The 113,457-nt window shown below is 46.6% G+C and overlaps 4 protein-coding genes and 3 pseudogenes across 12 annotated transcripts in view; 3 read left to right on the top strand and 4 right to left on the bottom strand.

The window, feature by feature from the left end:
- The first annotated feature begins 2,343 nt into the window (after positions 1-2,343).
- Positions 2,344-58,205, top strand: SAMHD1 (SAM and HD domain containing deoxynucleoside triphosphate triphosphohydrolase 1). 4 transcript variants are annotated; one of them, XM_045574917.1, is made up of 16 exons: positions 2,344-2,632; positions 11,815-11,881; positions 14,784-14,853; positions 17,838-17,998; positions 21,747-21,862; positions 24,208-24,278; positions 25,331-25,486; positions 27,210-27,310; positions 28,171-28,279; positions 30,571-30,662; positions 32,217-32,332; positions 40,142-40,278; positions 41,155-41,250; positions 49,467-49,571; positions 50,975-51,108; positions 56,165-58,205. In XM_045574917.1, exons 1-16 carry the CDS (start codon positions 2,425-2,427, stop codon positions 56,283-56,285), a joined length of 1,860 nt encoding a protein of 619 aa, XP_045430873.1. In that variant the 5' UTR covers positions 2,344-2,424; the 3' UTR covers positions 56,286-58,205. The 4 variants fall into 4 exon arrangements, with proteins under 4 accessions (XP_045430873.1, XP_036275100.1, XP_036275099.1 ...); XM_036419206.2 differs by having other exon boundaries at positions 2,345-2,632; positions 50,975-51,112; positions 56,169-58,205; XM_036419207.2 differs by lacking the exon at positions 50,975-51,108 and having other exon boundaries at positions 56,169-58,205.
- Positions 7,263-8,403, bottom strand: LOC118708145 (RNA-binding protein 7-like). Of its 2 annotated transcripts, XM_036419214.1 has the most exons (2): positions 8,269-8,340; positions 7,263-8,017 (listed from the first exon to the last, which is right to left on the bottom strand). In XM_036419214.1, the coding sequence occupies exon 2, from the start codon at positions 8,002-8,004 to the stop codon at positions 7,603-7,605; it is 402 nt and encodes a 133-aa protein (XP_036275107.1). In that variant the 5' UTR covers positions 8,005-8,017; positions 8,269-8,340; the 3' UTR covers positions 7,263-7,602. The 2 variants fall into 2 exon arrangements, with proteins under 2 accessions (XP_036275107.1, XP_045430874.1); XM_045574918.1 differs by having other exon boundaries at positions 7,263-8,403.
- LOC118708144 lies at positions 10,153-11,076 on the bottom strand (annotated as a pseudogene).
- LOC118707806 lies at positions 34,678-35,451 on the bottom strand (annotated as a pseudogene).
- On the top strand, positions 41,523-44,030 carry LOC118708147 (annotated as a pseudogene).
- A 685-nt stretch (positions 58,206-58,890) lies between the features above and the next one.
- On the bottom strand, positions 58,891-68,836 carry TLDC2 (TBC/LysM-associated domain containing 2). Of its 2 annotated transcripts, XM_036419211.2 has the most exons (6): positions 68,777-68,836; positions 66,349-66,516; positions 65,560-65,712; positions 65,269-65,364; positions 60,778-60,851; positions 58,891-59,593 (listed from the first exon to the last, which is right to left on the bottom strand). In XM_036419211.2, the coding sequence occupies exons 1-6, from the start codon at positions 68,807-68,809 to the stop codon at positions 59,458-59,460; spliced, it is 660 nt and encodes a 219-aa protein (XP_036275104.1). In that variant the 5' UTR covers positions 68,810-68,836; the 3' UTR covers positions 58,891-59,457. The 2 variants fall into 2 exon arrangements, with proteins under 2 accessions (XP_036275104.1, XP_036275106.1); XM_036419213.2 differs by lacking the exon at positions 65,269-65,364.
- Positions 68,837-76,816: 7,980 nt separating this feature from the next.
- SOGA1 (suppressor of glucose, autophagy associated 1) overlaps positions 76,817-113,457 on the top strand; it is a 77,884-nt gene continuing 41,243 nt past the window's right edge. For 2 of the 4 annotated variants that reach the window (XM_036419199.2, XM_045574587.1), the window contains exons 1-3: positions 76,821-77,872; positions 97,105-97,329; positions 102,920-103,078. In XM_036419199.2, the coding sequence (XP_036275092.1) occupies positions 77,207-77,872; positions 97,105-97,329; positions 102,920-103,078 (1,050 nt within the window). In that variant the 5' untranslated portion in view covers positions 76,821-77,206. Of the gene's footprint in view, positions 77,873-97,104; positions 97,330-102,919; positions 103,079-113,457 lie in introns of all 4 variants that reach the window. The other 2 variants (XM_045574588.1, XM_045574589.1) reach the window with 2 other exon arrangements.

Genomic DNA, 113,457 nt, shown 5'->3' on the forward strand with positions numbered 1-113,457 from the left:
GAATGTCTTGAGGAAGTTAGGTTTAGTAAAAGTTGAAGAGGAAGTGATAAGGGACCAGGAGTGGCATTGAGAACAAGCAGCACTGATTTAGGATCGAGTTGGGGAGAGATGTAAAACCACAGGTTAATGCTGCCAGAAACAAAATTGCTTAGCTCATCTGAGTAGGTGGAAAGTAGCTGGGGAAGGGTAAGGAAGAACTGCTTGGAGTAGTCAAGGTCATCAAGCAATGGAGCTTAAATTAATTGAATTTATAGTCTTTTCTAATCTTAACATAGTGAGATCAGAGGAGAGCTTAAGCACTTATTTTTCTCAATATGACCCAAGCACAGAGACTGTTTTTAGTATTTGTTCCCAGATTGTGGAGAATGGATGAAATAAAAACATCAGGACTGTAAATTGAGTTAAATAAATTGGCAATCTAGAAAGTTCTCAAGTTTTGGAGTCAGCTTTAAAATTCAGTTCTGTCACTTGTCCATGGGGCCTTGAGCAAGTACCCATGGGTCCCTAGAAAGTAGGGGATTAGAAAGGGAAATAATAAATATGACATTAAATTACACTCTTTAACAAACAAAAACAAATGGAAAATTAAAGTTCTAAAAAGCAATTGGTTTAGACCAAACCCAGGGATTAAATGTTTATATCACCTGCTTATATCACCTTCTGCCTAGGAAATCTTGCTGTCAGGGCAGATTTCCTCACAAATCTTGTAAGTTTTCAAACCAGCCGTTTCCAAGTGCAAATGTAAGTCTTTCAGATGTATGTTATCTGTTATTTTACGCTCTTGTTTTGGTTTTACAAGTCTTGACAACTGTCTGATATTGTTTCATATTATTCTAGGGCTTAAGGGTGTGGCCCTTCTGTTTAGATTGAGGACAGTAAATCTCTCTATATTTTCCCACAGGTCTATAGGACAAGGAAGCCACTCAAAATTTTGATTTAATTATTGTAAAATAAGCTTATATCAAAACTCTCATTAACAAACAATTGTTGGCAAGTGAGTAAGAGCAAAGATTGTGGAACCAGGCTAGATTGCCTGGGTTTGAATCTTCCATTTTTCGTCATTTTTTAGCTGTGTGATCTTTGGCAAATTACTTACTTTTTCCTCTTTACCTTATATCCTAAGGTCATCGTGCTATTTAAATGAATAAATACTTGTAAAGCCCTTAGAACAATGCCTGGCACACATTCAAGTTCTGTTTGCTAAGCGTATTTTGTTTACCTGTAGGCTGCTATTTCATACTGTTTGATTACTTGCCTCATTCATCCTTTATTCCCTAGCTGGGTCTATGGCCGGGTTGATATAAAGTTGTACTGGCTTTAGTAGTGGTAGTAGTTGTCCTTTTAACAGTTAATCACATGGGCCAGGATTTATAAGGAACTTTGGGTCCTGTCCAAGAGTGGCTAAAGTGAGGGGGAGACGCCTGCCATTTTCCTCCAGCTGTTTACCACCAGATGGTAAAAGTACTTGAGGATAATTTTAAGTAATCAGATTGTCCCCTTCCTTTCTTCTGGCAGGGGGTCAGGACGGAGAGAGGGGGTGAGGATTCTCTTTGAGAGAAGCTTGAAGTCAGCTTTCATGGGGAAATCTGAAGGTAGGCTAAGAGTTCATGGGGAGGCAGCCCCTGTCCATGGGTAGGGCCCTCTCGCCGGGCCAGCAATACTGTAGAACTTGTGAAATGCAAGAAGACATTTGCACATCAAATTTGAAAGCATTCCAGGGCCTTTCAGGTCAACTTCTTGCCCTTTTTCCCCCCCCCCTCTTAACTGGAAAGATGCTGGAAGTCTTGATGGCCTTTTAGGCTTCTTTTCAGACAGGTGCATCTGAAACACCGTTAAGTCTGGGATACTCATTTGGAGGAAGGTACCCTCAACTCACCTCTATTGCTCCCACTACAGACGGTGGCCCAACGTACAAGGGTAGCGGGCACAATCTCTCCTCTCTCCTGCCTTTATTAGCACCACCCTTAGGTGTTTTTTGTTGTTGTTGTTTTGTTTTTTTTAATAAATCTTTATTGTTCATATTATTACAAATGTTCCTCATTTTTTTCCCCCTCCATTGCTCCCCTCCACCAGGTTCCCACCCCACCCTCTGCCCTTTCCACCCCCCATCGTCCTCATTCATAGGTGCACAGTTTAGGTTCACACCCTTAGCTTTTTGCTTCTCGCCGCGCGCTCAGTCTCCCCGTCAACGCCCGGGGCTCCGCAGAGGACCGCTGGCCGGTCATTGCGCGTGCGCGAAGGACCGGCGGCCGAAGTGGCCGGGCGGTGTGGCCCCCGGGTCTGAGCTGCCGCGGCGCCTGCGCAGAAGGCCAGTAGCTGGCAGCGCTAAAAGGACCCGCTGCCAGGGCCGGGCTGTCAGTGCGCCTGCGCGGGAGCCGGGCGCCGCGGTGCTTGAGTGAGCCGCGCCGGACGCTGAGCGGAGCCATGCAGCCGGCCGACTCGGGGCGGACCCCCAAGCGGCCCCGGTGCGATAGCAGCCCGTGTACGCCGCCGAACGCCTATTCCCTTGCGGCGGAGAGGTCCCCGGACCCCAAACTGCCCGCCGACCGCAGGAGCTGGGACCCGGAGCAGGTGTGCCTCTTCCTGGAGCGCAGTGGCTTCAAGGACCCCGCAGTGCTGGACCGCTTCCGAGGTAGCGAGGCTGAGGGGCTGCGGGGCTGCGGGGCGGCGACCCGGGGCGGGGGCCGCAGGCCGCGGGGAGGGCGCCCTCGGCAGCGAGCGGGGGGCCCGCAAAGCGGACCCGGAGCGGAGAAGGGGGACGCGATGCGGGAGGCGGCAGAGGGGACGGAGCCGCGGCGGGGGCGCCCGGGAAGGGTGATCCGAGGCGGGGAGCCCTCTGCGGAGGGGGCCCGGGGCGGGGGGACCCGGCGGGAGAGGCGTCCCGGAGGGGACGGACCGGGGCGGACCTGGGGCGGGGGGGCGCCTGAGTTGGGGATACCCTGAGAGGGTGGAGGGAGAAGTGGGGCGTCAGAAATGGGGGTCCCGTAGGATGGAAGCTAACTTTGGGGGTTATGAACCTGGGTGGGACCATCGGGGGTAAGTCTGTTGGGTTTCTTCAGGGACTTGCCACCCCGGCGCCGTACAGGTGAGACTCCGGAGATTACTTCTGTCTGTCCGTAGTCTGTCTGTCTGTCTGTCTGTCTGTCTGTCTATCTATCATCTGTCTATCTAGATATATAGATATGCATACATATAATTTATTTCAGAGAGGAAGGGAGAGGGAGCGATAGAAACACCAATGGTGAGAAAGGATCATTGATTGGCTGCCTCCTGCACGCCCCCACCGGGCTTTGAGCTCGCAACCCTGCGTGAGCCCTGACCGGAGTCGGGTCCCTTTTTTTAGTTGGAATCTTTCCCCCAGACCTTGTTCCGAGGATTGCTGTCACTCAGGCCCACCAGGCTTGCAGATCCCGCTGCCACCGCAGCTGCTTGCCACCTTTGGAGTTTATTTTGATGCTGCTTAGTTTCTGTTTCCTTTACACACACCCATTTCCCCAAACTTGGGGATTTCCCCAAAGGGAGGGAATTTGTTGAGTTAATCTGTGAATTCTTGGAAATAGCATTCCAATTAGGGGTCAATATATGTGGGTTGACTATTTGCAGAGCTTGGTGATGATCCTGTTTTCTTCTCCAAAACCAGTTTCTCTTGCTAAATCTGGACACTGGGGTTGTTCAAGTTGATCCCTGCTTGCCACCACTTTTCCCATTGGAGTTTATTTTGATGCTGCTTAGTTTCTGTTTCCTTTACACACACCCATTTCCCCAAATTTGAGGATTTCCCAAAAGGGAGGGAACTTGTTGTGTTAATCTCTGAATTCTTGGAAATAGCATTCCAATTAGGGATCAGTATATGTGGGTTTTTTGACTATTTGCAGAACTTGGTGATGATCATGTTTTCTTCTCCAAAACCAGTTTCTCTTGTTGAATCTGGACACTGGGGTTGTTCAAGTTGATCCCTGGACTCCCAGCAGCCCACCACTTGGCCATAACACAGGGGGAGGTGTGCCAGTTGTGAGTTTTAAGCAACTTTACTGGCTCAAGTTCAAGCATCCATCCACTTGACATCTACTCAACTTCCCCTAATGCGTGTGTGAAGCTTCCTTTATCTGGCTTTGTCCTCAGGAGAGAGGTGGTGTGATTTGCATAGTCTGTGAACTTTTGCAAATGCTGGATGCAGCCCTGTTTGCCTAGGCTGGGGGACTTGGGTACAAGGAAGTTCAGTAGTCCAACTTAAAGATAACTTGATGGGTATAGGAATTGTACTTCTCTTTCCCCCTGTTCCCTTTTTAATTTCCTCCACCACGGGGATTGGAATTTTTCTTTGAGTAGTAACAAGTGGGGATGAAGTAGTTTTTTCTGTCTCCAAAATGTGATTGGCTATGTTGCTGTTTCAGTAGTGTTCTGTAGAATAATTCATCAACTTTCAAAATGACTTGTTCTCTTGAGTCCACAGTCTAATGCCAATAAGAGACATTGCATGCTTTTAATTGGTAAAAACAGATCAAATGTTTGCTGTTGCTCATTTCTTTTTTTTTTTTTTAATATATTTTATTGATTTGTTTACAGAGAGAAAGAGAGAGGGATAGAGAGTTAGAGACATTGATGAGAGAGAATCATCGATCAGCTGCCTCCTGCACACCCCCTACTGGGGATGTGCCCGCAACCAACGTACATGCCCTTGACGGGAATCGAACCCGGGACCCTTCAGTCCGCAGGCCGACGCTCTGTCCACTGAGCCGCACCAGTTTCGGCTTTTTTTTTTTTTTTTTAATATATTTTATTGATTTTTCAGAGAGAAAGAGAGAGGGTCAGAGTTAGAAACATCGATGAGAGAGAGTCATCGACCAGCTGCCTCTTGCACACCCCCCACTGGGGATGTGCCCGCAACCAAGGTACATGCCCTTGACTGGAATCGAACCCGGGACCTTTCAGTCCGCAGGCCAACGCTCTATCCACTGAGCCAAACCGGTGCCGGCTGCTGTTGCTCATTTCTTACTGTCTGCTTTGTCTTGACCAAACTTGAGTCAGACTTCTCTCTCCTTCAGGCCCCTGAACTCTTGCTTGCCTCCAAAACTGAGCAAACACTAAAAAAGTGAAATAATGCCCCCTGGTCAGCTTTTTCCTGGGGACACTGCCCTATCAGACCCCACTGGGGTCCTATACCCTTCAAAGATTCTGCTTATCTCCACTTGCTCTTCCCTTAGTCTATTAATAAAACAACAACAACACCATTTTTTGTTTGATTTTTTTTAAATGTATTTTTATTGATTTTAGAGAGGAAGGGAGACAGAGAGAGATAGAAACATCAATGATGAGAGAGAAACATTGATTGGCTGCTACCTGCACACCTCCTACTGGGGTTGACCCCACAACCTGGGCATGTACCTTTGAAACCCTGACCCTTTAGTCCGTAGGCGGGCACTATCCACTAAGCCAAACCGGCCAGGGCTTCTGTTTGATTTTGAGCTGATTATTTACTTTTGAGATTGGAATGTTCTCCCTAGTGCAGCAGTCCTTCTCAGTCCAGATTTGTTTTTGTATGAAAAACTAAGCAAGGTGCTGGGTCCTTTTTCTTATGATGAAATACAGTCTCACAGGAACCCTGAAATTCAGAGGCTAAAATATATAATTTTTTAAAGGTGATTTGAAGTCCAAATATGTTAACTAGCTTTCCACAGATTACACAGCTAGAAAAAGGCAGAGCTTGCTTTTAAAGAGGTCTTTAGATTCCAGAATTCATGCCAACTGTACCTTAACAAGTGTTCTCTTCAAAAACCATTGTATTCCCCCCAACAGTAAAGGAACAAACAAACCAGTTGATCAATGATTCTCTCTTATAGACGTTCCTCTCCCTCTACCTTTCTCTCTCTCTAAAAGTAATAAAAACATTTTAAAAGATTGATAATAGAAGAAATTAGTAATCCAATATTAATGAAATTGTCAGTTGAATGGGGAAAGTAGATTATAAACAATGTAACTTTATTTGTGTAAAATTATATAATTACATAGATAAATGTCTTGAATGATATCCAAAATGTCTTGAATGATATCCAAATTTTCAGTGGTTATTGGGATAATGGAAATAAGTTTTGATATTTTATAGTTTATATTTTTGTATTGTTTGGATTTCTTAGATTGCCTAATTTTTTTAATTTTAATTTTAATTTAAATTTTTTTTACCTTTTCTTTTCTTTTTTTTTTTAGAGTTTTTTGTTTGTTTGTTTGTTTGTTTGTTTTTTAAATATATTTTATTGATTTTGTACAGAGAGGAAGGGAGAGAGATAGAGAGTTAGAAACATCAATGAGAGAGAGTCATCGATCAGCTGCCTCTTGCACACCCCCTACTGGGGATATGCCTGCAACCAAGGTACATGCCCTTGACCGGAATCGAACCCGGGACCCTTTAGTCCCCAAGCCGACGCTCTATCCATTGAGCCAAACCGGTTTCGGCTATTTTTTTTACCTTTTTAATATATTAAAAAGTAACAGTACAAAATTGCTAGTTATTAAAAAGGATCCAAATATAGCAAGGAGTGAATTTGTATAAACAAGTTCTACAATTAAAGGTAAACATCTTGATACATAAAACTTTTAACAGGATTTAAAATTTTAAAAATCAGAATGTGTAAGACTTAACTCTTTCAAATGTTCAAACTTAAAAGACAACATGTACAATCCATATAATAAAATGTGTCCTTGCACACATACCCTGGGCACTTTAAAAAGTTGTAAATTTTTAAAGTTTGAGTAATAGAGGCAGCACTTAAAGGCTTTATGAACCTTTTCCCAAACAAGCATACTTTCAGTAAATCCTTTTATCTGACTCTGCATGTGCATTTTTGTTCTTCCTGAAAAGGAGAATTTACACTAATACTGAATTTTTAATTTAGAAAAATACATTTAGAGATATTTAACTTTCTGAGTGACTTCAGTTATTTAGTCAAACATGATTTAATGAGAAAATTCTAATATTTTAGAATGAAATAGGAAGAGTAGATTTACACTTGATATCCAATTAGGGAAAACTCAAATCGTATGTCACAGAACTTACACTTACATTCTCCATGAAGTTAACCGATATGATGATTCACAAACTTTACCAATAATCTTTCTCAAATGTTAGAAAAACAAATCATTGAAATTACATTTTCTCATTTGTTAACAAAATACTACCATATTTTAGACTACCAACTTGAATGTTTTCTACCATATACCCAAAATGTGATTCACTAATAAGCAGGTTCTTGCAATACAATAGGTAATAGATCATTAAAATATTTGCTTTATGATACAACCAATACATACAACATGTGCTTTCCTCAATTTCTAAAACAATTAGGAATTGTGGAACTTTCTTTTGCATAAAACCCTTTCCTCTTCATGAAGCCCTGAGGTGAAAGGTTATCAATAAAAACTGTAATCATAAGTCTTCTCATTTCTGTGTCAGACTATAGCAATGTTTTAAAAAATTTATCAAGAAACGTGGCAACTTATAAAACTGCTTTGTACAGTTTTAACAAAACATTCCAAACCAACTTAGTCCAAAGGGCCTAGGATGACCCTATAAAAGCAATGTCCTTTGGACACTTGTTAGTTTTGAGATTAATGCCACTTTCCAGCTTTACTGCTGTCTCTTCTGTTATCGTGGTCATGGCTCCAGCCATCGCGATTCCTGTCTTCATAGAAGTAACCGTCTCTGTGTCCTCTGTAATGCTGTTCACGACTATGGTGTCTGTCTACTAGGTAGGGATGAGAACTCTGCCTGGTTTTACTCAGTGATGCTGGTGTATCTTGACGCCACTGGGAGCTTGAAGACTGGTTATAACTATGATTATGTGACTGAACTGATGGGGGAAATCCTGACTGATCAAAATGCGGAGAACCAAATTTCCCGCCATTTGGCATCTGTCTCAAAACGTTGTTCATCACTGCTTGTTTCTGAAAATTTTCTGGAGAAGAGAAAGATCTCTGAATTATCTGTTGTGATGGAGTAATGTTATCCATAGTCCTTTCATGTCTGTTAGGAGATGTGGAGGTAGGGCTTGGGTTTCCAACATGATGCTGGGAATATGACAAACTAACATCCTGTGAGGCATGGCTACTTCCTGATCTAAACTGAATTTTGATGGGCCTTCCAAAAAGTTTTATTCCATTAAGTAGATTCATTGCATAAGGAACAGATACTTCATGTTTGAAATTCACAAATGCAAACTGCTTTGGTTTACCATCCTTGTCTTTTGGAATTTTCACTTTTATTACTGGCCCAGCCTGGTGGAAAAGCTCGAAAAGGAGCTCCTCGGTCACTTTAGTTTCCAGGTTGCCCACAAAGAGAGAGTCGATCAATCGATCGATCGGCTTCCGTCGCCGCTGCCCCCATCTCGGCGTCGCCCCCTCCCGAGAGAGGCCGAGGGGTCGCTGCCGCCACGCCCACTGCGCACTCTCCAAAGCCCATGTCCCCGCCTGCCTAATTTTTAAAAATATGCATATTTATTGATTTCAGAGAGGCAGGGAGAGAGAAAGAGAGAGAGAGAGAGAGAGAGAGAGAGAGAGAGAGAGAGAGAGAGAGAGAGATCAATGACGAAAGAGAATCATTGATAGGCTGCCTCCTGCACGCCCCTGCTGGGGATCAAGCTTCCAACCTGGGCATATGCCCTGAATGGGAATTGAACCATGACCTGGTTCATAGTAGGTCAATGATTAACCATTGAACCATGTTGACTGCACACATTTTCTTTTTTTTTTTTTTTTACGTGACTGTGAAAAATAGACATATTTATTTTTATTTATTTTTATTCTATTTATTTATTTTTTAAGGGATACCAGCTTTTATTTTTCCCATTTTCACAAAATCAAGTAGAAGAAGTAATACAGAATTAAAATCACAAGTAGTTGGTAGAACATGTATACACACAAAACAATCCAGGTAAGAGGACAGGCTTATTTACAATGAGGAAACACATGTAAATTAAGGTAGCTTGTAGTTTTCATCTGAAACAAAAAACTCAAACATATGCCACTGTTGACAATATTGAAGGGGAGAAAACAACACTTATTTAGAGACAGATATACCACAAGATCCAGATTTTACAGCATCAGTGCAATAAATTCACAGAACTATATTACAGCTAGTTAATCAGAGTTAAAGAATTGTTTCCAAGTATGTCACATTTTCGGCCCTTAAAAGGTTCATTCCACAGATTTCAACCGCTTTAAACATCTAGCTACTGAGAGGGAAAATAATTCTAAAACGCTTTCCAAGAGTTAGAACATTGTTATAGACCTAAGGACATATATCATCTACACAAGTTTGCTCTCACCAACAGCCCTTATAATTTTTTGAGAAATATCTAGGAAAAAAAAGTCAGATGCCAATAGAGTGGCACCTTCTAGACCAAATCTACGGAGACCAAGCTGCCAATTCTCAATAAAATGAGAATTGAAAAATGAGTGGGAGAAAATTAGTCAAAATTTCTATTGACTCTTGATGAAACACAGAAAGAAGACTTTTGTCCTTTATTAGCTGGTCTTAAGAGTAAAAGTCATAGGCATGAGTCTTCATCTCTTATGTACTTTAGTTTTAGACAGCTGACAATCTGAAACTAAAAGTATGCTAAAAATCCCAAGTTCAAGCTTTTGGAAGTTTGCTATTGAAAAGCCTTTTGGACCTACTAAAGACAAGAGCTCTTAAACCGTCAGGTTCCCCATTTCAGAGGATCAGTTGCTAAGTTTTGCACAAGGGAGAAACCAACACAAACTAGAGCATGTATTAGTTTCACTTTATTTCATGAGGATGCTTCTCCCTGGTATAGAAACAGAATTGGTCTCTTCATTGAAGTGGTAAACTTGGTCTCTATGTTCTTGAAGCTGGACATTTTTTTTAAGCAGACTGGGAAGGAGATGGTACAACCAGTTTCCTATAGGCACAGACCCAGCTAAAGCAAAGATCAACTCGAACAATTATCCAGAGCCATTTGTTAGCTGTACTAACGATTGAAGTTCATTGCTCTATTATTTGAAAGGAAGCTGCCTATAAGTGAGAAATCAATTAACCCTGCGTGAGAAAAATCAAAACAAGTATTCATGAGTTGTCCATATAAGGCCAACTGCTGCGAATGCACCCAGATACACTTGACATGAAGACACTGTACAAAACCTTGTGTGGCAAGTCTGAATTTCTAGTAACTAAGGGCAAAGGCATGAGAGCAAAGAGCTACTTCTGTAACACTTCTGTATCCAGGCAATAGAAACTGTTCCCACGCAATGTATACTCCATTAACCACACTGAATAAAGAAGATGTGTTACTCATTTTCTTTTCTTTTTGCTTAAGAAGCTTGTTCATCTCCCTTTTGGCCATTCCAATGTACTTAGAAATGATTCCATGTTGGTTTAGTCCAGGAAGCAATAGTAAGAAAGTCACGATCAGCTGGGACGGCTTTGGCTCAATGGATAGAGCGTCGGCTTGGGGACTGAAGGGTCCCGGGTTCAATTCCGGTCAAGCGCATGTGCCTGGTTGCGGGCATATCCCCAGTAGGGGGTGTGCAAGAGGCAGCTGATTGATGACTCTCATCGATGTTTCTAACTCTCTATCTCTCTCTCCCTTCCTCTCTGTACAAAATCAATAAAATATATTTAAAAAAAAAAAAAGAAATAAAGAAAGTCACGATCAGGTAGGTGAGAAGAAGGTTGTGAACCTGCTGGCCCAGCCAAGCAACCGCACAGCAAGAGATATGATCACGGTCATGAAGTACATTTTCGGCTTTTCCTCCTTCAGTGTGAAGAGGCGTTTCCACCAGCCCACAGTTCTGCGAACGAGTTTTTACTAGATTGCTGCAAATTTCATGGAATCTTTGCTGCTGCTCAGTGGTCTATTTATTGGAGCCAAAAATTCTAGGTGCCAGGATAGGAACGAGGTAGTCAGCCAAGCACAGAAACATAACAAAACAGGATAGAACAGATGGATCTAGATAACAGATATTCAGAAACACCAGGGAAACCAAACCTATGATGGCAGGAGGAAACCAAGCTCTTTCCCATCAGAGGACTTTGTCCGCCATCAGCATCACCTCTCCCCCTCCTTGCGGCTGCTCTTCCAGACTTGCAGTCTCTGCAGCCAGCAAGTTGGTGCTGCGATTCTCTCCCTCGGCCTTCGTCTCCCAAGCGCCGCCTCCGCACCAGCCTCCGTCCCGGATCCGCACAGCGACCCCGGCCCAAATAGACATTTTTATAAAAAGTATTTTCCAGCCACCTCCATTTCCCCATTACCTTTAGAAACATTTTTGTTTGTTAGAAAATAAATAGTCCAGAGTTCTAGATTCTGACATCAGAAAGGACTAGAATTAATTATATAGAAAGAGGAAGAAAAATAAACCATGTATGTAAGTCTTTCAAAACAGAGTAGAGTGTGCTTTACTTGAAGGTTTTAGAACTAAACCAACATTTTGCTACCCCTCAGGCTATGGTTTTGACCTGACTATTCTAAGAACCATAGGATTTCCCTATCCCCATCCCAAATCATAACTGCTTTAAGAGGAAACTGCCAGTTTTGCAGCTGGACTTCCTTGCAAATAACTTACTCAAGTAATTTTAAAAATTTTACCTGATTTATCATAAAGGCGTCTTGATATAGTTTTCTAATTAAAAGTAAGACCTTCTCAGTGGCAAATAAAAAAGTGCTACAGTCCATTGCCTATAGTGGGTGCACTCAGTAAATGTTGATCTGAGTAAATTCTGGTGGGTCCAAATGGAAAGAAATTGAAAATCATATGTTGTAAATACTGAAATCATTAATCTCTTTTTTACCTTTTCCTCTATAGAAAAGAAAATCACAGGTTCATTACTGTCTAATCTTGATGAATCTCATCTTGATAATCTTGGAATAAGGTAAGAATGAAAAAATCCACATTGTAGCCAACTGTGCTTGCTACCTTTATTTATTTTTAAATATATTTTTTATTGATTTCAAAGAGAAAGGGAGAGAGAGATAGAAACACCAATGATGAGAGAAAATCATTGATCACCAGCCTCCTGCTACCATTGATCAGCAGCCACTCCAGGGGATCAAGCCCACAACCCCAGCACACACCCTGACTGGGAATCCAACCATGACCTCCTTGTTCATAGGAAAACGCTCAACCACTGAGTCATGTCAGCTGGGTTCTTGTGGCCTTTTTATTCAACTGTGAGGGACAAAGCCCAAGATTGCTAATATTAACTGTTCACATTTTAAATCTTGGAAGTGTTTTATTTTCTATTTTTCAAAAATATATTTTTATTGATTTCAGAGAGGAAAGGAGAGGGGAGAGAAAGAAAGAAAGAGATAGAGCTATAACCGGTTTGACTCAGTGGATAGAGCGTTGGCCTGTGGACTGAAGGATCCCAGGTACGATTCCGGTTAAGGGCATGTACCTTGGTTGCGGGCACATCCCCAGTAGGGGGTGTGCAGGAGGCAGCTGATCGATGTTTCTCTCTCATCAATGTTTCTAATACTCTGTCCCTCCTCTCCCTTCCTCTCTGTAAAAAATCAATAAAATATATTTTAAAAGAAAGAAAGAAAAAATAAAAATAAAAGAAGAGATAGAAACACCAATGATGAGAGAGAATCATTGATAGGGTGCCTCCTATATGCCCCCTACTGGGGATCGAGCCCGCAACCCAGGCCTATGCCCCGGACTGGAATCGAACCCGGGACCCTTGAACCTGCAGGCCCACGCTCTATCCATTGAGCCAAATTAGCTAGGGCGAGATAGAATTATTGATCGGCTGCCTCCTGCATGCCCCCCGTTGGGGATTGAGGCGACTCAGGCATATGCCCTTGACTGGAATCAAACCTGGGACCCTTTAGTCTACAGGCTGATGCTCTATCCACTGAGCTAAACCAGCTAGGGGAAATCTAAGAAGTGTTTTAAAACACTTCACCGTTTTAAACAAAAATACAGTTGTTTTTGTTTGTATTTGCTGTGTAAATTCTGTTTAATATTATTAATTATTCCTATTTTTTAAAATTTTGCTGATGAGCCTTCATGAAGTTGATAGTATCAAAATTTTTACTCTCAATTTCAGGATAATTGAATATACACACTAGAATATAGTTAAGAAATGATAGGGGCAAAAATGTTGACAAGAAAAATCAAGTCTAGAATCCTATCTTTATCATATTTCTAGAACTTTTAAAGTTATCTTAAGACTGGAATATATCTGTTATTAGATTTAGAATACAAAGAAATTTGGCACTATTTAGTTAACTAATTTGGGACAAGTTATTTAACCTTCAGGTTCTGCACCTGTGAAATGGATAATAATAATAAAACAATGTATGTCAAATTATTAGCACATGATAAGCCCTTAATAAATGACATATATATAATATATATATATCCTTATGTATGGCTGGAGGTTCTAAGTGTAGATTAATATGAGTCTACTTAGAAGACTTCAGTTGAGTCCTAGCTGGTTTGGCTCAATGGATAAAGCATAGGCCTGCAGACTAAAGGGTCCCAGGTTCTAATCCGGTCAAGGGCACACACCCAGGTTATGGGCTCGATCCCCAGTGGAGGGCATGCAGGAGGCAACTGATCAATATTCTCTCTCATCACTGATATTTCTACTCTCTCTCCCTCTCACTTTTACTCTGAAATATATATATATAAAAACCTGGAACCTTTCAGTCCGCAGACCGACGTTTCACCGCTGAGCCAAACTGGTTTCGGCTAAAAATATATTTTTCAAAAATAAAAATAAAAACCTCAGTTGAGGCCCTGACCTGGTAGCTCAGTTGGTTAGAGTGTCATCCCCATATGCCAAGGTTGTGGGTTCATTCCTGGTCAGGGCACATACAAGAGTCAAAAAACTGATGAGGAGGATGGAGAACTAGTAAAACACAAGGTATGGTGCTTTGATGATTAACACTTTAAGTCTCAGGGTACAATATAGAGGCCAATTGTAGTGCTTCTGACTCCAAGTCTATGTAGGGCTTTTAACAAAAGATTCATTTTTTTCCCCAATCTAATTAGCTAGTAGATCAGGAAAGGTGAACCCCTTGCCTGCCAATAGTCAGCTGTGCTAATATGTCTGGACCAGTTAGTAAGTATGAATTAAACCGAACCCAGGTTTGGTTGCCTGTCACAACTAAACCCAAACCTGTGAGATAGGTACTGGTGTGAAGGTAAGAGGTTTTCAATGTTCCGGCCACTTGAGAAAATGGGGTATTCTCGTTCCAAAGCCATCTCAACATCTCAGTGGAGGCAGGGTTTTTTATCAGGTTGGAGAGGGAAAACAGAACAAAGAAATCTGGGAGAGGGCTGCGGATGTACAGGCGATGCTTTTGTTGGTCCCAATATGGAACTTGTCAGCCAGGTCTGGTGTTGAAGCTGCCCTAGGCCCAGGCAGGACTCAGGACACCTGGATTCTACAATATGCTCACGCGAAGGCTGTTAGCAATTTATGACAGGCATGACTATCCCTGTCTCTGTGATGGTTTTTTTAAAATATATTTTTATTGACTTCAGAGAGAAAAAAAACAAAAACATCAACCATAAGAGAGAATCGTTGACTGGCTGCCACTTGCATGCCCCTACTGGGGATCAAGCTTGCAACCAGGGCATGTGCCTTGATTGGGAATTAAACTGTGACTGCCTGGTTCTAAGGTTAATGCTCAACCTCTGTGCAATGCTGGCCAGGCTCTCATTCCTTTTTTTTTTCCCCCCCTCATTCCTTTTAATCTTACTTCATAACCATTATTATTAAGCAAACCATGATAAATTTGCTTATCCTGTTAAAATTTTAGGTCTCTGTCAGAGAGAAAGAAGCTGCTTAATGCTATCCGACTAAGTCAAACTCATGGTGATCTAATGAAGGTAAGAAGAATCTAAGCTTATTATGTTTTTTTTAATATAAAGTGAGAATAGAAGGAAATCTGGTTCTCAGTAATAGGATTGTGAATAATGGACTTGACTTTTTTAAGCTTTCTGCATTTTCTAATTTAAGTACAGAATATTTACATCAAAGAAAAATTAAAATATTTTAAGCACACAGAGAAGCATAAATAGATCACTGCCCAATCTGTTAAATATTAACATTTTGCCCGACTTGCTGCAAAATTATTATTATTTTTTAAATATATTTTATTGATTTTTTTACAGAGAGGAAGAGAGAGGGAAAGGGTTAGAAACATCAATGAGAGAGAATCATCAATCAGCTGCCTCCTGCACACTCCCTACTGGGGATGTGCCCGCAACCAAGGTACATGCCCTTGACCAAAATCGAACCTGGGACTTTTCAGTCCACAGGCCGACTCTCCTTCCACTGAGCCAAACCAGTTTCGGCCTTCTTTGATAATTTTTAACAATACATAGGTTCTTATTTGCTTGTGATGGTTTCATTGATCTCGTGTAAAGGGGAAGAAATAGACTGGTACAATAAATCCTCATTTAATGTGGTGAATACTTTTTTTGAAATGACAACTTTGAGCAAAATGACATATAATGAAACCAGTTTCACTAAAAACTAAATAGTGATCCCAAATACTTGTAACATTAAACATTGAAATTAATGTGACCTATACATACATTTAAGAACAATTAATAAGAACAAGTTAAGAGAATGATTTTCCAATATGTTTATTCCAGTTCAGGATTGCAAGTGGCTGGACTCTATCCTGGCAGCTTAGGATGAAAGGTCAGAACCAACCCTAGACAGTATGCCCTTCCATCACCGGGTGCTCCCACATGCACATCCACACTCACTCAGACATGTAGACATGCCAGTGCACTTCATGTACACACTTTTGAGGTGTGAAAGGAAACCGGAACACCTGGAGAAAACCCAAGCAGATGTGGGGAGACTGTACAAATCTACACAGACAGTGGCCCTGGCCAGGAATCTTTTTTTTCTTCTTTCTTTCTTATCAACGTTATAAGGAAATAATTTTTATTGAAATGATGTTATTTGATTACCTGCTTTGTGATTTTCATGTATTTAAAGATTATGGAACTTGTTCTTTTCTGCAGGATATTTACAGGGTTGAGTTATGACATTTATAGATCCTTCTCCGCCGAGATCTTTTGACATCCTTCTTGATGTATTATTAGAGGTGCCTAAAATTGCTAGCCTTTACATTATATAGCGGTTTTATGGAGCAGGATGAAAAAATTCATACTCATTAAATACCAACCATAAATCAAATTTTTATTAATGTACATACATATTGTTTAACAAAGTTGTAAATTCTAGGCATTACTTGACTCAGGCTTTTGGTACCCAGTGTGAATTGAGCTATTTTAAAACTCATTGCAACATGTTTAAATGTTGGAGCAGACAGATGTCCGCTTTAAGATTCTTTACAGCATTGAGCTTCTATAATTCATGTTGTACATATTTCTGTGTATGGACATGGTACCCTTTAATTGAAAAGCGTGTTAACGTATATTACCAGGCAATAGTACTTCAACTGTAGTTGGTAAAAACCTATTTACCAGACACACAGTTTGATGGGTTCTGAGAACATGGCAGTAAACAAGACAGATAAGGGTTTTCACCTTCCAAAATTTCATATATTTTTAAGGAACTTCAATTTGAAGCAGTTTAAAAATTTATCAGGCTCCTTTTTTTTTTTTTATTCTGTAGCTTTCTCTTTAAAAGTCAGTTATAAATCGTTAAGAAAGATATTATTTTTTAAAAATATATTTTATTGATTTTTTTTACAGAGCGGAAGAGAGAGGGATAGAGAATTAGAAACATTGATGAGAGAGAAACATCCATCAGCTGCCTCCTGCACACCTCCCACTGGGAATGTGCCCACAACCAAGGTACATGCCCTTGACTGAAATCAAACCTTTCAGTCTGCAGGCTAAGGCTCTATCCACTGAGCCAAACCAGTTTCAACGAAAGATGTATTTTTAAAGAAACATAGAGGGACATTAAATCTTCACCCATATTTAAAGCTATTAAGAGTAATGAGTAATTGTGAATTTATCTTTACTAAGTATATATATTTCCGAGTGACATTATAAGTATTATATAATTATATGTTCCTGCCTATGATTTCTTACCTATTTTCTTACTTAGGATTTTAGTGATAGGTACTATATACCGTATTTTTCGGACCATAAGACGCACTTTTTTCCCCCCAGAAGTGGGGGGGAAAAGTCCCTGCGTCTTATGGTCCAAATATAGCCTACACATATACTTTAAAAAAAAAGTTTTTTTACTTGCCCGGCTCTGTGTGGTCTCTGTGTGCTTGCCCGGCTCTAAAATGGTTCTAAATGCTGCTGTTTACTTAACAGGGTTGATTATATGTGTTTATGACTGTGATGTTGGGTTTTAATGCACATAAAATATTTTAGGACACTATTTGTTTCAGAATCTTTTTTTCTTCATTTCCCTTCTCTAAAAACTGGTGCGTCTTATGGTCCGGTGCGTCTTATGGTCCGAAAAATACAGTAGATACATTCAGAAAAAGATGTAGACACAATGCCAATAGTAATATGGCTTATGTGATCTGAATGAATGTGTTAAATTAGTATGTTTAACTTGAATACAAGATTAACTTATTAAAGGCTAGTTAAATAATATATAATAAAATTATTGAAATCCTTATATTTCTGTTTTTGGGATTCATTAGAAGAAGTAAAATACACCCAGATCTAATATACTTGATCTGTCTGGTAGTGATATCTAAATAAGATAATGTTATTAATACCTTGTCATTTCCTTTAGTATTTATTAGTCTTGAGATCAATTAAATGGCTTTGACTTTGCACTATAGATAGGCATGGCTACATAAAAATTTTAGATAGAGTTATGAATTGTTACTTATATTAGTTTAAATCTAATTTTCTAGGTTATTAATGATCCTATCCATGGACATATTGAATTTCACCCTCTCCTTATTCAAATCATCGACACACCTCAATTTCAGCGGCTTCGATATATTAAACAGTTGGGAGGCGCTTACTATGTTTTTCCAGGAGCTTCACACAATCGATTTGAACATAGTCTAGGGTAAGAAGGGGATTAGGGTGGGGAACTTACAGTTTTGTATTAAGTACCTTCTCTATCTCATTAAATGATTGGTCTTTTAGAGAAGAGTTTTTACAAAAATGGTAATAATATCCTTATTTTGTTGATGGAAAAATCAAGGTTTTGATTTGCTTGGCTGTATTTTATTTATTTTATGTACTCTTTTAAGGGGAACTGGACTTTTAAAAAAAATTCCAGGCTGGAATTCAACAATTTTTTTTTTTTTTTAAGGGGAACTGGACTTTTAAAAAAAATTCCAGGCTGGAATTCAACTATGTACTCTTTTAAAAAATATATATTTTATTGATTTTTTTACAGAGAGGAAGGGAGAGGGATAGAGAGTTAGAAACATGGATGAGCTGCCTCCTGCACACCCTCTATTGGGGATGTGCCGGAAATCAAGGTATATGCCCTTGACCGGAATCGAACCCGGGACCCTTCAGTCCGCAGACCGACACTCTACTGCTGAGCCAAACTGGTTTTGGCTGTTAGAGCTATTTTATGTACTCTTATAAGCCACTACAGATCCTTTCTGGGAAAATAATGAAAGTGTCTATTGAGTGGTCATTTGGTTGAAATATTTGTGTTTAGAAAAAGTTACTGGTATAATTAACTTTGTAAATTTGATTATTTAATTATCTTATAATCCCTATATAGTTGTATACAGATTGTCCTTTAAAAACAGGAAATGTATAAATCAGATAAGCATTCACAAACTCAGAGAAGATGGCGCTTCCTAGGCAAACAGTGGTCTGTTTTTCCATTATCAAATGTAGGGGGGGGGATAGGGGATGGGGGGATGGGAGTGGGAAGAGATTAACCAAAGAATTTATATGCGTATGAACACAGACAATAGAGTAGTGAAGGCCTGGGGCAGGGTGCTGGGAGTGGGTGGGGGTGAGAAGGGGCGGGGAGGGGATATCTAATACTTTCAACAATAAAGATAGTTGTAATTCCAATTTGGTCCTGGGAGTGTGTCCTTGCAGCATCTACCTACTTCGCCACCATTTTTAATCTCTATAAGCTATAAAGATAATTATTTTTTTTTTTAAAGTAGAGCCAAGAGGACATAAGCAGGGAAGAACTAGACAGTTTTCCATATTTTCTTTAAGTACTCATATTATTACTCTTTTTTTAAAGATATATATTTTTTATTAATTGCAGAGAGGTAGGGAGAGGGGGGAGATAGAGAAACATCACTGATGAGAGAAAATCATTGATTGGAAGCATTTTTAATTATCCAGAACACGTGTATCTACTCAGATGTTCATTCATCAACAAATACTGAAAACTTGCTAGGCCCTCCCAAATCAACAAGATAGCAAGTCTCTCTAACCTAATGGGGCTCAGCATTTAGAGAAGAAAGGTACAGTATTCATTCAGAAATTACTTTCAGAGGGAAGTGCTAACAGTGCATTTAATATTTGTTAGGCATTTTCTCTCTTCAATCTGTGTTGTACACATTACAAAGTAGAAGCACTCCCTCCCCCCAGCCCCTGACAACCACCTTTCTACTTTCTGTGACTATGAATTGGACTATTCTAGGTACTTCACATAAGTGATGTCATACTGTTAGAGAAAACTGGAGAAGAACCAAGCAGCACTGAGAGAGATGGAGTTACACTTATTATTATTATTATTATTATTATTACTACTACTACGCGTGGACCCAGGGGAAAATGTCTCTCAAATTCTGGGTGAAATTGAAAGACCCCCAGAGAGAGACCCTCACTCTGTCCCACGGACAGACGGCGACCCCAATCAACCGCAGGAGGCGTCACTTGATGCAAACAGCAAGAGGCTTTTTATTCCAGCGCGCTGGGGCTCAACTCGTAACAGGAGCAGAGGAGTCGAGCCCCGAGCAAAAAATCTTACAAGTATATATAGGCAAAAACCATATATCGGGAGGGGTTACACACGGAGGGGAAGAGGGGAACAAAGGAATTCTAAAAGGGGTGCTGGGCTCGTTAATAACATATTCTATGACAGGGCTTGCACTAAGTCAACAGTCCTGTCTGGTAATCTCATACCCTATTTCACTTAACTGTCAAAGCAAAGTTTACTCTGTTATCCTGTTTCTCTTATCTTGTTGGAGCAAACTTTTCTCCCTTTACTCCCTGCTCGGGGCTGTTTCCTGAGACAACTTTAAGGGTCCTGTTCCCATCACTGGCGGGGGGCCTTGGGTAGTTGAGATAACACAGACAGCTTTTAAACATTTTTATTCTTTCAAAATCACACAGGAAGTTTCCTGTATTTATATCTTTTTACCCTCTTTGTCTCCTAAATATGGGGTTCTGTTCCGGTCCCCTTTGCAAGTTCTTAAAGAGCCCCTGTGTGCTAGACTTTGAGACCTCACCAAAGGCTTGACTTGGTGCCAGCACTGATAACTTCGTCTGAAGAAGGTTTAAAGACCTCTCTGAAATGGGAGTAGTCTTATTTTCCTTATTATTTAAGCAAGCAAGCATTTATAGAAGCCAAATAGGATTAAAATTTCAAACAGCAGTTTTTATATAAGATGAATGCTTCAATACAATATTTGTGTGTGTTTTTGTGACTGTCTGGTTTACTTTGTATAATTTCCTCAAGGTTTCTCCATGTTGGAGCATATGTCAAAATTTTCTTACTTTTTAATATTCCATTGTATGTATCTATTACATTTTGTTTATTCCTTCATTCATTGGTAGACACTGAGTTGTTTCTGCCTCTTTGGCAATTGAGAATAGTGCTGCTAGGAATATGAGTGTACATATATATCTTAAAGATCCTGCTTTCAGTTGTTTTGGATATATATACACAGAATTGGAGTTGTTGAATTATATGGCAATCTAGTTGTAAATTTTTAAAAAGTATGTTTTTGTTTATTTCAGAGAGTAAGGGAGAGGGAGAGAGAGATAGAAACATCAATGATGAGAGAGAATCACTGATCCGCTACCTCCTGCATGTCCCACCCTGGGGATTGAGCCCACAACCTAAGCATGTGCCCTGATAGGGAATTGAACCATGACCTCCTGGTTCATAGGTTGACACTCAACCACTGAGGCATGCCAATTGGGCTAGTTTTAATTTCTTTTTTAAATTAATTAATTAATTAATTATTACATTTTTTTAAATTAAATTATTATCTGTGTACATATTTTAACATTGTAGTTTTAATTTTTTGAGGAACCATCATATTATTTTACCTAGTGAAATGCATTATTATACATTTCCATTAACAGTACAAGGATTCCAATTTCCAGACTAACATTTGTTAGTAATTATTTTGTGGGTTTTTTTTTTTAATATATTTTATTGACTTTTTACAGAGAGGAAGAGAGAGTGATAGAGAGTTAGAAACATCGATGAGAGAGGATCATCAATCAGCTGCCTCTTGCATAGAACCTGGGACCTTTCAGTCTGCAGTCCGATGCTCTATCCACTGAGCCAATCCGGTTTTGGCTTGTTTTGTTTTTGAATAATAGCCATCCTAATGGGTGTGAGGCATTGTTTCATTGTGGTTTTGATTATTCATTTCCCTAATGATTCATGATGCTGAGCCAAGAGGTCCTGCTTTGGGGATTCTGTTTTTGCATTCCTATCCAGTTCCAAAACACACTCTTCTGTTAAGTTGCCTTAGAGATATATGACAACATTTGAGAAACATTAAAGTTCTTCAGGACAAAAATATAACTTGTAACTTCCAAACGAAAGAGTGACTTTTTTTGTTTTGTTTCATTTATTTGCTCTGCAGTGTAGGATATCTAGCAGGATGTCTAGTTCGAGAACTGAGTGAAAAACAACCAGAGCTGCAGATAAGTGAACGAGATATGCTTTGTGTTCAGATTGCTGGGCTTTGCCATGATCTTGGTAAGCTATACAAAAAGCCAAGGTTGTTATGAAAAACTATAATATGTTACCTCTCTTTGAAATTGAAAAATCCAACTAAACAAGAGAAATATGAAAGTTGTGTTTTAATTCTTTGGTTAACATTAATATAAATGCGCTACTGCATCTTCCTAGAATGATCCATAAGGCCAAGGGGTTGCTATTTTATTTTTTTATAGCTTTTCAGTGAATTTCCCATGTTAAACATAATTGCTATCTGGTTATAAGAAAGGAGTTTCTGATAGTGAGGTTTTTCTAGCTACTCTGCTTAAGATGATATGAATTTGATTATCTTTTGTCCTTGTTTTTTAAAAAAATACATATATTTTATTGATTTTTTTACAGAGAGGAAGAGAGAGTTAGAAACATTGATGAGAGAGAAACATCAATCAGCTGCCTCCTGCACCCCCTGCACTGGGGATGTACCTGCAACCAAAGTACATGCCCTTGACCGAAATCAAACCTGGGACCCTCTAGTCTGCAGGCTGATGCTCTATCCACTGAGCCAAACCAGTTAGGACTTATCCTTCTTGTTGAATAAGATTACCATTTTACCTTCAGTTAAAAAAATATATATTTTAAATATATTTTTATTGATTTCAGAGAGAAAGGGAGAGGGAGAGAGAGATAGAAACATCAATGATGAGAGAGAATAATTGATTGGCTGCCTCCTGCATACTACCCACTGGGGATGGAGCCTGCAACCCAGGCATGTGCCCTTGACTAGATTTGAACCTGGGGCCCTTCGGTCTGCAGGCTGACACTCTATCCATTGAGCCAAACTGACTAGAGCAAGACTATTCTTCTATCACAGGAGTTTTGCCTCATCCTTATAGTTTAGTCCTACCTATTGGAGGACTCTGAGAATTTGTGTGTGCCCTTAGAACAGAAAAGGGGAGATATATGTGTTTCAATAGTCAGATACTTACCTTTTAAATGTTTTTTATTGATTTCAGAGAGGCAGAGAGAGGTAGAAACATCAGTGATGAGAGAGAATCATTGATTGGCTGCCTTCTGCATGCCCCCCCCTTGATTCATAAATCAACCACTGAGCCACACCAGCCAGACCATCGCCAGATAACTTAAAGAGATAGGACACACTCTTCAGCATGTCCCTTTGGAGATTTTAGTAGGATTAAATTTGATAGATTCCTGGTATTTTAAGAGGGCATCATTGAGAAACCTTTGCCAGTCCCCAGGAGTCTGAGTACTACAGTAACAGGCCTTCATTGATGACATGCAAAAGGGCCCAGGGTTGGTCCAGATGGGCTCCCAGTCCAACAAAGTAATTCACTTCTACAGAAATTCTGATAATTCCAGAATTTGGTTTCACTTCAACCAAATTTCATATTACTAAATGTTGTAAAATGTTAAAATCACGATTAAGATAAACTTGTGATTTCCATTTTGATGGTTCATATCTTTGGTAAAAACCCAGAAAACAACCTCAACATGTATATATTTGTTCTAAATATATTATCTGCACTATAGAATTTACATAAAAATAGATCTTTTAAAGGATGAGCTTAATAAAATAAAGTGTTGATATTTTATTCCTGCATCCCAGGAATATATTTTTTTTTTTTTTTTACAGAGAGGAAGGGAGAGGGATAGAGAGTTAGAAACATCCATGAGAGAGAATCATCAATCAGCTGCCTCCTGCATATCCCCTACTGGGGATGTGCCTGCAGCCAAGGTACATGCCCTTGTCCGGAATCGAACCTGGGACCCTTCAGTTCATAGGCCGACGCTCTATCCACTGAGCCAAACTGGTTAGGGCAAAACTGCTATTTTAATGCAGATATTCCACCTGCAGTTGCCAAATGTTTTTTGCCATTAGCATTTCTTTAAGTTATACAAAATTGTCTTTTCATCAATTATGCGAGTTCTGGTGACTGAGAGACCCCTCTATAAAGAGCTTACTTTCTGCCCTAACTGGTTTGGCTCAGTGGATAGAGCGTTGGCTTCTGGACTGAAGGGTCCCGAGTTCAATTCCAGTCAAGGGCACATGCCTGGGTTGCAGGCTTGATCCCCAGTAAGGGGCATGCAGGAGGCAGTTGATCAATGATTCCCTCTTATCATTGATGTTTCTTTCTCCCTCTCCTTTCTGAAATTAATAAATATATATTAAAAGAATCATACTTTCCCATATGGTTCTGCTTCCTGTTCTCTTGTTTTTAGAAAATAGGAAGAAAGGATTTGCCCTTTCTGTGATATATTTGTACATTATTGATTTCTGTTGATACTCAAGGTAAAACTAAAACAATTTTAAAAAATCTACTTAGTTTTTATATTTTTCTTGTTCTAAGGCTGCTTTTGTTTTTAAGGTCATGGGCCATTTTCTCATACATTTGATGGAAGATTTATTCCACTTGCTCGCCAAGATAAAAAATGGAAGGTATGTGTTCACATATTCAATCGTCAATAAAATAAAGACTATTTCAGCAGCCATTGCTGTGTTATAGTATAATTCCTTCCCCATTACAGTTTTCAGGGTGCTTTTATATCTATGTTTTTATTTGATTCTCACAGTCTGTAAAGAAGGAATGATTATCTCCATTTTTGCAAGTGTACAGGAACTTGAAACACAGAGGTGTCTTGATATACCAAAAATTGTTAACTGGTAGAGCCAGCAGTAGAAAACCATGTTTCCTAGGGGCTAATTTAATCATGCTATTTCATCATGCTACCATAAAATAAAAAGAGGCCAACTCTGGTTTTCATTCATTTTGTATAGCCATGAAATAACTGATGGTAGCCAAGTTTAGTCAAAGATAAATATTTTTTTTAGAGAGAGAGAGAAAAAAGAGTAACCAGTTTGTTGTTTCACTTATTTATGCATTCATTAGTTGATTCTTGTATATGCCCTGACCAGGGATCAAACCCACAACCTTGGTATACCAGGAGATGCTCTAACTAACTGTGCTACCCAGACAGAACTCATCATATATATTCAATAGTCTATTTTTAATTAGGGATTTGCAGGTTCAATTCTGGCCTGGTTGGGCTGAATGTGGGAGGCATTCAATCTGTGTTTCTCTGTCTTTCCCCCTCTATCCCTTCCTTCCACTCTCTCTAAAAATCAATAGAAAAATTGGATGAGGATTGCCCGGCCAGTGTGTCTTAAGTGGTTGTGCATTGATTTATGAACCAAGAGGACACAGTCATTTCCTAGTTGTGGACTCATGGCGGGCAGGAGGCAACCGATTGATGATTCTCTTTCATTATTGATGTTTCTATCTCTCTGTCCCGCTCACTTCCTCTCTGAAATAAATAAATATATATATATATATTAAAAAATTGGGTGAGGATTAACAAAAAAAAATCTGTAAGACTATAACATTCAATAGAATCTTATCTCTGAATTACTTGAAATCAACAGTACTTTGGATAATCTGGGGTCTCTGTTGGTCTAAAGTTTATAACAGACCATATGCTGACTTTTCCTAGCATGAACAGGGCTCAGTTGATATGTTTGAGCACCTCATTAATTCTAATGATCTCAAACCCGTCATGGAACGCTATGGTCTCATCCCTGAAGATGATGTTATCTTTATCAAGGAACAAATTATAGGACCACCTAAAACACCAGTTAAAAAGCAATCGGTAAGTTTGTTTACAACTTAGTTTGAAATGACTCATGCTTTTCATCTAGTCTTTTCTTGATTCCTTCAGAGCTGTTTGAAGAGGAATATTGGGTTATTTTAGAGGGACTGAGTTAAGAGGTGGGAAAAATATTGAGGTATAAATACATACATAAGTTAAAATACATATATAAATATTTTATAATGAATATTGGATACAGTATTTTATTTAGAAGCCTAAAGTAACTTTGTTTGGGAAATGAAACAGTGTATGTTTTGTTTATCTGCCAAAACTAACTTATTTCACATATTTAGATTATAAAGACCTAGTTCAGAGGAAAATCTGTTTCCTTTTTGATCTTTTTATTATTACAAAGTAAGTTGAGAAATAATTTTTGCTCTTTTTTTAAGTTTTTTTTTTCACACACACACACACACACACACACACACACACACGCACACACACATCTACTTGTAAAATAGGTGAAATTTGTAGCAAATATCCTATTTGCAAAAAAATGGAGCTCCAAAAAGTCTTTGAATGATGCATATCACTTAGGGTAGATGTGTAACTACTTTAAAAGATAGTATTATTTTTATGTGTGAATGCAATCATTAGCATGTTAGAAACATTTTTACTAGATCATAATTGGATCTTATATTTTTAAAAACTTTGAAACCAAAAAAACAGAGCTTGCTTGTTGTTATGGGAAATGCAGTAGAGTTGGAATCCTTTCAATGGCACTAACTACTAAAGAGGTTTAGTATTAACAGGATATCATGCCGAAACCAGTTTGGCTCAGTGGCAGAGCGTCGGTCTGCAGACTGAAAGGTCCCAGGTTCGATTCTGGTTAAGGGCATGTACCTTGGTTGCGGGCACATCCCTGGTAGGGGGTGTGCAAGAGGCAGCTGGTCGATGTTTCTCTCTCATCTACGTTTCTAGCTCTCTATCCCTCTCTCCTCCTCTCTGTAAAAAAATCAATAAAATGTATTTAAAAAACAAAACAAACAAACAAAAAAACAGGATATCATACACCTTAGCATTTCTTTTCTCTACTAATTTAGGAATTAAATGGAAAGAACCTTCTAAATTATTTCACGTTCTCATTCAAGTATCTATTTATAATATTCAGATTAATATAGTTGCTTTGCTTTGCTTGTATATAAATTTGGTTCTTATCCTAAAACTTTTATTTTTTATTTTTTTTATTGATGAAGGTATTATATATGTGTCCTTATCCCCCCATTACTCTGGCCCCCTCCCTGCTCATGCCCTCACCCTCCTGGTGTCTGTATCCATTGGTTATGCTTATACGCATGTATACAAATCCTTTGGTTGATCTCTCCCTCTTACCCCCACCTTCCTCTTCTTCTGAGATTCGATGGTCTGATCAATGCTTCTCTGTCTCTGGATCTGGGTTTTTTGTTTTTGTTTTGTTTTGTTTTTTTGTTAATCCTCATTCAAGGATATTTTCCCATTGATTTTTAGAGAGAGTAGAAAGGAAAGGGGGAGACAGAGAGAAACATCAATGTGAGAGAGATATTCAATACAACGATTGATTTGTTGCCTCCTGCATGCACCATGACCAGGACTGAGAAACCTGCAACCAAGGTATGTGCCCTTGACCAGAATCGAACCCAGAACTCTTCAGTCTTCAGGCTGACACTCTATCCACTGAGCCAAACTGGCTACACTGGGTCTGTTTTTTATCCTAAAACTTTGAATGATTTTTCTTGTCTTTTAGTGGCCATATAAAGGCCGTCCTAAAGAGAAAAGCTTCCTTTATGAGATAGTGGCCAATAAAAGAAATGGCATTGATGTGGACAAATGGGATTATTTTGCCAGGTATGTACTGAACACTCCAGAGAGAAGTTTGTTAAAAATCTTTGTATGCCATATACTATACTTTAAATGTTAATAAAGGTTTTGGTTTTTTTCATACACACACACACACACACACACACACACACACACACACATATATATTTATTAGAGGTCCAGTGCACGAAATTCATGCACGGGGGTGGGGGTGTCCCTCAGCCCAGCCTGCACCCTCTCCAATCTGGGACCCCTTGAAGGATGTTCGACTGCCTGGCGGGATCGGGCCTAAACGGGCAGTTGTATATTCCTCTCACAATCTAGGACTGCTGGTTCCCAACCACTCACCCGCCTGCTTGCCTGATTGCTCCTAATTGCTTCTGCCTGCCAACCTGATCACCCCCTAACCACTCCCATGCCAGTCTGATTGATGCCTAACTGCTCCCCTGCCGGCCCGATTGCCCCTAACTGTCCTCCCCTGTCAACCTTGTCACCCTTAACTGTTCTCTCCTACAGGCCTGGTCACCCCGACTGCCCTCTCCTGCTGGCCTGGCCATCCCTAACTGCCCTTCCTTGCCAGCCTGGTTGCCCCCAACTGTCCTCCCCTGTAGTCCTGGTTGCCCCTAACTGTCTTCCCCTGCAGGCTTGATTGCCCACAATTGCCCTTCCCTGCCAGCCATCTTGTGGCGGCAGCCATCTTGTGTCCACAGGGGGGTGGCCATCTTGTGTATTGGAGTGATGGTCAATTTGCATATTACTCTTTTATTAGATAGGATTTTTATTTAAGTAAACAAATAAAATACTTGTATGAATATATTATTAACATTTAAAGTATAGTACATAATCTTGTTGAAGAATTTTATCTCTCTGCTTTGGAATCTTTCTAGGGACTGCCATCATCTTGGAATTCAAAATAGTTTTGATTATAAGCGCTTTCTTAAGTTTGCCCGTGTCTGTGAAGTAGATAATTCGAAGAATCTTTGTACTAGGGATGAGGTAAGCTATGTCAGAAGAACTATAAGGAAGATATAGTTCCTAGTTTGAAATCTAGAAATAACCATTCAATAATTTGGAAAAATCAGTATCTGGTAAATTGTCAATCTCTTTACTTCATGCTGAGCATTTATAAATATCTCAAGGTTCTTTCATTTGTACTATATTGTTAAATAATAAAATTACAATAGACACTTGTTGAATGTTGTGCTAGGCATTGTTTTAAGTGCTTTAGATAAATTAACTCAATCCTGACAACCCAATCAGATAGGTACTATTATTATTCCATTTAATATAAGGTGAGCAAACTGAAGCACAGAAAAGACATACAATTAATAAATGGCAGAACTAGAATTTTACTGCAGAAAATTTGGCTCAATTCTCATCCTTAATCATTGTTAGTGTTCCATTTAGTTAAAATACTAAAATCATTAGGTCTCTGCTAGGTTGGAGTCATATGACTAATATTGTATTATAAAAGTCTTTTTTTGAGAATGATGAGTATAAGAATAATAATACCTAATTTTCAGAGTCATTGGGAAGATTAAAAAATAAATTATATGTAAGATACCTAAAACAGAACCTGCCGCAGAGTTAATACGCATACTAGGTGTACCAGTTAATAATGTGGATTTTGTAATAAAAGAAAACAGGATAATTTCAAGAGAAACATCAAAAGTGCTTTATTCAAAGTAATGTCCATAGCTAGCTATACATTTCCCCCATCTTCAGATAATTTGTGGATACTGTCCCAATAGAATTTTTCTTGTTTTGAGGCAAACCATTCAGAGACCCAATTTTCCACTTATTCTTTTTTTTTAATTTTTTAAAATGTTTTTTTTATTGATTTTTCACAGAGAGGAAGAGAGAGGGATAGTCAGAAACATTGATGAGAGAGAACCATCAATCAGCTGCCTCCTGCACACCCCCCACTGGGGACGCACCCGCAACCAAGATACATGCCCTTGACCGGAATCGAACCTGGGGCCCTTCAGTCCACAGACCAACACTCGATCCACTGAGCCAAACCGGTTTCGACTCCACTTATTCTTATGTTTTGAAGTGCTTCTCAGAAAGCGTGTGTATAATCAATTGGAACAAGTGGTCATCTGAAGGAGCAAAGTCTGGTGAATATGGCAGATGGGTTAGTACTTCCTAGGCAAGATCTTTTAATGTGTTTTTAATTGGTTTTGATGTATGTGATGGTGAGTCATCACGAAGCAAAATTACTTTGCCGCATCTTCTGGTACATTCTGGTCGTTTAACTATCAAAGTGTGGTTCAAATTGATTTTTTGTTGTCGGTAGCAATTGGTATTGACAGTTTCACCTGGTTTTAGAAGCTGATAATACACCACACCTTCCTGATCCTACCAAACGCAGAGCATTGTCTTCTTTCTGAAGCGATTTGGCCTTGCAGTTGATGTTGATGGTTGATCTGGATCAACACATGATTTTGTGCATTCTCAAAATAAATCCACTTTCCATCGCCAGTCACAATTCGATGCAAAAAAGACTTCCTTTTGTGCTGCTGAAGCAACATTTTACTGATGATTTTTCAGTTTTCCACCCATTTCCCTTCCTTTAAAATCTTTCCCATTGCTTATAAATGAATGGAAATTGTTTAATGAGCAACATTTAATCTTTCTGCAAGATGTTTTTGAGTTTGACATGCATCTTCATCCAATAATGCTTGTAATTGTTAGTCTTCAAACTTTTTCGGTTGACCTGGACATTTTGTCTTTCACATCGAAATCATCACTTTTAAAGTGTTTAAGCCAGTATTCACAAATATCTTGAGATGGAGCATGTTCACCATAAGCTTCCCTGTAGTATTTGATAACTTTTTCTTCAAAATTAATGAATTAAAACTTCCCACAAATGCTCTTTTTTTGGTATGAAATTCGACATTTTTAAGCGTAAGAGTATCTATGATGTTAACACCTTCAGCAAATTTGACATACGAAGTTTTGAAGCTTGTCTATACAACAAAATAGCATATATGTATACCAAATCAACATATGTGTAACTCCATTTATTGAAAGAAATCCGCATTATTAACTGGTACACCTAGTAATAGATTTTGGTTACTAAGAATGAAAGTTACAAACCAAAAATGATAGTTTGACTCATTTGCCTTGCTATTTTTAAGTGGGCTCAGAGATTTTAATGAGTTTTCCTAGGGCCTAGCCTTCGTGTCTGCCACCATCCCTTTTTCTTGTTTTATATACTTCTCTACTAACAGGGGTAACATAATCAGATTCTTCATTAATATTTATTTCATATTTTCCTGCAGGAGATTGGGAATCTGTATGACATGTTCCATACACGCGCCTCTTTACACCGTAGAGCTTATCAGCACAAAGTTGGCAACGTCATTGATATGATGTGAGAAATTTGATTGTTATTTCCCTATAAAAATCTCTGTGAAGCTTGTTCTAGAATATCATACATGGATCAATTTGAGATTTCTAGACAAATTCAAGAGAATTTTAAGTTACTAAATCTTAAAACAAAACTGGCGTTAAGTAAACTTAGGAGGAGGAAGAGTTGTACAATAGCTAACGGGGATAGATGAAGGACAGAAAAGCTGGCTTACGCTAAATATGAGGAATTAATGTTGGAATGGCATAGGACCTCTGCACAGGCAGTGTACCAGATATTAGTTATCAAAGTGAGAGATGGGACGTGGATAATTGACTTTCTGAAATTAATGGTAAATATTAATTTTAAGAATTAAGATTCATGTCTTTCCTTACTATGTCAATTATTTATCAAAATTAGTAGCAAATAGTAAAACCAACAGCAATTTCACCTGATCCATTGCAGAAAAGTGCAGCCTAGACTCGGACTGGAAGACCTCATGAGGAGTTATCAAAAGTTGGGTGTTAGTCCATTTAACACCATGTCTCTAAAATGCCTTTAAATTGATGTGTGTTATAAGCCTTCATGTTTGTGTTGAGGAAATAGATTTTCTTTTTCTATTTGTTTCCCATCTTTTGTCATGAGCAGACTAGTTAGAAAATATTATCCTAGCCAAGACTGGTTTGGCTCAACGGATAGAGCGTCGGCTTGGGGACTGAAGGGTCTCGGGTTCGATTCCGGTCAAGGGCATGTACCTTGGTTGCGGGCACATCCCCAATAGGGGGTGTGCAAGAGGCAGCTGATCGATGACTCTTTCTCATCGATGTTTCTAACTCTCTATTTCTCTCCCTTTCTCTCTGTACAAAATCAATAAAAATTAAAAAAAATTAAAAAAAATATTATCCTATTTGTACAGTTGTTAGTTTGGTGGAAATTTTTGTTGTTGTTTTCGTTAGTTTTTTAAAAATACGTTTTAAAAATTATTTTATTATTGATTTTAGAGAGAGTGGGAGGTAAGAGAGAGAGAGAGAAAAAAAATTGACTTGAGATACATTGATCCATTGTTTCCCATACTCACCCTGACTGGGTATTGAACCTGTAATCTAGGTCTGTGCCCTGATCCTGGAACTGAACTTGTGACCCTTTGGTGCATGGGACGACACTCGAACCAACTGAGCCACACAGGCCAGGGGGTTAGTTTGTTGTTTTTAATTTCGAGTCAAAGAGATCAAGGTTCAAAGCCTGGTACTGCTTCTTTCTAACTTGGTAAAATAAACATTTGCTTAATTTCTGTATCTGTAAAATTAAGGCTAATTACTCATATCTATATTATTGTTAGAAAGATTAACTCAGACAGTGGATCTAATGCTCTGCCGTATGCCTACAACGCAGTAAACACAATAGCCCATAAGTCACAATGCACTTATTTAGTATGATTGAGTAACAGGTGTCTTTAAAACATCATGTCTCAAGATTTTATTTTCCTAAAATAGAAAGATTTTTTTTAACTTTAAGCAAGGCCTAAAGTACATATTTAAATTTTCTCATAAGCATAAATTTTTATTAAATGATCTTTAGGATTACAGATGCTTTCCTCAAAGCAGACCCCTACATAGAGATTGCAGGTACTGGAGGGAAAAAATGTCGTATTTCCACAGCAATTGATGACATGGAAGCCTTCACTAAGCTGACAGGTAAGAACTAGAAGGTAATATAGATTGGTCCATCTCAGATAAAATATACTCTGTCCCTGGATTGCAAATGGATTCTTTTTCAAACATTCCAATGGATTTAGCTTCCTAAGTGATTTTATACTTTTGGATATGAGTTTTATCTCTGCTTTGTACTAACAAGATAACTTCAATAAAAACCATTTAACTTCTCTGAACCATACATTCCTCATCTATAAAATAGGAGTAATAATACCTAACATATACTTTTGTTATAATGCTTAAATAATGCATAGCACTTAGTATGGTACATGACATATAAGAACTCAATATTTATGATTAATCTATACTGTAGCTGGACTAATAAATCAGACAAATGCCAAAAAACTGATTCACCCTTTTAACATTATTTTTGTTGCAAAACACAGTATGCCAAGAACATTTTTGCATACTTAACAAAAACAAAATCTGCAGCTTAGTGTGGGAGGAGAGAGGTGAAGGTGTCACAATTGGTTCTTTAATGTGTTAAAGTGTAGACTGCTAGATTCTTTCTGCAGCACACTGCCAGAGTGAAGCCTAAACCAGTTTCTCTCAAACATTCTTCATTTCCAACCTCTCGCAGCTTGATACTTTTGTAAAAATAGCATAAAAACGAATTACTAGGAAAATGTAATGGCCAGGGGGTTGGGGCAGGTGGGAGGAGAGATATACAAAATATAAGCCCAAATTTTTATTATTGAACTTGGCAGATTTACCATACATTTCAATAAATATAATTAAAAGAAACAGAATATAGGAAAAATTTTAAATAAAAAAATGTATATGTTGTTCTTTAAAAATATACTCCTAGTTCAATTCATAGAGTTTCTCTGACACTTATAACTTTTTAGTCATTTTCCAGTCATAACAATAAAAATTTAGAAGTAAAATAGTGATTCCCCATATTAAATGTATTTTTATACTGAGAACACTGTGTATATCAATATTTAAGGTTTATAATGTGACAAGTTTGCTTCTTGATTGTTAATTAATCTAGGCTGGATTGAAGACACAGTTAAGAGAATAAAATATATCTAAATTATCTCTATGTTTTGTTTTGATATATTATAGTAGATAAATTAGTCTTCCTTTGTTATATTGATGGTAATAAAAGAAGAGATTATAAAACTGTTTAGTAACCTGGAGATATTTATTTTTAACTTTTCATAATGAAGCAGGTGATGCTTTGTGTCATTTTTTAATCAATAATAACTTTATTTATTTTTTAATGTATTTTTTATTGTTGGTAGTATTACCGATATCTTCAATTTCCCCGTCCCTTTTACATCCTTCGTTCCAGCTTCTACCCACCCCCCAGGTCTTCACAACCCTATTGTCCATGTCCATGGGCTATGCATACATAAGTTCTTTGGTTTATGTCTTCTTTTCCCCAAAAAACCCCACATCAAGGTATGTCAGTCTGTTCCATGCCTCCATGCTTCAGGTCTTATTTTGTTGGTCAATTCATTTTATTCATTTGATTCCACAAATAAGTGAGATCATGTGATATTTGTCTTTCTCATATTGGCTTATTTCACTTAGCATAATATTTTCCAGGTCCATCCATGTTGTCTCAAAGGGTAAGAGATCCCTCTTTTTTATAGCTGCATAGTATTCCATAGTGTAAATGTCTTATAGCCTTTTTATCCATTTATCTATTGATGGACACTTGATGCTGCCATGAACATGGGGTGCATATATTCTTTCTGATTGGTGTTTTGGGTGTGTTTTTTTTTTAGGATATATTCTCAAAAGTGGGTTTGCTGAATCAAATGGAAGTTCCATTTTTTATTTTTTGAGGAAACTTCATATTGTTTTCCATAGTGGCTGCATCAATCTGCATTCCCACCAGCAGGGGACTAGTCTTCCCTTTTCTCCACATCCTCACCAACACGTGTTGTTTGTTGATTTTTTGACAATAGCCATTCTGATCAGTGTGAGGTGATACATCATTGTGGTTTTAATTTGCATTTCTCTGAGCATTTTTCATGTCTCTTGACCATTTTTATGTTCTCCTTGGAGAAATGTCTATTCAGGTCTTCTGCCCACTTTTTTAATTGGATTTTTTGTCTTCCTTTTGTTGAGTTGAATGGGAACTTTATATATTTTGGATATTAACCCCTTATCAGATGTATCTTTGGCAAATATGTTCTCCCATACAGTGGGCTCCCTTTTCATTTTGATGGTAGTTTCTTTTGCTGTGCAAAAGCTTCCTATTTTGATGTAGTCCTATTTGTTTAGTTTCTCCTTAGTTTCCTTTGCCCTAGGAAATGTATCGGTAAACAGATTGCTACATGAGATGTCTGAGATTTTACTGCCTATGTTCTCCTCTAAGATTGCAACCTTGGTGTTTCAACACATAGCACTCTTCTGAACACAAGGGTAGAAAGTAGGTCTATCAAGAACTGACAGCTCCTATCAGCAAACAAATACTGCGCATTTGTCTTCTTGTTTTGCAAGGGAGAGAGGAGCTGACTGGGCCTTTTTAATTGGGTGACAGAAATGTCACTTATGACGTGGTGCTCACGATGCTTCTCCCAGTCAGCTACTAACATCTTTGACAAAACTTTCTCTGAGACAGTGGCAGCCCCATGAACTTCAAATACCTTTGCATACACCACATTTGGGGGAGAGGAGGCTGACATCTTTCGTTATGAGCTTCACGGGCAGCAAGTCTAGCACCTGACAACTTTTCATCTTCCCATTGAAAAAAATTACAATCTTTTCTGTCCAGACAGGCCGGGTAGGCATAAAACCTCCCTGTGTCTCTTTCCCTTGGCTTACCTTTACAAACAAAGAATGGGTCCATGAAGGCACAAAGGAGCAGGGATGGCAGGGTAGGAAGAAAGCACTACTTTCACTCATGTGCTGCCCAGGCTGCTTGTGCTCCCCTCTGCCTCCTGGCTCCCAACCTGCCCCTGAGGGTCAGCATCTTCCTGTTGTCATCCCAAGAGCCCAGTCTGTACTATTGGTTGTTATTATTATTATTATTATTATTATTATGGTATTATATGTGTACATATCTTACCATCGCCCCCCCCTCCACTCCCATACATGCCCTGACCCACCAATGTTTTGCTCCCATTGGTTATGCTTATATGCATGCATACAAGTCCTTCAGTTGATCTCTTACCCCCACCTCTCCCTAACCTTCCCGCTGTAATTTGACAGTCTGTTTTTTTGTTTGTTTTTAAATATATATATATATTATTGATTTTTTACAGAGAGGAAGAGAGAGGGACAGAGAGCTAGAAACATCGATGACAGAGAAACATTGACCAGCTGCCTCCTGCATACCCTCTACTGGGGATGTGCCTGTAACCAAGGTACATGACCTTGACTGGAATTGAACCTGGGACCCTTCAGTCCACAGGCCGATGCTCTATCCACTGAGCCAACACCAGTTAGGAACATCAAGATTTTTTTAATATACTTGGGTGCTCCATTATTTGGTGCATATGTGATAGCAATCCCTTTAAGATTATGAAGTGGTTTGCTTTGTCTCCTGTTATAGCCTTTGTTTTGAAATCTATTTTGTCAGATATGAGTATTGCTACCCTAGTTTTTTTTTCCCCCCCTTTCCATTTGCATGGAATATATATTCTCCATCCTTCACTCTCATTCTATGTGTATCTTTTGTTCTGAGGTGGGTCTCTTGTACATAGCATATATTTGGTTCCTGACTTCTTGTTTAGTCACCCTATGTCTTTTGATTGGAGCATTTAATCCATTTACATTTAAGGTTATTATTGATAGGTTTTATTTATTGCCCTTTCTTTTCTTTTCTTTTTCCTCTAATAAATTTTTATTGTTCAGATTATTACAATTATTCTTCTTTTTCCCCCCCATAGCTCCCCTCCACCCGTTTCCCACCCCACAGTCCTCATCCTTAGGTGTATGATTTTTATTCAGTCTCTTCCCACACCCCAATACCCTTTTCTCCCCAAGAATTGTCAGTCCACTCCCTTTCTATGCCCCTGATCCTATTATATTCACCAATTTATTCTGTTCATCAGACTTTTTATTTACTTGATTTTTAGATTCACTTGTTGATAGATATGTAGTTATTGTCACTTGGTTGTTCATAATTTTTGTCTTTACCTTTTTCTTCTTCTTCCTTTTCTTAAAGAATACCCTTCAGTACCCTATCTAATAAAAGAGTAATGAGCAAATTAATCATCACTCCACTATACCCACAAGCCATGCCCACCAGCCAATCAGGAGTGAGTATGCAAATTAACCCCAACCAAGATGGCTGCAGTCACTGAGCGAGCAGGTGGGGGGCTTGGGTTTCCCCAATGATGGAGGAAGCAAAGCTTTCTGCACACCCTGGCCAGCCGATACATCCACTCCAGGCTACAAAGTTTCAATTATAGAAGATAAATAAAGCCCAACAGAAATGGCAGCAGCCACGGAGCTGGAAAGAGCAGGAGGCTAGGGTTGCCCCCAGCATTGGAGGAAGCCAAGTTTCCCCACACCCTGGCCAGACCAGGCTTTCGCTTAAGGCTACAAAGTTTCAATTATAGAAGGTAAATAAATCCCAGATACCAGGGCCTCCACTTGGGTCACAGTGGGGCAAGGCCACCTTGCAAACCACCACAGGTCCCTCGCCCAGGCTGCCCCACACCCCAAGAGAACCCCCATCCTGATCTGGGACACCCTTCAGAGCAAACCATCCAGCCCCCACCTGTTCACCAGGCTTCTATCCTATTTAATAGAAGATTAATATGCAAATTGACCATAACTCCAACACAAGATGGCTGCCCCCATGTGGTCAAAGATCCTGCCCCCATGTGGACACAAGATGGCCATCACACCAAAACCGATTTGGCTCAGTGGATAGAGTATTAGTCTGCGGACTGAAGGGTCCCAGGTTCAATTCCAGTCAAGCTCATGTACCTTGGTTGTGGGCACATCCCCAGTGGGGAGTGTGCAGGAGGCAGCTGGTCGATGTTTTTCTCTCATCAATGTTTTTAACTCTCTATCCCTCTCCCTTCCTCTCTATAAAAAATAAAATATATATTAAAAAAAAAAAAAAAGATGGCCACCACAAGATGGCCACCACAAGATGGCCAGCAGGGGAGGAGTGTTGGGAGGGATCAGGCCTGCAAGGGAGGGCAGTTGGGGGCAATCAAGCCTGCAGGGGAGTGCAGTTAGAGGTGATCAGGCCTGCAGAGGAGGGAATCTGGGGGTGACCAGGCCTGCAGGGAAGGGCAGTTGGGTTAGGGGAGGCCAAGCTTGCAAGGGAGGGCAGTTGGGGGCAATCAAGCCTGCAGGAGAGTACAGTTAGGGGTGATCAGGCCTGCAGAGGAGGGAATTTGGGGGTGACCAGGCCTGCAGGGAAGGGCAGTTGGGGGGGTGGGGACCAGGCCTGCAGGGGACTACAGTTAGGGGCAAACAGGCCTGCAGGGGATGGCAGTTAGGGGCAAACAGGCCTGCAGGGGACGGCAGTTAGGGGCAAACAGGCTGGCAGGTTAGTAGTTAGGCATCAATCAGGCTGGCAGGGTAGTGGTTAGAGGGTGATCAGATTGGCAGGCAGAAGAGGTTAGGAGAATCGGAAAGGCAGGCAGGCGAGCATTTGGGAGCCAGCAGTCCTGGATTGTGAGAGGGATGTCTGACCGTCAGTTTAGGCCCAACCCACTCAGGCCTAAATGGGCAGTTGAACATCCCTCAAGGGGTCCCAGATTGGAGAGCGTGCAGGCTAGGATGAGGGACACATTTCTGAGCATGAATTTCGTGCACCGGGCCTCTAGTTTCATATAATATTGGTTTGGCGGTGATGAATTTTTTTTTAGCTTTTTCTTATCTGTGAAGCTCTTAATCTGACCTTCAATTCTAAATGATAGCTTTGCTGGGTAGAGTAATATTGGTTGTAGGTTCTTGTTATTCATCACTTTGAATATTTCTTTCCACTCCCTTCTGGCCTGCATAGTTTCTGTTGAGAAATCAGCTGACAATTGTATGGGTACTGCCTTGTAGGTAACTGTTTTTCTCTTGCTGCTGTTAACATTCTCTCTTTGCCTTTTGCTCTTGGCATTTAAATTATGATGTGTCTTGGTGTGGTCCTCTTTGGATTCCTTTTGTTTGGGGTTCTGTGTGCTTCCTGGACTTGTAAGTCTATTTCTTTTACCAGGTAGGGGAAGTTTTCAGTCACTATTTTTTTCAAACAGTTTTTCAGTATCTTGCTCTCTCTTCTTCTGGCACCCCCATAATTCTGATGTTGGTATGCTTGAAGTTGTCCCAGAGGCTCCTCACACTGTCTTCATATTTTTGGATTCTTTTTTCTTTTTGCTTTTTCAGTTGGGTGTTTTTGCTTCTTCATATTTCAAATCTTTGACTTGATTCTTGCAATCCTCTAGTCTGCTTTTACTCTATGTATTTTTTATTTCAGTCAGTGTACACTTAATTTCTAGTTGATACTTTTTCATATCCTTGAGGGTCTCGTTAAGTTTATTGGCCTTTTCTCAGAAATTCTTGAAAAACCTTATAACCATGGCCCTGAACTCTACATCTAGTTGTTTGTTTTCCTCCATTTCCTTCATTTGTGACCTGCCTCTTTGTCTCTGCATTTTAGCTGCTTCCTGAATTGATGGAGTGGCTTTGTGTGCTAGGTGTCTTAGCAGGGCCCAGTGGCTCAGCCTACCCAATTACCTGAGGTGGACACTCTTGGTATGCCCCTTTCTGGGCTGTGTGTGCAGTCTTGTTGTAGTTAAGCCTAGATTGTTGTTAGTTTCACTGGGGGGAGTTGACTTCCAGGCCAATTGGCTGTCAGGATCAGCTCTGTCTACACTGGGAGAGCTTCTGTGCTCAGCTTGGAATGGGGCAGAGTCTCAGACAGCCTTGGTTTTGTGTCATCCCCATGCTAAAAGGCCCCTGTGTCTCAGTGTCCCGTGGCAATGGCTGCACCTCTGAGAGAAGGCTGCCCTCGAGTTTTGCCTGCTGCCATACAGTCTAGTTTCTCCCCAAATGAGTCTGGGTATCCAGTTCACCCGGAACTGAAGTTCAATGCAGTCGAGAGATTTTGTTTCCCTCCCGAAGTAGAAAGCAAGCTAAGAGCTTGCTGCATGCCATGAGTAAGCCAGCCTAGTATTTAGCCACCCACCCTTTCCTCGCATGTGGGTCTCCGCACCTCTGTCCTCCACAGCTCCTCTGAATCACAGTATCCTTTTCTCTCTCCTTCTAGTTGTAGAATTTCCACTCAGCCAGCTTTCCAGTGGTTCTGGACAATGTCTGCTCTGTCTTCTAGTTGAAGTTTTGAAATTGTTGTGTGAGGCAGCAGTATAGGTGTCTACCTATGCCGCCATCTTGGTTCCTTTCCTCATTTAAATCTTAAAAATATTTTCCATGTGGCTCAGTGGATGAACATTGGCCTATGAACTAGGAGGTCAAGGTTTGATTCCTGATTGGGGCACATGCCCAGGTTGCAGGCTTGATCCCCAGTAGGGGGCATGCAGGAGGCAGTGATCAATGATTCTCATCATTGATATTTCTCTTCCTCTCCTTTTTTCTCTGAAATCAATAAAAATATTTAAAAAGATGTTTTCACATTGTTATAATCATAGTGTGCCTACATTTGTAAACTCCTCGAAATCACTTCAGAGGTACAATAAGATATGAGTCTTTATAAATCTTATTTCACTTAGAATAATGCTCTCCAGTTCCTTCCATGCTGTTGCAAATGGTAAGAATTCCTTTTTTACCACAGCGTAATATTCCATTGTGTAGATGTACTATTATAAATCTTGTTTTGCTTTTTTTTTTTCATTTTAATGTAACAATTTTTCAAATTGGCAGATAACATTTTCCTGGAGATTTTACACTCTTCTGATCCTAATTTGGCTGCTGCACGAGAGATTTTAGAAAAAATTGAACGCCGTAATCTATACAAGTATGTGGGTCAGACTCAGACAGAAGACGGGAAAATTATAAAGGTAAGTTGAGTTGTCAAGCCTCTTCCCATTAGTGAAAGGTCCTCTGTCTTCCAGGAGGAAAACCATTTACCTGTCACATACGATGATTCTGTTCTTAAGCTCTTTACATTTATTCTCATTTAATCTCATTTACATCAATACAGTATTCTTAGATCTGTCCTGTAGATGAAGAAATTGAGGCTTGGGAAGAGATTAAATTACTTGCCTATGGAAACACAGGTAGTGAGGCAGGATTAAAAGCCAAGACTAATTTACTCTGTCATCCTGGAAGTGAAAGGGACCCTCAAAATAAGGAATCTCCATGAGCTTCACTGAAACTCTAAGGACCTGCTACTACTTAACTTCTTTCACAGTTTCTCCCTAATGGCATGTGCCTATCTTTTTTAGTTTATATATCTATTTTCCTCTCCTGCGTGTTGAAGATTTTACTTTTCACCAAAAAAATGAATAACACGAACCATACTGATAACCACACCTTGCTTTTAATACTTCATTGGGTGCCTTTGGTTTTTCTAATAAGTTAATGCCAGATTTTTTTTGTGTGTGTGAAAATCCTGTTATAAAAATTACCATGATTTGATTAAAGGATGGTATAAGCATATTTCTAATGTTTCCTGCATGATCCAAATTAGTAGATAAGTAGACATAAAGGGCCCTTACATAGCACTATTTTGTAATATACTGTTTTCTGTTGGTTCAGGTAGAGATGGGAAAATTGTGAGTAAAAGAGGGAAAATATAGAATTGTGCTGTCCAATTCACTAGGCACTGGTCACATGGTGCTAAAATGCCATTTTCAAAGAGAGAAACTCTTCATGGCACAAGACTTAAATGTGAAGAACTGGAGTTCTAACGTGGAATGTCTTGTCTTTTCTAGGAAATTGTTGAAAAGTTTCCACAAGATATTGCCAATGCCAAACCTGATGTAATTACCCTCGACGTTGAACTGACGGCTGAAGATTTTATAGTGGATGTAAGTAGTTCACCTGATAATATGCTAAGTAAAGAATTTTTTATAAGAATAAAGATCCTCCTCTCCCCATTAAACGCAGGGGGAGCTGTTCTGATCAGGTCATGCATACACTCAAGCAACCGTGTCTAAGGGACCTGCAGTTGGCATTGATCTTGGCACCACCTACTCTTGTAGGGGTGTCTTCCAGCACGGAAAATTGGAAATAACTACCAATGATCAAAGTAACGAACCACCCCAAGTTTTGTCACCTTTATTGTCACCAAACGATTAGTGATGCTGCAAAAATTGAGTTGCAATGAATCCTACCAACACAGTTTGTGATGGTAAGCCCTTGATTGGATATAGATTTGATGATGCTGTTGTCCAATCTGATATGAAACATTGGCCCTTCATGGTGGAAAATGATGCTGGTAAGCCCAAGGTCCAAATAGAATACATGAGAGAGACAAAAAGTTTCTATCCAGAAGATGAAGACTGTTACCAATGCTGTTGTTACAGTACATGCTTACTTCATTTACTTTCTGAGTCAGGCTACCAGTGATGCTGGAACTTTTGCTGGTCTCAATGTACTTAGAATCATCAACGAGACAACTGCCACTGCTATTGTTTGTAGCTTAGACAGAAAGGTTGGAGCTGAAAGAAGCATGCTGATCTTTAAATTGGAATGTGGCACTTTCGATGTGTCATTTCTCACAATTAATCTTTGGAATCTTTGAGGTCAAATCTACAGCTGGGGACACCCACTTAGGTGGAGAAGACTTGACAATTGAATGGTTAACCACTTTATTGCAGAGTTCAAGTGCAAGCATAAGAAGGATAACAGTGAGAACAAGGGGCTTTCTGTAGCCTTCGTCCTGCTTGGGAATGTGCTAAGCATACACTCTCTTCCAGCACCCAGGCCAGTATTGAGATTGATTCACTTTATGAAGGAATCAACTTTTATATCTCTATCACCCATGTCCAATTTGAACACTTGAACGCTGACCTTCTTCATTGCACCCTAGACCCTGTAGAGAAAGCCCTTTAAGATGCCAAGCTTGACTAGTCCCAGATTTATGATATTGTCCTGGTGGATGATTCTACCCATATTCCCATGATTCAGAAACTCCTATAGGACTTCTTCAGTAGAAAAGAGTTGAATAAGAGTATCAACCCCGATGAGGCTGGTGCCTATGGTGTAACTATCCAGGCAGCCATCCTCTCTGAAGACAAACTAAACATGTTCAAGATTTACTGCTATTGGGTGTCACTCCTCTTTCCCTTGGCATTGAGACTGCTAGTGGAGTCATGACCTCATCAAACACAATACTACCATTCCTACCAAGCAGACACAGACCTTCCTTGTCTACTCTGACAACCAGCCTAGTGTGGTCATTCAGGTTTATGAAGGTGAGTGTGCCATGATCAAGGATAGCAACTTGCTTAGCAAGTTTGAACTCATTGACATACCTCCTGCACCTTATTGTGTTACTCAGATTGAAGTTACTTTTGATATATTTTTTAAATTGATTTCAGAGAGGAAGAGAGAGGGAGAGAGAGATAGAAACTTCAATGATGAGAGAAAAATTATTCATTGGCTGCCTCCTTGCTTATGGCTTAGACCACATGTGTCAAACACAAGGCCCGCGGGCCAAATCCGTCCCGCCAGGCCTTGCAATGTGGCCCGCACCGCGCTGTCATCGCTGCGTTTCCATCACAATGACAGTTTATGACTGTTCAGTAAACCATTCGGCCCGCGATTTAGGCTGGATTTTAGATTTTGGCCCCTTCTCTGATTGAGTTTGACACCCCTAGCTTAGACAGAAAGGTTGGAGCTGAAAGAAACATGCTGATCTTTAAATTGAGAGGTGGCACTTTTAATGTGTCAATTCTCACAATTGAAGATGGAATCTTTGAGATCAGATCTACAACTGGGGTCACCCATTTAGATAGAGATGGAGCCTGTAACCAGGGCATGTGCCCTGATCAGGAATCAAACTGTGACCTCCTGGTTCATAGATTGACATTCAAGCACTGAGTCAAACGAGTTGGGCTACTTTTGATATCGATGCCAATGGCATCCTCAGTGTCTCTGCTATGGGTAATAGTGTAGGAAAAGAGAATAAGATTACCACCACTAATGACAAGGAAGACATTGAGTGAATGGTTCAGGAAGCTGAGAAATACAAAGCTGAAGATGAGAAGCAGCAGGACAAGGTGTCTTCCAAGAATTCACTTGAATCCTATTCATTCAACAACAAAATAACTGTTGAAGATTAAATATTTCAAGGCAAGATCAATGGTGAGGACAAACAGAAGATTCTTGACAAGTGTGATGAAATCATCAAATGGCTTGTTAAGAACCAGACCGCAGAAATAGAAGAATCTGAACTTCAGCAGAAAGAATTGGAAAAAGCCTGCAACCCCATCATTACCAACTTGTACCAGAGTGCAGGAGGCCTGCTAGGAGGAATGCCTGGGGGATCCCTGGTGGTGGGGTCTTTTCTTGTAATGGTGCCTCCTCTGGGCCCACCATTGGAGCAGTTGATTAAGCCAACCTTGAGCATACATTTAGCATTGTTCCACACAAAATATGGAAGGACCCAAATTTGTAGCAAATTCTATAGCCGTTTTAAAAGTTGAGATGCTGTATAGTAAGTAAACTGGGCATTCTTTTTTCTTTTTCTTTTCTTTTTTTTTAAGATACAACTTTATTTTTTTTAAATTATATATATATTTTTTTTGTTAATCCTCACCTGAGGATACTTTTCCATTGATTTTTAGAGAGTGGGAGAGGGAGTGATAGAGAAAGAGAAACATCAATGTGAGAGAGACATATCAATTGTCTCCAGCACGCACTCTGACCTGGGTCAGGGATTGAACCTGCAATGGAGGTACATGCCCTTGACCGGAATCAAACCCCCAACCTTTCGGTTTGCAGGCCAATACTCTATCCCCTGAGCCAAACCAGCTAGGGCTGTTGTCAGTATTGTTAATGTAATAATTTTCAGGTGATTAGTAGAACATTGTAATATATTGATTTTTTAATGTTTTCTTGGTCATGAAAGTAGTACATGCTAATTAATTTTAAAAATTGTCTATACACACAAAGGAAAAGAGTAAGATGTTTTTATTCCTATTTTCATAGAAGCTGTAGTGTCTTCTTGTATCCTAATGAAAATGCCAAATGGCTACTTGTATTTTCTTCTATTTCTCATAGGAAATCCTTTTCAGAGTTTTGCTCCTTTGAAATCTCGGAACTCTCTTCCCTATGTATTTTTTTCATAAGGCTCTCATTTGTTATTTTCTTGTTGACACGTCTTTGAATGAAGGGCGTTCTCTTCATAACCATTCTTTGCCAATGGATATGAGTGAATTGCCCTTGGACCCACTCTCTGTTCAGTTGGCTGCAGTTGAAGTGCCTCAGATTTGCAGATCAGGCTGCAGTTTCCTGTTTCATTAGATGAGGTTCCACCAGAATAAAGGGATCTCACATCCTGACTTCCTGAGACTCTGACAGACTTCTACTATCCAGAATGTTTTTCCTGACCCTCACACGTCTGCCCTTGCCTTCAGTGCATTAGTGGGAAAACTATCACCCTCAACACAGTGCACTATTCCTAGTCACTCCCTGATCTCCCATCTGTTTTTTTCTCTCAAAGTGTAATCTAATGAATGCATGATCCTAAAGAGGCCATGCATAAGAGATGACATACACATGGCCAGTGTTTGTTTTGTTGTTAATCCTTGCCTGAGATTAATTTTCCCATTGATTTCTAGAGAGAGTAAGGAAGTGGGGGGAGAGAACATCGATGTGAGAGTGAAACATCAATCCGTTGCCTCCCACACACACCCCGACACCAGGGACTGAATCTGCAACCTGGGTATGTGCCCTGACCAGGAGTCAAACTGGCAACTCCTGGTCAGGGCACATACCCAGGTTTCAATCATCTGAGCCACACCCAACATCAGGGCTAACATCAGACTCTTTTTTTTTTTTTTTAATAAATCTTTATTGTTCATATTATTACAAATGTTCCTCATCCCCCCCCCCCCCCATTGCTCCCCTCCACCAGGTTCCCACCCCACCCTCTGCCCTTTCCCCACTCCCCATTGTCCTCATCCATAGGTGCACAGTTTATGTTCAGTCTCTTCCCACACCCCCCTCTCCCCGAGAATCGTCAGTCCACTCCCCTTCCATACCTCTGATTCTATTATATTCACCAATTAATATTATTCATCAGATTTTTTTTAAATTCCCTTGGTTTTTAGATTCACTTGTTGATAGTTAGGTATTTGTTGTTCATAGTTTTTATCTTTATTTACTTTCTCTTCTAAAAGAACCTTCAGCAATTTATATTATTCTGGTTTGGCGGTGATGAACTCCTTTAGCTTTTTTTTATTAGTGAAGCTCTTTATCTGGCCTTTGATTCTGAGTGATAGCTTTGCTGGGTAGATTATTTTTGGCTGTAGGTTCTTGCTGTTCATCACCTTGAATATTTCTTGCCATTCCCGTCTGGCCTGCATGGTTTCTGTTGAGAAATCAGCTGACAATCGTATGGGTGCTCCTTTATAGGTAACTACCTGCTTTTCTCTTGCTGCTTTTAATATTCTCTTTTTGTCTTTTGCTCTTGGAATTTTAATTATGATGTGTCTTGGTGTGGTCTTCTTTGGATTCCTTTTGTTTGGAGTTCTGTGCGCTTCCTGGACTTGTAAGTCTAATTCTTTCACCAGGTGAGGGAAGTTTTCCTCTCAAACAAGAAAGCCAGCTGTGCATTAGCTGTCTGCCCTCTCTGCGTGCAGGTAGTAAGCTGGTAGTGAACTCGGCCCACCCTCTCCGTGCTCCGCAAGCAAGCAGGCAGCGAACTTGGCGGCTGCCTTTTCGCGCGCAGTTTTCCATACCTTCACAGTTCCTGAGGTTCAGCGCGCCTTCTCTCTCCTTCCCAGATGGTAGAGCCTCCCCTCAGCCAGTTGTTTGGCGCGTCAGGGTGATGTTTCCCCTGTTTTTCAGTTCTAAATTAAAACTTGTTGTGGTAGGCTGCATTCGGGTGTCTGCCCTATGCCGCCATCTTGGTTCTTCTCTCTCTCTCTCTCTCTCTCTCTCTCTCTCTCTCTCTCTCTCTCTTTTAAATAATATATTTTATTGATTTTTCACAGAGAGGAAGGGAGAGAGATAGAGAGCCAGAAACATCAATGAGAGAGATACATCGACCAGCTGCCTCCTGCACACCCCCATCAGGGATGTGCCCACAACCAATGTATATGCCCTTGACCGGAATCGAACCTGGAACCTTTCTGTCCACAGGCCAACACTCTATCCACTGAGCCAAACCGGTCTCAGCAACATCAGACTCTTGACTGAATAGCTCTTTGTTCAGTGGTTAGAGCATTGGCCCATGGACTGAAGAGTTACAAACTTTATTCTGGTCAGAGCATGAACCTCAGTTGCAGGCTCAATCCCCAGCCCTGGTCGGGATGTGTGTGGGAAGCAATCAATGTGGTTCTTTCACATCAATGTTTCTCTCTCTCTCTCTGTCTCTCCCCGTCCTTTCCACTCTCTCTAAAAATCAATGGAAAAGAATATCCTCGAGTGAAGATATATATATATCCTATGCACAATCCCTTTTCTCTTGTTGAAGATTTTTGGCATGATTTAAAGTCTTCGTGTCTATTCTGATTCCTGCCATTATCCTTAATGACTTCATAGTCCATATGGCCAACCAACTCTGATCTCTTCATCCTCATCCTCAGTGACCTCATCCACTCCTCCTCAACCAACACTCTCAGCATATAGCATTCTAAACCTTAACAACATTCAAAAATACCCTCCCTCTAAAAATCACTCATTTCAGCATTCCTTCTCTATCCACAGACCCCTTTCTTGTATGCTTGTTCCTAGCTTATCAGGACCTCCAGTTTATTATCTCCTTCTAGCTTGTCAGTGACCTTCTAGTTTTATTTATCTTCCAACCTAACTCATATTCTGTTATCCATTAATTCAGTCATTTTCTGCTTTTACCCTCAACTTCCTTGCCCATCTTTGCATCTAATTGACAGTTTATGGTCACCAACCTTAGCTTGGCCCCCTGAACTTTCTGGCAGGCTTAGTGCAATTCTCCAGTTTCCATAATGACTTTCAAATCATCTTCACTCCTCTAAGACCTCCAACCATGCTCCTCAACTCCAACTGTATTATCCCTAGTGACTAACCCCACCATGGCTCTTATTTCAGATGTAAAATATAAGCCATTAGGAACTCCCTCAACCTACATCATCATATAAGCAAGCCTGCCTCCATCTGCAGCTGTATTCAGCCTTCCCTCTGGTCCCGTGGGAAATGTTTTCTCTTCTTATAAAAAGTAATTCTAATTGTGATCTAGACCAGGGCTGTCCATTAGAACTTTAATATATATATATATATATATACCCTTCCCCCAGAAAGGGGGAGGGAGGGAGGGAGAGAGGGAAAGGGAGAGAGAGAGGGAGAGAGAAAGAGAGAGATGGATGATGGGAGAGAATCATTAATCGGCTGTCTCCTGTATGCCCCCTACTGAATATTGAACCTGCAACCTGGGCCTATGCCCTTGACCAGAACCAAACCCTGGACCTTTCAGTCCACAGTCCAATGCTCTATCCACTGAGCCAAACCTGCTAGGGCCAATAGAACTTTTGATGATAGAAATTTTCTATAACTCTACTGTCCATTTTGGTAGTCACCAGCCACACATGGCTACCGAGCATTTGAAACTGAAGAACTAAATGTTTTATATTTGATATTAATTATTTAAAATCTAAAAAGTCATATGTGGCTAGTGGCTACCACATTGGGCAGTGTAGCCATAGGGCCATTTGTTTCAGCACTTCTGAGGAACCTTATGAAATTGATTCTCTCCTCTCTTTTTGACTTTCCCATTAGCAGTTAAACAGACTTTTATCTTAAGAAAGTAAGCATCACACTCTAGTCTCCCCTTACCTTTCCTAGAAACCTTATTTCTCTCTCCTTTGTATCTTCTTTATTATTTTTTAATTTTTTATTTTATTTTTGTAAAATATATTTTATTGATTTTTTACAGAGAGGAAGAGAGGGATAGAGAGTTAGAAACATCGATGAGAGAGAATCATCGATCAGCTGCCTCTTGCACACACCCTTCTGGGGATATGCCCGCAACCAAGGTACATGCCCTTAACCAGAATCGAACCTGGGACCTTTCAGTCCGCAGGCTGACGCTCTATCCACTGAGCCAAACCGGTTTCGGCTGTTTTTTTAATTTTTTAAAAAGATAGTCTTGATGTGACTTCTTCTACATATTCTTACTTACGGGACTTCTGTTCAGCTAGACTTTGGGCAGTTCCCAATGGCGGTGGTTCTATAGTTGTATTTTTTTTTTAATATGTTTTATTGAGTTTTTACAGAGAAGAAGGGAGAGGGATAGAGAGTTAGAAACATCGATGAGAGAGAATCATCGATCAGCTGCCTCTTGCACACCCTTACTGGTGATGTGCCCACAACCAAGGTGCCCTTGACCGGAATTGAACCCGGGACCCTTTGGTCTGCAGGCCTATGCTCTGTCCCCTGAGCCAAACCGGTTTCGGCTATAGTTGTAATTTTGAAGTTGTCATGGGAGGAGGTGAGGACAGTGTTTATCTGCTCTGCCATCTTGATGGAAGCCTCTCCTATCTCCTAACAGCCTTAGCTTCTAAAGAGTTGTTGTTTTTCTCATTTCTTATTTACTTGCAAACCTTTTTCTACCTCCATTATTATACTAAAATTACTCTCATCAAGATCGCTGATGGCTTCAAACCCAGCAGATGGTTTCAGTCTCTGCCCTGGAGCTATGTCTTTTCTGCCTGGCATTCTTGTCTTTCCTACCTAAGCCTGATTAATTCCTGTCTCTTAGTTATTCACTAGTCATTCTCTGGTTACAAACTTTCCTGGCATCATTTGTTTCTCCTTGGTAACTCTTATAACAAATGAAGTTATATAATTACTTTGATAATCATTTGTTGAACGTCAGTCTAAGCCATGTAATTCGGGGGACTGGGGTCATATCAGGTTTCTTTATTATTATCTCTAGTGCCTGCCACAGTGTCCATCACATAATAGGTATTGACTTTACACCCTACTTACATTGAACACACAAATATCGCACACCCACCCAGATTTCAAGACCAAATCCCTGTGGGACATGTACCATTTAAAAAATATGTGTGACCACTTATTTCTTGCTTTTATTAAGGTTATCAACATGAATTATGGAATGGAAGACAAAAATCCTATTGATAATGTTCACTTCTATTGCAAGGCTGACCTCAACAAAGCTGTCAAGATTAGTAAAGAACAGGTAACTACTTAGTTAAAACAAAACAAAACACTGTAGTGGCATTTGGCAAATCTTTATAATAAGTTTGCATTTTATATGTAGGTTAAGTACTAAAGACAATGAATACAGTAAAAAAAAAAATCAAATAAGCTTTTTTTTTGAATAAGCTTATCTTTAAAACTAAAGGTGTGTATGATTTTATGTAAACTAGATAATCGTAACAGCTAGTTTTTTCTGTTTCCTGAACCTAAATAAAAGTACTGTTTTTAGTTTAAAGGCAAGGTTATAAATCTGCTGGTAAGGGAGTGTTATAAGGTTAAAATCATGTAGGTTAAATGTGCTTATTTGCCTGTCTTCTGAATGAGAGTTTGTAATCTACATATAATTACATAATACAAATCTTTAGTCTCTATTAATTGACATACAGTTGTATGGCATTTAAAAAAATAATTTTTTTTTAATTCTTAGAGAGAGAGGAAGAGAGAGAAATAGAGAGATAGAAACATCTATGAGAGAGGAACATCATCATCGATCAGCTGCCTCCTGCATGGAGTCCACAATCTGGGCATGACTTCTCAGTTCCTGGATTGACACTCAGCTGTTGAGCCACACCTGCTGGGCTGTAGGGCTTTAAAAAAAAAAAAAAAAAAAAAAAAAATATATATATATATATATATATATATATATATATATATATATACACACACACACACACACACACACACACACACACTCACACACCGTATTTTCCGGCGTATAAGACGACCCCCTAATTTTACAGTTAAAACATAGGTTTAGGCCTGTATTCGCTGTATAAGACTACCCCCCATTTTTTTTAATAGACTGCCTCTCTGACTCTGGCCAATCTGAGCAGGCTTGCCAAACCAGTTTCAGCTATAGTTGTAATTTTGCTCAGATTAAAAATAAAACTGGTGTTGCCTCGGAAGTGGGGGGTAGTCTTATACAGCGAATATAGGCCTAAACCTATGTTTTAACTAAAATTAGGGGGTCGTCTTATACGCCGGAAAATGCGGTAAATATATTTTACTGATTTTTTTACAGAGAGGAAGGCAGATGGATAGAGAGTTAGAAACATCAATGAGAGAGAAACATCCATCAGCTGCCTCCTGCACACCTACCACTGGAGATGTGCCCACAACCAAGGTACATGCCCTTGACCAGAATCGAACCTGGGACCCTTCAGTCCACAGGCCAATGCTCTATCCACTGAGCCAAACCAGATAGGGGTGTAGGGCATGTTTTAATGACAACTACCATTAGTTCTTTTCTTTGAATTATAATTAGGATAATATAGCAAAGCAATGTGGTGCTTTTATTATAACATCAAGAATGGAACTTAGGAACAACTGATCTCTCTTCAGTGTGTGAATTCAAGGTGACAGTGAAATCTTTTCTTTAAAAAGGCTTCACAGCTTTTGCCAATGAAATTTGAGGAGAAGCTAATTCGAGTGTATTGTAAAAAGACGGATAAAAAGAGTTGGTTTGCTGCACAACAATATTTTGTTAATTGGTGCAAAAAGAGGAATTTCATCAAACCGAAGGTAAGTGGCTTATTATTTATTTCTTTGCAGTTTTTAAAAATATTATTTTTATTGATTTGAGAGAGGGAGAGATGTTAGAAACATCAATGATGAGAATCCATTGATCAGCTGCCTCCTACATGCCCTCCACTGGGAATTCAACACTGACCTCCTGGTTCATAAGTCAACCACTGAGCCATACCAGCTGGGCACAATTTTTTATATTTAAGTAAAGACCAAAAGGGATCCTTATGTCCCTCTGAAAAGTTCTCATTTAAATTATAGTCATTTTGGTTATGGTTCTGAAAATAAAAGGTTTTCCACTTTAAGCTTTTCTTTTAAGATATCTGAATCTGTCGAACAGGATTTTCTTCCTGTACCAGTTGTGAGTGGGTACTCTGTTTGTCATGATTGCCTTAATAAATTTTAAAATGGTGAGCCTGTTGCTAGTGCTCTGTAATGTTCTCACCAGTTATTTCTTCCAGTCCTTTTAGTGACGCTAGCAGTGAATCATAGTGTCTCCGTCTTTCAGATAGGGGTTACAAACACTGAGTAGTTAACTTGCATAAGCACACATACAATTGATAATAAGTTTTTTTTTCTTTTTCTTTTTTTAAAATACCACTTGTTTATTTATTTATTTTTTAAACTATTTTTATTCATTTTTTACAGAGAGGAAGAGAGAGGGATAGAGAGTTAGAAACATCGATCAGCTGCCTCTTGCACACCCTCTACTGGGGATGTGCCCACAACCAATGTACATACCCTTGACCGGAATCGAACCTGGGACCCTTGAGTACGCAGGCCGACGGTCTATCCACTGAGCCAAACTGGTTTCGGCTGATAATAAGTTTTCTAACTTCTTATTTGAAACCCAGTTCTCTAGAATAAGAGTGTGGAAAGGAGGTAGAAACAAGCTGTGGTTGCCAATCCTGTAGAGCAGTGTTTCCCAAAGTGTGGTACACGTACCCCCAGGGTACAGGAAGAGTTTGGTAGGGGTTCGCATTGCACCGGAGTTTGGTGGGGATATGCACTGCACTGTGCTTAGCTGCGCCTAATTCTACATTCTCATGAGTACAAGGGGTACTCAGCGTTACGAAAATTATAGAAGGGGCACACATATGTCAGAAGTTTGGGAAACACTGCTGTAGAGAATATTGTTAAAATTGTCTTCCATTGACATACCCATAGTAGTGCCTGACACAGAGAAAGTGGCCCATCTATATTTGTTGACTGAATGGATATAATGAGCAGGCAGGTGGAAAACAGCATTCTACTTCCCAGTCTAGGCCTCCCTCTCCCAACACCACAGCTGCCTTTTCCCTTCATGCATTGGGTCCTAAAGGAAACAAAAATGAGAGGTCAGACATGGAAGAGTAGCTGAGTCCATCAGATCTTTATCAAGTGCCAGATGGAGTGGTCCAGGTGAATCCTATCAGGATTCAGAGAGCAGACAGAAAAGCCTTCTGAAAGAGGGAGAACTTAACTCAATCCAGAAGGCCAATTGTGTTTGTGTGAGTTAGCAGAGAAGGGCGGCACATATTTGGCAATAAGAGCATCAGAAAAGGGCATGAAAGTGGAAAAAGCTGAATATGTCTAGGAGAACCATGAGGAGACCTGCTAACTGGGATAGAAGAGTTGTGAGAAATTGAGTTGGAAGAGTGGACTATATTATGGAGCACCCTGAATAATCAGCTAAGAAAGAAGATTTTTTTTTTTCTTATGTACAGCTAGGAGGGAATCATGGAGAGTATTCAAGTCTTACTGTTCTGCCATAATTATTATTTATTTCTGTATTGGTCATCTCCAACTAGTGATACCCATGAAATAAGGAAGGATATCTCTGCTTTGGTAATGTAATATCCAAAGAACTAAATCCTATATAATCCTTTATAATAAAAGGATAGTATGCAAATAGACCTCTCCACCAGGAGTTGTCCAGGGGTTCGATCTGGGGCGTGGCCAGCCGATCTGGGGGCGTGGCCAGCTGGGGGAAGGGAGAGAGGCTCCAGCTGTGGCAGCAGCAGGTTGCTGGGGGAAGGGAGGGAGTACCTGGCTGGCAGCTGGCAGTCACTAGGGACCATACCAGTGCACAAGTTTCATGCACTGGGCCTCTCTAGTCAATGAATAAGGAAGAAAACTCTAATGGCAGGTGGATAGGAACTTGAAGAGACAGGAAGCAAAGAGGCAAAAGGCTATTAAAGTTCAGCCATTAGGGAAATAGCTATCTTAATTCTAGGTACATTCACTCATTGAATGAGTACTTACGTCAGGTCTGTGATAGGTACCAGGGATGGAACAATATCTAAGGCAGACATAGTTCCCACAGATCTTACTCTAGTGGGGGATGACGGTTACACAACTCACAATTCTGGCATTGAAGCCAGAATTGGTTGGTTGGAAAGTTCTCTAAAGGCCCTGTGCACAAAATTTTGTGCACTGGAGGGGTTCCCTCAGCCCAGCCTGTGCCATCTCACAGTCCAGGGCCCCTCGCTCCTTACCGCCCTCCTTGAGCCAAGGTGAGAGAGGCTTCTGCCATCGCTGCTGCGCTCACCAGCTGTGAGCCTGGCTTCTGGCTGAGTGGTGCTCCCCCTGTGGGAGTGCACTGACAACCAAGGGGCAGCTTCTGCTTTGAGCATCTGCCCCCTAGTGGTCAGTGCACATCATAGCAACCGATTAATTCACTGTTCGGTTGATATGCATATCAGGATTTTACTGTATGGGATGATTTAGGCTATGGCCAGTATGGCTCAGTTGGTTGGAATATCATCCCATACACCAGAAGGGAACATACCCAGGCTTCGGGTTCAATCCCCAGTCTGGGCACATATGGGAGGCAACTGGTCAGTGTTTCTCATGTCGATGTCTTTGTCTCCCTCCCATCCCTGTCTCTTTATAGATAAATAAAATAAAATAAAATAAAATGAATGATTTAGAAGCTGAGACATGAAGGATAGATGAGAAGGAGTCAGCTGAATTAAAAGGGGGAGAGGAGTTCAGAAGATGAGAGAGAAGATGGTGCATTTAGGGAGGGGTCCAGGGCATTGTGCCCAGTCCTTTAAGCCATGAACAATGGGAGCCATTGAAGTGTTTTAAGCAGGAGAATGACATATTCATATTCAGGTTTGCATTTATAAAATTCACTGGAATTGAAATTAGAATGGGTAGAAAAAGGACATTTAATAGAAATAGAGATGGATTTGAAGACAAATAATGTTGACTTTGAGATAGATCTTCCAAATATGAGTTATCATGGCAATTGAATGGCTGCTTTTCACAGCTGTATCAAGTCAGATCAGTGTAATTCAAAAGAAGAAATTTAAAATGGGGCCTATGATACAAATTTTTGGCAGAGCTAAGTCAGCAAACGGGATGGTTGACACAACAGTAGGAAGCTCTGGGGTAGGAGGTGGGAGTTCAGGTGCTGGGGTAATCTGCAGAAGCTAGAACCATGGAAGAGTCACAGTTACTGCTGCCTGTGCCAGAGGGGTTAGGGAGAGAAATACCAGGCTTCTCTGCCCTCTTTTCAAATGTGGTGTGTGGTTTTTTGTTTGTTTGTTTGTTTGTTTGTTTTTAATTAACATTGATTTTGGAGAGGAAAGGAGAGAGGGATAGAAACGCCAATGATGAGAGAGATAGAAACACCAATGATCTCCTCTCCCCCTTTTAATTCAGCTGACTCCTTCTCATTGATTGGCTGCACGCCCCTCATTGAGTACTGAGCCCTCAACCCGGTCATGTGCCTGGACCGGGAATAGAACTATGACCTTCTGGTTTATGGGTTGATGCCCAACCACTGAGCCATGCCAGCTGGGCTTTCCCTCCTCTTTTGCGATCTTCTCCTAGTGCTTCCCATGGGCCGAACCTAACTGGAAGCCAATAGGTTGGGAGCTGGGAAATGGAGTTTACAAGAGCAGCCCCATAATACAGAGTGGAGCAGAGGGAAGGTGATGAGTGGATCTGAGAGTGAACAGGCAGATTAGCACAGCACTCTACCACAAACATCACTGTCCTGGTGCATGAAAGGTCCTGTGCTCTTATATGACCTGAAAGAATCTTTTCACAAATTCAGGAATGGTTTGGGATAGAGTCAGGTATTTAAACATCTTGCTTCTTACACTCTTCCTCATTTTGGGCAGAGTCTATGCTGATGAGTCTAGGCCAGTGGTCGGCAAACTGTGGCTCGTGAGCTACCTGCGGGTGGCTCTTTGGCCCCTCGAGTGTTCTAATGCCACTTCTTCAAAATAGATTCGCCCAGGCCGAAAACCGACTTCTGCGCTTGGGCCACAAAGTTTCAATCGCACTTGTACATGCGTACCCGCATGTGATATTTTGTGGAAAAGTCACACTCAAGGGGCCAAAGAGCTGAAAGGTGGCTCGTGAGCTGCGGTTTGCCAACCACTGATCTAGGTTATAACTCTGCAGAGAGAAGTCCAAGTTTCGTAGGGACATACCTGTTCTTTGTTTGTTTGTATTTGTTGTTATTTTTGCTATCTTGTAGACCCAGAGCCATGTATTGCAGAAGGGACTGGGCAAAGGTCCTGACTGGGTAGCTCATCATCCTAATATGCAAGGTTGCGGGTTCTATCCCTGGTCAGGGCACATACAGGAAGCAACCAATGAATGCAAAAGCAAATGGAAGAACAAACCAATGTTTCCCTCTTGTTCTTTCTTCTTTCTGCTCTCTAAAATCAATACATAACATTTTTTAAAAGGGGCCTAGGCAAGGGAGGAGCAGAGGTCCTGAGAACTCTCTCTTTTCTCTCTGGAAAACAGGACAGTTTGTATTCTGTGAAGGTGCATGAAGGGAGGGGCTATAGAACTGGGCAGTGTGCTACTCTGAACATCTTTGATAAGAATAGGTCTGGTGGCTTTTGCTATGCAAAGCTCTTATCTGCTTAGGACTGTGGTGTTTCTAATTTCATCCAAATGCAGGGTGTAGATGTAATTTGGGGTTTCCCAAGAATAAGTAGGTCTGGATTTGATCACTCTGCAAGACAAGTACGTGTACCTGAGACTTTCACTGAAATTATGAAAACTGGCTTTTCTCTCTTCCTGGTTTTTTTCTCTTTGACAGGATGGCGATGTTATAGCCCCACAAATAACACCTCTAAAACCGGAATGGAATTGCTCAAATAGAGCTGAGAGTCCAGCTTCTTCCCACGCAAAGAGAAAACTGTATAGCAGTATGTAATCATTTGTTTACGAAAGTCCCTCACCCCAGCACAATTAAGTAATTGTGGGAATTTGATGAGAGTGCTCCTATGCAGAGCAAGTACTTTTATTTTATATTTTGAATGTATACCTATGCTGAAGCTAAACGATTTTTATTCAAAGAAACTAAAAGGTAATAGGCAAATCTTGCTATGTATGCTATAAAAAACATTACCTATTTTTAGTATTAATTAAAGCCTTTCTCTTTTAGCAGTCTATTTTCTTAGAAAACTTTTTGACATATGATTGTGTGTTTTTAAAAAGAAAAAGAAAAGATACAAGGGCATACTTTGGAATTTGAAGTTGGGATTGAACAGCCAAGGTTAAAACCAACCAAAATCCTAGCTTCTGAGGAAATGTCACCTTGAGGACATCTCCTTTTAAGTGATCTAAACATTAGAGTGAGACACCTCCCCTCACCCTTTTAGCCAAGTTGGGGTAAACCAGGAATGGGCTCCAATTCCTCCGTGAGAAGCCTGATTCAATTATTGAAAAAATCGGAGGCCTCTGGCCTCTGAAGTGGGCTATAAAATACCTTTTAGGAGACCCTACCCTCAGTGGCAGAGGGGTCCCCCAAACCAGGTTGTCCTCTGGGCCAGTTGTGGCTCCAGGCCCAGGCAGCTTCCTTCTCTCCTAACACTCACTGCCCATGTCGTGGCTATTCCACTGCCCCGCCTGGAAAAGGAGCTCCCCTCCGACCTGCTCCTGCATCTCGGGAGCTGAGCGGAGGCCGCCACCGGAACCCTCCTGAGGGCTGCTCAGAGCTGGACTTGGTTGGTGCTGGTTCAGTGCATCTTATGGTTTCAGAGCAAAGACTGAACTGCTTGTGCTGAGCTGAGTGATTACCAGGGCATTGCAGGTTCCCCTTTGTAAGTTGATTCCGTTACCTTCAGCGGCGGAGTGGACGCCACTGTGGTGAGCAGCGCTCCTCTGCTGAGCAACGTGCCCCATCCCACCCCCACCCCCCACGCACATTTCCGGTTCTACAGAAATTCACCAAGAGCCAAGTCTGGGGTTAGAGCCAAAGCCAGTGGTGGCCAGAGGATCCCGAAAACGCAAGGCAGTGAGGAATGGCAGTCATTTCTTTGTGAGCCCTTCACCTCTCATGGCTGTGGCCGGAGTGAGTGGAGGAAGGGAGGAATTCACAGCACAGGCCAGCAGGTTATCCCGACTCTGAGGAGTGAAGCTGCCTCCCACTCTATCACCAGGTTCTGCTGACACTAGAGTGAGAAATATTAGGAATGTCTGCCATTCTGCATAGTCTCACTCCCCTTCCTCCACCCTGAGGTAGATAATCAAGAATGGACCCTAATTAATAGGAGAATAATTAAAACTCTTTGCTCACTCCCACTGGGATGCCATGTAGGTGGGGATGTGTTCACATGGGGGCTCGAGGAGCACAGGAGAAGTCAGCCGTGGTGCTGGGCCAGGCCTGTTTTGGCCATCGTGCCTCCAAAACATCCGGGGAGGAGAACTCTAGGCCTCAGACCCCGGGCACCCAGACCCGTAGTGAAGAATGTAGTTTTTCTGCTAAGATTGTTTTATTTTTGCAACTCCTACCTTTAAACCATTGTGGTTTACTTTGGAATTTTGTAGTCCCGATTCTGTATCATTGTGCTGATAAGTAACTTTATTGCATATAAGGCAGCTGCACTTTATGCTTTTTTACAATTATTTTAATGATGAGAACCATGTGTCATTTACAAGGTTAGATTTATTTTAAGAAACATCTTCACTGTTTGTATAAAAATGGAGACTTGAACAGCTTAGTCTTTGGAGTTACTGAATGTTATCACCTTGAGACTGTAAACAGAACTGCAAGTTTAAATGACTGGTTACTTAATTTGGGTAAGGAATTAAAACCTGCAATAAAGCTTCATAATGTATCTCCATCTTAAAACCAGAGGTGTCTTCCTTAATGACTCACACTGTGTGCCCAGTTTTGACCTTTTTGTGCAAAGGAAACGGGTCTACGAATTTACCCAAGTAGTTTTTAGTACCTCAATGCTATGTTGGGTCTGTGAGAGAGGGGATGGTATTTAACAGGGTGTATGTTATTTAACTTTTCTTACTCAATCATGGCAAACAATAGCATAATAAAGAATGTTTGCCGAAACTGGTTTGGCTCAGGGGATAAAGCGTCAGCCTGTGGACTGAAAGGTCCCAGGTTCGATTCTGGTCAAGGGCATGTACCTTAGTTGTGGGTACATCCCCAGTGTGGGGTGTGCAGGAGGCAGCTGATCGATGTTTCTAACTCTCTATCCCTCTCTCTTCCTCTCTGTAAAAAAAAAAAAAATCAATAAAATGTATTAAAAAAAAAAAAAAAAAGAATGTTTTCCTCTGGTCAGAGGTAGGTACAAGCATGGGAAGGGATCTGGATTTTTCTTAGTTTTCTGAGTTCCTGTTGTGCCTGAAAACTATCCTCCCTCTGTTTTAAATTCCCCGAGGTTCCCATCTACAGAGTTTTAGCTTCTGTATTAAATATGCATATTGTTCATTTGCTGCTTTCATATCTTCCTCATAAAATTAGAGATTTTATGAGGAAGTATCTAGCTCATAGCCCTCACTGTTCTAAAAATAGAATGATACTACTAGAGTCTTTATTAATTTCACTGATCCCAGATATCTGTGGTTTGACAATAGTCTTTAAGTTAAAATAATTTCCAAAACATATAAAGTAGAATCCCATTTTTGTAAGATATACATATATATATATATATATATATATATATATATATATATATAAAATGAAAAATTGTTTGGAAGGTTATACATAAAAATAGTAGTGTTTGTTGTGGGTTTTTTTTTTTTTTTAAGGGGGGTAAATTTGGCAATTTAAATTTTTAATGTCTTCTGGTTTTTTTCTACAATAAACATGTATTAGTTGCATAATTTTTTGAAAGATAATTTTCATGAGGGACTTGGCACTGCTCAGGTGAGGTGTAGCTGGCTTTCACTCCTTCTGTTCCGGCCCCATGCCTGTCTTGGGTCCCCAGGCCACCAGGAGGGTGGCTCACAGCCACAGTCAGCATTAGGACACGTCACCATCCGTGTTTTGGGGCAGAATGGCCTGCCCCATGTAAGGGCCTGGACGGCATCCATGAGCAGGTCGGAGCACCTGCTACCTCAGGAAGCTGCCCACTGTGGGGCCATCAGCTCAGAACCCAGGCCTCCAGCTCCTTGATGCAGAACTGCTCCTGCCGGGCCAGTACCTCATTGTTGAAGGTCGCACAGGGGTGGCTTCCTCCGTGATACAAGTCTCCATCCAGCCACAGCCCGAAGTGGCCACTAAAGAGAAGAGGAAAGTCTTGGCATGGCTCTCCTGGGTGTTGAGACCTTTCAGATCCACACCGTGATGGCCTATATTTCAAAGTCCCTTAAACCGATTTATCCTGAATTGTTGAAGATTCCACACACCTTATTCCCCACAGGTTTTAGAGGGGTTTTTTTGTTTGTTTGTTTTTACAGTTCAGTGGTTTTAATAAATATGTACAGTGGTGCAACGCCCACCACAGGATTAGAACGTTTGGAATGTATTTAAGATGGCAAGGTTTGTTTTCTTTTTTTGCTTTTTGTTGTTGGTAATCCTCACCCAAGGATATTTTTTTCCATTGATTTTTAGAGAGAGTAGAAAGGAGAGGGAGAGATACAGAGAGAGAAACATCAACGTGAGAAAGGCATTCATTGTTTGCTTCCTGCACCTGTCTGAAATATGGACAATCTAGCCTGCCCTTGACGGGAATCAAACCCAGGACCTTCATGGGTCGACACTCGAACCATTGAGCCAAACTGGCTAGGGCAAGATGGCAAGGTTTAACCGATGGAGTGAATCTCACAGATGTGGACTCTGAGCCCAACACACTTCAGAGAGCGTCCACGTTAATTCCTTCACCTGGCAGCAAAGCTAGGCGGGAGCTGGGAAGTGAGTCGCTGCAAGGCAGAAAACGCTGGTGTGTCCTGTGTCCAGCCGCCTCTGGTCCAGCAGCTGCCTGGTCCTAATCAGTGTTGTCATCTCTGCCCTCGGGATAGGATTGATTCTGCCTCAATTTGCAGGTCATACCAGGGGCAAGACTAACCTTTTCCTCCTAACCCACTCCACTCCCACCCCCAACACACACATATACACCCCCTTAAGCAGGGTCCCGGGCAGACTCCAGTGAGTTACATTCCCTAGGATTGTAGTGCTGACAACTAAATTTGAGGCTACCCTCATCCAACCATGAGGAATGCTCTTCCCAAAGTGACATAAATTCGGACTAAGCTGTACCAACTGTAAACACTCAGAGGGAGCGTCATGCCATCCTCTTTCCTCAATGTTGTCTTAGAGGGAAGTTGGGCTGCTGAAGGGAGAGGCCTGAAAATTAACCACCAGCCTCCCCATTTTATAAGACAACCTAGCTCGGCCTTTCTGGGCAAGAGAAGGGACCAGAACACAGACCACCCTGAGACTCAGGGGCGACTGAGACACGCACCTGCCACTGCCCATCATCAGTGAATCCAAGTCTCCTTTGACAAAGAAAGAGTTGCTTCCTGTCCACTTAAAGACCTGGCAAGACAGAAAAAGGCTCCAGTTACCGCCCTGCAGTTCAACTCCACACCACTGGGTGGCAGTATTGTAAAGGGAATGGAACTTCCAGGTCCCAACTTAGCCCGGGAAGTATTCTGAGCTCCTGGCTCTTGAGATTTTTTGCCAGTCTCTCTGGAGTTCAACTCCTCTTGCTCTCCAGCCTGAATCCACAGCCCCTCTGTTCTATTAATAGAGCAGAATCTCTGAGGCTTACTGCTTCCAAGCTGGAGAGAGGAGGGGAAAAGCCCTGGTCAGGAGTCGGACCCTAATTCTACCATTAACTAACTGTCCCCTCATTTCTCACTGAAGGTAGCACCACGCCTGCCCACCCCTCAGTGCTGCCTCACACCCAGCAAGTCTTGCAGGCCCACCCCGACAACCCCTGATTACCACCATTTCTGTCCTACCCTTCTCTACTCATTCTTGCCCACACATCCACGCCAAGTCACTCCTTGCTGGATCACAGCTTCTACTGTCTCCTGCCCACAGCCCATCTCTACACTATACTCTGAGTGATCAATTTAGAATCGAATCAGATATCATTTCTAAAGCCCTCCTATGGCTTCCTAGTGCAATGGGAACAAAATCCAACTCCTCGCTATAGCTGGAAGCCAAGCCGGCTCGGAACCCTGATTTTCTCTCTGACCTCTTCCTTCCTTACTGACTGCACTTCAGCTACACCAGCCTTTCTAACCCTGGGACACGCAAAGCTATTCCTGCTTGAGGACCTTCACACCTACTGATCCCTATGCCCAGATGGTCTTCCTGCAGATCCTCAAATGGCTCACTTCTCATCTTTTATCTCAGATATCCCAGAAAAGTTTCCTGGACCACCCTATCTAAAGTAGCCCTTCCTGCCGAAACCGGTTTGGCTCAGTGGTAGAGCGTCGGTCTGCGAACTGAAAGGTCCCAGGTTCGATTCCGGTCAAGGGCATGTGCATTGGTTGCGGGCACATCCCCAGTAGGGGGTGTACAAGAGGCGGCTGGTCAATGTTTCTCTCTCATCAACGTTTCCAGCTCTCTATCTCTCTCCCTTCCTCTCTGTAAAAAAATCCATAAAATATATTTAAAAAAAATAAAGTAGCCCTCCCAGACCTTTTTTCCTCTCACTGAAGTGCCCTGTGCATGTGTAATAGCTTTCCCCCTAACATAAAAGCTCTGTGAGACCTGTCTTGACTCCTGGCAGTGTTCCTAAGACATAGGATAGATGTGTTATCTTGTTTGTTTTTATTGATTCTTTTTTGAGAGAGAGAAAAATACCTATTTGTTATTCTACTTATTTATGCATTCATTGGTTGCATCTTGTATGTGCCCTGAATGGAGATTGAACCTGCAACCTTGGTGTATCAGACAACTGAGCTATCCTGCCAGGACGGTATAGATGTTCATTGAACAAATAAGTTATTCCAGAGTTAATTCAGTTAATACAAAGATTTTTAAAGGGCTGCAAGAGCATAGTATATTATTATATATAATTAGTTGTAAAAAAATGCTATGAACAAACAAAGGATTTTTAGCACACACAAAAAAAAGGTACTAATAAAAGATAAGCCTGGTCTCAGAAGAGATGAGATAATATATATAAATTTTTAAAATATATTTTATTGATTTTTTACAGAGAGGAAGGGAGAGAGCTAGAGAGCTAGAAACATCGATGAGAGAGAAACATCGACCAGCTGCCTCTTGCACACCCCCTACCGGGGATGTGCCCGCAACCAATGTATATGCCCCTGTCCGGAATCGAACCTGGGACCTTTCAGTCCACAGACTGGCACTCTACCACTGAGCCAAACCGGTTTCAGCGAGATAAGATAATATTAACAAGTGACCATGAGAAGACAGAACCATTCAAGTCCTCTTCTACGTTCATCAAGGAACATGACCTTCGAACTTGAAGGAGTAAGGTCAACATTGCTACAGAAGGAATTAAGACCATCTTCATGATGCTGCTTAGAGTAGTGATCAAGGAACTACTGGGAATTCATGAAGAACATAAGTCCCAAAAAGATCAAAGACAGGCACAAATTAACCAGTTTTTGAAAAGGTGCAATTCCATAACCATAGGCTATGAAGACCGATAGCAAGCCCCTGAGAAAATTACTTATTTCTTTCTTAAGCATTTAGCACCAGGTGCTATTTTAGGTAATGGGTAGGATGGTGACCATAACAGACAAAAATGCCTGCCTCATGGAACTTCCACTCTAGTTGGAGGAGGCAAATCCATAAGGAAAATAAATAGGTGGTGAGAGATGCTAAGGAGAAAAAGGCAGAAAAGGGCAAACGGGGTTCCCAGGGGGTACAGTATTGTAAATGTAAATCAGGTGACCAGGGAAGGCCTCTCTGAGATGGTGACATCTGAGCAGAGACCTGAAGGAGGTGAGAACTAAGCCATGTGCACATCCAATGGAGGGCGCTATAGGCAGAACATCATGTGCAAAGGCCCCGAGGCAGTAGCAAGCCAGCATGTTTAATGACCAGCTCAGAGGTCAGTGTGGCTAGAGCACAGCGAGGTAAAGCCTAGCTGGTGTGGCTCAGTGGTTGAGTGTCAATCCATGAACCAAAGGTCACAGGTTTGATTTCCATTCAGGGCACATACCCAAGTGTGGGCTCAATCTCCAGTAGGTGGGGAGCAGGAGACAGCCAACTGGTGATGTTTCTTTCTCGTTGATGTTTCTACCTATCTTCTTCTTTTCTCTCTCTCTCTCTCAAAAAAAAAAAAAAAATCAATAAAAACATATTTTAAAAGAAAGAAACAACAGCAGCAAGAGGCCAGAAGATGTAGGGACTTGTAGGTTATTGTCAAGACTTTGGCTTTTCTCTAGTGGGAAAGGAAGCCATGGGCAGCATGGAGTCAGCGACATGCTCTGACTTAGCTTTTAAAGGGATCGTTTCATCTTCTGTGATATGGGAGGTAGAAGCATTCGGAGGCTAGAGCAGGAACACAGGCAAATAATGATGGTGGCTTGAACCAGGATGACTGCACAGGTGGGTTCTGCACGTAGACAGAAAGAGAAGGCAGGACAGTCAGACTTGGTTGGCAGCTCAGATGTACGGTGCAGAAGAGATGTTAAGAAGGACTCCACATTTTTTGGTCTCGGCAGCGGGGAAGAGGGAGGTGCCAGTGAACTTGCTTGGGGAAGATGGCGGGAGGAGCTGTTTTATGGGGGAGAGTCAGGAGCTCAGTCTTGGACCTGTGAGGTTTGAAATGCCATGTTTGAGATTTGTGGAGCCGCTGGATAGTGTTTGGATGTCTGTGGGTTTGGAGTCCAGGGGAAGAGGCCATGAGCACATGGACGGCACAGAAAACTGTAAGAATGGATAGGACCCTGCAGGAGAAGAGGGTGGTCAGAGAAGAGCGGAGAACCCAAAACTGGGCTCTGGGACCTTGTGCCATTAAAAGGTTGGAGAAGACGAGGAGGAACAAACAAAGAATTCTGCCAAGGAGGTGTCAGTTCAGTACAAGGAAAATCCTAGAATTCTCATATGTGAACCACGGAAGGCAGGCAGCGATGACTGGTCTCCATCGTGGGTTCACTGTGGACAACTGACCCCTCTCCTCTTCCCTGATGAGATTACCAGGCAAGGCAATAGGGAGGGTGCCTTTGCCTACAGCAAGTCCACAGCTCCTGGTCACCTCCTCGTCACGTGGCCAGATGTTTGTGCTGCTGGGTGTGTCTGAAGGTGTCTTGATCTGTGCACTGGAGAGGAGGTACCTCATCACAAACCAAAGTATCCAGCACTTCTCCCTCCATTTTGTATTTTCACTCCCTTCCACTTCCTTTTCCCTCTCTCCTCCGTTAAAACAACTTGGCCAAACCCATCATGGACGAACCCTCCCCCCACTCTGCACGCTCTCCGTTGCCTGAACCCGCAGAGCTGAAGGTTGCTGGAGGGAAGTATTTGGCTTGTGTTAAAATTCAGTCTCAGCCCTCCCGTCAGCATTGCCTGGCTGTTCCTCCTCGTCTCTAGTTTTCTCTCCTGGGCTTCCCTTTCCACTCCCATGATCACTAGCTGATACTTGCTCTCCCCTCAACCTTCACACCTTCTCCTCCATCCTCAGCTCTACCTGCCCTTCGACTAAACTTGTCTTTCCAGCCTGAATCTGGTGACAACAAACCTCTTCCTCGCAGAGCCAGAAAGTGGTTGCCAAGGGCCTACTGAGTATTCAAACCAAACACACACACACACACACACACACACACACACACACACACGAAGATGGGCAGGCCGAGGGGGTGCTCTGCCTGCCCCTGCCCTCCTGCCTTCCCTCTGTGGGAAGGTTGGAGGATACCAGACACCCCAGCACAGGGGATGGAGCTGGGGGCCCCTGGGCCCCTGGGACCTCTGCCCTGCCAGAGACCCCTCCCACCCGCTCCCAAAAGGGTGGGGATGTCACCTTCAGCTGTGGGGAGAAGGAGAAGAGGAATGTCTCGCCGGTTCCGTAGAAGCCTTTGCTGAGTCGGAAAGCCGAGGAGGAGAAGGCCCCAAACATCTGGAAAGCAGAAGAGCGTGTGTTTTACAGCAGGAAGGAAATAGATGATCCTCTGGAAACCCAATTCCCAAGCTTGGTAACGTAGGCTCATCCTAGAGGGGCAAGTGGGGGGCCCGGGGCAGTGCTGGAGGGTGGAGGGCCCCCAAGGGCCCATCTACACACACCCTTTCCTCAGCACCCCCCAGCCCGGCTCACCTGCCCGTCCTGGTCCTTCAGCACCAGCAGCACCGGCCCGCCGTGGCCCTCCATCTGCCGGTACAGGCTCTGCAGACTGAAGCCGTCCCTCGCTGTGCAGAAGGCCAGACTCCAGGAATATCCACTGACTCTCGGGGGGAGGTGGCGGCTGAGCTGGGGACAGGTCTGGAGGTGAGTGGGGGGTCCTCGTCCCCCCAGTCTCCTTTTACTATTGGGGGGTAAGGGGGGGCGCGAGGCCCCAGGGAGGTTAAACAGCCACCACTCACACAAGCAAGGTACTTTACAGTTTACAGAGGAGTTTCCTGTTTCCAAGGGACTTTCACACCTGCCAGGAGTAGCCCCTGAGAGGGACTCTCTAACAGATGAGGCTAGGGGAGGGGATCAGCCCACATGGGGAGCAAGTGGCAGAGTCAGGATTTGACCCAGGTCAGGTCTCTCTTCCCTTGGTCGCCCTGGCCTCTAGTGGCTGGAGAACAGATGAGATGGTGAATCCCTCCTCCTAATCCCTCTGTCCTTAACCTTTCATCCCTCCCGAGGGCTCTTCTACTCAAACGTTAGCTTATTTCCTACACCCTTCACTTGGCCCAGTGCAGGCGGCGACACCGGTGTCATGGATTGTTTGACGGGGGAGAAGGCAGCCAGCGGAGAAATGGCTGGCCCAGGGTGACACAGGGAGCTGGGTTCGGAGCAGGCGTGATCCCAGGAGTCCTTGCCTGGCTGGGAGCGGGATGGGCGGGTGGGACTCTCAGTCTCAGGGCTGACATCCTTGCACCATAAACCAGGCCTCACCTGCCTAATCTCCCAGGCTCCCAGAACCTGGCTGGCTTCTGCCAGCTGGAGCTCCATGGGATCTTCAGGAGCGGGGGCTGGAGCTGGGGCTGCCTCCTTCTCCTCTTCCTCTTCCTCGTCCCCTTCCTCACCCTCCTCTCCAGACAGGGTGTTCTCCACCTGGCTGGGCTGTGAAGACACAAAGAGGCCTAGGGAGATAAGGGAGAAGAGCCACGCGCTCCCACATCTCCCAGGGCCTCAGCCACCCCTGCCCAGGCCCCTACAACCACCAGCCCAGCCAGAGGAGGCCGGGAAGTGTCCGTCACAGACAAGACTCAGTCCCACCAGCCGGCTTCCTCCCGGTACCTGCTGGCCAAGGTTGGAATCGCACACGCCCATCAGCTGTGGCCGTGGGCCCTGGGGTTTGTCCGCCTGTCTGCCCTGGACCCAGGTGGGTGCCAGGGATCCCAGGGGGCAGGGGAGAAGGCAGGTGACAGCCCAGCCCTGGGTGCTGTGTAAGATGGTACATGAGTTATTGATCATAATATATAGTATAAAGAACATTGGTCAGCACACACTTGACCAGGCCGGTGTGAAGTGCTAGCTGTGCATGATCTCTCCGAATTTCCCCAGGAATCCTAAGAATGTGCTGCTTATTATTCCTGTTTTACAAAGGAGACCCCGAGGCTTCCCTGTCAGCCAGTGAAACAATCATGCTGTCGTAGGTGAGGCGTGTGCGGTTTCGTGTAAAATGAGAGATTGTCCACGTGAATGTGTGTGTTCCCTTACAAATAGAGTTGTGTAGGCAAATCAGCGTGAGGCGGTGCTGAGTGTAACTTTGTGTTTACCTGTCAATGTGTTTGTGAGTGTGAGTTGGGATTGTGTAAATATAGGGTGTCCCCCCAACATGTGTACACACTTTGAATGATCATAAAGTTGGTGTTTATTAACATATAGCTCATTTTCAAAATTCAAAAGAATCTATAGAAATGAATAGTTTTTTGTCAATGTCTGTTTTCAAACTGATGACTGTTCTGGTCCAAGCACAGCTGGAAACTCGAAGTAACAGAATTCTAAACATCAAGAATCATTTTAGCCGAAGCCGGTTTGGCTCAGTGGTAGAGCATCGGTCTGCGGACTGAAAGGTCCCAGGTTCGATTCCGGTCAAGGGCACGTACACTGGTTGTGGGCACATCTTCGGTAGAGGGTGTGCAGGAGGCAGCTGGTCGATGTTTCTCTCTCGTCGATGTTTCTAGCTCTCTCTCTCTCCCTTCCTCTCTGTAAAAAATCAATAAAATAAAATAAAAAAAGGAATCATTTTGGCCCGGCAGGCGTGGCTCAGTGATTGAGCACCAATCTATGAGCCAGGAGGTCATGGTTTGATTCCCAGTCAGGGCACCTGCCCGTCTGTGGGCTCGATCCCTAGTGGGCGGTACAAAGGAGACAGCCGATCAATAACTCTCTCTCATCATTGATGTTTCTGTCTCTCTCCTTCTCCCTTCCTTTCTCTGAAATTAATAAAAACATTTTGAAAAGAAAAGAAAAGGATTAATATGCTTGAAAACATTTAATAAAAGAAGAATCATTTTGTTCAGTATTTGTGTGCCCTCAATTGATGGCCTGTTGCTAATTTTTGAAATTTGTCTTTTATGGGTCCCATTAAAAAACAGTCTAGTGAGCTGAAACTGGTTTGGCTCAGTGGATAGAGCGTCGGTCTGCGGACTGAAGGGTCCCAGGTTCAATTCCGGTCAAGGGCATGTACATGGGTTGTGGGCACATCCCCAGTGGGGGGGGGGGGGGGTGTTTAGGAGGCAGCTGGTCAATGTTTCTCTCTCATCGATGTTTCTAGCTCTCTATCCCTCTCCCTTCCTCTCTATAAAAAAAAATCAATAAAATATATTTTTAAAAAAACAGTCTAGTGGCATTTTAGGATAAATTTTCTTTGTTTAATTTAAAGCTTAGTCTGGCTTCACCCATTATTTCAAATCAGATAAACCTGGACCGGAGTGAAAGTTAAGTGAATTATCAGTTGTTAAAGTGTGCATACATTTTGGGGGGATACCCTATATATGTACTGGTATGTGGGCCCGGGGGCATATATGTTATTATATTCATTATATTCATTCATTCATTGGAGCTTCCACTCTGTTTCAGACATTGCTTTCCTATGTCCCAGGTTCAGGCCTAACGAGGGGGTCCTAGTTGGATGGGGCTTCTGGACAGAGCTCCGTCGAGCACCCACTCGAGGGAGGAAGGAACGGAACAGCAGTCTGTGCTCCATGGGGGCCTGGGAGCGAAGGCCCTGAGCTCCTGAGTTTGTGCTTTGAACCCCAGGCCAGCTAGGGAGGGACTTGGCAGAGGAACAGATCCCCTGCCTGCATTCCTCCCTCGCTCAGGCCCCACCCTGCCAGCGAGCTTACCTCACACCCAGCCCACGCTGGCCCCTTACCAGCCTAGTGTACCGCCAGCGAAGTCCTTTCATTCTCCCTTCGGATCCAGCCGCCAGCGGTGAGCGGTGAGCGGTGAGCGGTGAGCGGTGAGCGGTGAGCGGTGAGCAGTGAGCGAGGCCTCGTCCTGCCGGGAGGAAGCGCCCCTGGGCGAGGCTGACAGACGAGAGGTGGAAGTCTGGGGCACACCTGGCTTGCTCCTTGCCCACCCAGCTGCCCTTTGCTCACTCTCGCCTGTCACTCCCAGCCTGAGGCGTCACTGGGTGTGTCTGTGGGCGTGTCAGCTGCACTCGACATTCCCGGTCTCACTGGCCTGTTGGTTGTGAACACGGTAGCCGCACACAGTAAATTCTGGAGTGTCCCTCCTGCCTCCTTGCCCTTCTAGCAGTCTGGCCGGGGAACTTTGGACAAGTCCCTGCACCCCAGGCCTCACTTTCCCCACAGGTAGCCTGGAGGGCCAGATCATTTCAGAGGCCCTCGTAATACGGACAGCCTGCGATTCAGTTCCCTCTTCAAGCTCACGAGTGCACCATAACAGAGGAGGGCTGCCAAGGCCAAAATCGGATTATGAAAAACAACAAAAAACAGAAGCAGCAGTACATGTGAATTTTTGTAGAAAATATGAGGAATCCAGACATTAATTAAAAATATATAAAAATATGCATACCAAAATAAAAAACAATAAAAATAATAATAAATAATTTTAAAATTAAAAATATGCATACCTCCATTTCTCAGAGATAAACTCTCAACCCCAGGGGTATTTTTTCTAATCTTTTATATTTGTTTCATAAACCTATATATACACATATTTATAAATAGATCACTCCCATGTATAGTTTTAGAAAATGCTTTTTCCACTTAACAAATGAGAATTTCCCAAGAACATGCAGTACCCTTTGAACATATGCTTTTAATGGCTGCTTATTATTTCATTGTAGGATGTACATAATTTTTTCCCAAAATTTGCTTCTAATTTTCTGTGATTAAAAGGAAAACTATAATGAATTTCCTTATTCATAAATCCATTTATACCCTTTATGATAAATTTCCAAAGTTGAATGCTGGATCAAAAGGTATTATACACATAGGTGCTTTTTTTTTTTTTTTTAATAGATTTTCATTGATTTCACAGAAGAAGAAAGAGGGAAAGAGAGATGGAAACATCAGTGATGAGAGAAAATCGTTGATTGGCTGCCTCCTGCAATTCCCTACTGGAAATAAAGCCTGCCACCCGGGCGTGTGCCCTTGGCTGGAAGGGAACCTGGGACCCTTCAGTCCGCAGGCCGGTGCTCTATCCACTGAGCCAAACCAGCCAGGGCACACACAGTTCTTGATAAATGTTTCCAAAAAGGTTTCCTGATGTTTAAAGCTGATCCAGGAACCTTTAGGGAATCTCAGGGCAATATCTTACACCCTGGAACTGGGATAAGGAAACTGCCCCTCAGAAAGCAGAAGGGACTTAGCCACACGATAGCATAATACGGAGGTTAAGAGCACAGGCTTCGGAGTCAGAGAGTTCAAATCCTGGTTTTGCCACTTGCTGTGTGTCCGTGGGCAAGCACTAGTAACCTAACAAGTCTGTGCTTCTGTCTCCTCATCTGTACAACAGCTGCCTCATAGGGCTGTTGTAAGAGTCAATGAAGCTAACACCTCAAGAACTGGGATGCTAAGCCAGGCCTCCATCCTCTGGCTTCACCTTAGTGAGATAACCCACGGTGCCTGGTGTTTGGCGAGCACAGGATAAATGACAGTGCTTCTGCTACCTTGCTCTCTCCCTCTCTCTCACGCCCCCACCCCACCCCCAACACACACACTGCTTCTTTGAGAGAACCAGGGCTCAAATTCCTGTCAAGTGGCCACTCAGTCTCCACTTGGCACCTCTGGGACAGATAGTCACTCTGTTACTCTTGGGGGCGAGGCAGGGACCATGGAAAGGTACTCACCCTGCCGGACTAAACTCCTGGTGCCAGACTAAACTCCTCCAGCCGGGCAGCCCAGCGGCTTCCGTAGGGCCTCTCCCAGTCTTCCAGAGAGGGGCCCGCTTCCAGAACCGACCCTGCCCACCAGCGGGCCGAATGCCGCGCGTTAGCTCTGCACCCCGGTGTCCCCGCAGGTGGCTGGCACCTCCGCCTGGCCCGGCTCCAGGTCCTCTTTGGCTCTTATACTTGTCCTGAGGGCGGCAGGCCCTGGCGCGGTGCCTGCTCCAGTTCCAGCTGGGGAGGCCTGGCAATGATTATCATCTATCAGAAACTCAAACCCCACAAACACACACACACACACAAACAAGACCTGGCACACCCTGGCCTCCGGCCCTGCCCCCGCCAGCCCAAGGGGTGGGGACGCTGAACTGAGACGGAACCTCTCACCTCAGCTACCAGGTGTCACCTGGAGCCTAACACCTGCCACCCAGGCCCTCTTCTCATGGGGCATAAATGCTACGGGAAAGGGTTATGTTGTGGGGTTCTCCCCCTGCAGCCTGGACTGCCCCTCCTGGTCCCCTCTGTTAGACGGGTGATGATCCTTTCCTCGCCGGCCTGTCCTGACATGAGGTGACAGCATGCACAGGAAGCCCAGCGTTGGGCACACAGTAGGCACTCCCATCAGTGGGGGATTACTCCTTTGGCCCCAGCTCACAGTGGGGCTTCGGTGAATGCTGCGCTGTTGAATCCCAGAACCTCAACGTTGGAAGGGGTCTGGGCCAGTCCCAGAGCATGAGGCCTCCACCCAGGGCTGGCTCTGTGGAAAACATCCCTCTGCTGGGCACATGAGCCCACTATCTCACCCACTCTGTCCTCACATGGCGGAGAGACGCGCTCCTGCTGGGCTTTGTGGAGGGCACTGGGTCCCTGGAGACTCTGCCCATGGTGAGATGTGCTGGGGCCGTGCCCCCTCGGGGAAGGGGCAAAAGGACTTCTATTGTGGGGGAAACAGGCAGGCGAAGGGCCCTGTTGTCACCTCAAACATGGCTGTTGCAATACGTGTTTAAACTGTAAACGGTTCCGTGGTCACACACCAGGCCCTCCCTCTTCCCCGGGGCCCTCTCCCCACCTTCATCCTCCCGTGCTCCGCACCTGAGCCGGCGGCGCTTGGAGAAGCCAGAGGTCCTCGCTTTGGTGTTCATTCTCTGTCCTCGGGTCCAGGAAAGCCCAGCATGTGAGCTGTCAGCAACGCCGATTCCCATGCCTCCCTGATGGGGTCCCTTATAGCTCTGCCTCGTAACGTAGTCGCTGTCTTCGTAACCAGACACACGCCACCTCTTTCCGCACGGCAGCAGCCATCGCCAGGAAACACTGGAAATGTCCAGTAAAAGGGGGAAGGGTTAAAGGACCCACAGAACACCCACTCCGTGGATTATTTCTGTTTTAAAATCGATGTTTGCAAAGAGTTTATAAGGCACGGGAAATGCTGCTCCTGCCCGGTGAAGTGTAAAACAGCGGATATAAGGTTGTGTGTGCAGCATGGTTTCAGCTCTGCCGACCCAGCCGGCCACGTTTGTAGCATAGTTTGGTGTCAGGTAGTGTGATACCTTCAACTTTGTTCTTCTTTCTCAAGATTGCTGTGGGTAGTCGGGGTCTTTTGTGGTTCCATATAAATGTTAGGATTATTTGTAGAAACAGGATTCTTAATTCCTAGTTCTAGGCCAGTTTTTTTCTCCCTACACAGCCCGAGGTGGTCCCCTGGATTTAAATACCGTTTAAATGTTGATGACTCATCATGACCTCAGACCAGCAGCCACCCTGGCTTCCACACTCATATGTCAATTGCCTTTGTGTTCTCTACTTGGGTGTCTCTGTAAACATCTCAAACGGGATGTGTCCTAAAAGCACTGTTTTTTTCCTCCTCCAACTGGTCTCTCTCACCCCCGACAACCTCCAAGCCTGTCCTGCCTCATTAAATAGTGCCATCATTCATCCTGAAACTAAAGCCGGGAACTGGGAGTTGAACTTAACTTCCTTTCTCTGATCGCTCACTTCCAGCCAAGGGTGTCTGACTCTTTGAAGCTCTAGAACATCTCAAGACTACCCTCTCCTTTCCTTCTCCGCTGCCTCTGCCCTCACCCATGCCACCATTCTCTCTCAGAGGCTGGTTCAGTAGCCCTTGACCCATCTTCTAGCCTCTGTTCTTGCCAACGGCTGGTGTGATCGATTTAAAATACAAATTAGATTAGATCATGCCCCTGCTTACAATCGTCAACGGCTCATCACGGCATCAAAAATAAACCCCTGTCGCCCAGCCAGCATGACTTAGTGGTTGAACCTCAGCCTATGGGTCAGGAGGTGACGGTTCCATGCTCGGGTTGCGGTTTGTGGGCTGGCTCCCTAGTGGGGGGGGTGAAGGAGCCAGGCAATCAGTGATTCTCTCTCATCATTGATGTTTCTCTCTCTCTCTCCCCCTCTCTGAAATCAATAAAAATAAACCCCTGCCCAGAGCATGCCTTGCTCCTGCTGTCCACTCCAGCTTTCTATAGATTGTCTTTCTTCCATCACCCATCAAGTTCCAGTCACTTTGACCTTCTCATTTTCTTGAACATCTGTCAAGCTTGCTCCTCCTTCAGGTTCCCCTACTAATTCCTCTAATTGTCCCTAGGCCAGTTTTTTTTTTCACGATGGATATAATGAAAAACACACACAATCACCTCCTCTGAGAAGGTTTCCAGGACTTAATCTCTATTTAGTTTCCATTATGTTGGTCATTTTAGCATCTTCGAGGAGAGAAAACAAACTTTTCCCACTGGGTAGTCAGCATCCTCATTTTTAACCATCTGTTAGAATTATTTTCTTCTGATATATTCTTATTGCTTAAAAGATATAAATAATGTATTGCTCCATGCCTTCTTTTCTTTTTTTTTTTTGTAATATATTTTATTGATTTTTCACAGAGAGGAAGGAAGAGGGATAGATAGCTAGAAACATCGATGAGAGAGAATCATTGACCAGCTGCCTCCTGCTCACCCCCCACCGGGGATGTGCCTGCAACCAATGCACATGCCTTTGACTGAAATCAAACCTGGGACCCCCCAGCCCGCAGACCGACGCTCTTTCCACTGAGCCAAACCGGTTTCGGCTCCATGCCTTCCTGAGTAGAGCTTTTATAGCACATGCTGGGTGCCTGAGCTGGACACTGCCCAACAAGGCAGCACAACAAGCTCTGAAATTGATGGCCCTGGGTTAAAATCATTTCCAGCCCCAGCTGTATGACCTTGGACAAGCATTCCATGTGTCCAGTGCTGTGTAACAAACTACCCAACACTTAGTGGCTTAAAACAACAGTATTTGTTTTGCAGTTTGGGACAGCTCATTTCTGCTCCACTTGGCATTAGTTGGAGCAGCTCCAATGCTGGGGGCTGAATTATCTGAAGGTTCACTCTCTCACGTATCTGGTGGTTAGCAGGGACCAGAGCTGGAGTTGTTGGCTGGAACCTTCACGTGGCCTCTCCATGAAGATGTGATGATTGGGTTCCAAGAGTGAGGAGAGAGAGAAGCAGAGAGAGGATGCAGGGGTGGGGGGGTGGGGGACGCCGAGGCAGGGAGAGGGAGAGGGAGAAGGATGAGAGAGAGAGAGAGAGCAGGAGCATGCGCGCGTGCCTGGATTGTGTTGGGTGGAACCATATTGTCTTTTATGGCTAGTCTTGGAAGTCATAGTGTCACTTCTGCCATTCTCTATTGGTTGGGGCAGTCACAAAGTCTGCTCAGGTTCAAGGGGAGTGAGCATAGACCCCACACTCAATAGAAGAGTGTCAGTGCCACATGGTAGAAAGAGTCATTGGGATGAGCTGTGTATTAGTACTGCTGTGCCTGTTTTGGAAAATACAATTAGCCACGAGTTTTAACCTTTACTAGATCCTTTAATGAAGTGTTGAGCACAGAGCCTGGCATACGTGAATGCTCGTGGGTCAAGAAGCTGCAGACACTCTCTCTGCCTGCATGCAGGCAATTCTGGACTCCCAGCAAGTCTCTCTCTTTCTGTGGTTTCCCTGGTCTAAACTAAGCCCAGTCCAGAGCACCTACCTTGGCCCCACTCAGCCGCAGAATCCCTCCCCACCAAGGCTTGCTGCTCCTCAGGCTCTCCTGGGGCCGTAATGTGGATTCATGGCTCCCCAAAATCCAAAGACCCTCAGCGCAAGAAGGACCCTCAGCCGTGGACGTGTTAGAGCTCAGGCAGGATTGCGGTAGAGCTAGGACTCGGGCTCAGGTCCCAGCCACTCTGCTTTCGGGACCATGGTGTGTTAGGAGGGGCTGAGCTGGCCTGGTCTCGCATGTCCCCTGCCTCAATTCACACCATTCCGCATCTCCACCCCACCTTCTGCACAGGGGCAGAAACTGAAGCACAGGGAGGGCAAACAATTTCCGAGAGCCACAGAGCATCTCTCCCAGATCCACCTTACCAGAGCAGGAGCATCAGAGCTGGAAGGACCTGTCACCTGTTCCAGCAGACTGTTTCTTACCCGGCTTAGTGGAGGGACAGTCACACGCCTGGACACATCCAGACGAGGCTGAAGCCATGAAGGGAAAACCCAGAAATGATGCACTGCTGAAGCCGGTTTGACTCAGTGGATAGAGCGACTAAAAGGCCCCAGGTTTGATTCTGGTCAAGGGCATGTATAATACCTTGGTAGTGGGCACATCCCCAGTGGGGAGTGTGCAGGAGGCAGCTGATCCATGTTTCTCTCTCACTGATGTTTCTCTCTCTCCCTCTCTTCCTCTCTGTAAAAAATCAATAAAAGATATTTTTTTAAAAAAGAAAAAGAAAAGAAATGTGTTCACTGCTGTGGGGAGGTGGGACAGAAACAAAGAAGTGCACCTGGTGCCAGCTATGCATCCTGGGCAGCAGGAGGAGAAGAAGCAGGATTGGGGCAGGAGGAGGAGAAGGAAGGAGAACATGGGCAGGTGGAGGAAAAGAGGGAAACGGAAAAAAGGAAGATCACTGCAGCTTCCTGACCGAGGGGCACCTCTGGAGGAGAAAAGCGAGGGAAGGAAGAACAGGGGGAGGAACAAGAGGCTGCAGGAGCGTAAACACAGCCCTGTCCCCCCACTCCGCCAGCCACCCAAAGGGTGAGTGCGCGTGGGACGGCAGCCAAAAGACTTAGTTTGGCTCTGCCCAGCGGAGGTTCCACCACGGGGAGTAGCAGCGGGGAGCAGGGTAGGGGAAGGGGGTGGGGAGGTGTGACAGACGGTGGAAAAGTCAGCAGCCTCGGAGGCAGCCCTGGAAGGGAAGAAAGGCTTCCCGCAGAGCCAGGGCTCCGGGGTTGTCCGCAGTTGCTCTTGGAGGGAAGGTGTGGGGCTCAGGGCCACCGTCTCCAGCCCGTGCCAGGCACCACGGGGGCCAGAACCTACTCCAAAGCACAACTATTCTGACCCTCATAACGGGTCACTTGCTTCTTAACGGGGCGGAGCCTGAGGTCGGGGTCGCGGAGGAGAGAGTATGCTGGGGTCACCGTGGGTCGAGGTGTGCAGGGCCGGGCATGCACCCAGGGCTGGCTCCACGGTGCCTACGCCCTGGCGGGGAAGCGGAGGCAGGAGAACCCAACCCGTCCTCGAGGTGTTGTGTTTGAGTTCCATCTCGGCTCTGCCTGTGACTTTGGGCTGATCGCGGGCCTTCCGAGGCTTCAGTTTAGCCATCTGTACAATGGGGTGATGGGTCCCCGTTTGCCCAGTTAGGGGGGCGGAGTCTGCGCAGGCTCGGCAGAGCCGCGAGGGGCGAGGGGCAAGGCGCCGGGTGTCTATATGGATGCTCGCTCCAGCGTGCTGAGGTCTGCCCGGCCCCTACGTGGCAGTCCCCTCTCCCGGGGCTCTCGGGGCCCCTGCCGGGACCCGGGGTGCAGGGGAGCCCCCCCCGGGTGCATCGCCCAGGCCCGCAGGGAAAGGGGCGGCGGCGGAGAGACCGGGGAGGGAGCCCGGGCCGCGGCAGCCCCGGCCCGCCTGACCCTCGAGGGGGTCGCTGTTGCCTCGCAGATCCCTCCCTCGCTCGCCGCCAGCGTCCCTCCCCGCCACTCCCGCCGCGTCCGCCTTTTGTTCGCGGAGCCGCGCGCCCCCGAGCCGAGGCGGCGGGGCGGGGAGCTGGCGGGGCTGCGCGGGGGCCGGGCCGCGCCGGGCGGAGCCGGGGCCCGAGGGAGCGAGCGGCGCGCGGGCAGCCGGAGAGGCCCGGGCGCGCTCCGGGGGCGCGGCGAGGCCGAAGGGGCGGGCGCCGGGCGGAGCCGCAGCCGCAGCCGGGGTGCCTGGAGGCGTGCAGGCCGCTCGCTCCGAGCTCCGGGCGGCGGCGGAGAGCCCGTTCCGCGAGGGCCGGGGCCTGAGCGCAGTCCGGGGGCCGCGGGGGGCCGAGAGGAGCCGCGACCCCAGCGGCCGGAGCGGCGGCCGGACCCTCCCCCGGGGCGCGGAGGCCGGGCGGGCCTGGGCCATGCGCGCCGCTCGCTGAGGCCGAGGGAGGCCGAGATGGAGGCGCCGGCGGGGGAGCCCCCGGCCCGGGGCTGCGGCCCCCCGCCCGCGCCCGCCCCGGAGAGGAAGAAGAGCCACCGCGCGCCGTCGCCGGCCCGGCCCAAGGACGTGGCCGGCTGGTCGCTGGCCAAGGGCCGCCGCGGCCCAGGCCCGGGCTCCGCAGCCTCCGGTGGCGCTGCGTCCTCCGCGAGGCCCGACAAGAAGGGGCGCACGGTGGCGCCCGGGGCGCGGGGCTCGGGGGCGCGGGTCGCGGGGGTCCGGACCGGAGTCCGCGCCAAGGGCCGCCCGCGCCCGGGGGCCGGGCCGCGGCCGCCGCCGCCGCCGCCCAGCCTCACGGACAGCAGCTCCGAGGTGTCGGACTGCGCGTCGGAGGAGGCGCGGCTGCTGGGCCTGGAGCTGGCGCTGAGCAGCGACGCCGAGTCGGCGGGGGGGGCCCGCCCGGGGCAGCACCCCCAGCCCGCGCCGCCCGCGCCGCAGCCCCCGCGCCCGCCCGCCTCCCCCGAGGAGCCGTCGGTGGCCGCGTCGTCGTCGGCGGGCAGCAGCCGCCTGCCTCTCAGCGCCTCGCTCGCCTTCTCCGACCTCACCGAGGAGATGCTGGACTGCGGGCCCGGCGGCTTCGTGCGGGAGCTGGAGGAGCTGCGCTCCGAGAACGACTATCTCAAGGTGGGGGCGCCGAGGAGGGCGAGGGGGGCCGGGGAGGCGCCGGGAGTCACTGCCCCGCGGGGCCGAGGCGCTAGCCTCCCCACTGAGCGAGCAGGATAAAGGGGCCCAAGCCCCCTCCCCCGGGACCACCCTTACACCCGCCCCCATTTCATGGTAGGAACCCCTGGGAGGAAGTTGGATGAGGAGGCTGCAGAGTTCTGGTTTGGGAATGGGGTGGGGGGTAAGAAACTGGGTGCGTTACTGGAGGATGACTGGGTGCCTTCCTTGGAATGGCGGGGTGTGTAGTCAGCGAGGGGCCAGACCTCTGGCTTCAGCCGCTCACAACCCCCATCCCCAGGACAGAGGCCGGGCCTTGGGTGGATCTCGCTGCCTGCCAGGGAGACCTGTGGCCAGCCCGTGCCAAGGAGCGGCTGGAACACCTTTCTTTACTCAGGGCTTTCCCTGGCGCAGGCCCGGCCCCGCCTGCCTTTCAGGGCGAGTCCCGTTTGAAAACATGACATCTGGGAACATCCCTTTGGCTGGAGTCCCACTTCCGCCCTGCCTAACGGTCCCCACAGCCTGGGAGGGGTTTGTCCTGGGAGAACCGGTTCAGAGGCGGCTTCCTAGATCCCAGGATATGCCTTCTGCCCTCTCTGGGACAGACCCTGTGTACCCAGGGCTCCACTGGCCCCTCCTAGCCTGGCCCTTGGCCTTCCCATGTTCCCGGTGAGAACTGTCTGAAAGGGGCATCTCCTCTGGGGACCTGAGAGCTCCCCCCCGGGGAGTGGGCTTTGCAAGTGGGCTTTGCCTTCAGCCTTTCTACGGACCTGAGCAACTGCTGGGTGCAGGCCAGGCTTGGCCCTGTGGCCGCCCTGGGGACAGCCCAGACCTGGTGTGTTGACCTTGGCTGGACAGACTGGAAGCTTCATGGGCTCCAGTCTACCCCCACAGGCTGGGCACGGTTTGGGGAGAGGTTGAAATGTTACCTGCTCGTGTCAGTTGATGGCCTGGCACAGCACCGCGCGTGCCTCTGGCCGAGGGCCACGGAGTTAACTGCGCCCTGCTGATTTATGCCTGCCTGGCGTCCCTTAGTTAGCTTTGCACTGTGGTTCTTCTGGCCAGATGCATTTCTCTCTCGTTAGAGTTTTTGAGGTCTTGCTCAACTATGTCTCCCCCCCCCCCCCCCCTCACTTCCCCGGGATCTGCTCCCCAGCGTGTGTTCAGCAAATGCCTGTCGAATAGAAGGACAGGGCCGGCCTGAATCAGGATAGTCCACCCCTGGTTAAGTCTTCCCAAAGGCCCCATTCATTCAGGGTTGACAATCCGGTTCATTCAGCTCCTATGGTTTTCAGAAGCTCGTGGTGAGGAGAGGACAAGTAAGAGGGTGGGTAGAAGGAAGGAGACAGGCCAGAGGAGGCCTGGCCCTGCCCTCTCGGTGCTCTGAGCTGCTTCCTGTACTAACTGCCTGGGATGCTCTAAACTCACACCCTGCCCCACGCACTGTCCACCCTGGGTAGAGAAGGTGGGCCATAGAGCTTTGCTTCAGGGTCCCCTTATGCCCCCACCCCTGTGGCCTGCTGTCCATCCCGGGAAGTCCTCTGGCAGAGCTCAGAAGCCCGTCTGAGCCACCCGTGACAGTTACGATGAAATGTAGTTTCAGAAGGCTGGGGGTTGTGTCCAAGGTCTCATGGCAACCAGGGCCCGGCTGGGGACTTCTGTTGCCTAGGCCAGGGCGGACCCTCAGTTTCTCCCGTGCATTCAGTGTTCCAGGCTTTGTGTGCTGGCTGCAGGCCACTGTTGAAGTTGGGGTCTGTCGCTTCCTGGCTCTGTGATCTTGGTCAGGTTACTCACACGTCCCTGGACATCACGTTTCCTCATTGTAAAAAGTCACTTTACACCACGCATCTTCCAGCCATGAGGGTCCACTGAGATAATGTGTGCAAACACCACGAGAGCATCTGGCAGGGAGTGAGCCTCATGAGAGGAGTTGTCACGCCGCCGCTGTTCTCAGGCGGGATGTGACACATTTCCACGGACGCCGTTTATGTTCTCTTGTGGGTTCTGTGGGGGCAGAATAGATCTTTCTCCCCATCGGAAGCAGGCGGGGCTCGTTCTCCTGGCTCCTCAGGCATTCATTCACCAACTCTTCACTTGGTGCCCACGGCATGCCAGATACCGGTGAATGCGGATCGAGGGAATACAGCCGTGGCAACGATGAAGTACCTGTTCTCATGGGGCATTGGGTCTAGTCGGGGACGGAGCAGTAGTCATAAATAAATCACAGTGCCGGTCATGACAGGGGCGGAGAAGGGTACAGTGTGCCAAGAGCACATGGAGGAGGTGGAGGTGGAGCTGGAGATGCTCTGAGAGGCTACGGGCTGAAGGATGAGATGAAGCCGACTGAACAGGAGAAGTAGAAAAAATGCTTGTTGATTTCAAGGAACAGCAAGCATCTAGGCTGAAGAGAAGGAGGAGTTTGGATGAGAGAGGTGAGCAGGGCCAGAGTGTTTACACTTGGGTCCCCAAATGTCTCCCGAGCTGCCAGACTCGCAGAGACGAGGGGAAGATCTAGAGACTGGATGTGGGCCTTAAGTGTAGGAACAGTGCAGCAGGTTTTGGTTTGTTCTTTCTGTGGATGGTAAACCATGGCCAGAGCGGGGAAGGACTTGCTCCAGGCCCCAGAGCTGGTTCTCCAGGCCGCATAAACTCTTGACCTGGTTCCTGCCCCTCTGGGCCACATTGCTTCTAAGATGCAGGGACCAGTTGCCAGGAGAAGAACTCCAGGTCCCCAGGATGTCCCCTGCAGGCCCTGCACTCCCTGGTGTGAGTCCCATAGAGCCTGGTGGGCCCTGTGCAGGCTCATCTTCCAGCTGGTGGGGGACACTGGGAATTGCCAACTGGGGAGGGCCTCTCGGGTGATGGCAGATCTCCTGTCACGATAGGCCTGCACTGGGGCCGGCAGGTGTAAACGGGCAGCTCTCTCCCAACGAAACGATAGAAGGAGCTGCTCACAGAGACGGGAGTAAAGCTGTTGTCACTTGAGTTATTCAGAGAGGCTGGGTGACCTCGCATGTTTGGATGAAGACATAGGGTGTGCGGAAAGCAGCTTGTAAACTGTACGGAATGTTGGTGGTTGTGACTACTTGAGGAGGATTTGGGAGGAACTCATCTGGTGGCTACAGTCGAGCTGTCTGATCTCAGGGTCCCTTCCAGCCAAGGAAGTCTGAAGATTAACTTTTGTAGTTCTAGGATGCAGCTTTTCTTTTTTTCTTTTTCTTTCTTTCTATTTTTTTCCTTTTTTTTTTTTTTTTTCCCTGCAAAGCAGACACATGGATGTTTGACATTCAAAGCCCTGGTGGTCTGAGATCTTCCAGGTCCCCATCACCACTACCTGTCACCCGCCATGTGGTGAGGACATGCTAGGAACCCACTGGGTGTGGGTGGAAGAATCTGAGAGTTGGAGCCCAAAGGCTTGGCTTTGAGACCTCACTCTGCCTTTGACTGTGTGGCCATGGGGAAGTCACTCGGCCTCTCTGGGCTACTCTCTGTTTTCATCTGTATGATTAAGGTCCTGGAACTTGCCTTGGCAACTACATAGGATTGTTGTCAGGAATAAGGGAGGTGTGAATAGACAAAAATAAAAACAAACCATGTGTAGGCAGTGAAACCCTGCATCTCTTGGGAAACTGTTAACCAGTGAGTAGACAGGAAGCCTGTGTGTTCATTCTTGGCGGAGCTGGGAGAAGCCTGGAGGTTGGGTCCTCTTAGCTGTAGGATGCTAATACATGGGGAGCTGCTCCAGGGAGGACAAAAAGGTGTGACCACACTCCATGTGTGGGCTCCGTGAAGCCAAGCCTTCCTACCTGGGAGGAGGTTTGAATGTTTGAAGTGCAGCCAATCTGGGTATCAACCCAGAAGGGCCCAGAGGAAGCATCTAATCCACCCTCAGCTCCCATTGTACAGTCGGGTAAATGGAGGCCCCAGGTCACCCGGCCAGGATTCCAAACCTGGTTTGTCCAACTCGGGATCCTATTCTTTCTGCAGGATGATTGGGACAGTGAGCTTTTGGTTGCTAATAGTGTGTCTAGTCTGAGACACGGGTTGGTAAGAAGAATCTGTTGTATGCCAGGCTCTAGGCTAAGACTGGTTAGGCTCTTGTCTCACAATTGCTATACACCATCGATCCCCTCTAAGGTGCCCACCTCTGGGTTAAGTAAGCCCTTTGCTCCTCATAGCCATCCTGTGTGGAGGGTTCTGATACTAGACCCTCTGGACAAATGAGGACACCAAGAGGCCATGTGATGTGGTCAGGGTTGCTCAGCTGATATCCTTGGAAACCTCACCTGATGACCCTATGTTATCGCCGTCCCCCCCCCCCCCCTCCCCGGTCACTCTTCCATTCTCTCTCTCCCATTCTCTCCCATGCAGGAGGCAGCCTGCCTTTCACAGAGCCGGCCTCTTACTTAGCTTTGTCATTTACAAACTGTGACCCTGGGTGAGATATTTAGCCTTTCTGAGACTCTGTTTCTTCTGTAAACATGCCTGTCCCAAGGTCAAGGGGACCCTTTTCAGTCTAGTGCACAGAAAATGTCAGTGCCTGTACCATCCTCACCTTCCCCTTATCTGCTTCTCCAGGCATTCATTCATTCATTCATTCACTCACTCACTCACATACTTTCTGAGTGCCTCCTGAGTACCAGGCCAGCAAGTTGTGAAGCTCCTGGGAGCTAGAGGGGGAGGGCTCCAATCTGTCTGTCACTGGGTAGGGGAGAGGGTGGTCATCAGTAAAACTACCAGCTGGTCCCTGCCCTGCCTCCCGGCCCTCCCTGTGGCAGCTGAGAGGTGACCTGGAAGAAGCTGCTCTGAGACCTAGGCCTTTAAGAATCTTCTGCAGTGTGTCAGTCATGGCGGGAGGGGGAGGGTGTGTGCATAGCTCCAGCAAGATGGAAAAGGAGATGGAAAATGTGAGGCGTTGCTGCTGAGGCCTGGAGGGACCACGTCTCCCCGGGCTCCCAGCATTCCTCACAGAGGGGCGGGGCCTGTGTCCCTGGGCACACTCTCTCTTACATACACAAACACTCCTATTCGCAGCTTGTGCCCAGAGACTCACACCTCTCACATACACATCCAGTGACACGCTTATGTTGCCTGCTTCCAGGAGCATAGCTCCGGACGTGTGAGAGCGGAGATGTGCTCAGAGAACTACCCAAACCCAGGCAGGCAGATACACAACCTTCTGTCTCATCACACCCACACATTACCAAACGTTCACAACGGAGACGCACCATTTAGGAAAACCTGGCTCAGAAACATACCCTCACACAAAACTTACACACGCCCCCAGACATGCTTGGCTGTGTCCCAGAGATGAATGAACAGCCTGGGACGCCCTCAGACAAATCGGAAGTACACATACGTATGCAGCACACACACACAAACCCACACATACTCCTTACACACAGGTGCCAGCATCCACAGACAGACCTGCCCATTCCAGGCCAGCAGAGCAGCAGAGACTGAGCCCTCAGCCCTATTACCTCCACTGCCCCTTCCACAAAGAGAGCAGCAGCTGTCCTTGTGCAATGCCCCAGAGACACACACAGACACGTGGCCAGGGACATGAGCACAGAGCACTCAGATGTCAGGCTGGTAGCATTTGGTAATGGGAGCCAGAGACCCACACCCCAGGTGCCCAGACACACACACACACACACACACACACACACACAGGCTGTGACATTTCACCCATACAGAAACACAGGAAATCCTGGTCCGTGTCTCCCTGGGGCTAAGGTGTACAAACCACTGTTTTCAGCTCCTCTACACGGCTTCCTTCTGCAGGGCTTCTGGGAACAGTGAGGAGGATGGTGGAGGCTTGATTTTGTCACCTCCTGGGTCTGGAGGCCCTGGGAACCAGGCTGGGGCTGGGTGGTGGGTGGATGGGGACTGACAGGTCACCAGGTCAGGAGAAGCTACACTAATGCCCTCGGGTCCTGCTGCCCAGCCCTGGGGCCTGGGCCAGTGGGCTGAGTGAAATGGAGCAATCTTTAGGCCTGCCCACCGGAGAAACATTGCCCAGGGGCAACTCCTAATCTCAGGATTTCCTGCTTGCCCTTGTCTCTCCCTCCATCTTCCCCTCTCTTCGCTGGGGGCTATGGAGAGCCATGCTCCTCCATCCCTAAAACATGCCTGGTTCTGCCCGGGAACCAGTGAAGGAGGCCAGGATAGAGGCGATGTGGCACTCGGAGGAGCGGCCTGGAAGACTTCCTGGAAGAGGAGACATTACAGCAGAAGCGTTAGCCTCGAGTGGCTGTTTCCGTGTCCAGCTGCTGTAACAGTGCCTGACACATCGTACGGACTCATGTATCATATTTACTGAATATTTGCTGCAGGATTGAATGAAAGACAGTGAGCAGAGTCTGCGGGTGAGCTGTAGGCAGGCTGCAGGCTTACAGCAGAAAAGCTGAGGGAAGGGTGGGTGGGGGACAGTGGGGAGGAGGAGGCTGGGAAGCGGAGTTGGGCCTGTTGGGAGGGACACTGGATGCCGAGCCGAGCTGAGGTGCTATGAACACTGTGCTGAAAGGGGGCCATATTGGCCCATAGCGAGGCTTGGGGCTGCCCCTTTCCCGTGTGTCTGTAGTACTGAGCACAGGGCTCAGGGGCTCAGGGCGGGAGGGAAGGGAGGCTGTTTGGTCTCATGGACAAATTCCACCTTTGGGTCGGGTTTGGGGCCAAATCTTGCTTTGTCACCTCCTCCCTGTGCATGATCTCATGTGTAAGTCCCCTTAATAAGCTTCCGTCTTCCTGAGTGTAAAATGGGAACTTAATCCTTCTTTTTGCCCCCCAAGGCACTCAGGAGAATTAGTGTCCAGGTATCTGGTACTTCTAGCACCTCCCCGGGCACCGAGGAGGGGAGGGAGCCCTCTGGGGCAGGGTAGTTCCCCAGGATTGCAGGCAGGGGCAGGACCAGCAGCCATGGTTATTACTAAGTCATTCCCCGGTGCCCCAAAGGGATGACCTCATCTGTGGTCACATTCTCCCCCCTCTGGGGCCAGAGGAACTTGGAGCTGGGTTGGGGAAGAGCCAGAGACACGGGGTGTTCTGGGCCAGGCTGACCCTGGCCTTCCCCGGTGCCCACTGGTCTGCATCCTTAGCAGACAGTGCTGGCCTTTCTGAGAAGCGGCCGTGAGTCAGGAAGTGGAAGCAGCAGGCCAGCCCTTCCCTGGTGTCCGCGGTGGCTAAGAGCTCTGTGGCTTAGAGCCAGGCTGACCTGGGCTTGAGTCCTGCTCCGTCTTTTCCTCGGTGAGCGCCCCCTGTATGAGCCTCGGAGATGCTGATAGCACTTACCCTCCAGTGCTGCTGTGGAGATCCAGTGAGAACACACATGCATGCAAGAGTTTGCTGGAGCAGCTTATACTAAGGGCTCAACAGCTGTCTGCCCTCATCACTCATTGGCAGGCTTGGTTCTGGTTGCCTGTGGCCCCTGGATCCTTGATGGTCATGTGTGTCTGGCTCTGGGTTGTGGGTCCGGGGATGGAACAGGGGCTGGGAGGTATGAGCGGAGCTGAATTGCAGTATGTACCGCCCCTAATACCTCTCTCCCTCATGTCCCCCCTTTCCCTCCCATCCTCTCGGAACAGCCGAGGCCAGTGCCGCAATGGAAGACGGGTAACCCCGAATACTCCTTTGCTAATGGAGGGTCGCCATGTCCAGGGAGGCCCTTGTTCTAGACAGAGGTGAATAATCTCCCGTTGCCTGGGCCATGGAGAGACGCTCAGCTCCAGTGGAAAACCAGTTTGGGATCCCGTAATCAGGCTGGACCCTCTTTCCCCTGGTTTTGCCCAGATCTGCTTTGGATCTGGGCCAACAGCATCAAGCCTCCCCCCGCAGCTCCTCCGTGGCCCTGCCCAAGTGCCTGAGTAGCCTGTGTGATCCTACCTCCCTCGGCCTCCCCCTGCTCCACCCAAGCGCCCAGTGCTCCCTGCACCCAGGGTTCTGCCTGTGCGGTTCCTGGCACTGGCTAGGTCCCCTCTCCCTCCCTTCAGTTTCCTCCTCCCCCGTTGTGCATCCCTCTCCAGGCTGGGCTCCTCTGTTAGACACCTAGGCGCTTCCTGTGGGCTCCTTTGGGGCATTTATCTCAACTGTAATTGGGTTATTAATTGGGTAATTACAGGTTTCATGTCAGTCCCTCCCCCCTGCTCTGCACTAGGGCAGAGACCTTACCAGAGTGAGACTTAGTCCCTTCCTTTTGCATAGGCATCCGCCGAGGCCCAGAGAGGTCAAGGGGATCACCAGAGCTCACGCAGCCTGCAAGAGGCCAGAGGCAGAAGGACGGGGTCTCGGTCTCCTCCCGGTGTGCCAAGCAGAGGGGATGGCGGGAGCAAAGGCTCCATGCTGGGGTTTGCAGGCTTCTCCGGCTGTGCAGCCTGGGACCACTGCCTTGACCCTCTGTGTCTTTTCCTCCACAGAGACCTCTGAGCCCTGCTCTCTCCCTGCTCAGAGATTTGGCTGCAGCCCAGAGGCCGTTTAGGGGATGTTTTAAAAACATCCAGATCCAAATGCTGCCTTCCTTCCTGTCCGCACTGAAAGGACAGGAGGATCATGGGCAGGCACCTCGGCTGTGAGCATCCCCCCACCCCAGGCAGCAGGGACTGCGGATGTCTCCCGGCTCTTCCTGGTAAAGCCTGGAATGGGCATTGACAAGCCAGGCAGGACCATGGTGGGCACCAGTCTGCAGGCCTCTCCTCTCCCCCAGCACACGCATCAACCTCCACTCCCCCACACACACACCCACACACACTTGCTTAACCAGCTCCCCGCCAGAGGGGGCGTCTGCAGTGTCCATCACAGAACTGTGCCAGACCTGGGGGCTCTCTCCCGATTGGCTGTGGAGACCTTATCTTCCTGAGCCTCTATTTGTTAACCTGTAAAATGGGCATAAAACAATAGCACCCCCTCCGAAGGACTGTCGTTGCGCACGAGATAACAGACCTCCATTTAGAGCTTGGCCCGTGGTCTGGCCACACGGTAAGCCCTTGCAAAAATACCAGCTGTGATTATGGTCAGTGCTGTTCCGTCGTAGAGACTATGTAGTCTAGTTTATCCGGACTCAGACTGGACTTACTGTGTGACCTTGGGCAACAGAGCTGACCTTTCTGACCTCGGCTCTTCATTGGTCCGTCAGAGCCGGCTGGGCTATGAGATAACAGCGGGGGGGGGGGGGGGAGCACTCGGGGAGCAACTTGCTCGTTACTTACTGGTGTTGGAGATGCAGGTCTAGGACCATTATCTTCCCTTGTGACCCTCTGGGTCCGTGAGCCCAGGCAGCCTCTGTGCCAGCTGGAGCAGGGGCATTGTGTGGCACAGCAGTGCCTGGCTGGCTCCCTGCCCCCCTCCCCCCTTCAGGACCTTTGACGCTGACTCCCCCATAACTAGAGCCCAGCTTCTACCCAAGGGAGCTAAGCTGGATTGAGCTCTGCGCTGGGAGCCCGGAGCCCGGAGTCCCTTCCTGCTCAATTCTGGACCCTCTGGGAGACGGGGGGATTATCCCAGGTCCTCTCCAGGCCTCGGGGTCTCTGTCTGTGAAAGGATGGAGTCTTTGGGTCCCCCTGGCCCAGCTGCTTTGTCCAGAGTCTTTGCTTTTGAGCTGGGAGGAAGTGGAGCTTGCAGAGCCTTCTGCCCTCCTTGGGGTCCAAGCGGGATGATCTCATCTGCAGCCTTGACAGGCCCTGGGGGATGGGCAGAAGGGACAGCAGATGGAGGCCCTCCCTCTCGGGGGGCTGGCATGCTGCCCTGTGGCCCCCGCTGGCCCACCCTGTAGGTCAGCCCTTCTGGGCTGGGCTGAGTGGCCCAGGCCAGAGCCAGGGTGGCAGATGGGCAGGCAGTCTGGGCTTTGGCCCGAGGGAGGGACTGGTGGCCAGGGCAGATGGGAGAAGGCGGGCCGGGCAGGGGCTCCTGTTCCTCCGAGGCGTGGCTGCTGTCCCACGGAGCCGAGGTTCCGGATCCCTCGGTTTCGCTCCGCCATTCTATCTGGATCTGTTTGCCCATCGGCCAGTCAGGCCCCTGGAACCTAGGGAGGATGCATTGGGTAAGGTTTGGAGTCCGGCAGGGATGCAGCCTGGGAGCTGGTGGGCTGGGATTTGAGGCCCACCCCTGGGGTCTGAAGCCTCCGTGGACCTTAACCTTACAGAATCGGAGAGTTTAATTAGACACAGTAGCGCCGACCAGAAGTGGTGTTCTGGAGGGAAGTGGGCCGAGATGGTAATCTTTCCCTCCTAGGTCCCATTAGTCATTCAGAAGCTATTTCTTGAGCTGTTTCTGTGTGTGCCAGGCACTGTGCTAGTCTCTGCCCTCCTGAGACTCACACCCTGTAATCAAACAGACCAATAAGTAAAAGAATTAGTATCACAAATAAGCCTGTGGTACAGATCATGAAAGAAACCCAGGTTTGAGATGGACATAATAGACCTAGAGAGGCCTGGAGGTCTCCTCTGATGGGGAGGCGTGGAGGGGGAGCAGGTAGTACAGAGGTGCAGGGAAGGGAATCCGGCAGTGGGAATAGCAGGAGCAAAGGCTCAAAGGTGGGACAGGCCAGGAGTCTTCTGGAGAAGCCCCAGGTGGCTGGAATGTAACCAATAAGAGGAGGAGTCATGGGAGAGAAAGATGGGGAGGTGGACAGAGGCTTCTGTTGGCTTTTAGGTTAGGTAATTTACATATTGCATAATGAGTTTTGATAGATGCATACAGTTCTGTAGCTACCACCACAATCAAGATATAGAACAGTTCCATTACCCCCTAAAATTCCCCTGTACCCCTTTGTAATCTCTTCCTCCTTCTCCCCCAGCCTCTGATAAGCACTGGTCTGTCTCCTGTCCCTGTGGTTTTGCCTTTTCTAGAATCTCATATAAATGGAATCATGCATGCAGCCTGCTGAGCCTGATCATTTCACACAATGAATTTGAGCTTCGCCCATGTTGTTGCAATAGCAGCAGTTCATTCCTTTTTACTACTGAGTAGCATTCCATTATGTAGATGTACCACAGTTTCTCCATTCATCAGGTGAGGGACATTGGGCTGTTTCCATATTTGGGAGATTATTGGAGGGTTTTAAACAGGAGAGTAATGTGTTTTTGTTTTGTTTTTTAATCCCTCCACTGTGTGGAGAACAACTTAGTGGGGTACAGGCTGTCCGTCATGAAGATTAAGCCCATTGATTTGGTGATGAATCTGGCCTACCAAAGATATTCATTCCCTACTGTTCATCCCGAAGAGCTGGGCCCTGGGGCAGCTGGGAGGTTCCTTGTTGGAGGTGGCGCTTGAGGTGGAGGGGTGAAGAGGTGGGAGATGGTAGAGAATGGACGGTGTCTAGGCTAGGCAGTGCAGTGTCCCCTGAGAGCTGCGTAGGCTGAAATGTCTGTTCCCGGAGCCTTGAATCCCAGGGTTTCTAGAATGTGATCAGAGTTCCCTGGCTGCTAGATGAACAGGCACCTCCCATGGCCCGCCCTTAGCTGTCCAGGGGCTGGTTCCAGGACAGGAGGTAGCCGGGGACTTCTGCTCTGGAATAGTCAGTCCCTTCGTGGTGGCTGGGAAGAGATGGCTTCCTTCTGCCTTCAGGAACCTCCTGTCCCCTCGGGCTCAGCTGGGGGTTGTTGCTGGGGTTCACACCATCCATTGGCACTTGTCTTTCTGTAGAGGGACCCCCTGTGTAGTCACTTTCACCTCCAGTCCCACAGGTCAGGAGACTCACCATCCACGCCTACAGACCCATTCCATCAGGGCGTGCATCTGGGGTCACTCGCAAGCGTTCCAGTGGGCCCCACATCTGAACATCTCCCTCCTGCCCTCGTGGTACAAAGATTAATCGTCTTACACGGACCCAGGCTTCCCACAGGAAGCATTCTTTCCGGCCGTTGGACAAATGGCTGGGAAGCGGAGCTCTGCTTCTCCCGCTCTGCCTGATGGTGGAGAGCCGGGGACCCAGGCCCCGCAGCAAGGTGGCCCTGGAGAGATCAGAGGCCGAGTCTCCATTTCATGCCTTAAGCTAGGGGTGTCGAACTCAATCAGAGAAGGGGCCAAAATCTAAAATCCAGCCTAAATCGCGGGCCGAATGGTTTACTGAACAGTCATAAACTGTCATTGTGATGGAAACACAGCGGAGTGCAGTGATGACAGCGTGGTGCGGGCCACGTTGCAAGGCCTGGCGGGACGGATTTGGCCCGCGGGCCTTGTGTTTGACACATGTGCCTTAAGCTCTCTGCTGAGAATGATCCTCAGGATAATGTTTTAAAATACTTAAAGGAAACCAAATACAGTTACCAAAGTATACTTTTAAATTATGCCATCGTCATATGTGTGTTTATTAACTCATAAGATCTGGTGACAAGTTGCCTTACTCCTGTAATTTGAGAGCACCGCTGGGTGTAAACAATACTTTGGCATCTCTGCAACAACTACTTTGTGACATGAAAGCATCTGTGGTCACAGGAACTGCTAATATAGCTGTGGCTCGTCCAGAATAGGAGATGGTAATTTTTAGTTAGAGGTTAGTGAAAATAAAGATGTGATTTTTTTTTTTTTTTTCTCCTCCTTCCCATCCAAGTTCATGGACTTCCTGAATTCTGGTGAAAACAAAAGAGCCTGCAGTTCAAGGTCTCAGTCCTGCTTGGAGGTCCCTCTGGGTGACCTTGGACATGGCCCACTTTCCCTGTGTTTCTCCCCATTTCTGTCTCTAGAGCAGGGATGGTGATGCCTGACCTGCCTGTCAGGGGTTTCTGTGAGGTCCCATGAGACGATTCAGATGGAATGTCTCTCTAAACTGTGAAGCCCCGTGCAAGCTCTCGCTATTATTAGCAGTCGTGTGAGCTCATGTTTGGCCCTGCAGCCCGGCGTGTATCAAGAGACTCTTCCTGGCGAATTCCCCCAGGATACCTGGGAGCCAAGCCATTGCAGGGAGCAGGGCTGCCTCTGAGAGGCTGCTTCCTGTAGGCTGACTTCACAGATCTCCGGGGTCAGCCGGGGGAAGGTGGGGGGGAGGATTTGGGAGGATGGACAGAGATGCACTTTGTGGACAGAGAGTGGGTGGGTGAGCAGGAGGTTCCCTGGGTAGACACACCCTGCCCCACCCCCTCCTGGGGTGTCACGGGGGTCTGAGCCCAGCCCTGGAGCTGCCCGGCTCTCCCTGGCTCTGCAGCTGGCTTGGGGCTGGTATCAGGAGGGCCTCCCACCCTGGGCTGTGCAGAGAGACTGGGCAGGGCAGAAGCCATACTCATTCTTTCATTCATTCACCCACTCGGAGACAGTGATGCGTGCGTGTGCCGTACCACATGCTGAGTGATGCTGGGGTCCAGACCCAAGTCAGACCTGGCACTGCCCTTCCCCCAAATCTTGCAGACAGGCAAATGCAACTTAAAGCTCTTAGCACAAGAGACAAACAGAGTTCAAAGTGTAGGAGTTGACTCAGACTAGGGGAGGGAATGTTCTGGAAGGATGGCATTTTGGGGAGTTAGCCTGGCAAAGGCCATTCTAGCAGAGGGAGCACCCGAGCAAACCTGGGTGGAGAACTCAATTAAGACGTACCAGCCAAGGTCGCAGGGCCTGTTTGGATTCCAGCTCCACCACTCCCTGGCTTGAGCAGCTCTGGGCAACTTCTGAGCCTCAGTTTCCTCATCTGCAAAACAGGAACATTTTCAGTATCTACTTCACAGGGTTGGCAAGAGGATTGTGCACGTCCTGTGCTTGGGCTGGGGCCTCATAGTTAGTGAGCTTCCCGATAGGTGGTAGCTGTTTTTATTTTTCAATTGCAGTTGACCTTTAATATTATTTTATATTCGTTATAGGTGTACAAGATAGCAGCTTATATAAGCCACTAATTATATAACCTACAAAGTGATCCCTCAGATATTTCACGTATCCACCTGGCACCTATGTGGTTATTACAATACCAGGGGCCCAGTGCACAAATTTGTGCACCTTGAAAGGAACTGTGGGCCTTGGGGCTTCGGTGGCACTTGAGGCTATGGTGGGCACTTGGGCGGGTCTCAGCCCTCCCTCACCCTCCTGCCTGGCCCCTCCCTCCACGGTCCCTTGTCTCCCCCTCTCCTATCCCCTCCCCTCCCCCGCTCTGTCTGTGGGCAGCCCCACTCCCGCTGCCGCTCCCACCTGGTGCTGGCCTGCTCGCACTCACTAATGGCGTGGAGCGATTGGGGCAGGTGCCAGCAGTGGGTGTGAGCAGGGCCGATGCTGTCAGCGGGTGCAAGCAGAAGCTGCTTGCCAGGATCACCTTTCAGGAGCAGGACGAGGTGGAGAAGCCCTCGGGGTGACCAGGGCAGACTCCACTGGCATCCGCTGATGGCGCTGAGTGATTGGGACCGGGGCTGGGTGCAGGCACCGGCTGCGAGTACGAGCAGGGCCGGCGCTGGCAGTGGGCGCGAGTGGCAGTTCCCGGCCGGCAGCAGGTGCAAGTGCCCCTGGGACCGTGGTATGCAGGAGCAAAGAATTTTCAGTAACCACCAGAGGCTTGCCCCAATGACAGTGACTGGCACCCCGCCTTGGTCTGGCGCCCCCCCCTCACCTGCTCCACCATCCTGCTGCGGCCGACACCCGCCATATTCTGTGCTCTGCCACCTGCTGCCATTTGCCCACCATGTTCTGCATGTGCCCCCTGGTGGTCAGCACACATCATAGCGATCAGTTGTTTAGTTGTTCTGCCGTTAGGTCTATTTGCATATCAAGGTTTTATAGAGAGAGATTATTCACTATATCCCCTATGTTGTGTCTTACATCCCAGTGTCTGTTTTGTAACTACCAATTTGTACTTCTTAATCTCTTCACCTTTTTCACCCAGTTCCCAACCCCACTCTCCTCTTGCAACTATCAGTGTGTTCTCTGCATTTGAGTCTGTTTCTGTTTTATTTGTTCATTTATTTTGTTATTTAGAGTCCACATGTAAGTGACATCACAGGGTACCTGTCTTTCTCTGATTTCTTTCACTCAGCATAATAGCTGGTAGCTATTTAATTGTGGCATATCTGGGCAGGGTGGGGTGGGGGCAGAAGATACAAGGCCAGGGGGAAGCCAGGAGTGGGGGCGGGGGGGGGGGGGGGACCAGGGCAGCGTGGGCTCCAGGGGAAAGGGCATGGACTGAATGCAGAAGCCGGTGGGAACTAGTGGGAGATATAGAAAGCCATCTGCTTTTCCTTAAACTTTGTCCAGTAAATAGTTATCACATCTGTAATCAGAGCAAAATAAGCGTTTTCTATAAAGGGAAGCGCTGACTCCCCTGGCATCAGGGTGGGCGCCTCACTCCTATCCCTCATCCTCCCCCCTCCACTCCCTGTCCTCGGGCCTGGTTAAAAGAGAGGTCAGCTGAAAGGAGTGGCCCGATGGGATGGGCGTGGAGGGCTGGCAGGCTGTGCTTGGTCTGGGCAACGCTCCCCAGCTTCTGTAGGCGGGCGTTTCTGATGGGGGATGACCGGGGGCCTCAGGCTCAGAGGTCAGCACTGCTGGACAGCATGGCCTTTTCCTGTCTGTGGTGAAGGGAGAGGTTTGGGGTTTGCCCATCCATGTTGGGGGACTCCGACTGCCTTGTTGGGTAGCCACTAGGCCTGTTGAGTCCTGCAGAATTTGTCCCCTCCTTCCCTCTTCCTCAGAATTGGGGATCTAGGAGCCGGGAGAGGCTCAGCAAGGCCACTGACCTGTCTTAGAAGGAGCTGGAAAGCTTGGGTTCCCCCAGCCCAATCCCTCCACCGGATCAGCCAGTCACTGGAGAGCTTTCCAGGGACGGGTTGGGACTGCAGGACCCAAGAGCCCCAGGAGATTCGGAGGCTCAGTGAGGTCTTAGAATAAAGCAGGATCCTGTTTTCCTGGGTCCCCTCCCCATGTCCCAGCAGCCCCATGTCCCTGCCCCTACCTCAGCCCCCAAAAGCTCAGCCTCTGCCCAAATCCTGCATTCACCAGCTTCTGCCCACGCCCAGCAGACCCGCCCATGCAGCCACAAGCCAGTCTTTGTGGACTTGCCCTCTCCCGTGGGCCGTGCCAGGACGGGCTGGCTGCATTCTGCCTGCAGCTGGGGAAAGCCCCCTGGGCCACCATGGAGAGACGGAGCTGGCATGAACGCAGCATCCTGCATTTTCAGAAATGGACTGTGGTGAAGGGCAGGCCCTGGAGAGACAGCTGCTCATGTGAGAAAGATCACTCATTCATTCACTGACTCAATAGATTCTTACTGGGTGAGACCCTGCTCTGTGTCAGGCCCCAGGCTGGGGACTTGTGGTGCTGAGACACATGACTCTTGCCCTTTTAGGGAAAAAGACTGAAAGAAAACTCCCTGCATTAGAGTCCCTTGCGGGGGCCCCATCCCTGGAGTTTCAGATTCAGTAGGTCTCTGTTGGGACATGAGAACTTCTGAAAAGCGCCCCAGTGATGCTAATGCTGTTATTTAAACTAATCAGTTATTTAAACTAATCAGTTATTATGCTAATCAGTTATTTAAAAGCGCCCCAGTGATGCTAATGCTGTTGGTATAGGGAGAAACTATGAGTGGTTTGTATTTTGTGTCTTTTCAGCACCTTCTCCGATCACTGTTTACTTTTATAAATAGAAAAATCAGCTATTTAAGACTTTAAAAAAATAGTCCTGGCTGGTTTGGCTCAATGGATAGAGCGTCGGCCTGCAGACTGAAGGGTCCCAGGTTGGATTCCGGTCAAGGGCATGTACCTGGGTTGTGGGCACATCCCCAGTAGGGGGCGTACAGGAGGCAGCTGATCCATGTTTCCCTCTCATTGATGTTCCTAACTCTTTATCTCTCTCCCTTCCTCTCTGTAAAAAAAAAAAAAAAAAAAAAAAAAAAAAAAAAAAAAAAAAAAAAAAAATTAATAGTGTATTTTTAAAAAAATAAAACTTAAAAAAATAAACGGTCCCACAGAATGACGGCAGTGCTCTGGATGTGGTCCTCTGTTGAGGGGTGTCATCTCGCCTGATCTACATGCCAGATATCCGTTAATGTAGCCCAGCCTCCTGAGCTTGCCTGTCCCCTGTACTTCCCCTGGCACATTCCCAGCCTTGGGTCTGTTCAGACCCTCACAACCTCCTGGTCACCCGGTCCTGTCAGGGGGACTGCGGAGAGAAGAAGTGAGATGCTGCAATAGCAGGATGGGGCTTTGAACACAGGCCCAGCTGGAGGCTGGTTTAGCTTGGGTTTTGCCGACCGGGTGCTGTTGCTTTTGTGTTTCTTTAATCTGTCAGCTGAAACGGCATGCGGACCCCTCACTTCCTCATTTCTTTAACTGGTGTGATCATTGACGGTCCCACTTCCTCCTTTCCACTTTTAGTTTTGTCCACTTGGCTTGGTGGTGGGGTGGTGAGTCTGTGTGAGCGTGGGGTGGGGGAGGGGGTCCTGGGGAGGTGACTGTTCCTCTGCGGCCGGTGCTGCTCGGCCCCCAGAGGAGAGAGGCCGTGGTGGCTGTGAGGACTCGCCCTTCGCTGGGTGGTGGGAACAGGACCACGTCTGTTAGCGATGGGAGAGGCACATACCTGTCCCCGCTGCCTTCTCCAGAGTTTAGAACCATTTGAGAAAGAGGCCCATGAGTCGAAGAGATGGATGTTAAAAGCTCGGTGAGCTGTCTTCCTAAGAACTGGCCTGGAGGGTAACGCTTCTCAGTCCTGCCTCTGCATTAAACCCTCCCTCCCAGGCTCGGGGCACTGGACAGCCCTAGGCCAGTGGTCGGCAAACTCATTAGTCAACAGAGCCAAATGTCAACAGTACAACAATTGAAATTTCTTTTGAGAGCCACATTTTTAAAACTTAAACTTCTTCTAATGCCACTTCTTCAAAATAGACTCGCCCAGGCCGTGGTATTTTGTGGAAGAGCCACACTCAAGGGGCCAAAGAGCCGCATGTGGCTCTTGAGCCGCAGTTTGCTGACGATGGTGCTAGGCCATTCCCTCGGAGGGAGCCACCGGTTTTCTTTGGGGAAAGGGAGGCTTGGGGGACTGTGAACCTCGTTCCAGGGCACCTGGCTCCTCCAGGGCCTGCAGGGCTGTGCTTTCCCATCAGCACCGTCCTTTCTCTGGCTCCTCGGGGATGCCTCTGGCAGGCCAGTCATCCTCTGTGACTCAGTTTCTCTTTTTAGTGTACAATCTTAATCTATTCGATCACTAAGAGTAGATATTATTCCGTTTGTGACTCAGTTTTCACGTTTGTTATTAGACATAAAAATCATTTATTTATTCTGCTAGGTCTTCCCACTCATCCCCTTACACTTGGTCTCACATTGGTATGTCTTTTTGAGGCTGTTTACCTACTTACACATGTACTCATTCATTCCGTGAACGTTTGTTGGGAGTTTGCAAGATGTTAGGACCGGTGCTGGCTGTGGAGGACACATCGGGGAGGGAGGTGTCCCTCCAGACACTTGCAGCGCCTCTGGGAGACAGACTGCTCAGTAAAGAACTGCCGATGCGCTCACCGTGACAGAGGGGAATGAGGCACCTCTGGGAGCTGCTGACAGAGGTGGGCAGGAGCCGCCCTGAGGAAGGGAGGTCACCCATTCCCTGAAAGCCCAAACCCAAATCTCCACTCAGCCCGTCGAGGCCCTGCACGGCTGACCGCTGTCTGCTTCTCCAGCTTCAGCCTAGCCCTGAAGCTCCTCTGGCCTCCTCTCTGCACCCTGAGCTCTGCAGCCTGTGGGCCTCCACACACTCTGTTCCCGCGGCCGGGAGTACGCTCTCCCTGGCTGTCTCTCTGCAGCGCTGCTCCTTTTTGCTCCAGCTCAGCTGTCCCCGTGTCAGAGATGGCCTTCGCAGGGCTGCCTTCCTTGTGAAGGCGCTGGGGGAGAGAGACCCTTCCTCTTTCCAGCTCCTGGGGCTGATGCCTGCATTCTTTGTTAATGGCCATCCCTCCAAAGCATCTCTCTCCATCCTCTGCTTCCACGGCCACTTCGCTTCTCCCGCTTTGCTCCCCTCGCCTCCCTCTCACAGGGACCCTGGTGATTACCTTGGGCCACCCACATAACCCAGGGACACCTCCCCATCTTCTAACTTTATCACATTTGCAGGGTCCCTTTTGCCCCGCAAGGTAACATGTTAGTAGATTTTGGGAATTAGGACGTGGACATGTTTGGAAGGGGGCATTATCCACTACCACACCCAGGTCCCCCAAGGGACCCAGGTAGGTTGATTTCAGGCCTAGGACCAGGCTGGGTGTGGCCTGCCCTCATGCCGGGGCCCAGTGACCGGATCGCCCCGTCTCCCTGCAGGATGAGATCGAGGAGCTGCGGGCGGAGATGCTGGAGATGCGGGACGTCTACATGGAGGAGGACGTGTACCAGCTGCAGGAGCTGCGCCAGCAGCTGGACCAGGCCAGCAAGACCTGCCGCATCCTGCAGTACCGGCTGCGCAAGGCCGAGCGCCGCAGCCTCCGCGCCGCCCAGACCGGCCAGGTGGACGGCGAGCTCATCCGGGGCCTGGAGCAGGACGTCAAGGTGAGCCGGCCCTCCCCGCGCCGCCCAGGCGCCCTCGTTGGGGGCGGGACCCTCCTGGTGTGCCCTTCTCTGGGCCTCAGCTTCCTCACCTGTAACGTGGGGATCCCTGGTGAGCTGGTGGGCCACTGACCAGGGATATCCCACAGGGATACACAACGAATCCTCTTCACAGCAGCTACTGTCTGAATAGCAGCCGTGTACACACCTCAGATGTCACCCCTGCAGAAAGACTCCCCAGGTACCCTTCTCCCAGTTGTCAGTGCACAGCTCCACGGAGGTTTCTTTTTTGCACTAATTAATGGAGCGTGATGAAGGCCTGGAGTTGGATGAGGCTGGTTTAAATCTTTTATATATATATATATATATTGGTTGTTTACAGAGAGGAAGAGAGAGGGATAGAGAGCTAGAAACATCGATGAGAGAGAAACATCAATCAGCTGCCTCCTGCACACCCCCTACCAGGGATGTGCCCACAACCAATGTACATGCCCTTGACTGGAATTGAACCTGGGACCTTTCAGTTCGCAGAATGACGCTCTATCCACTGAGCCAAACCGGTTTCGGCTGGTTTAAATCTTGACTCTCATGTGCCCTAATGTTGTGATGCTGAGCAAGTCACCTGCGTTTCAGCCTCCTCCTCTGTAAGACGGGGTAACGGCAGCCCCTGCCTCCTAGGGATCCATGAGGTTAGTGAACTAATGTGGGTCGAAGGTCACTGTAAGCACCCCCAAATGTTAGCTGCTATTGTTGTTATCCTCATTTTCCTGATGAGGAAAGTGTGGCTCAGAGGAAGGCAGTGCCTGTCCATGGTCCTGTGACCCTCAGCGTGCATGTGGCCGAGCTCCTGCTCCTCAGCCTCCGATAGCTCTGCCAGGTCCTCCCTCTGCCGCGGGGAGCAGGAGGAGGATGGGATGGAGGCCGGCAGCTGGGGCCTCCAGAGGAGAGGTCCGCCCGCCCTGCCTGTGTGAGCCCTGGCCAGGGGCCGAGAACTTGGAGGGAGGGAAGGGGACTCAGCTCCCTGCTCTCAGAACTCAGTCCAGTGTGACCAGGCGGATGGAGGAACTGGGAGAAGGCTACCTGGGGAGTCTTCCTGCAGGGGTGACATCTGAGCCGGGGGCCTGAGGGAGAGGGGGCATGAATCGGGTGGGGTGGAGGAGGAATGCTGGAGAAAGGGTCCCTGAAGGGGGAGGGGAGGTGACCAGTGACTGCCAGCCCCACGCAGGCTCTGGCGGCTCCCTTGTCTTAGGTGCACAAAGGGATGATGGTAAGGAAACTGATCTCAGAAAAGTTAGGACTCCGAGTCCAACAGGCACCTCTGCCTGAGAGGGCCGTTCCCGGGACGAATGGTGACCCAAATATTCACATGCCAGGCACTGGCCTGGGAGCGTGTGGGGTGAGGAAGAGCCCAGGAAACTCAGGAGTCTGGGTTTGGACCCAGGCAGTTGATTTCAGGCCGAGGCAGAAAGTCAGCCTTAGAGAGATGAGGAAGGGTAGAGCATCTGGGGCTGGGAGCAAGCTGGCTGGGTTGCCCGGGGCCTCTGTGGGAGGAGCCTGGAGCCGCCTGAGTGAGCACACAGCACAGTGGTGAGAGGGGGCCTCTGCAGTGTGGGCCGAGGGGCGGGAGCAGCCCCTTCTGTTGGGATTTGAATTAGCCAATCAGCATTAGGCTGGCCCCCTTCCCTCCCTCCTCTCCCAGCCCCTGCAGCTGGAGCTCTGAGCTCATCGGGCAGGCCTGGGCTGGATGCCTCTGGCCACTCCCTTCGCCCCATGTGCTGGGGATGCTGGGGGTGTTTTTAAGGTCCTCAAATCCTGACTTTCCTTACGTCTCCTGGGAAAGCCGATGGACCAGGTGGGGAGGGTCCGGGGCCACCTAGGGTGGTATCCAGGGGGACTCTGTGACTTGCTCTGCCACCTCTTTGGCCCTCACTGCCCCCACCTCTCGGGTCTTGGGGCTTCCGTTTCCCCTTCTGTTAAATGGAGGGCTTAGATCAACCGAACCTTTAGGGCTTTTGCAGCTCCAGTGCTTTTGTTGAACAGGTGGTTATTGGTGAGGTTGTCATGAATGAAACCTCAGGCCTTGATGTCCCCTTTTCCCTCCACTCCTACCCCTACCCCACCCCCAGCTCTTCATCCCCTGCCAGGCTCTCTCCCCCTCTGCTGGTCCTCACAGCTGGCAGGACCCACAGAATCTTAGTGGGAACATTGCCTGGCATGAGGAGGCCAGGGTCAGGGGCCAGAGACGTGTTGTGTGCTGTGTGGCCTTGGGAAAGCTTCTTCACATCTCTGAGCCTCCGTTTCCCCGTGTGGAAAATGGTGATAAAGCCGTGGAGATTTTTGTGAGGATAAAATGAAATAACTCGCGCAAAGAGAATGCTATGCATGCAGACTGGCTCTGGATCCTCAGCCGATGAGCACATGTTGGCTGTGGTGGTGTTGTTCGGGAGACTTTTAAGGCTCAAATGAATAGGACAAGTGGCTGGGGCAAGCGTGGGGAAGGAAAGGCCAGAATTTCAGCCGCCCCGGCTTGTTCACTATGCAGATTCTCAGGGCCCGCCCTCAGAGCCCGGGGAGCCCATGCAGAGTGTCAGGTTCCTACATCCGAGACCTAAATTTCCCCCTGGAGGGACTCCTGTGGGAGGCCCAGGACACACCAGGATAATGTTTCCTTTCTTAGAAACAGATGTTGCTGGAGAAGAAGTTCTGGCTTTGGTTTTGATTTCCTGGGAGACCCGGCAGCTGCCTCATTTTTTTATGTGCAAAATGGGCGTGGCGTGCCCATCCTCCCAGGGTTTCTGGCAGAACTTAGTCACACCGAGCTCCTCCACTCCGAAGCTGCCCTGCAGGGGACTTCCTCAGTGAGAGTTCCCATCCTCCTCCCCGAGGATTCAGAATGACCAAGACACCCTGAGGCCCATGAGCTGAGGGCAGATGGGCCAATCAGCGAGCGAGCCAGCAAGCAGGGCCGCTGCGGCCGGAGGCTGCTGGTTGCACTTGGCAGGAGCCAGGCCCCAGCGCTGTAAACAGTGACCTCATGACTGAGGGCATTTGTTTGTGCGTTGGGAATTTGCCCTGGTTTCCGGAAGCTGCAGCTGCTTCGCCTCCAGAGTATCTCAGCCCCCTACCAGGGGAGGAGTTAGGAGTATCAGGAGACCGATCAAATGAGACTGGCAGGTGGGGTCCTGTGAGAACCTGACAGTGCGAGCCCCCTGTTGGGCTTACTCTCTGTATTCTCATTGTCGCTATTAATGTAACGTGTTGTCTAGCTTCAGGCCAACAGCAGGGTCAGGGTAAGAGTAAGACTCTGGAGTTGACTCATCTCATTTAACATCTCGGTCTGTAGCTCACTCAGCAGGGTGAATGAATGAGTGAATGAATGAAGTCGTGATCAGGGCAGGAGTTCATGGGATGACCTAACAGCCCAAAACTGGGGACCATAGCCAGGAGCCCAGGGCCGAACATTTCCAGCAAAATCCCTGCCATCAAACTTAAAAGGGAGGCTACGGAGTATAGGGCCTAATCAGATAAAATCCGTGTACCAAGGGAAAGCAGTACTTTTGACAATGTATTGAAAATTCTATTTTTTGAGCACCTACTGTGTTCCAGCCACCAGCCCAAGCACTGTATCATTTATTTCCCACAGTAGCGCTCATGACTAGACTAAATCAACCCCCTTTTCCTGATAACCAAACGGAGACTTTGAATAGTTAACTAACGTTTCCTGAGTCACTCAGTAAGTGCTGGAGTCAGGCTAGAATCTAGTTTTCCCATCGCAGAGTCCTGGTTCTGACAGTGAGGGGTTGCTCACTGCACTCTGTGGATGAAGGGAGCTCCGTGGCCTAGAAAGGCTGTGGGCGGATTCTCACGGGCCGGCTTCCGGCTGTCTTTGGGGATCTTCAGGGACCGAGAGAGAGAGAGAGAGAGAGAGAGAGAGAGAGAGAGAGAGAGAGAGAGAGGGAGAGGGAGGGCGGGGGGGGGGGGCTCGGGGCAGTGGGCCCCGGAGGGAGGGGAAGACCGCGCTGGATTCCCTCTGTGGCCGTTGTTTTTCCTGGCCCGCTTTGCGCACTGCCGAGGGGTCTGTGCCGAGCTGGGCCCGGGCCCAGGCAGAGGGCAGAGCCGGGGAGGGCCCTCTCCCTTCCGGCAGGGAGGAGGCGCCGGGTCATTTCCGAGACTGGCAGGCACGGGAGCTGGGCTGGCCGCCTCACTCCTGCTGGCAAAGACATGGTACCCCTTGTGGAGGCCTGGCCACGCCAGCCCCTCAACCAAATCCCTGGGGCTCCCCCGACCACAGCCCACAGAAGCTTTAGGTGACCCTGAGCAAGCCACTTGCACACTAAGCCTCAGATCCCTCGTCAGTACAATGGGGACCGAATTGGGGTAAAGATGAATGAGTCTGGGACGCAGTAGGTATTCAACCAGTGGTAGTGCCCAGCCTACTCAGGTCTGGTTGTCATTTATGAACTCAAAAGGGCCCTCCTCATTCCCAGAGGTCTCCTCTCCTGGCCTTTCACCCCCGGCCGGCAGGGGACAGGCCAGAGGGTGTCCTCGAGGAAGCGGGTGCTGTTGCTGCAGAGTCCCCGAGCCAGGCTTGGAGTGTGCAGCTCCGGTAACTCCTTGCTGCAGGGATGACTTGGACACGGGCCAGGCCTTGTCACTGGAGGCATGTTCTATAGCCCGATGGTGGAAACAGGCCTTGGGGGTCCCACAGGGACCTCCATCCACCGAGTCCCGCCCGCCTCTGGGCTTGCTCACCCCGCGCTCACTGTGCAGGCAGCGGGCCAGGCCTTTGTGCAGTAGCCGATTCAGACCTCCTGTTGGGCCTGTGATTGCTGCACCCAGTTTGTGTTTAAGGAGACGCAGGCACAGCGCGGGGAGATGATCTGCCCAGGGTCACGTGCTGGTCACTGGCAGAGAGGGGATGTAAATGGCTCCGGGGCTGCCCATCCTGCTCTGAGTTTCCTTTTTTCTTTTTCTTTTCTTTTTTTTTTTAATATATTTTATTGATTTTTTTACAGAGAGGAAGGGAGAGAGATAGAGAGCTAGAAACGTTTATGAGAGAGAAACATGGACCAGCTGCCTCTTGCACACCCCCTACCGGGGATGTGCCCACAACCAAGGTACATGCCCTTAACCGGAATCGAACCCGGGACCTTTCAGTCCGCAGACCGACGCTCTACCGCTGAGCCAAACCGGTTTCGGCCTTTTTTCTTTAAAATGAGTTTTTGGTGCCCGCCACAGGCTCTTGTGAGAATTGGTCAGAGGGTGGCTGCGAGAGACGTTTGGAAGCGTTAAGGAGCCCGGGGTAAATGAGAAGGCATTCATTCCTAAGGACAGGGAGGGCCTTTATGGCTTTCTGGGGGCTGAACGGTGACATAGACATATAGGAAGATGGGGCGCCTGGGTTTGGGTTTTAGTTCTGCCGCTTCCTGGCTGTGTGACCCTTGGTGAGTTCCTTCACCTCCCTGTGCCTCCGTTTCCTCATCTGCCTAGCGGGGGTAAAGAGAGAAGCTGCCCGCTCTGGGGCTGCTCTGTCGCCCGGATGGGATGACCCCGGAGCATGCCCACGCTCTGCTCACCGCTTACCCTCGCTCAGGTCTCCAAGGACATCTCCGTGCGGCTGCACAAGGAGCTCGAGGTGGTGGAGAAGAAGCGGGTGCGCCTGGAGGAGGAGAACGAGGAGCTCCGGCAGCGGCTCATCGAGACCGAGCTGGCTAAGCAGGTGCTGCAGACGGAGCTGGAGCGGCCGAGAGAGGTGAGGACCCCGACCGTCCCGGTGAGGGCCGGGTGGGGGGCGGCCGGCTCGTGCCAGCCCCATCCAGCCAGTGTCCCGGCACAGTTCGGCCTCCCTGGCAGATGGTTCGGTCACTCGTTCCTGCAGCACGTTTTCTGAGCACCTGCTGTGTGCACTGTGGGCTTGGCCACAAAGGACACAGCCGTGAGTGAAAGACATTCGGTTCCCGTCTTCGGGGAGCCCACAGACGAATGAAGGAGGCAGTCATTCATCTCAGGACCACGCAGCCATGCCCAGGCCGGGGCTGGCCCTCGGCCGTAGTTTCCTAGTGCATCCAGTGGGACAGTAATGCCCCGAGGCATTGTGGGGACAGGCTGGAATAACATACGTGTACGTGTTTCAGGAACTGCCAGGCACGGCCACTCAGTGCGGGGCTGGGCCTCTGGCCAGTGTGTCAGTAGAGATTGGGACACTAGACACTTCCTGAATATGACCCCCAGACACCAGTTTCTCTGTCTTTGATCATGCCAGCCCCTCCACCTGGCATGTCCTTTCTTCCTCCTGCTGTTAGGCACCATGCTGGACACTTTACCTTAACAATTTTCATAAAGGCCCAATGAGGTTACGATCTTACCCATTTTATAGATGCGGAAACAGCCCCTGAGACAGGGATGGGTGTCTTCGAGGTCACGCAGGGCCCAGTGGGCTCTGCAGAAGGACGATGGGAAACCATCAGCCTAAGTGACCCCTCAGGGCTGGAATCCTCCGGACTCCAGGCGTCTGTGTTCCAGGCAGCGTCTGGCTCCGGAGGCACGGCTGGGCCTCCACTGTCCGGCTGCCCCTGAGGTTCCTAGGATCATACATTGTCCCGGGGCACGCTCCTCATCCCAGCATTCCAGGAGCACTGAGCTACCACAGCCCCGAGCCGCCCTTCCGCGACCCTAGTCCCAGAGCGTGTTGGTGTGATGTGCCAACAGCTTCTCAGGTGCAGGCGGGGCGTTTGCTGTATGGCCCTGCCCTGCTCCGGGGCTGGGTGGGAGGCCCCCTCTCTCAGGCGGCCTTCCTGCCTCCCAAGGCCTGGCCCAGAACACAGGGCATCGTCTTCACACATCTCGTTGCTGCCATCTGTGTAGTGAAAAGGGGAGACAATTTGAGAAAGTGCCTTGGAGGTCAGACTGTTCCTGTTGCGGTGGAGAGGACACTGAGGCCCAGTGAGGGACGGCAGCTTGCCTGAGTCCACCCAGCCTTTCCTTGGCAGAGATGTGGCTGAGGCTTCTAAGTCTCAGTTCTTCTTCTGTGACATCAGGATAATGACAGTACCCAGTTTACGAGATTATTCACGATTATTAATAAGATTGGGGTAATCATAATATGAAGAAGTTAAAAGTAATAGGATAGTGTGGCAATTCCTGGAAAAATTAAACATAGATTTACCGGATAAACCAGCAATTCTACTTCTGGATATATAGCCAACAATTGAAAGCAGGGACACAAACAGATATTTGTACCTGTGTTCATAGCAGCATTATTCACAATGGCCGTCCATGGGAAACAAACAGTGCATTCAGACCATGGAGTATTTGTCAGCTGTAAGAGGGGAGGACATTCTGATACAGGCTACACCATGGATGAACTGTAAAGAAATGGCGGTAAGTAAAATAAGCCAGACACAAAAGGACAAATATTATTCCACATATATGAGATATTTAGGTTGCTCAGATTCATAGAGACAGAAAGTAGAATGCTGGTTACCAGGGGCTGGAGGGAAAGGGAATGGGGATCAGTGTTTAGTGGGTACAGAGTTTCAATTTGGAAAGACGAAAAAGTTCTGGAGATGAATGCTGGTGAATTCAGTACAATGTGAATGTACTGAACGCTACTGAATTGTGCACTTGAAAATGGATAAAAATGTATATTTTACCACAGTAAAAAAAGATACAACTGTTAAAATGGTGGATTTCATATTACATATACTTTGCCACAATAAAAATAAATAAGGTAGACCTTTGAACAGCACAGGTTTGAATGGCTCAGGTCCATTTATACATGATTTTTTTCAACAAGATACATATAACATACAATACACGTGTTTTCATCAATGGTTTCTGTTATTGGTAAGGCTTCTGATCCACAGGAGGCTATTAGTAGTTAAGATTTTGAGGGAGTCAAAAAAATATATGTGGGTTTTCACTTGCACGGGAGCAAGTTGGTACCCCTCACCCCTTTGCTATTCAAGGGCCAACTGTAACTGGATGTATTGACATGGAACGATCACTAAGATACAGAGTACGCAGGAGATAAGTTATAGAAGTACACATTTTGTGCAATCCCACTAATTATTTTTGAAAAGCCATACAAAACAAACTGGTGTTGAAGCATCTCTCTCTCTCTCACACACACACATATAGATAGATAGATAAAGATATAGATATAGATATAGATATAGATATAGATATATGCATGCAAATGCAGAACAAAAGTGTGGAGAAGAATGCAAATAAGCTCCTTTGACCCTATAAAATAAACCTGCTGCGTGGCTCGGGTGCTTGCTGCCTCTCCATCAGAGAGAATGGCGCCCACCTAGCTCCCAGCAATATGAATCTTAAAAAAAAAAAAAATGTAGAGAACAACACACTGAACTGAACAATTAGAAAGGGTGGGAGTAGGGTGGAGAATAATAATTTTTGCTTTTATGCTATTAGTCCTATAATTAGGATTGGTTGGTTTTTTTGTTTTGTTTTTTTTAGCAACAAGAATGTATTTGAGTATTATCTGTGAAATTTTAAATGCAGTCAAGCATGTGGGTGCTCAAGACACACTGGTTCACTGCCTTTTTTAAGGTGATGCCAGCAAAGCTGCTCCAGCCCTCCCTGCTGTGCCCCCCTGGTGCCTCAGGATCTCGGCGAGGAGACGTGGCCCTGTGTTTATTTGCTGATTTGCCACCTCCTTCCTCCCTCCGCTCCTGACACGGTTTCTATGGAGATGAGGGTCCCTTAGCAATATCAAGATCTGCCTTTGCCATCCTGACAGGTTGCTGTGGCGATGCTGTCACCTGGCTGGGAACAGGAGCCCCTGGACCGGGCTGATGTGGTTGCCATGGATATTGCTCTTCGCTCGGGGAAAGGGAGGGTGGCCAGCCCTAGCCGTGCTCTGCGGCAGTGTGCGGTCCAGCTGGGCTGCAGTTCCAGGATCAGAACACTCGCCTCTCCCTCATCAGTAGCATGCCGCCTTCTTGTGTTACAGGGAGAAAGCCACTGTCAGTGCTGACATGACTTATTATAATACAGCTGCTATGCCCGGGGGCTTGCTCTGTGCCAGGCATCACCCTGAGCGTTTTATGTTCATCCTCACGTGTGTGACGTCTGCTCCCCGTGTGTGTGGTGTGTGTAGTGCTGTCCCGTTTTATAACGTAATCTTCTTGGAAATTTTTATATTGCAGTGTAATCCACATACGCTAAAAGTCACTATTTTAAAGTGTACCGGTCTATGTTTTTAAATATAATCATAACGTTGTGCAAATCCAGAACAGTTCCACGGCCCCAAAAGAACCCCTGTTCATCGTCATGCCCTATTCCCCCTTCCCTCCAGCCCACGGCAACCACGAATCTACTTTCTGTCTCTGTGGACTTGCCTGTTTCGGAAATTTCACACAAAAGGAATCATGACATACGTAAGCTTTAGTGACTGGCTTCTCTCACTGAGCATGATGCTTTTAAGGTTTATCCATGTTGTGTTGAAGCATCCAGTATTTCATTCTTTTTTTATGACCGAATAACAACCCATTGTATGGATATAGCACATTTTGTCTATCCACTTATCAGTTGATGGGCATCTGGGTTATTTCTCCTTTTTTGGCTGTTATGAATAATGCTGCTATGAACCCTGTGTACAGGTTTTTGTATGAGTATATGTTTTCAGTTCTCTTGGGTATATACCCAGGAGCAGACTTGATGTATACAGGGTGAGGGGTGGGGGTGGGGAACAAGGCTCTCTGCTTCCCAAAGCCACACGTACTCTCACTGTGATGCCCCTGCCCTCTTACCCCACCCAGGGGCCTTGCCAGGACTCTGTTGTGTCCTCAGAACCTCCAAAGAGGCACTCATCCCACAGAGTGCCCCCAGCTGGCACAGGCTCCTGTGCCCAATCGCACTCTGATGGGGTAGGAAGGGCGCTGACCACGGGGTCCGATTCCCTGGGTTCAGATCTCCGCTCTGCTGGCATTGCCATCGGGTGCAGCCTAAGCCTAGCTCTGGCCTGTGTGCTACGCGGCGAACATGAACGTGGAGTCACCGGGGCCTGAGTTTGAATTCTGACGTTGTCACTTATTTGCAAATAACTACAATGCTGGGCCAAGGGTGTAACTGTCCATTTATAAAATAGGAATGTCAGTCCCTCCTCAGAGGTGTTGGTGAGGATCTATGGAGACAAGCAGATAAAGCCCCAGGCAGGGACTGGGGACTCGGTAAACATCCATCGCCGTGATCGGCACCCACGGGGTAATGTCTGGAGAGGCCCTGACCTTTGGTCAGCGTGTTCCTGCGTCTCTGGAAGGAGCCCTGCATGCCTGACTGCGAGCTGCCCGTGGGAGCAGGGGCGACATTGCCAACCAGCACCAGCCGTTGGCAGCATCTGTCCCAGCGACTTTTGATTCGGGGCTCATGCCTACACCCCTGTTTCCAATAGTGGTCTCCTCCAGGCAGCGGCTTCGGCCGCTCGGGGTGAAGAATGCCACAGTCTCCGAGAGGTACCCCCACCTCAGGCGCCCCTCACCCCTTCAGAATAAATTTTGTGCACACAGCCCAGTCTGTGCTTTCAGTGAGACCTTTCCAAACATCCCCTCCAAGTTTGGTGAAAACCTACCCAGCTGTTTTGGCTGAAGGCTCGTTTTATTCCTTGAAGGTTGGTCTTTGTTCCCTGGCAGCACGGGAGCCTGGGGGCTGTGAGAGGGCAGGGGGCCCCTCCAGACCTGGGCTCGGGCTGCGGCTGTGTGGCCTGGAGGGCGGAGACATGCTCTGCTGGTCTCTGGCAGGACAAGGGAGAGCACAGCTCGTGCTTCTGTGCGAGAGCCGTTGTCACACCAGGAACATGGAGAGGCACTGCCTGGCTGCTCAGAGGCGGCCGCCTGCGGTGCTGGTGGGTGGGGAAGCCCCTGCTACGTGCCAGGCCAGAGAGAGTGCTCTCAGGGTCTGGCAGTGGGACTGGCATTCCTGTTAGTACCCAAGCTCTGCCCTGTTCACTCTCCCAAGGCTCAGGGCCAGAACATCGGCCCCTGGGGGCGCCACCGTGGGGCTCTGAGAGGCCCTGGCTCCTGGAGGGAGTCTGCCTTGTTTTCCCTCCGGGGCGCCGAGCCGTGTGGGCGCCCACGTGGCTTAGGTGGGATGGGGAAGGGGCAGTCCAACAGGCAAAGGCTGGGACAGCTTTGGCCCTGAAAGGGTTTGCCGCCTCGGCCCTTCTGCTCTGCCCGCTGCCCGTGCCAGCCACACAGAGCTCCCTGTCTGCCTGCTGGAAGGTGTTGAGTGACTTTTCTTGGGGAAAGTACGTTTTGAAAACATTTTACTATGATTTTTTCCCCTCCGCCCAACAGGTAAAATACACTTAGTAGAGAAAGACAGGAAGATACAACCATGTAAGGATAAAAAATTCACCTATAATTCAATATTCAGAGGAAATTACTCTCATTACCAGATTACTGTTTGGGTGAGAGATATATGTACTCCCAATATAGTTTTTTTTGCTCATACGCACACAGACATTGAAATGTATATATATAAATGCATTTTTTTAAAATATATATTTTATTGATTTTTACAGAGAGGAAGGGAGAGAGATAGAGAGCTAGAAACGTCGATGAGAGAGAAACACCGACCAGCTGCCTCTTGCACACCCCCTACCGGGGATGTGCCCACAACCAATGTACATGCCCCTGACCGGAATCGAACCCGGGACCTTTCAGTCCGGAGACCGACGCTCTACCACTGAGCCAAACCGGTTTCGGCTATAAATGCATTTAAAAAATATATATATATTTTTACTAATTTCAGACAGGAAGGGAGAGGGGGAGAGAGAGAGAGAGAAATATCAATGATGAGATTCACCAATCGGCTGCCTCCCCCACGCCCCCTACCGGAGATGGAGCTTGCAGCCCGGGCGTGTGCCCTTGACCTGACAACCTGGGACCCTTCCGTCTGCAGGTCTACGTTCTATCCACTGAGCCAAACCGGCTAGGGCTGTATACAGTATGTGAATTTTTAAATTAGGAGCTCAGTGAAGCAAAACTAGCGTTACAGAAACACACACACAGGCGTGCCTGGCCTGCCTGAGGCAGAGGCGGGTTCTGGCTGCTCCGGTTGCCTTGGGCGAGAGAACCGGTGAGGGGTTCACGGCATCCCCTCCTCTGCTTTTTGAAGTTTGAATGCATCACCCAAAAAGGTAACAGAAGTAATCACAGCCACACAGAAAAGGAAGGAAGAAATCCTCCCCTCACCACCTCCCTCAGTTCTCTCTTGATTCAAAAGAGCAGTTAGTTTGTATCTTTAAAAAAAAGATGGGATTATAGTATGTGCACAGTTTCTGTAGTATACACAATACTGTAGCACGAACACAGACTGTTGTTTTAAAACGCTGGGTGTTTTGGGGTTTTCTTCTGCCTGAGGTGCTTATTATAAAAGTCAGAGATCACAGAGTCAAGTGCACAGAGGAAGGAAAGGAAGTCTGAAAGAGCACCTTCTATTTCAGTGTCTTAAACACAGAGCCAGAGGCCAGGAAAGCGCTCCAGCGGCCGTGGGCACCCTCAGGTTGGGTAGGAGAATGGGTGGGGACTTCTCTGGCAGCATGGTATAGACTGACAGTGAGATTCTATTTTTGTATGTTAACTTTAAAAAAATTAAAACGAACCAAAACAAAAATGCTGGAAGACTATGTCCTCCCCCCAAGAAATCCCCCCCAAAAAACAAACAAACAACAAACAAACAAAAAAACCAAAACACACACCAAAAACATGGGGGAACAAAAGTGCAAAATGCAAGTTTTCTATGTCCTCATTATTAACAGCCTCAGTATATTCTTCAGACTGCCCCCCACCATGTGGGTGCACACATACATGTATACATCTTATTTTTATAACAATGATAACATGCTTTCTTTTTTAAATAATAGCTTTATTGAGACATAATTTATACACCATAAAAGTTGGCCTTTTAGTATACAGTTGGAACTTAAAGTATGCAGTTCTGTGGTTTGAGGAAGATTCGGAGCTGGACAACCATCACCACTCTCTGATTCCATAGCGTTTTCATTACTCCAAACAGATACCCCGCACCCAGCACAGTCACTCCCTGTTCCCCACTGGCAGCCTCTCATCTGTCGACCTGCTGCCTAGTGAACATTTCACGTAAATGGAATCACAAACTATGTAGCCTTTTGTGACTGGCTCCTGTCACTTGGCGTGACGTTTTCAAGGTACATACGTGTGGTAGCCTATCGTTTCTTCCTGTGGTTGAACAATATCTCCTTGTGTGGATGTGCCACATGCTTATCCTTCATCGCTTGGTGGACACTTGGGTTGTAGGTTTTGTTTAGCAGCTTCTTTCTTTCCTTTACAAGGCGTCTTTACCACGTCAGTGAATCTCACTGTCTCTCCATCCTTCTTAATAGCTCTAGGCCTTATGTTACCTCATTCCTTTGTGTATGTGATGGTTGGGACCACAGGGTGCCTTTGGACACCCCCGGCTCCTCTTCCTGTCACCTGCTTTCCTCCTCCGGGGAGTCTGAGTACTGGAGGAGGTTCTGGTCCCCGAATCCATGGCCCAGTTTTATAGATGTTGTATCAGAGCTTCTGGGAGAGGAAGGGGCTCACCCAGGGTCACAAATGCAGTGTTGTGGGGTTCCCAGAGGTCAGCTTCCTGCCGAAGTCACAGCCCCTCCCACTTGTTGATAAGCAAGCTCAAATGCTCAACCTAGCGCCCTCGCCTCAACCACCCTGCCCCGGAGCAACCCTTCGCATTCCATTTCCTTCTCCCCTTTATCATCTCACATTTGTGAGGTGTGTGTGTGGGGGGGGGAGCTGTTTGTGGAGGGACTTGCTTTGTGGCTCTCACCCCACAAAAGGAGCCTTGGTACCCAGCGTCTGAAATATCAGCCTCTGCAGCTCTGCCTCATTTGCATTTTAAAAGGTGTCCGGGATTTGATTGGACGTAAAGATACACTCAGGAGCCCATCTGGAGTTCACCTCCCTGGCTCTGTGGTTTCTCCCTGGGCTGCACATTAGAATCGCTTGGGGAGCTATTTTAAAATGCTGATGTCTGCGACCTACCCTGGGCCCAATGTATCAGAATCTCTGGGGGTGGGCCCTTGGGCATTGTTGCTTTTCTTTTTTCTCTTTTCTTTACGTTCCCTGGGTGATTCTCATGCACACCCAGATTTCGAACCACCGTGCTACCTCCTCCAAGAAGGCCCGTTTTCCCCGCCCAAGGCCTTGGAACTAGATCGCTATTCCAGAACCGGTCCCAGGTCAGCTGTGATGTGCTGCGGGGCCTCGCTCTCACCTTCAGTAAAGGGAGGGCTCGGCTTAGAGCAGAAGCTCTCCCCTTCGTGCATCCAAACCACACGAGAGCGTTCTCACAAAACACCTGCCCAATCTCACAAAACACCTGCCCAATCTCACAAAACACCTGCCCAATCTCACAAAACACCTGCCCAATCTCACAAAACACCTGCCCAATCTCACAAAACACCTGCCCAATCTCACAAAACACCTGCCCAATCTCACAAAACACCTGCCCAATCCGAAAGGTCGGAGCAGCCTCAGTGAACCATCTGGCTTCGCAGGAAGACGTGCTCGGTGGGGTCGTGCATCCAACTGAATGACTCTTAAACACGGAGAAGCTTCCGTAGTGATTATTGCACCCTTTCCCCCTCGAGACCCCCTGAGCGAGTGCTGTCTCACGTTCTCGCCGTAGACGTATGTATAAGCCTTCCCGTTTCTCTGTAGCCTCAGTAGAAGGCATTGTGAAACGTTAGGATTTCTGCCCATCCGGTAGGTGAGAAATGGTATCTCAGTGTAGTCTGAGCTTGCATTTCCCTATGGAGCAGCATTAAGCACCTTCCTATGCTTAGGAGCCACTGAGAACTCTTTCACGTCACCACCTCCCTTTTCTGTAGGTTTGTTGGCTATTTTAATTCTCTTATTTTGTGAAGCTCTTTGCCTATTTAGGATATTGACCCTCTGTCAGTGTTATGAATTGCAAATATTTTCCCCAGTTCGTCATTTATATTTTTACTTTGCTTAAGATATGTTATTTTTCCATGTCCATTCTGCTTATCTGATCAAATGTATCTTTTTTCTCACCCTATCACTTCTGTATTTTTGAGTCATGACTATGTGTTACAGTCTTATTATCCTTTTCATCTGCATGCAGACTTTTACAATATTTTTAAAAATATATTTTATTGGGTTTTTTTTGCAGAGAGCAAGGGAGAGGGAGAGAGAGTTTAGAAACATCAATAAGAGAGAAACATCGATCAGCTGCCTCCTGCACACCCCCTACTGGGGATATGCCCACAAACAAGGGTACATGCCCTTGACCTGAATCGAACCTGGGACCCTTCAGTCTACAGGCCGATGCGCTATCCACTGAGCAACACCGGCCAGGGCCAGACTTTTACCATTTAAATCGAGATCGGTCCCTCATCATTTCCAAGGCTCCTGTGGATTATGATTTGTTGCACCCATATTCATTCATTGTGAGTTAAAATCCCACTGGAGTGCCAGTTCCATGAGGACATGGTTTCCTCTCAGGTTGAGCTTTTCGTGCAGAGACTATTGGAAGGGTCCCCCTGGGAATGACTCCACCGGGGAGCAGAGGGAGAAGTGGGCTGTGGAGCCTTCAGACCAGTGGCTCCGCCAGTCTCCTGGGGAGCTCCGGAGCTCGGGTGGCCCTTTGGAGCTGCCCCGAGTGGAGGAGTGGAGCGTGGACCAGCCATTGGGTGTGGGCTGCCCGCAGTCAATGGCCATGGTCGTGAGGGGGACTCCACGTTGAGGTGCCCTGGTCCTGAACGAGGGATCTGGATGGAGCATCCGCCCCAAATACCCGTTTGTCTCAGCACCTGCTGTATTCTTCTACCTGTCTGTGTCAGCACGTAACAGGTGCTCAGGAGGTCTTTGGTGAATGACTGACAAGATCAGAAACCCAGGTATCCGGGTCTTCTCCAGGCCAACTGGTCCCAATGTGGTGGTGGGAGAGAGGGGAGGCACCCTGGCCTGGAAGGTGTGTTCAGAATCATCCGAGGTGCTTCTGGCCTGGCCCCCATTTGCATCCCACTGGGTGGCCTTGAGAGTCCCTCTGGCTCAGCAGTTGGTGCTGGTCAAGGCCTGGAGGTGGCTGGGCTGGGCTGGGCTGGGC

This window comes from Pipistrellus kuhlii, unplaced genomic scaffold (assembly GCF_014108245.1).
Source record: "Pipistrellus kuhlii isolate mPipKuh1 unplaced genomic scaffold, mPipKuh1.p scaffold_m20_p_6, whole genome shotgun sequence".
In the NCBI taxonomy this organism is placed as follows: domain Eukaryota; kingdom Metazoa; phylum Chordata; class Mammalia; order Chiroptera; family Vespertilionidae; genus Pipistrellus; species Pipistrellus kuhlii.

Bases quoted from the DNA above. Each gene is read 5' to 3' on its own strand.
- TLDC2 (XM_036419211.2), bottom strand. From the start codon at position 68,809: ATGAAAGGACTTCGCTGGCGGTACACTAGGCTG. The intron at 65,713-66,348 runs GTGAGGCCTGGT...ACCTGTCCCCAG, and splicing joins GAGCCTGGGAGATTAGGCAG to CTCAGCCGCCACCTCCCCCC. The intron at 59,594-60,777 runs GTGCGTGTCTCA...TCTTCTCTTTAG, and splicing joins CTGATGATGGGCAGTGGCAG to TGGCCACTTCGGGCTGTGGC.
- SAMHD1 (XM_045574917.1), top strand. From the start codon at position 2,425: ATGCAGCCGGCCGACTCGGGGCGGACCCCCAAGCGGCCCCGGTGCGAT. The intron at 28,280-30,570 runs GTAAGCTATGTC...ATTTTCCTGCAG, and splicing joins ATCTTTGTACTAGGGATGAG to GAGATTGGGAATCTGTATGA. The intron at 40,279-41,154 runs GTAAGTTGAGTT...TGTCTTTTCTAG, and splicing joins AAGACGGGAAAATTATAAAG to GAAATTGTTGAAAAGTTTCC.
- LOC118708145 (XM_045574918.1), bottom strand. From the start codon at position 8,166: ATGAATCTACTTAATGGAATAAAACTTTTTGGAAGGCCCATCAAAATT.